At 41.4% G+C, this 144,179-nt stretch overlaps 1 protein-coding gene across 3 annotated transcripts; it reads right to left on the reverse strand.

Annotated features, from left to right (window-relative positions):
* Nucleotides 1-22,882: 22,882 nt before the first annotated feature.
* On the reverse strand, nt 22,883-99,645 carry SH3BGRL2 (SH3 domain binding glutamate rich protein like 2). 3 transcript variants are annotated; one of them, XM_057528253.1, is made up of 4 exons: nt 99,399-99,645; nt 67,471-67,656; nt 23,944-24,001; nt 22,883-23,207 (listed from the first exon to the last, which is right to left on the reverse strand). In XM_057528253.1, the coding sequence occupies exons 1-4, from the start codon at nt 99,441-99,443 to the stop codon at nt 23,173-23,175; spliced, it is 324 nt and encodes a 107-aa protein (XP_057384236.1). In that variant the 5' UTR covers nt 99,444-99,645; the 3' UTR covers nt 22,883-23,172. The 3 variants fall into 3 exon arrangements, with proteins under 3 accessions (XP_057384236.1, XP_007168067.2, XP_057384235.1); XM_007168005.2 differs by lacking the exons at nt 22,883-23,207; nt 23,944-24,001 and adding exons at nt 45,059-48,063; nt 51,001-51,081 and having other exon boundaries at nt 99,399-99,640; XM_057528252.1 differs by lacking the exons at nt 22,883-23,207; nt 23,944-24,001 and adding an exon at nt 64,810-64,940.
* Nucleotides 99,646-144,179: the final 44,534 nt, after the last annotated feature.

The raw sequence follows: 144,179 nt of genomic DNA on the forward strand, positions 1-144,179 counted from the left end.
TTACTTCACTCTGTGTGACAGACATTTTAAAACAAGTAGGAGATCAGTTCTTGAATCACTTCTATTGAACTTGATCGCACCAGATTGGCATTGCTTAATATGCATATAAAATAATTTTAGTTTAACGGGATAATTTTGAGGCTTTCCATAATAAAAATTTTTTTTTTAATTCTCAACTTTAAGTATCTTATATCACTTAAACTTATAGTTTTAAAATAGAACGGGAGAGAAATTTAAAATATGTGATCATACCCCTTTAATGCACAGGAGAAAAATTCACATGAATTATCATCTTTGCAGCAGCTGCAATACTGACAGTATTTGCCAGTAATGGAAACTTTGCTTCTATTCCCAGGTGAGAAAGACAAAAATGGTTCTGGTATGCACAGCGTTATTTTGCAAAGATGTATACTTATTAAATTAGGTTTAAAAACTTGAAACTGTGTGACATAAATCCTCTCTGCAATTGTTCAGAGTTGCTCTCAGGCAAATCATTTTCCGATTTCTTCATCTGCTTTTGCTTCTCCAGGCTGCAAGTATGAGAGTTTGAGGGAGAATGAGTCTCTGTGTGGTTCCCTCCTGGGAAGAAGTCCTCAATGCAGGAACACAAATGAGCAGCCCAGGCTGTGTTCCTTGGTTGATGAGCAAGAAGCCTGGGCAAATGGAAGCCAGCTTTTGTTTCCTTTTCCTCCTGTTACTGGTTGGCGACTTAGGGTCTTGAGATCAGTGTGTATTTGATTTTTCTCTGTGTAAGCTAAGCCCTTCAGGTACAGCCCTTGGAATAACATTGCAGAAGGGGAAAGAGAAAAACAAGATCGTGAAGCTTAGGTGTCTTTTGCTTTGGAAGGGGATTTGTACCTTGTTTAGTGATTTCTTTATAATATACACTGCATGTAACGAGAAATGAAGGCTTTTAAATGTCTGCCCTCCATTTAAAGAGAATATTGGTTCTAAGTCACTGACAGAGGCAGGAAAATTAGTAAGCTGAGTTCAATCAACCTAATTGATGGCTTCCTGAGAAAATCTTTAAAATCATGCATCTTTTATCTTTAAACAAGAGAGGCTATCTAGATCTGATTTTTTTTAAAAAATCCAAAATGTTTAAAGACTGAGACTTCAAAGGAATAAAGCTTAATCATAATGGTGACAGTACAGTCTTGATCTACACAGTAAGGCCTTTTAATTTGGGCTACACCACCAGCATTAGGCCATTTCCTTTTTAACGTTCTTTGAAATAGTGATACTTCAATGAAATACACTGGAACCTGAAATAAACATTTTCCTGATTAATTAAGATTGGCTTCCTGTCACAGACCCCTTGGGTTGGGTGCCTCAAAACTTTTTTTTTTAATGCCTGTAGTGTTTGCCCAGAGTAAGGAAACAATTGTGAAACTCTAGGTGCTGAGTAGGAAGAGAATACTGGTTGTGCAAATTTTACTAATTTATGGTTAATGAAGTTGACTGAGCCTGTGACTGGATTTTGTCCGCTCCAAAAGGCTTGCCAATCCCATTCTTCTCAAAACTGACCCTGGTCCTTTGGCCACAGGGCTGGGATGAGCTAATCCTCGTGCATTTTCCATCTTGGCAATAGCATTGATCAAAGTGTGAGTTTCTGTCCTCACAGGGCAACTCTTTCCCCGGAATTGATAAATAAACACTCAGAGGAAAAAAAGTGCTTTCTCTCTGCTAAATTAGGACTGCCGGGGGACAGGTTCCCTGCCACAAGGAGATCGATAGGAGAGGATGACCACAAGTAGAAGACTTGAAAGCCAGATGCGGAGAAAGAATCTGACCCCGGTGATCTCCAGGTCTGTCCCTGGTTCCCAAAGCCCTGCGTTTAGGTTTGGTATCTACCACAGTAGCTCACCCAGCTACCTGAGCAGTGAATCAGCTAGCTCGCTCTCCCTCTCTTTCACTCTCTTTTTTGCTTAAAAACCATTTGTTTCACTTATTACCAGGGGGTAAGGGGCTGAAGGGACAAACTGGGAGATTAGGATTGACATAAACACACTACTATATATAAAATAGATAACCAACAAGGATCTACTATATAGCACAGGGAACTCTAGTCAATACTCCGTAACGGCCTACATGGGAAAAGAATCCAAAAAAGAGTGGATATATGTATGTGTATAACTGATTCATTTTGCTGTACACCTGATACAAACACAATATTGTAAATCAACTATACTCCAATAAACATTTTTAAAAAATCATTTGTTTCTGCAACTTGCAGCCTCCAAGTCCAGACTCATACATGTACCATTTTTCTGCATTCATTTTTTTTTTTTCAGTTTACATACAGGAAGACTCTTTTTTGTTTCTCTGATGTGCAGTTATATCAGTCATGTTAGCTTGAGGAAATGCATAGAGGCGTGTAACAACCACTGTAACAAGATACAGAACGATTCCATCACTCCCCAAAATGCCCTTATGCTGACCCTTTATAGTCACTCCCTGCACCCAAGCCCAGCCCCTGGGAACCAGCAATCTGTTCTCCATTCCAATAGTTTCGCCTTTTTCAGAATGTTATGTAAACGGAAGCATAGAATATGTAGTCTTTTGTGTATGGCTTCCTTCACTTAGCACAGGGATTGGCAAACTTGTTCCATAAAGGGCCAGGTAGGAAATATTTAACTTCATGAGCTTTATGGTCTCTGTTGCAACTACTTAACTCTGATATAGTAGCATGAAAGCAGCCACAGACAATACATAAACGACTAGGTGTGGCCAGAGTTGGCCTGCAGATCAAATAGTTCGCTGATTCCTGACTTAGCATAATGCTCTTGAGTTTCCTCCATCGTGTTGCCGGTTTCGTTCCTTTCGATTGCTGAGTAATATTCCATTGTATGAATGTACTACAGTGTATTTATTCATTCAACAATCAAAAGACATTTGGATGGCTTCCAGTGTTTGGTAATTATGAATAAAACTGCTATCAACCTTTGCATACAGGTTTTTGTATGAACTTCAGATTCATTTCTCTGGGGTAAAATATGCAGGTGTAAGATTTGGGAGCTGAATAGTTGTTGTATGTTTAGTTTTATAAGAAACTGCCAAACCGTTTTCTAGAGAGCATATACCATTTTGCATGCCCACCAGTGATACATGATGATTCCACTTGCTCCTTATCCTGGCTAACACGGTATTGCTAGCTGTTTTTGTTTTATTTTCAATTTTTGCCATTCTAATAGCAGTATAACAGTATCTTATGTTTTTAATTTGAATTTCCCTATTGAAAAATGATGTTGAGTATCTTTTTAGGTGCTATCCATCTATCTTGTTTGGCAGAGTGTTTATCCAAACCTTCAGCCCATTTTTTAATTGGGTTTTTTGCTTTTTTGTTATTGTTGAGTTTCAAGATTTTTTCAGATATTTTGGATACAAGTTCTTCCTCATGCGTGATTTGTAAATATTTTCTCTCTGTCCGTGGCTTGTCTCTTCAGTCTCTTGAAAGTGTCTTTCACAGAGCAAAAGTTTTAAAATTTTGATGAAATCTGATTCATCATTTTTTTTTAAATTTTATTTACTTATTTATTTACTTATTTATTTATTTATTTTTGGCTGTGTTGGGTCTTCGTTTCTGTGCGAGGGCTTTCTCTAGTTGTGGCAAGTGGGGGCCACTCTTCATCGCGGTGCGCGGGCCTCTCACTATCGCGGCCTCTCCTGTTGCGGAGCACAGGCTCCAGACGCGCAGGCTCAGTAATTGTGGCTCACGGGCCCAGCTGCTTTGCGGCATGTGGGATCTTCCCAGACCAGGGCACGAACCCGTGTCCCCCGCACTAACAGGCAGATTCTCAACCACTGCACCACGAGGGAAGCCCTCATCATTTTTTTGTAGTCATGCTTTTGAAGTCATATCTAAGATTTCTTTCCCCAATTCAAGGTCACAAAGATTTTCTCCTACCTTTTCTTCTGAAAGTTTTACAGTTTCATATTTTACATTTAGGTTCATAACCTATTTGGGGTTAATTTTTGTATAAAGTGTATAATGTCAAGGTTCATTTCTTTGTTTATGGCTGGATGACTATTCTTTCTCTGTTGAATTGCCTTTGCATCGTTGCTAAAAATCAATTGGCTATATTTGAGTGGGTCTGTTTCTGAACTTTCTATTCTGCTCCATGGACCTACATGTCTATCTTTTTGCCAATATGACACTATCTCAGTTACTGTAGCTTTACAGGAAATCTTGAAATCAGGTAGCATCCAACCTCCAACTTTGTTCTGCTTTGAAAGAATTGTTTTGGCTATTCCAGTTTCTTTGCCTTTATATTGATATATAAATTTTAGAATAAAATTTTTGCTATCTAAAAAAAATTCTGTTAGAGTTTTGATTAGGATTTTCTTGAATCTATAGATCAATTTGGCAAGAATCTACTTCTTAATGATATTGAGCTTTCCATTAACATAGCACATCTCTCTATTTATTTAGGTCTTCTTTGATTTTATTCATCAGTGTTTTATAATTTTCAGCGTGGAGAAACTGCATATGTTTTGTTAAATTTATAATTATCTGGTATTTTTGAAAGGATAATTACTAGCATATAGAAATACAATTGATTTTTATATATTAACTTTGTATCTTGTGACGTTGTTAAACCTACTCATTAGTTCTAAGAGCACTGTTGTAGATTTCTTGGGATTTTTCAGAAAACAATCATGTTATCTTTGAATAATGACAGTTTTATTACTTCCTTTCCAGCCTTGATGCCTTTTATTTCATTTTCTTGCTTTGTTGCACTGTTTAAAACTTACATTATGATACTAAGTAGGGTAACTGTGGTGAGAAAGAACATCCTTGCATTGTTCCCAATGTTAGAGAGAAAGTTGGCCAGAAGTTTATGAATTTTATTCATCTTTTAAAAAATACTAGATTTTCATTGCATTGATGTTTTTCACTGTTTTCTGTTTTCAACATCACTGATTGCTGCACTGATTTCCTTATACTTGCTTTGCATTTAATTTGCTCTTCTTTTTCTAGTTTCTTCAGGAAGAAGCATAGAACATTGATTTGAGGCCTCTCTTTTCTAATATGAGTTAATGCTGTAAGTTCCCCCCTAAGCACTGCTTTAGCTACAGTTGGAAATTTTGATTTTCATGCAGTTCAAAATATTATCTAACTTTGAGATTTCTTCTATTACCCATGTATTATTATTTAGAAGTGTATGTGTGTTAAATTTCCAAACATTTGGGGATTATTCAAACATCTTCTTCTTACTGTCGAATAGGCACATAAGATGTTACAAAACCATCTAAGCTTTCATGAGAATCAGAAAAGTCTGAGAATTTGTGGCAAAAATTGCCAACACATGGAAATATTAATTTTAGACAAAATTGTTAGTCCATTTTAGTTCTCCTCTCCTCTTTTCCTCCCATGTTTTTACACTTTAGAAATTTAGATAAATGTTTTCATACTCGATATATGCTTAGCAATTTGCTTTCCCCTTCAGTTTATCCTGAGATTTATACCTGCTGTTCTAGTTTATTCACATGACCTACTCTATTGTTAACCACTGAACAATGATGCAAGCATTTATTTATCCATTCTCCTCTTGATAATGCTGTTTCCTGACTTATGCTATTGCAAACAATGATGTCTTGCTTCTACCACCTTATTTCATTTTTTTTGTTTACCCTAATTTTAATTTTCTTTAATTTTCCCCCTGCTAATTTGGAAGCTATGGCTTGTATTTTATGCAAGACAAATTACCTTCAATTTTTAAATATAAATATTTAACTATGTATTTTTCAAACAATACTTAGAGTTTTTCAGTATTGCAATTGTTTTCCTGAATAGGATACAGGCCATAGCATGCTTCAGCTATTCATTGAACAACTCCTTCCTTCCTGTTATTTTTATCTACTTTTAATTTTTAAATTTTTTGACACAAAAAATAGTAGAAGCTGTATATTAAATAGCTAATTTAAGACTTTAGGGGCTTCCCTGGTGGCACAGTGGTTGAGAATCTGCCTGCCAATGCAGGGGACACGGGTTCGAGCCCTGGTCTGGGAAGATCCCACATGCCGCGGAGCAACTAGGCCCGTGAGCCACAACTACTGAGCCTGTGCGTCTGGAGCCTGTGCTCCACAACAAGAGAGGCCGCGATGGTGAGAGGCCCGCGCACCGCGATGAAGAGTGGTCCCCACTTGCCACAACTAGAGAAAGCCCTCGCACAGAAACGAAGACCCAACACAGCCATAAATAAATAATAAAGCAAATAATTTTTTAAAAAAGACTTTAATCTCTTTCTGTGATGAACTTTGTTTCTTATAATTCAAGCCTTATGAATTCATTTCTTTTTGTATACAAAAAGGTTTTATAGGTTGTATACTTTCTTAGTTTTGGTCTGAAAATATCTAGTGTTTAATCTCAATCTTGAATAATAATTTACCTAGGATTAAATAAAAGTCTAGGTTGATACTTTTTATCCCTTTAGCACTTTAAGCATATTAGTGTATTACCCTCTGTCTTTCTTTGCTGCCCACGACAAATATGCTGTCAGTCTGTGACTCCTTTGTCATAGCAGCTAACACTCTTTGAGTGCCTGCTCTGTACCAGTGTGCTAAGCACAAATAGGAACTCACACTTCACAACAAACCTCTGAGGTAAGTATTGTTAATATTTTCGTGGTATAGATAAGGAAACCAGAGCACCTAGAGTTGAAGTGTCTTCGTCAGAGTCTACAGCCAATTGGTGGTAGAGCTGGAACCGTGTATTGATCTTTCTCATGCTTAGTACTCTGAGTGTGCTTCGGGATTAGTAAATCGTGTCCTTCAACTCTGGAAAATTCTCAGCTCAAATCTCTTCAAACACTGCTTTCCCACTATTCCCTTCTTACTCTCTTATCAAATTTCTATGTTGCCAGAGGTTGTGCAGGTAGCACACTGCACAATTCTAGCTGCACCATTCACACCAGAGGTTATGAGCCTTTAATTTTCAACTCGTTTTCAGTCAATTAGTAGAGAGTCGATTTTGTCAGTTCTCCAGGAACTGATGTATAATTGAGAAATTTCTACTACATGTCTATAAAATAGCAACTACCTATCTGGTGCTCCAGAAAAGAAGATTGTTTCTGATGACAAATTGCTAAGTCATTCAGAATTACCTTGGCTTTTATGGTAATAAAAATAATAATGATGATGATGATTATAATGTTAATGATAATACCTTCCTCATGCTCCACTGTCTTAAAAATGATGCACATACATTATTTAACCAAACTATCTCATCACAATCCTGTGAGATAGTTTGGGAGTATGGTATCATTACCCCCATTTATTACATAAGGAGACCAGATCTTAGTGAAGCCAAGTGGCTTACACAAGCTCACAAGGTTACAAAGCTTTGAATGGCAATTGGACTCAAGTCTTCTGAATCTAAAACAGTGCTCACAGCACTCTCAGAGAAATAGTAATGTGCATAGTAAGGTCCAAGACCAAAGGAAGACCTGTGGAAATCAATGAGGTCTATGGTACCGCCCTTGACTTGTCATTACTATTATTAACTTTACCATAAAATAAACCACATTCAGTAACGTAATTAACTATGGTACAGGGTAGAAACTTTTGATGTGACACGCAATTGTTTAACCTAAATATCACCAGTGGTTTCCCATGACTGAAGGACAAAGTCTAAGCACCATAGCCTTCCACATCTTGGCTCCTCCTTACATTTTTCTGGTCACTTTTCTTATTAACCCTGTTCTAGGCATTATAGTTTTTCAACATTCCTGAGCACCTCAAGCCCTTTCAGAGCAGACTTTTCTCTCCTCTCTGGTTTCTGCTTCCTCTGCCCCTCTGTGAAGCCCATGGAGTAGGAAACCACTTATGAAGTTGCCATGGATGAGATCACCTCATGTGTGACTTCTTTGCCAATTTTCTTCTTTTCTGTGCCTGTTTCTTTCCCACTCAACTATGAGCTCATAGAGAGTGGGGCTAGTTCTTAGTTGTCTGTGAATCCACAGTTGGCAGCACAGGGCTTGGGCCATACACAGTGAGGGCCTAACATTTTGTGAATGAATGAATGAATTGAAATACAAAAAGTATTTCCAGATATAACAGTTTTATGAAGTTTTACAGTTTGAAAACCCTTTCATATGTTAATACTTAACCTTTTATTTTCAAGCTCTCTGAAAAATACTGAATACTGCATTAATATATGTCAAAAGAATAATAAATTAACTAATGAATAAATTAGTGGATCATAGCGATAAAATAATGCAATACCTCCATGTGTATTTAATAATAACTATTCTCACATTAAAATTTAATGCAGTCAGTTTCATGTGCAATTAACTCTTAACCTTTACTGACATTTAAATCTATAAGCTCACACATTTAATCTTTAAAATGAATGCAATGTAAAATGTTTAAAGTTTGTCAGGGAATCTGAACAAAAAGGCACGAGCAAACACAACTTGCCATGTTAGATATTGATTTCATCATTTCTGACCTGGGAATATAAAAATCAATGTTTAATATGGCAGCCGATGATGAATGCTGAGGGCTAGATGAGCTTCCTGTGTGTATTCATTCCGATGATGAGTGAAACAAAAGGGACCCATCGTGAATTACGTCTGTGGCAAAGTTGATTAAACCTGCATGCGCAGTCACAGTGTGACTGAAATATCGTCGGATCCATGATGCGTTGCCCTTGCAGAGGCTGTTTGCCTGGAGAGAGCAGCAAGCAGGCAGATCCTCCGCAGTTCAGTGATCTTACTGCATATATACAATTTCAGACAAGTGCAACAGAAAATACTCAGAGTAAGGGCAGCCCCGGAAAGACAGCCAAGCCGTAAATGACAGATTGTCTGTTCTCAGAGATGCAAGGCACAGGGCTGTTTGATAAGCCTTAAGGAAGGAGCAACGGACGTCTGGCATTTCATTCCATTGTCAGAGCCAGACTAAAGAAAATCATGTCTCTGCTGGCTTTGTAAGCAGGCTAGGAAGGAAAACTACACGCAAATATTCAAGAAGGGAAAACTGTAAAAGCACTCTTTTCACAGCTGGCCCAAGTACCATACTAAATTCGAAGAGGAATTTAAGAGCTGTAGAGGGAGGAACGACCACAGGGAAAGAAAATTCCATCACAGGGTTGTTTGTACTGGTCCACGTCCCTTTTCATTCAGCAGATATTAATAAGGGTCTTGCTAGGATATATAGAGAATGCAAAGGGAACAGGTCACACCTGTGCTCAGGTAGCCTTATTTGGTTAAAAATACCCTTTATCATTATGGATGTGATTGCAGTTGGAGGTTACAATGAAGAATGTCTGGTTCTTGCATGAACACATTTTCCCACGGACTCCAGTGAATTCTCTATTATACTAGATTCCATTATTATTATGTCATCTTAGAGACATTTACTTTGGGAGGTGTTTAGCATCTTTGGGGCCATCAGAATGTTGTTTAGGGAGTGATTTCTCCAAGTGCCTGGGCATTAGGATCTATTTCAGCAGAGGGTAAGAGTTAGGGGTGTTTTATTTACTTATATGTTCAAATTTGGCAATTTATTTCTATCCTAAGGCTTTTGTTAATCTGGTATTCTCCCAGGCCATTTTAGAAATCTCTATGAGGCATGCCTATTAAAAACTGAATTATATTTCCTCAGCAGCTAGATAAGGTATTAATTCTAGGTGTCAGTTACTTATAAACTTTTTTCAGCTTTTATTCTAGTATCACCATAAAATAAACATGGATCCAGATGCTCATAGGCTAAAATACCTGCCATAGAGAAATTGGGGGGACAATTTTCCTTTTGTGGGATGCTCTGCATTTGTGGGTCTTCAGAACAACTGGATGTAAGCATATTAACATAATCACTTCACAAGTTGAACTGAAGGAGGAAATATCAGCAAATGAATACAATGCATTTTGGGGGTCTTTTGCTATTTCAAATAATTCTCTGAAATATTATTCTAGGTTTCTTAATGACAAGTGGCCTTTATTGGTCTTGACTATATTTTCTCAATTATTTGGCATTTTGAACAAATACCTCACTTTCCATTATGTTACATGTGTTTAATTCAATTCAATAAACATTTAAAAGCTTCTACTTATACTCTTTTTAACTGAGAAATGTATATCCCAAGGGCCGTGTGCTGGAAAATCTAGCTAGCTAAAAAGCAAAAACTTTGGGGCAGTTTCTGGAATCCAGATTTTACACAGGAGTCAATTTAAACATTTTTTCATGAAAATTACTAATACTATATGATAGATCCGAATGTAAAATTTACTTGAATTTTTAAGACAAAGCACAAAGAAATTTCATCCTAAAGCAGTCTTGGAGGCATATACTCCTCTGCTATAAGTGGTACATGGGGGAAAATGTGAGAACATTCTATGCAAGATAAGTGATTAGTCACATAACACTGAGAAGTACAAACAGTCTAGCCATGTTCCTCTTACTCATCGAGCTTACAATTAGGAGGCAGAAAATACGTTCGCAATGAACACAAACAGAAGCTGTGAAAAGACACAAGGGAAAGATCAATTCTGATTAATACAGGTGCCATGTGGGTGTGAAAGTTTGGAAAGGGCCTGGAAATCCTAGAAGAACTCCAACAGGTAGAATGGGGGGGAGGGCTTTCCAGGTGGCGGGATCAGCCTGTGCAAAGGCCCAGCGGCATGAACCGGGATGGAGGATTTAGGAACAAGAAACCATGTTGTGTGGCTAGAATATAAGTATAGGACACAAGAAAGAAGACTTATCAAAGGTTGTGCTTAGGTGTAAACCAATATCCAGTCTTTAAAGGAATCTTCCTGTGAAGAATTAACTTTGTAAAGTGAAAATTATGACCCCATTTATCTGCATAAAGATTGGATTTTTAAATTCGTTTAGATTGGGGCACAGCTGCATATTATTGTCTTTTAGAATAGGTTAGGTGAGAATGTTTTTCTTCATTTACCCACAGAGAGATTTTTTTTTTTTAATTTCCACATACAATTATGTGGTGCCTACCATTGCCAAGCACAGTGCTAGAGCCAACTGGCAAAGAATGCCTCTCCCCACTCAAAAAAGATAGAAAACCTTCTCTGAAAGAAGACTGAGCAGGTATGCTGTCTTCCTTTTACCAACACATCCTAGCTGAGGCCTGAATTTAAGTGCATGAGAGAAACCAGTCACCATGAGGCCACCAATTACAGACAATAGTTCCCAATATTCTCACAAACTTGGAAGAAAACAAATAAATCACATCATTTCACTCAATACCTGTATTTCCTCCCCCAGAGTTGGAGGATTCCCATAGTGGCCTCCCCTTCCTTCCTCTTCCCCTCACTCAGAAGTGTAGCTTTGGTTTTCTGTGAATAATACTGAGAAATTTTATACACTGTGAAAAGGCAGAAATAACGACCACATTTAAAACTTTACATCAGAATGAAAAGAACAGCTGTTGAGATGGAAAATTACTTCAGTGCCAAGAAGAATACTAACACTGACCCACTTTAAGATCATAGAACGACATAGAAAGCAAAATTAATTGGGACCTTGTCAGAAGAATTTCGTGCTGCCTGAGACAGATCGAGAGGGATGAGGTAGAAAGACTGACCAAGCCAAAGGGCAGTGTGCTGTGTGGCGAGTCCTTGCTATGGTCACTGCTGCCAGCATCTGTGTACCAGCTCTCTGGCATCAGGAACTGAATTTTCCCCGTGCTCTCAGCGCTATCAGGCTTGAGGGATACAAAAAACAAAAAGCAAAAAAAAAAAAAAAAAAAAAAAACCCTTTTATGTGTCAATGTCAGTGTTTTGATCTTGAGATCAAAGGTCAGGGAAATCCCTGGTCATACATTTCCACCACGGGAGCGTCCCCTCTGCCACCAGGATCCTGGGAAGGATGAGGAGGGCTGCTTGGCGAGCGTAGAATTGGAACAAAGGAAGGTGGGAGTCAGAAAGCTGAATCACACAGGTCTCAGCTCAGCCCCACAAGGGCGATGCCTGCCCTCTGTTGCACGAGACGTGATGGGCGGGTGGGTTTGGGAGTCGGTCAAATCTGGGTTTGAGCTCAGAGGGGCCATTTACCAACAATCACCCCTCGAGAGTTAGGCAGCCTCTCTTAAAGCTGCAGTTCCACCTGTGAAACGTTACGTGGTTAATAGCAATAGCTATCCCTTAGTGAGCACCCCGTGGACCAGGCTGTGTGCCCAGCGCTCTGCAGACTTCTCTCAACCGACAACAACCCTCCAAGGTGACGGATGAGGAAACCAAGGCACCGCTGCTCCCTGCAGAAATAGTGAGGGACCAGCCCCGCTGTGATACCTTGTAACTGTTCCATTTCATGGTGAAGGGCTTGCTCCTTCTGCAGCTTTCTCCTGCCTCCCAGAGGAAAAGTGAGAAAACTGCCCTCTGATCCCTTGACTCCTGGGGGGCTGGTGTTTGGGGTCTGGGAGGGAAGCGGGAACTCTAGTTCTGTGACGCAGAGGGAGGAGGGCCAGTGGGGTCTTCCAATCTAGCTTGGGGCTCCTTTCCTCCTAAAATATCTAAAATCAAACACACATCACACTGTGACATATAATTTGATTCCTGTCCCACCCTCCAAATCTCCATCTGGCCCATGAGAGTGATTCGTATTTCTTTTATTTAAATATTTTACCCTTAGTTTGTGTAATACTTCTGACTTCAATTTGTTGAGTGCATTCACACCTCCCACCTCTGTGGTGTATACTTAAGCGTCCACTGACTGGCCAGCCCTGAAAGAGGTTGTGTCCAAAGCTACCTTCTCCTTGGCTTCCTCCCCTGGCTATGGAAGAGGCTTGGGTACAGTTACATTTCACCCACTTCACCCAACCACAGGAATTCTTTGTCAACTGGCCAGAATATCAGCATTAACCAGATCATGTGTTTTTCTTCCATGGGCAGTATGGAAAGAACACTCTCAAGGTCTTTAGAAATGTGTATCACACATCCAGAGAAGAATAAACCTGGCCAAGGTGGTATTTAGTCAAGAGAGTTTCTAACCTGTCCTTCCCACCCAGGTTATCAGAATCTTAAGGATAATTACCAATCACTGTAAAATATAGGTTTTATTATTATTCAGGTATGGCAAGGTCAACAGATCAAGAGACATCTGCCATAGAAAAGCTAGTCTGTTATATTTGCAGATCCCAAGAGGAGGGGGCATGCCACGCCATGGGGGTCCACACGGGGAAGGACCAGGTTTAGTCAGGAGGCAGAGGGAGCGAGGGGAAAATGTGAGCAACAGCCTTTATTGTAGTTCCTGTGAGAAGAAACCAGTGAGGCAGAGTAAACTGGTTTAGGATTGACTAGTTTGAATAATATCAGCAGACCCTGGGACACAGGGGCTAACCCTGGTTGTCTGGTACCTGACCTTGGGGTGATTAGGGCAGGTGGATAGTGGCCCAAAGTGTGAGAACCTGACAAAGGAGGTGCTCGAGGGATGTGAGCTCTGGATTGGCTGGTCTCCTTAGGAAAGCTGCTCTCACAGGTGAGTCGTTTGCTGTCTCCGGGCAGTCCCTCCAGGGTCAGCAAGGTCTCAAGGTGTCAAAGCATCAGAAGTAAAAGGCATGGTTAATACACCAATTGAGATCAATCAGATACAGACATTAACAATAGAGAAGCTCATTAACTCAACCCTTAATAAAGCTCACAAAAGGAGTAACTGAGAATAACTTAATGAAGACCATATGGAATAAGAATTATAAACACATTACTCTAAATTAGCCTGGGCATAATCCTTCCCTGCAAACTATAAGCACGATGCACAGTGGTATTTATAACCTCCAATGTCGTCTCACTACGAATTCCTAGAACCCTCAGCAGCATGGCTAAAGGAAGTTTTTAGTTTTTTGTCTTCTTCACCTCAGTCCTGATATTTCCTCATCTGCTGACCCCCTCTTTTATGATCTCATCCGTCTGTAGGAATGCTCTTTTTCTTACCTTCCTTATGACTAATTTCAAAAATTTTTATTGTCTTGATCTGTAACCATTGAAAACTTAGATTTTAGGAAGGCAAATTTTCTCCAGTTGTATTTCTACAACTTTGTCAATCTGTTATTAACTTTAATTTTTTTTTCTGGAGTTGCTCATGAAAGGCCCATTGATAGTTATTTACCTGAGAATCATGCTTATATGCAGCTAGAGTTTCACTGGTTTGTGTGCTAAGAGGTTTTTATCTAATATTTGGTCATGAAATAAAATGACTTTTTCTTCATAACTGAGTGCATGCATTCATCCACTAAGTACCTGCAAGTTTTATCTCTCATGTGTAGGTTTAATCCATTTGGAGTCCACTCTGTCTGGGCTTCTCCTCAATGCCCCAAGCAGACACACTCTACCTGTGCTGAACTACGCATCAGTGCTGTGGAGGAGTGGTAGGCTTTTACAAGGTGAGAGGCTTTTGTTGGGGGTATTATTTTATTGTCCCAAATCAAACTGCATGCTCGAATTCTATTTCTGCCACTTACCAAATATCTGACATTCAGCAAGTTAATCTCATCTGTATAGGCCCCAGTTTCTTCCTATAAAATGAGGCTCATAATAATAATACTCACTTCACAAGGTTGTTATGAGGATTAAATGAGGTAGTGCATATAGTACAACACCTGGTGCATCATAAATGCTCAATCATGGTCATAATTACATCACAGATTTCCTAACATTGCTCTTCCTGGAGCCTTCCTGTATTTTAAGCAGTTTTTCTGAACTCTTGATATTATTCATTGTGTTGATTTCCTAGTTTAACTCTTAAATGTAACTTTATTTCTAAGTGTCACCACCAAGTATCAACTACTAGAGCTAGAACACAGAGACTCTTCTAGCTTCTCTTAGGTTTCATCTAATTGGAAGTGTTCTAAATTCCTGTACATCAGGACCTATAGAGGATAGGACCACATTATGACTGGTGAGCCCTTTCCTCCATTAAAAAAATTAAAAATTATGTCTTATGACTGAGTTCGTATAAAGATATAATCAAGGCTGCAATTATTATTACACATTCATCATTATTACGTTCATTTGTTTTTCTGGTTTTAGAAGAAATTAAAGTTAAAATATTTCATGGGTCTCTAAAAGTATCATGGACCATTGTGTCTACTGTGTGTAAAGGATCAATTGCCCTAATGGTAGACTCAGACTACAAAGAGAGTTGAGGAACTCCAGTGATAGTATTTCTGAAAACACAGCTAAAGATGTTGCTGTAGCTGTTTTATTAACAGGGATAATAAAGCTATTTCCAAAATCAATCATGTAGTAAAATATTATAGAATGACAAAGGCATCCAACTCCCGTGAGACCACCTACTTCAAGACCCATGGTTCATAAGTGAAAAATGAAGACTTATGTCCAAGTGATCTGCTTGGATTCACAGAGATCTAGAGCTGGTACCTGGTTCTCCTGATTACCAGGTAGTGTTTTTCCACCACACTCTCTATTGCTATTCAAAGTCTTACTTGGGCTTATGCCAAAATGTAGTTAGAAATCATCTCTTTTGTTCCCCCAGCAAAGCTGTACTTGGTACTATACTTCCATGGGTATTTATAGACCCTCTTGGAACTGGACGTGAGCTCTGATTTATAGGGTGGGATTTGAACTCTCTCTCTTCCCCACTGCATTACCAGCAACTATCTTCCAATGTAAACAGACACTGGGTTTATTTTAAATAGTTGTTATTAGTTCTCCAATCTGAGATAAGCCAATTAGCCATTAGAGGATAATCAACAGAACCCTGATATGTTCGGTAGCTTTAGAAAATGACATGTTTATATAAATGGGAAAAGTTAAAAAGATGGAAAAACAATAAATGATGTCAGGCAGTCAGCAAAAATTCATTGACCATCTATCCTGTACTAGGCCCTATGCTAGGCACTGGTCACAGAATTTAAAATGGGGGGAGTATCCTTTGTCTTACAGTGTTAGATGTATAAATGGTAGTTTTGTTTTCTGATTATAGAAATAGTATATGTTCATTGGGGTTAATTTGTAAACTACCTTAGAGTTAGACATTACATGTTATTTTTAGGCTATCTAGAGAGTTTGTAATGAACAATCTTGGTTTTTATTTGTTTGAAATTTTATTTTGCTCTCATTCTTGAAAGATAGTTTCTGTGAGCATACAATTCTAAACTGATAGTTATTTTCTCTCAGCATTTTGAAGTTATTCCACTGCTTTCTAGGTTTCATTGATGTTATTGAGAAGTTACCTGTTAACCTAATTTTAGTATCATCTGCCTAGATTCTTTTATAAACTTCTCTGTGTCCCTTCACATCAATGTATCTAAATAAAAATTACTTTTTATTTATCTGGTTTGGGATTTATTTGCGTTTCCTGGATCTGGGAATTTGAGTCTTTCTACAATTTTGGAAATGTTCAGTGTCTTTTTGGATATTGCCTTTCCTCCATTCTATTCTCTTCTTCTAAAACTCTGGATTGAATATAGTTAAAACTTCTTACTATAGACCTTCCTTTTATACCTCTTATCTTGTTTATCTCTAATTTAACTGAGTAATTTCTTCAGATCTATCTAGATTCCAGTTCACAAATCTCCTTTATTTATCTGTGGAGTTTCTCATTTCAATAATTACATATTTCTTTATTTCCAAAAGTTCTATTTTTTTTACCCTGCCTGGTCATTTTGTAAGTATCTTTGTTCCACTCATATTTTCAATACTTTTTATACTTCTTTAAGCATAGTAATACTTTATTTTACATTCTGGTATCAAATATCTCCAGTATGAAATCTCTAATTCTGCAGTTTGCTGTGTCTGCTCTCTTGGTTATGGTAGTTTATTTCCTCTTGCATTTAAATGGTTTTTAATTTGAGCTCATGTTTCCCAGAACATCTTCTGTAAGAATTTTTTGTGTTCTGGGTTTGCATCACTTAGAGTAGAGAACAATACCGTTTCCTGCTGTTGTGACCTTGTTTGGAGCAGTTGGTCAGAGCTAGTTCTCACCTCTGTGCTGTCTCACAATCCTTCCAGGGCACCTCTATTCCATGGAGGAAGGCTGTCTGGTCACAGCATCCCTGGGAGAGGGCAGCTTTCAATGTAGCACTTCCCTGGTGACCGAAATCTCAAAGCCCAGGTAGCAAAGTCGGGGAAAAGGGAATTAACATTTGTCAGGTGATTATAATATGACAAGGTCCAAATTGGGTGTTTTATATGTAATCTTATCTTTTAATCTGGAAAGTAGTTATCAATATCTCACATCTTGACCCCTGCACTCCTACCACTTGCTAAGTGACTCAAACAACTAGGGAACACTAGAGATAACTGGTCTCCTGAATATGCTGGCCCTCTTAAATACCACCTTGTTTTGAGCCATAATTTTGGAGTGAATTCCACTAATTTAGCCTCTAGGGTTGTCTATCCAAGCTTCTCCTAGATCCATGTGGATTTGGACACTACACTTTCTGGCAGAATGTTCAAAGTGGCTTGGTAACAATGATTCCAGCTTTGCTGTAATACACAGGTTAATTACATCCTTGGGACTGTGCCAAAGTTTGGCTTCATTTCCAAAGGGACTGTGTTTATCTACAGTGATTAAATTAAGTATTCATTGACAGTTTTGAAAAATGTCCCAGCACTCTTTCAAAACCTTCCTAATCCAGATAGATCAATCCTCTTGTGTACAAACCATCAATATTTCCATAGGATAGTTTCCATATGGATCATCCCCACCTTAACATATTAAAACAGAATTTAAAATGAAATACTTAGCCTAAATGGAGAGGTGTTAAAAACAAAGACCAGCTGTTGCGTCTATGAACTTGGTAAAGAAACAGCTGGAATCAATATAGCCTTTGGACACATGGCTGAAGATGTGCTTTGTGTGAGGAATATGCCCTTGGGGGAAAAGAACCTTTGCATTTGTGTGCAGCTGAAGTGGAAAATAGAAGGGAACCTTGAAAGCCAGGGACTATCTTCAGTTACACGACAGCAGTGAAGAGTGAAAGCTTTAAATGTTATTGATTACAAGGCAGCCATGATAAACCATGAAATTTTAATTAAATCCTGCACACTGGCAGTGAAAGCCCAGTCCCAACTTGGTGCTAAGTTTTAGGAACTGAGTATTAATGGAACCTCTAAGGGTATCTAAGTGGCCTGTACATAGTAGATTTGTGCTGTCCAGGGTGATAGCACTAGCCGTGTACGGCTGTTTACACTTAAATTAGTTTAAATGAAAAAAAGTTTAAAATTCACTCCCTTGGTCTTTCTAGGCACATTTCAAGTGCTCAGTAGTCACAGGTGGCCACTGTGTTGAATAGTGCAGATATGGAATATTTCCCTCATGGTGGAGAGTTTCTTTAGACAGCACTGTATTAGACATTCAATAAATAAATAAAATTCAATAAATAAATTGAATGAACAAATGAATGCCCCAAATTTGAAAGGGGATAAAAGGTACCACTTTTGTAAAAAGTTGAACCAGTCCTCTTAAAGAAGATATAATATTTATTTGGGAGGAAAACAACCCAGTGGTGAAGTGATAGAACCACCTTTTAAGAGTATAATGTCATGATTCCATTAGACATGGCTTAGACTTGCGACAAATGCCTCCTCTGAAATCTTCGGTAAAGTCTGTTTTATTCAGGAAGGCTTGTGTGGGTAGGGACTTCTCCGAGTTGCTCAGTGAAGGGGCTATAATTCATAGGAGGGTGAGCAGGATATAGAACAGAAGGCAGACATACGGAAGGAGGAGCCAGGAAGTTGAGGGGGTCATATATCCACCCAGAACAGACAGGAACCTTAGGGACAGTTTTGAAATTCCACAGACCAGAACTTGGGCTCAAGCCAATTTTGCCTCTAATTAAATTACCCTGGCTGATGTCTAAACTGCCCTTTAATATACTACATCAGTGGTTGTCAGGCCAAATCTGGCCCACCATCTGTATCTGTGAAGCCTACCAGCTAAGATTTTTTTTTTAAACACTTTTCAGTGATTGTAAAAATAAAAAGAATTTTTCATGACATGTGAGAATAATATGTAGTTCAAATTTCAATGTTCATAAAAAGTTTTGTTGAAACACAGCCATGTCATTTGTTTACATATGTATTGTCTATTGCTGATTTCGTGCTCCAATGGCAGAGTCGAGTGGTTGCAATAGAGACCGCAGGGCTTGCAATGCTTAAAATACTTATGCTCTGGCCCTTTATGGAAAAAGTTTGCCAACCCCTGTACTGTATGATCAATAGTGAGATAAGGGATCTACCAGATATCACAAAACACTGAGTCCAGGAATGGGTTGCACTAAAACATGGCTGCCTCATGGGAAACCAGAACAAGAGAAGTTTTTAAAAGATTAGAGATGGTGAGAGGAGTAGAGAATTACTTAACTGGAAAAGAAGACCTCCCCATCAAATGTAAACTGCTAGAGTTTTATTCATAATGATAGCAGGAAATTGGACAGATAAACAGAAGACTGTGTGACCAATTAATCAGCTAACCTTTCTGAGGATCAGTTCAACGTCAGGCAAATGTCCATCTGTGATACAGCAAAGTCCAGCACCAGATCTGTAGCTCATTCGGTCAACAAATGCCTACTTAGTGCCTCCCATGGGAAGGCTTTGTGCTAAAGTCAATGGGAGGGAAGGATGGGAAGCCTAAATGTTGTCCCTTATTCTCCAAAAAATATGTAATCTCCTTGGGGCGATAAAACATATTAGATTATTGGTGATAATCAAGCGGCAAACGGGAAATTCTGGAAACAAGTTATGAAACCATTCAGAAAGGAATGAGCTACAAATCAGCAGAAGTAGTCAAGAAAGTCCTCCTAAAGAAGGAAGGAAGGAGTTGGGTTGGAGCTTGAAAGCTGTTTGGGTGGAAGTGGAGGGGAAGAAAGGCATTCTGGATGGGGTAATGGACAAGCAATGGCTTGGCATTGAGCGGGAGAAAGGTACCCTCCAGAAAATGGGGAGATCCGCCAGGCTGAAGCAGGTGGGTCTGATGGGGAGAAGCTGCAGACAGAGAGGAACAGGGCAGGGACAGGGGTTTGGGAAGGTTTTTGAAAGCCAGGATGAAGGGTTTGCCAGATTGACAATGGAGAAACATAGTGTGTCTATGTAGAGAGAAAGGATAAGAAATTGGTATTTTTCAAAGCTATAGCACAGAGAAGAGTTATAAGCACAAAGAAAACAGACAAGTCTGATGATATTCTAGTAGGAGAGAGATGAGAAGTAAGACTGTGCACCTTAGATTTTACAAGCTGGGAAAGAGTCCTGACAGACACATCATCTAGAGCTTCTGAAGACAAAATACAACAAGAGTCCAGGAATAAAGATGGCAACTGTACAGCCAGCACTGTGAATTCAAGCACATCATGGCAGGGCCAACTGCTGGCCACGTAGCCAATGGCTTTATTTGCACAAGGATCTGATGAGCTTCTAAAAAAGATTATGAGTAGAAGCATTGGCATAAACAACGGGCTCCTTAGAAGGTGTCCTAATCAACTGGGGAAACAGAGGTGCCTCTTACCCTCTTGAACAAAGGATTAGAATAAAAAGGGAAAGTGGCTCAAGACGGGAGAGATTCAGAAGACATTTGGTAAAACCATCAACCCCGAATGGGGGAAAGGAGAGACATTCTGAGTGGAGCCCTGAGTAATATTCGTATTATCTCCTGACACAGCCTTCACAGAGCTTCTCTCCAAATTCCTGGAGAGAAAAGAGTGGAGAAAGTGTAATGTTCAAGAGTGAGTCAAAAAAAACCAAATAAAAACTCTACTATTAGGGAAGCTGTTGAAAACACACGGCATAGTCACCATCTTTTTTTTTTTTTCTATCTTTTTTCTTGACCATTTTAGTGTGGCAACAATTAGAGTGAAATCATGGTTATGACACCGACCTCAGTGGCTGTTAGGTGGCCAAATTCTCATTGGTAATGTTGAGAAACAGTAATCAGAGCCATGAAACTTGGAGAAGACCATCATAAGGGATGCTCAGTACACATATGAAGGTCCATGACCCCCTGTCTATGAAAATGATAAAAAGAGCCTGAGGACTTCCATTCCAGAGATTTCACTAAAATGGCTAGTAGCAGATGCTACTGTTTTTATACTGCCCTTAAGAACCAAGATTTGTACCATTTCGTTTGGTGAGCAAACCTAAAAATATTGGTTCATACAATAAAACAAAATTATCTTATATAGACGGAAGGCTAATAATTTTGTTAGTTTTATCAACAGATTTAGCATTGTATATGGTTTTTACTAGGAGTCATGGAGTCCCAGTGGTGCTGTACTAAAGAAGACTTTGGGTGCCCCATCAGTGAGCCCTGATTTGAGCAGATCAGACTGGCTTGGGATGAATGACCCAAAGGCCAGGTTCATCTAATATGGAGGTTCTTGTCGACACTGAACGTAAATGCACTTGTTTGCAAGAGAACAAAATGACTGGAAAAAATAAATAAATAAAAATTATTCTACAATTAAGATGGCTTCTTGTAGGTATGAAATAGAAGATAATCAATTATCAGATTGACCTGGCACACTTGAGGAAACAAGCTTGCTTAAAAAATTAGCAAAAACTTTAAACCCCTATTTTCTGATGACCAGAATTAATTGTCTCTATGTATAAGTAGATTTAGTGTGATGGTGAGAAAACATAGACTATATAGTTTTATATTTAAGAAAGTGTCCAAAACATCTAAACCATCTGCTAATTAATCTACTACTACATGTAGTCAACTACATGACTAACTAGAATCAACAGGAATTGACAGCCCTGAAATTGAAACCTGTTTCTAGACTGATTTCTGTAAAATAAGGTGATTATACTGCTAAATGAACTAAATTCTATGAAAAATAAAGGGATATAATGATCTAATGTCACATGATTTATTTCTAACAACAGAGAGGGAAGATAAATGGTTAAACCTGAAAATAAAATGTAACTGGTTTATGGTAAAAGCTTTTACATTTTCCATTTAAAAAATAACTTCCAGATTAAATTCTTCCTGTTACATTTTAATGTGATTCTTCAGGCAATTTAGAATTGATTATAAAGCTCTAGGAAACTCTTCCAAAAGTAAAGAAAAAACAAAACTTCAAAAGGAAAGACAAATTGCCAGCTCAGAAAAAATTGTTTGTGTACCTTTCAAATGAAAATAAAACGTTTAAATGTCTGGTTTCTTTCAAAGGTTATTTTAAAAATCATGACGTGCAGGTCAGTTCCTGCAGTGAATACTAATGAATGGTGAATAGTTATTCTGGTGCTTTCTCCAACTGCATAAATTCAACAATGGTGCAATGTCAAATTAAAAGAATATTTTACTCATCTACTGGGGGCGCCACCTCCTGAACCCTAATTAGAGGCTGATGCATAAAACATTTTTTGCTAACATATTTGGAGCCAAGATACTGCCCAGGGCATACACATTCAAATGAAAAGGAGAACTTATTTTGGGTAATCATTCATCTTGATTATTAAATGTCTCTCTCTTCTCTGCTTAAAATCGAATCGCTCTGAGAGAAATACTTTTTATTTTTATTTTTTAATTTTTTATTTACATTGGAGTACAGTTGATTTACCATGCTGTGTTAGTTTCAGGTGTACAGCAAAATGATTCTGTTATACATGTTTATTTTAAAGAAGTGTGTACTTTAAAGCAGCAAATCAGGAAAATGAAGGTAAATACAACCAAGTTCACTGTTTATGGGGTAAAGACATACTTATAGATGGAATTTAAATGTAGAACACAGATAAGTTATCTAATACTTTTTGGCTAGAAAAAAAAGAAAGAAAAAAGAAGTACCATCTTTGATATCAAGTAACCGGTGTTTCGAACACAAATTAAGGAGTCCAGAGGTAGAAACGAGGGCACATGACACAGTGGGCTGACAGAACCCACGTCAGGGCAGAGCATGTAGCTCTTTGGCAAGCAGTGGTAGCCACTGAGACAGCTGACTGTGGATGTGTCTTAGGGAGGTTCCCTTCACTCTAACAGAATGTGAAATTCAACAGACTAGAACTGTCCCTATCAGAGGCGACAACAATTCCCAGGATATTAACAAAAGAATGTTTTCCGGTAGATAGACCCTCCCCAGACAATACACTTTCCACACAGCCCAGGGCCTCGCCTCCTACAGCTCTGGGGAAGATGTGTCTGCAGGTCCAGGGCGCTGTCTTGGACTGCCAGCATCACAGCGACACAACGTAACAGGAAGCCTTGTTCTTCTGGGACAACAGGCTATTCTTAGTTAGCTCAACTGATGGAGATTTTCTTCTAGTGTTCAGGGGTGCATTCAAATTTTATGGGGCCTGGAACGTATACAAAATTAGGTATGAAAATAAACATTGGTTAGAATGAGAAAAGATAACACGTAAAATTATAAACAGAAAAGAATTTGACTAATACCAACATTCCCAAATGCAAAATAAAAGGATGTTTCTTATGATTAAGTGCCTAACACATCTCTATCATAAATTTTCCTATATTTTTAATTGTATATTCTTTGATCACTTCATATGAAAATTATTTTTAAATCCAATTTTCTGGAGAGAAATTAGAAATAATTCATTCTTTCCTCTGGCATACTTGATTGAACTTTTAGAAAATTGTTGATACCTTAGAAAAGTTTTTTCAAATCTCACACCTCATTATTGGTAATGGCTTGTATATTTTTAGGAAATTTCTAGCAAATTTCTTCCATATATGTGTTGTAAGATTTCAGGGCATTTCAAGGTCTTTTTAATGCAGTGACTAATCTTAAATACTATTTGAAATAAAAAATGCCAGCTGGGGGGCAGATAAAGTTATGGAATTACTATGTTGGAAAAGGCATGTTCTCAACCAAAGCAGAAAACGTTGTGACACTCTACACTGTTTCTCAGCAGTTATTTCACAAAGTATCTCTCGTTTTCACATGAGAGACAAATAAACTTCCATGTCATTTAAGCCACTGTAACCAGGGCTTTGCCTACTAGTTGCAGCCCATACTATCCTTAAGTGAGAGAGGGGAGTATCAGGGTCACCTGGGGAGGTTTCCTGAGTTACCTGCTCTTCCATTCTGCTGTCCTCTGATGTAGCGAGGGGCAGAGCATGAAGTCTTCTGCTGGGGAGAGGGGTAAGGAGAGAGAAGATGATGTGTTTCAGTTGTCTACTAAAACAGGCCACATTAAAGCTTAGTGGATTAAAACAACAATTTCTTATTTCCCGTGATGGTGTGGGATGGATCAACTAGACTGGGAGGTTCTGCCTACACAGTGATTACGTAGGTGGATGCATTCAACCAGGCCCTCAGCTGGGACTGGAACACCTAAGATGTTTCCACTCACGTCTGGACCTCAGCCGGGGCTGGCTGGGTCTCACCACTTCGTCTGCCATTGTTCAGTATTCTACACTAAGCTTCTTCACACAGGAGCTAGAGCCCACAAGAGCAAAAGCAGTATCGCCAGGCCTTGTAAAGTCTGGGATTAGTGCAGCATCACTCCCACTACATTGTGCTGGTCAAAAGCAAGTCACTGGGCTAGTCCAGATCCCAAGGCTGGGGAAATAGGCTCCACCTCTTGGTGGGGCAAGTGGTCTGCAGGTACAAGAGTGGAAAATGTGTTAGCAGCCGTCTTTGTAGACAGCCTACGTGCGAAGAGATGGATAGAGAAGTAAAATGATCCCTAAAAGGACCAAAAAGTAGGGTGGAGTAGAACCCATCATTTTGGTACCAAGAATGCAATGTCTCTGTCAGATTTCAGCCATTTTTTCCATTCAGTCACTTCAACTATCAATCACTTGCCCCTACAGAAAACGGATAGTGCTTGAAAAAGGGATGCTACCTGCTTTCCCAGATGGGCCACCCAGGATAGAGCAACCAGTGGGGACCATTTTCCAAGGTCCAGCTCCAAACTGAAGTTTTTCAGTATATGCTGGACTGATCTGATTCACTGAAACAAATACATCACACACAACTACACACACACACACACACACGTTGTAAAAATCAGATTACCAATATATTAATTTGAAATTAGAAAATAGCTGCTAAGTAATCCAGAATATTGTGTTTTCTGATCAGTACATTTTTTTCTTAGAAGTTGGACAATCTACTTGAAAAGACAAATTCCTTCCAGAGATTGCATAAGGAGAACTGAAATCAGAATGGAGGGATTAGGGAATTCCCTGGCAGTCCAGTAGTTAGGACTTGGTGCTTTCACTGCAGTGGCCCAGGTTCGATCCCTGGTCAGGGAAGTAAGATCCCACAAGCTGCACAGCACAGACAGAAAAAAAAAAAAAAGAATGGAGGAATTCGATTATCTTAATATGTCCACTTCCATAAGACTTGAAGGAAGTGCCTGTCAATTGGGCAATTGGCTAGACCTCCACTGGTTAAATTCAATCTGTGGTCTGTTTGTGTATTAACTTTGAACTAAGAAAGAAAGTGTTATACAGAAAAACAAAGACAAAAATACAACAGAGACCATAAGTGACTAGCAAAGCTTAAGATATATATATATATATTTTTTTTTTTTTGGCTCTTTACAGAAAAAGCGTACCAAGCCCTGAGCTAGACAGTGAATTATTTAACAGAAGGGACTCTCTGTTTCTCCTAGAACAGAGTTTAGGAACTGCATGTCACAACCCAATAGTGGGCTATGGAATTAAGTTACTGGGTAGAAATCAGGGTTGAAGTGTTATGGACTGAATTGTGTCCTCCAAATTTATATGTTGAGTTCCTAATCCCCAGTACCTCAGAATGTGACTGTGTTTGGAGATAGGGCCTTTAGAGAGGTAATTAAGTTTAAATGAGGCCATTACGGTGGGTCTCAATCTAATATGACTGGTGTCCTTACAAAAAGAGGAAATTTGGCTACAGACACATACAGAGAAAATACGATGTGAGGACGTCATCTATAAGCCGAGCAGAGAAGCCTCAGAAGAAACCAACCCTGCTGACACCTTGATCTTGGACTTTCAGCCTTCAAAACTATGAGAAAAAACATTGCTGTTGTTCAAGCCACCCAGTCTGTGATACTTTGCTATGGCATCCCTGGCAAACAAACATAGAGAATTTTAGGTATATGCAATAGACCGAATGGAAAATGTCAGGAAACACTGTATATTGAAAGAGTAGATATCATTTAATACAGCCCTGAGGAGTGAGCGGTGAGAGCCACAGGTTGGGCACCCAGTCCTCAGGTCCTCCGTGGAGGAGATGAGCCTCCTTGGCTGGTCAGAGGACCACTGGGACCAACAGGAGGGCTGTGGGGAGTCTGGACTCCACTAGCGAGGAGCACAAGTGCGCTGGCCTGCTGCCAGGCAGGGCGGAGAGAGGTCTGCTCTAGTGGCTGCTGGCTTCCCGTGAGCACCCCCACACATGCCCCAGCCCAAGCCAAACACATGTTCCAGCCCTGCTCACTCCGTGTCACGGCATCGCACTGGTGCTGGGGCAACCACGACCAGGAGAGAACTCGAGCATGGGATGCAGAGGCAACCTGGTCCCAGCGCAGAGCCTGGGTGGGGCAGTGGTGTCCATTGCTGGCAGTGACTCAAGCAGTGCCTCAGGAGAAGCCCAGATCTCTGACGGTGGCCACTCCAGCCACAGTTCATCCCCCTTACGTGCTGAGAGGCCATGCTGGCCCCCGCTGTCCTGTGGTGAGGCTCTACAACAGGGTGAGGGCTGGGGAGGCTGGGGACAGTGATTGACTGTGAGGAATAAAGGGGACTTTGGCCCAAGGCTGCGTCTGAGCAGATCGAGGGACACAGTTGCAGGTGCCTGCACCAGCAGCTCATCAGAGACAGCTTGGACCTCTCTCTGTGGCCAACACGAGCTAAGAGCTCACTCAGGCCCCACTTGCTTCAGCACTCTCCCGCTCTGGGGCAGGGGTCCCAGTGTGGGGGGAGGGGAAAACACACACACTTAAAAGGGAACAAAGCCAGCTTGCACCTGACCCTCAGGGCTTCTGCTCTTGGGATCAGACCCCACCCCTAATAGGGCAGTGATGGCCACTGAGCAAAGGGGAAGTCCCACCTCATATCCAACTCCAGCTCTAGCGCATCCATCTCCAACCTCACCCCCTACTAAGATGATAGCTGCCAGCACACCTTGACAAAAGACGTGACTGGCATCCATGTCAAATCCTGCTCTCCCACCAAAGGGAATGGGCACACGCAGTCTGCATAGGGATGCTCCCACATGAGAACACCCTCTCAGTAAGTAAGTAACTACAATAAGTAACTGTTTCACCTAAATTCAAAGAGGCAAAGAAAGTTAAGCAAGATGAAAAGGCAGAGGAACTACTCTGAACTGAAAGAGCCAGAAAAAAAACCCTGAAAAAATAAATGATAGAGAAATAAACAATTTACCAGAGAAAGAATTCAGAGCATTGGTAATAAAAATATTAACTCAATTAAGGAAAAGAATAGATATACACAGTGAAAATTGTAACAAGGAACTAGAAAATATAAAAAAAGACCCAAACAAAAATGAAGAATTCAATAGCTGAAATTTAAAAACACTAGAAGGATGATTAACAGACTAAGTGATACAGAAAAATGCATAACTGATCTAGAAGACAGAGTGACGGCAATAAGAAAAGCAAAGAGAAAAAGAAATTTTAAAAAATGAAAACAGTTTAAGAGATGTCTGGTATAATATTAAGTGTATCAACATTCACATTATAGGGGTCTCAGAAGGAGAAGAGAGAGAGAAGGGGATTGAAAATGTATTTGAGGAAATTATGGCTGAAAAATTCCCAAACCTGAAGAAGGAAACAGATATCCAGGTACAGGAAGCACAGAGGGTCCCAAACAAGATGAATGCAAATAGACCCACACCAAGACGTATCAAAATTAAAATATCAAAAGTTAAAGATAAAGAGAGAATTCTAAAAGAAGCAAGAGAAAAACAACGAGTCTTATACAAGGGAATCCCTGTAAGGCTATCAGCTGCTTTCTCTGCAGAAAAACCTACAACCTAGGATACTATACCCAGTAAGAGTATCATTTAGAGTAGAAGGAGAGACAAAGAACTTTGCAGTCAAGCAAAAACTAAAAGAGTTCATTAATAGTAAACCTACCCTAAAAGAAATGTTAAAGGGTCTTCTCTAAATGGAAAAGAATTAAGAATCTATAGGAAAGGGAAAATCTCAACAGGAAGGACAAAAATATAGTAAAGACTGGGGACCAACCACTTAAATAAGCCAATATGAAGCTTAAAAGACAAAAAATTGTAAAAGCAACTACAATAAACAATTAACAATAAACATGAAGATATAATATATAACATCAAAACCATGAAATGTGGGGGAACAGAGTAAAAAATGTAGATCTTTTAAAATGTGTGTCTTTTTTTTTTTAATTTTTGGCTGCATTGGGTCTTCTTTGCTGTGCGCAGGCTTCCTCTAGTTGCGGTGAGTGGGGGCTACTCTTCATTGCAGTGCGTGGGCTTCTCATTGCAGTGTCTTCTCTTGTTGCGGAACGCGGGATCTAGGTGCACGGGCTTCAGTAGTTGTGGCGCACGGGCTTAATTGCTCCATGGCATGTGGGATCTTCCCAGACCAGGGCTCGAACCTGTGTCCCCTGCATTGGCAGGCGGATTCTTAACCACTGTGCCACCAGGGAAACCCTTAAAATGTGTTTGAACTTAAATGACTACCAATTTAAAACAAGTAGATACAGTTACAGGTCAACATATATGAACCCCATGGTAATCATATATCAAAAACCTACAATATACACACAAAGACTAGAAAGAAAGGAACACAGGAATACTACTAAAGAAAGTCATCAAACCACAAAGGAAGAAAACAAAAAGAAGAAAAATAAACAGAGAAGACTACAAAAACAATGGGAAAACAAGTAATAAAATGGCAATAAGTACTTACCTATCAATAATTACTTTAAATGTTAATGGACTAAATGCTCCAATCAAAAGACATAGAGTGGCAGATTGGATTAAAAAAAAAAAAAGACTCTTCTATTTGCTGTCTACAAGAGACTCACTTCAGAGCTAAAGACACACACAGACTGAAAGTGAGGGGATGGAAAAAGATATTTCATGCAAACGGAAGTGCCAAGAAAGCAGGGGTAGCAATACCCAGATCAGACAAAATCAACTTTAAAACAAAGGCTATAACAAAAGACAAAGTAGGGCATTATACAATGATGAAGAGATCAATACAAGAAGAGGATATCACACTCATTAACATATATGCACCCAATACAGGGTCACCTAAATATGTAAAGCAAATATTAACAGACATAAAGGGAGAAATTGAAAGGAATACAATAATAGTAGGAGTCTTTAACACCCCACTTACATAAACAGATACACTTACATAGACAGATCATCTGATCAGAAAATCAATAAAGCAACAGTAGTCTTAAATGACACAACAGACCAGTTAGAATTAATAGATATCTACAGGACATGACACCTAAAAACAGCAGAACACACATTCTTTTCCATGCATGTGGAATGTTCTCCTGGATGGATCACATGTTAGTTCACAAAGCAAGTGACAACAAATTTTAGAGAATAGAAATTACATCAAGCACTTTTTCCGACCACGATAGTATGAAACTAGAAATCAATTACAGAAAGAAAAATGGGAAAAGCACAAACATGTGGAGAATAAATAACATGCTACTAAAAAACCAATGGGTCAGTGAAGAAATCAAAGGGAAATCAGAAAATACCTTGAGACAAATGAAAATGGAAACACGACACTCCAAAATCCATGGGATGTAGCAAAAGCAATTCTAAGAGGGAAGTTTATAGCAATACAGGCCTTCCTCAAAAAACAAGAAAAATCTCAAATAAATAGACTAGCCTAACACCTACAGGAGTTAGAAAAAGAAGAACAAAGCCCAAGGTTGGCAAAAGGAAGGAAATAATAAAGATCAAAGAGGAAACAAAAAGAGACCAAAAAAATAAAAAACCCAATAGAAAAGATCAATGAAACCAAGAGGTGGTTTTTTGAAAAGATAAGCAAAATTGATAAACCTTTAGCCAGGCTCCAAGAAGAAAAGAGAGAAAACCCAAATAAACAAAATAAGAAATGAAAGAGGAGAAATAACAACCAATACCACAGAGATACAAAAAAATCCTAAGAGAATACTATGAACAGTTATATGCAAACAAATCGGACAACCTAGAAGAAATGGACAATTGTAAATCAATTATAGTTCAATTTAAAGGAAGGAAGAAAAAAGAATGAAGGCCAGATCATCCGTATTTGCTCCCCCACCCTCCAAAAAAGGAGCACAACAATTATAGGAAGAAAAGGATACCTTCAAACAAGTTTCAGTGAGTTATTCTAGAATAGGGAAAGATCAAATTAGACACAGCTAGTTACCCAAGTGTCCAAAACTCAAGTGACGTTTTACCGTTCTTCTATACGGAATCCTTCCTGTGGGCTTTGCTTCCTGAGTAGAACAGATTCCTAGAAACATATATTTTTTGAAGACACTAAAAAGTAAATTACCATGATAAAAAAACCCCCACCTCTCTGTAGCTCATGGACCGAGAAGCACTAAGAAAGTACAAGAACTTGACGGAGCCCCACTCCCACTTCCACCCCCGGTTTCTAATGCAGTAAAGAACTACACCTGGGAGTGAAATATGGCGAGGTAACAGGAGATCTGGGGCAAAGAGAGTTTCCAACACGTTGTGTAGCATGAACGGCCAACTGAGAAGCTATTAGTTATGTAAGATAATGGGTAGGTTTACCTCCATATACTTGCTATTAATGAGATAGCACTAAATTGAAGACACTCTTAATGATCACAGTTTGAAAAAGAGTCACCCTGTCTCCATCACTTATTTCCAACTTTCTTCTCTGCTTTCCTTCTGTAAAAATCTTCATAGAGCCTCTAACACCTCTGATCTCCATTTTCTCCAGTTTTCTTCTTATTCCTGGGCTCCCCGTGCTTCAGTTGGCTCTTATAAGATTTTTGCTGAAGCATTCTTCTTTTCAAGTGGCTTACCTGCTTCCAGGAGAGTCCTTAAAATCACACCTGCTACTACAAGGCCACTTGCCCCAACTTAGATTTCTTTTCTTTAGTGACTCCCTGCAAGCATTCACGGGTCCTGTTCCATTTCTAGTGACTATCTCCCAACTTCAGCAATTCTTTCTTATTTTTTCAGCATATAAATAATTAAGGAGCTCACCCCAAATTTCCAAAATATCAAATCCATAGGATATACTTGAGTGTTTGTTTGATCTGACATTTCTTTGAGACTCTTCTCTCTTGCAGCTTTCCATTCAATGCTTTCTCCTGGCTTTCCTACTTCTCCGGGTGGTCCTTCATTTTCTGTTCTCCAGGACTTTCCTACACTATCTCATCACAGCCACTGAGCTGTCCGATGGTGAATTTAAGCACCTGGGTGTTTCACCTGCTTCTCAGACTCACAGTATCCAAAAGCAGCCTCATTATCTCCCCTGTTTTGTTAAACTGCATCCATCAACCAAGCCAGAAAATGTGGGTGTCACCCTCCCTCTCCCCAACTGCTAATAAGACATCTCCATGGCCATGACCCTAGTCCAAGCCCTCATCATCCCAGAATTAACTTTCTAATTGGTCTCTCAGCCTCTATTCTTCCCAACATCACCCTTCCCCACACCCAGGCTTCTCCTCTTACTGCCAACTCTGTAATTTTCTGAAAATGCAAATATGATTCTTTGACACTCTCACTTTCGACCCTTCAGTGCCTTCTAATCTCTACAGCAGTGCTTCTCAAACATCAATTTGTTAAAATGTGATTTTGATGGGGTGGGTGTACAGCTGGCTTCCCTTGCTGCTGCAGGCTTTTGGACCACACTTTGAGTAGCAAGAGTTCCAAGTCCACGTCCAAATCCCATAGCCCCTGACAGTCTGGTTTCTGCTTAACATTACATCTGCAATTCCTGACATTGCCCAGGAATTACCTGTCAAACCTCTGTGGCTCAAACCTTCATTCCACCTCAATCCAGGGACCCTCACGGTTTTCTAGCCACATTTCCCATTTCTTTCGCCAGCCAGTGAAATAAACACCAGCTGAGGATTAGTCCATATTCAAAAGATAAAATCAAATTTCCATAATAGCAAGGCAATATGTGTTTTACAGGCTCTTTAGTGTGAAATGGTTCAATAATATCACATTTGTTTCAAATTTCTTAACAATTCACCTTTGGGTCTTTACCATGGTCATCTCTTTTTCTTAATGAAAACCTCACTAAAATTTTCATGAGGCCAGTGGTAAGAGAACAAAACTATATTGAGTCTTATGAAAAATATATTACACATCTTCCTCTAGATACTGTCTTTTAATATTTTCATGAGATTATCAATTGCTTATCTTCATTCTAGCTTTATAGCTACTTTTTCTTTTATCGTTAGAAGTGGCTAATAAAAAGGTAGATTAAAATACATTCGGCTGTTTGACCAGAGTTGAACAAAATTTCCTAACACCATGAATACTGAGAAGAAATGTTTGTTTCTTAAAAATTTTTATTGGAATATAGTTGATTTACAATGTTGTGTTAGTTTTAAGTGTACAGCAAAATGATTCAGATATATATTTTCTTTTTTTTTTTCAGATTCTTTTCCATTATAGGTTATTACAAGATATTGAGGAGAGTTCCCTGTGCTTTACAGTAGGTCTTTATTAGTTATCTATTTTATATATATAGTAGTGTGTATATGTTCATCCCAATCTCCTAATTTATGTGAGAGAAAATCAACCTCCTTGTTCCTTGAGCCAGTACAGAACCTACTGTAGAAGAACCACCTCTCACCACATACCTAGTTGAGCTTTTAGGTTCAGCCTCCTCTCCCACCATGTCCAGCAACACAACCCAACATATTATTAGTCATGAAAACTGCTGAGCTATTTTTACACATTCCTGTATTTTGCATATGCTATTTGCTCTGCTTAAAATTCCCCTTCTCACCTCTGTAGCTAACTCATCTTGATCTTTCAGAACTAGGTCAAACGTCACCTGGATCAGGAAGCCTGAGCTGCTGATGGCCTCAGCTGAGATCGCTTCTTACTGAGTTACCTACGAGGACCGCCATTTGTAATGTGGAAAATCTGATTTACTTGCATGACCCCCGTTCCCACCCCATTAGAGGCAGGGACCTTATATCTCCTGTGCCCGGCTGTAAGAGTGTTGAATTACATGGTGTTTGTGATGGGCAGAAGAATGCCCTCTCCTCTCAAAAATGTACACGTCCTAATACCCCGCACCTGCTTTCCATTGGTAAAAGGGATTTTGCAGATGGAACTCATGATCTTGGAATGGAGTTTATCCTAGATTATTATCTGGGTGGGTCCAAGGTAATCACAAGGATCCTTCTCAGAGGAAGGATGTAGGGTCAGAGTTGGAGAGGGAGATGTGAGGTGAAAACAGGTTGAGTGGTGCAGTCTGGAGCTAAGGCCTCTGGAGGCGGAAAAAGGCAAGGAAATGGATTTTCTCCAAGAGCCAACAGAAAAGAATGCATCCCTGCCAACACCTTGATTTTGGCGGCTGAGACCCATTTAGGACTTCTGACCTCCTGAACTCTAAGATATATTTGTGTTGTTCTAAGCCACTACGTTTGGGCGATTTGCTACAGCAGCAAAAGTAAACTAATACAGTGCTCAACCAATGCTCTTTTACAGAATACAGGAAGAGAAAAACGCCTCGGGGCTCACCTCCTCTGCTTGTGCTGTTTCCACCTCCTCTTTCTCCCTGAGCTGCAGGGGAATCTGCAGGTGATGGCGCTAGGACCTGACCAAGATACATTTCACACCCATAGGTGTTCCGCACCTCCCCTCCCACCCCCATGGCGTTCTGTTGGCCCAGCTGGGTCAGGGCTGGGAGGGGATATGGAAGGGGCTACCTAAGCTATCACTCCACCAAAACTCAAAGTCCTGCATCACGAAGTATTTTCTATCACCTACTGGTGCGACGCCCAGCGGCTGGTGGCGTGGGGAATCTTATTCGGTCTATAGTTTACTTTAAGATTCTCGAGAACTCCTTGAGAACGAGTACTGCAACAAGGTAAATTCAAGCAAAACACCTCTGGCGATCCTCCGCCCTCCACCGGGTCTCTCCACGCTCCCCTTCTCTCCCAGGAAGACGGGACCGCCTACCTCCTTGGAGAACCCAGGTTCCCCGACCCACTTCGGTAACCTTCTGAGATACTGCAAAATTTTCCCCTCCCAAAGCTTTCATTTCCAGTGTAACGTATGTAAATATATACTGAAAAAGACCTTTTTGGAAAGGTAGATTTCCTTTTAACAGTTATCTTCACAGGTCTTTGAATTGCTATGGCGACGGTTAAGATGCAACACAAAGTCCACTCTGTAACTTGCAATCAGCCGTCGGGCCTCTAGGTGTCGCCACCACCCAAGTCCTGTTATCAGAGGGGGGCCGGCCCTGCACCTACGTGCTAGACGTTCAGTATTGTTTCAAATTATCCAGGAAAAAAATATGCATATAATATACATTATATATATATGTATTATATATACAATGTATATATTTGTTCCTATATTATATATATAATATATATTTTCTTGGCCTAGATTTTATATATATGTAAAGAACATTGGCTTTTCCCTCCATTCCATTCCAGCTCTAGTTTTCTGTGCAAAATTCAAGCTAAGAGAGTAAATGATGTACCTGGCTACTTTTAAATTTTATTCTTTTATTCTGTTTTCCACATCAGCACTGGAAAATCCTGGACTTTGTTTGGCTACCAGAATATTCATTAAAGATGCACTGAGTTCCACAGACACACACAGAAAATTCTTCTCATACAACATGGTGTCAGTGTTTTCTCTTCCTCTGGATTCGCATGCAGTTTTGGAGACTACTGTGAGTTGAGTTGGTTTTCAAAGAAAGTGGAAAGCAGCAAACATGGAAGTGTGGAGGCATTTAGAGTTCTGGAAATACGCTGAAATTTCACTAGTTAATCACTAACATTTGGTTCTTCCCCATTCTTAACTTTTACAACTTATAAATGCACATATATGGTATTTGGAATCTGAAATAAGAATGCTGGGTGGGAGAATTCAGAAGGGTTCATAAGGGTCGAAAGTCTGCCCTCCAATTCTGCTCCTTTGTGATCTTATGAAGTTTTTCTCTAAGCTGCCTATTCAGAAGATATGTCTGTCTTGATTTTAAAACATATGACAAACTTTTACAAAAATCATCAGTTCAGTTGTTCAACTTTTTCTCTTTATGCTAGAATTGCCTCCTTTGTTCCTGTGTCCTTATATATGCCATGGCATGGCTACGGCTTCTGCAGTTCTACTTGTCACTCTCTCCCCACGATTCTTCTTGCTCCTGACTTTGTAGTTATTGCATTTTACTTCTTATGTCTGCTGTAGGTCACATTTCATAGGCTAGGCCAAGACTTAAATTGAATAACTGGAAAGAACACTCTGTTTAAAGATATTCCTTGCCTCTTTCTTTTTTTTTTTTTTTAAACTAAGATTTGGTAGAGCTAAAAATTGAGACAAATCTCCACTAAGATATATATGTATGCATGTGTTTGCATATACACACATACACATACACATAAATAAATGGGAATTTTCTAAGTCTTACATTTCAAATTTAGATAGTCATTTTCTGACAGCTTTGAATATAACCAAAGCTATTGTTAGGCAAAGAACTTTGACTGTAATCAAGGTTATTGTAAGACAAGAGAACATATGCTGTTTTTATCATCCACCCCCTTGCTCTCTACCCAAGAAAAATACTGAACAGCAGTGAGCTTGTATTAAGGGCTATATCTAGTCACTGCTAAACTGGCAGGTTTCTGTCAGGCTTCTAAAAACAATTCGCATTGATTTTTTGACTTTGGAGCTAAAATTAATAAGGAGCCCAGGAAGGCCACGGTTTTTCCTTGAACAGAGAAGCAACCCAAAGGCTATGTTAGTGAATGAATTGGCTGTGCTAATGAAGGGTTGTTGCTGTTGTTTTTTTAAGTATGTATATAAAATAATAGCAATCAAATTGAAAAAGTAGGGCAAACTATTATGTATAGGATGGATAAATAACAAAGTCCCACTGTATAGCACAGGGAACTATATTCCATATCCTGTGATACACCATAATGGAAAAGAATATGAAAAAGAATGTGAATATATACATATATATATATATATATATGTGTGTGTGTGTGTGTATATATATATATATATATATCTGAATCACTTTGCTGTACAGCAGAAATTAACACAGCATTGTAAGTCAACTATACTTCAATAAAATAAATTTTTTAAAAAAATTGAGAAAGTGGGTAGTTACACAATAAAAGTAAGTATCAAATTTTGGTCTGCTTCCATTGTCAGCCAGCAGTGACCCTTCCACTTGGCTACTGGGGAACTTAGAATGTTTCCTTAACTAATACTTTTGTAAAATAATAAAGTCCCCAACCTCCCTAGCATGCATATTAACAGTTGACAAGTCTGGGCTTGTGGGTAAGGGTAATTAATTACCGGAACTAAACACCAATGTTACCACTGATTTACAGACACCTGTGAAATCTACACCATAGAAACTAAGAATTAAAAGGGTGCAGAGGCTGTCCTGGGGGCAGCTCCTCAGCGCCACAGAAACCTTTTCTACAAGTGGGCTTGGTGACACCACAGTGACATCCACACCATAAGCTCCTAAAATGACAGAGCCACCCTAGAAGTTACTTTTCTATTCCCAACAAAGTCCAGAAGGGTGCTGGTACCCTGAATATCGGTTTGTTACTCTTGATTTAGTAAACACGTCTCGATGGCATATGAACGCCTCAGACGCCCTTGAGAAATCAAAACAGAAAACAAGCATTCCAGCAGCAAGCCGAGAAAGGCATTGGGGAGGAACAGGGAATCCTGGACTAGTCATCTTGTGAAGCCAATTACTTTCTCAGTAAAATTAATTTTTCTTTCACTTCAAGCTCACTTAAAAGTTAATAAAGAAGGCTCGCTGGCGGAATCATCTATCTCTTCATTTACCCATCCGTTTAATCACTGGCCACCATAGACTGAGAGTCTGGGAAAGCACCTAATCATTGGATTTAATTGGATCTGGCGCCTACCGTTTCCTAATAACCTTTTCTGCCTTGTCTTCCATTAGAGGTAGATCTTTTAGGGTGAGTAAATAGGTCAGACTTCACAGGGGTTTTTTTCAATTTTCTGTTTGCCACAGGAGTAAATTAAAAACAAAACGAGCTAATAGCTCTGTTCTTTATGGAAGTATTTGGTTCTTGGTATTTATTGTTTGGGCATTCAAGAGAAACTCTAGTGCTAGGCTAAGACCAATGCTCTAAAAATAGGTTGGTGAATATCCTCTAAGGAACAGATTACATGAAGAGTCATTTCTAGAAGCTTTTAAATATTATTCCTCAGCATCGTGCTTTTTCCTTTAAATTTCAACAGCTTTATAAAACTGAGAACCACAAAGGAAGGAATGCTGACTGGAAGTCGAGGTTACATCCTGAGCGTTGCGTCTTCCCCTAACGTTTATATTTGTGACAAGACACCCACCAGCTTAGTTAGCAACTTAGTTACTAGCTTCCCACAAGGGATACTTGTTAGCCAGCCATCAGTACTGCTTGTAACGCAAATTTTCACTTCAACAACCTACACTTCACAAAACATGGATCGTCCTTTGCTCTTAATGAACATGGCTAATTCCAGATGAAAAGTCACTGAGAGAATCCTTTCGTGATATGTGGCAGCTATCACTTTATTGTCTCTTAGCTCCAAATTCATGCGCGAACACATGTTCTGTAAGGATGGACAGAACTCCTTTAAGCATCTTTCCTTCACGTTCTCAGTAGAGGGTGCTGGAGGGACACTGCAGGACCCAGGGGGTGCTCCTGCGGGGCTGCTGCGAGGTGGGTCAGTGGTGTCGGTCCGATGGTGCTGCTTTAACTCGGGCTCCCGGAACACCCGGTGCCTCGGGGACCTTGTGGCTCTGGCCCGGCCTGGTGATGACCAACCTCCCTGCAAGCGCCCTTGACATAGACACACATGCTTCAGGCCTCCTACCGGCACTGGCACCTCATCTCCATCACCAAGCACCTGCCGTCCAGGGCTCACCTGGCCCCGCCTACACTCCGGGGTGGGGGTTTGGGAGGGTGGGGGTGGTGTTTGCTTCCTGTTGCCAAGCAACCGTAGAGCAGCCCTGCCCAGGGGGAACCGTGAACCTCTCAGCCAGCCAGTAGGCTGTAACTACAAGCTCTGAAGCCCGGCCACCCTTCCTCCCAAGTTTGTCCTTCCTTGGGTATTCTCCTTCAGCCCCAGGGTAAAATATAGTTTTCTTATATCTGTGAGTTACCCTTTCATCAAAGTTTAATAATTCTTGATATTTAACTTCCCCTGTTTAAATCACCTTGGGGTGTGTATCTCCTGATTGGTCACAGTCTAATACAACACGTTTCCCACTTAGCAACCAGTAGTTGTCAGCAGAAAAGATATAAGGCCTCAAAGTTACCAGTGATACCATAAGAAAAAAAGTAGACTTTTCAGTACATGGCCATATAATTAATTACCAAATAGACTACTGAACACACTACTAACAAACCATGTATTTTATTTGACTGCAGGGTCAGCTTTTATCTAACAAATTTACTGTATCGAAGTAAAAAGAGGACATATAAGTAATTCCTCTCTCTTAATACAAAGCTGACCCAGACCAAATAGTGTAAGATAAGAAACACCCAAAAAAAGCAGCTTCTGAGATACTACTAAACAGTACACATTTATGCTCACGGGTAAGTTACAAAGAATACTACATCACACAAACGTAAATATCAATACAGGTACCAATGTGGTTATCAAAAAACTCCACACGATGGTCTTAACACAAGATAAGAGATACGGATCTGGTTTTTTTTTTTTTATAGTAATCTCTTTTTTTAATTTATCTATTTATTTTTATATTTATTTTTGTCTGTGTTCGGTCTTCGTTTCTGTGCGAGGGCTTTCTCTAGTTGTGGCAAGCGGGGGCCCCTCTTCATCGCGGTGCGCGGGCCTCTCACTGTCGTGGCCTCTCTTGTTGTGGAGCACAGGCTCCAGACGCGCAGGCTCAGTAGTTGTGGCTCACGGGCCTAGTCGATCCGCGGCATGTGGAATCTTCCCAGACCAGGGCTCGAACCCGTGTCCCCTGCATTGGCAGGCAGATTCTCAACCACTGCGCCACCAGGGAAGCCCCGGATCTGGTTTTTATAACATCATATTTGGGTTTAACTGGTGATTGGTGATTATGCCATTTCTGAAATAGGAAAGGGTTTATTCTGTCCTTTCTCAGAGGTTTACAAGGTAAAAGATACAAACCAATGTACAAAGAACAAAACAAACAAACAAAAAACCCACGACTTATTAGCATAGAGTCCTTGGGCTTCGGCTGGACAGCTTATTCGGTGACTTACGTCACCACACAAAGGATGCTGTTCCAACCAGCAGAAAATTAAAATGTGAACTAGAACAATAGCATATCGAAAATACCACCCAGTAAAGGGCCATGTGCAATGAGAATGACTAATAGTGTTTTCAGTAACAGTGGAGAAAACTTAAAATCCATTCTCTGTTAAAATGACCCATTTTTAGGAAGATAGCTGTCTCCCTGGGTAGGCACTACTATCACCCAAATTCCCCTTTCATCCACTTGTCATTTTGTCTGCACTACCTGATTCCATTATATCTGTCCATCCTCACTGCAGATGTAAGTGTTTACATTTCGGGGCTGGGGTAAAGCTGTCCCTAGAGACCTGGGTCACTCTGGAATGGTCTAAGAGGCAGCCTGGTCCCTAAATGAGTCAACGATAGGGAACTGGTTTCTTGCTGTCGTTCAGAAACTGCCCACAAGTCTGAATATTGTGGTCATTTTACCTGCTAAGTATGTAACCGCTCAAGTTCTGTTTGCCCAGTCACCTTTTGACTAGGATGGGAAACCTGTCAGTATTTGGTTTCTCATTTATGACTGGGATCCAGTAGAATAAATATTTCTTAGGCCTGTAAAACAGTACAGGAAGGGAAGAAGCAGCCAGAGTCCTTCCTTCTGGTCGCCAGTCTGGAGAGTAATAATATTGCTGCTGTCATCACTCTGTTCCCCCTGTACATGTTGGTTAGGATGTGGCTAGGAGCGGATTGTGTAAGAGTGGTTTATCCCGAAAGACAGGCAGGGAGAGAGAAAACGGACGAGTCTGGCCTGGGGAAACAGTGTCAATGTTGAATTGCTGGTGTTTCTGCCCCAGTTCTTGATCTCAGAGTCATCTCTGAGCCTAGCTGTGGGCTGTCCTAGAGCCCATGTATTGTAACCTAGTGATAATATCAGCACATGACATGAAATGGATTGACAGGGAGAAAATTAAGAGAAAAATATCATCCCAACTGAACAGATGGGAAAATAATATCAATAAGCTAAATCAAATTAGCATGAAAAATGTGTCTATCATTTATCTCAAGTTGTTCCACCCATTCCCAAAGGCTAAATCCTTCCTAGGTGTGGTAGCTCATTAGAATGACAAATAAAGAGCCCCAAAGCAGCATGCAAAAGCAGCTATAGGAAACACAGATGGTTGGCATCTCTTGGTTGGCAAAGGCTATACTACAATCACTCTTTTATTTCAGGGAAGGGTCCCAAACTAAATAATTCAAAGAAACATTCTACTACTTAATGAGTACTGTTGCCACCAATTGTTTGCATGATAAAAATAATACAGGCTTTCCCCCCAAACTATTTTGCTAAGAGAGTAGCAAAAAGAAAATGGTTAAAAACCCTGGGCAGGGAAAGGAAGCTATTTTCCCTTAATATTCACATTCTGTTTTAATCTTTGGCAATGAGACCAGAATGAAACTTTTAAGAGCATGTTATCCATATATTCTTTCGAGCTCAAATGAGTTTTACAGATACAGAGAACTAACATTTTAGGAAATCTAGGACAAAATCCTATTAATATTCATCACTGTTCTGCAGATTATATAGATGGTATCTGTGTGATTCATTAAAGTCCCTCTTTTTTAAAAAAAAGAAAAAACAGACAAAGGCCACCATGACTTAGTTCACAGGTGTGGACCGATTCAACAGGGGACATCAACTTTACGTGACAATAAAAGAACGAGAGGCTGGACACAGAGAGCCGTCCCGTGTTACAAGGCACACACATTACTCTTTTTATTCCAGGAAAAAAACTCTCCCGCTTCACGACAAAAATGCTTCAAGCTAGGGGGACAAAAAAGCAAAATGAGAAAAGCATTTATCCTTGGCATCAGTATTAGAAAATTATACTCCAGAAGAGGTTCACATTTCCTTTCATATAACAGATTAAAAAGGAGATATTTTGCCAAAATCCAAAAAAGCATTGAAAGGTATTTCTTTCTCTACTGGAAATTCAGGTAAAGAGGCTGGAACAGAACAGAACTGTCCAAGAGAACTATAATGCAAGCCATATACGTAATTGAAAATTTTCTAGTGGCCACATTAAAAAAAGACAAAATTAGTTTTTGGGTTTTTTAAAAATTAATTTATTTTTTTATGTTTGGCTGCATTCGGTCTTTGTTGCTGCGCGCGGGCTTTTCTCTAGTTGCGGCGAGCGGGGGCTACTCTTCATTGTGGTGTGCGGGCTTCTCATTGCAGTGGCTTCTCTTGTTGCAGAGCACGGGCTCTAGGCAAGCAGGCTTCAGTAGTTGTGGCATTCGGGCTCAGTAGTTGTGGCTTGTGGGCTCTAGAGTGCAGGCTCAGTAGTTGTGATGCACGGGCTTAGTTGCTCCGCAGCATGTGGGATCTTCCCAGAGCAGGGGCCGAACCCGTGCCCCCTGCATTGGCAGGCGGATTCTTAACCACTGAGCCACCAGGGAAGCCTGACAGAATTAGTTTTTAATATTTAATTTAACCCAATATATCCAAAATATTATCACTTAAAACATAACCGATATAAAAATTAATAGATAGTTTACAGTTTTCATACTAAGTCTTCAAAATCTGGAACATATTTCACAGTCACGGCACATAACAAAGTCAATGAGCCACGTTTCAAGTGTCCAATAATTCCATGTGGCTTGCTGGTACCACGCTAGCGCTGTTCTGTGCTATAGAGCTTTCATTTATTTCCATTACATTAATGATGATAGATATTTGCACTAGAGCTTTTCCAGTGGAAAGTTTGGTTACAGTGAGTTTTATCATTATAGAACCCAAAAGGATGTATATGGCAAGAGTGTGGACCGCTGTTTTAATAAAAAGGTCTAAATCTTTGTGCCATTCATTGTAAGCAGTACCAAGTTTTCAGTTAACATGCTTTCAAATGCCAGGGTCCTTGGTCTATTAAAAATGCTGTCCCCTGATTAGCAGGGGCTTCAGAAAAGAAGACTGCACTGTAGTTTCTTGTTCTTATACCTGCCAACCAGTTGACACACATGAAAACATGTTACTACCACAACATACTGGGTTATAGTCACATGATGGTCATATTTCATTCAGATTCAGAATTAGTTAATTATGAGTAGAGGTTCAATCCAATCTCCTACAACTCAAATAAATCACTATGCGGGGGGCGGGTGGTGAAGTAGAGAAGAACAGCTTTATTGCTTTGCCAGGCAAAGGGGGGCTACAGCGGGCTAATGCTCTCAAAACTGTGTGTCCTGCAAATTAATCATTTTTTAAATGTCCTTTTAAGTATAACATCATTTTGGCCTATTGTCGTAAGCCTATTCTATGTTAACATAGTAAGGAAATGTGCATATATAAACATGCAATCTATATAAAGGTTTCCTTCCGGTTTAATTCTGTAGCAGAAAACCAAATCATGACATTAATTTCCTACCAAATAACTGGAATTGATCAGCCTTGAAATCTCTTCAAAGAAGGAACACTTTGAGAGCATAGAGAGGTTTCCAAGGTGTATCTTCTCTTGGCTGATACGCTGACAAGGTGAAAATTAGCATACAATAAAAACACACAATATCTGTGTTTAATTTTATTTTCTCCAAATAGAATAAAGTTTCACATGCTTTTTTTTCATAATTCTGGAAATAGTTTCAGAAGATTTCCACTCCAAATATGGTTTCTCTCTAATAGGTGAGCATTAACCAGGAAAAGGTTAAGTATAAAGAACTTTTAAAAATTAATAATTGAAAACACACCACCATAGAAAAAAATGGTAAAAGACACGAAGGGGGATTTCCAGGAAGAAAGACTAATTCCCATAGTAAAAACATGTTCATATTATTAGTAATCAAATATATGCAAAATGAAACCACGATGACATACACACCTCAGCTTGACAAAACTTTGAGTCTGATGATCTTAAATGCTGGTGAACATTGGCAGCACCAGAAATTCTAGTACACCAGTGGAGTGTCAGTCGGTACCATTGCTTTGGAAAACAATTTGGCCTTACCTGTTCAGGTTGATGATGTGCTTTATTGCATGTGTGATACAGCAATTCTACTCAAGGTATACGTCTACTTGTGTATGTGCGCCAGAAATCACATAAAAGAGTGTTTGTAGCAACATTTCCTTTCTCTATTTCAAAGAAAGATGTATTTCCACATTCAGCAACAGGAGAAGGGAAAAACTGTGATATACAACAAAATAATACTTAGCAGTGAAAATAAACAAGCTAGGGCACTTGTTTCAAAACGATTATGCCCAAATGCAATGACCGTAAAAAGGTGACAGAAGAATTGAGTTTAATTCCATTTATTAGTTTTTTTTTTTTAAAGATTTATTGATTGATTGATTGATTGCTATGTTGGGTCTTCGTTTCTGTGCTAGGGCTTCCTGCAGTTGCGGCAAGCGGGGGCCACTCTTCATCGCGGTGCGCGGGCCTCTCACTATCGCGGCCTCTCTTGTTGCGGAGCACAGGCTCCAGACGCGCAGGCTCAGTAGTTGTGGCTCACGGGCCTAGTTGCTCCGCGGCATGTGGGAATCTTCCCAGACCAGGGCTCGAACCCGTGTCCCCTGCACTAGCAGGCAGATTCTCAACCACTGCGCCACCAGGGAAGCCCCATTTATTAGTTTTTAAGGATATGTACACAAAGGTAAAATAATAAAAGACAGGAAGGCTACGATCAACACGGCGTTCAGGACGGGCTCCCGCTATCAAACAGGGACGAGACAGGGTCCAGTCAGGGACAAGGAGGAGCCCACAGAGCCCCCAAAGGAAAGGCAGGCAGCTGATGGCAGACACACGGGGGTTTGTTTATTTTTCTTTATATGTCAGTGTGTATATTATATACGTGTGTGCGTACATGTTTATTCCGTTGCATGTATGAAATAATTTTAAAAATTGGACTGGTTGAAACATACAAAGAAAAAGACTATACGTCACGTTTCAGATGACGAACGACCGCTTGGAACACTGTGAACTCACCTGTTTCTCAAGTCACTGCCACTGTCACTGCTGCTAAGCCTTCTCCGTTTCTCTCCTCCTTGAGGGTGGAGACTATTGTCCTGCTCAGACAGCCCCTGTCACATTCTAGGGGTTCAACACATGCTGATTAATGGGATGACCAAACTAACCTGGCCTGCATTTCTAGGAAACTAGGAAAACTTTGAAAATCTGGGTTACAAGTGGGCGGGGATTACTTGGCTTCTTCGGCTTCACAATTTAGTGCATTTCTGGAAACTGACAGCCTGTTCTCTTCATCTCCTCCTTCATCCTCCCTCATCTTGGTGTTTAAGCTAGAAATAGTTCAGCGATGGGCTTAGCCTCAGACGCTGCCTTCAGAAACGTCTTCTGCCTTCAGAGGTGGCCTGCAGCAAAGGCAGCCCTGCTATTAAGGGTTGCGGCTACACTGTACTTTTCTCCTGCACGAAATTAGGGAAGGGAATCCACAGCCCATCGCTTCATTGTACTCAGGAAGCCACCGTCATCTATTTGAACCAACCAGGGGATGAGTGATTTAACGCCATCCTTGGTCCTGGTCACTGTCTGAGATGATTCTGCAGTCACCTCCCAACACACACGCATACACATACACACACACACACACAACCACAAGTGTGTCTCCTCAAGTGCTCAAATGACCCATCTGCATTTTTACAACGAATCTGCAGCTTTCAGGTATGGGGTTCATGATGGGAGCAGAAATACAGCATCCCAACTAAACAGGAAGGTTTCAACCAAACATAGAAGCAAAATTAGAAAAGGTGTAAGAAATGGTCGGGAACAAGCACTCCATTTTCAGAACATGTGTTTTCTGGAATTTATTCCTCTTTAATGCTGAATATAAAATCTGAGATTTCACCAATGCCTTTAGAGACAAATGCATACAAACTGAAATCTAAACACAATAATTTTGCAGATCAAAGTGGGCTCTGACACTTTAGAAAAGATGTAAGCATTTCTAGAAAAAGCAAAACCCTATACAGCAAAATCAAATTAAAAAACAAAACAACACAAATCAGAAAGAGGCTTTGGTATCTTTCAACAACAAAGGACAAAAATAAGTTTAGTTCATTATTAAGTTCATGTAATATAAAAACATCTATGTGGGAGTGTTGAATAAATCTATAAAACAGAAACAAATCTAAAATATATTAGAGCCTGAGAGAAAAAAAAATCTTCCTTTTCTCCTCTTTGATTTTAATAGAATACCAGAATCTGGAAAAACAAGTACTTCCCCAACTAAATTTTCTTCTGGTCTGCATATACCTAGCAGGATGGCACTCTGTATTTTATCTCATTTTAAAATGGCATAATTTGATTTTTAGCAGCACATTTTCTTTGCCCCAACAAGCCTACTATAGGAAATAAAAATTCTGTCTTAAAATGCTCTTGATATTACATCTATGTCTGCAATTCCCATCCACTTCTTTCCTAGATTTTTAAGACTGTGATTATCCAGGTCTAAAGGCAGCTAGTTAAAGAAGGGATGAAGAAAACCATTACAGGTTTGGAATTCAGCTGGTAAAACACAAGTAAGGACACAGTATTCTCTGAACACGGTGTGGTCCCAGAGGGCAATACCTTAGGACTCTGCAGAGCCTGGGTACTGAGGGAAATGCCACACAATGCGTTTCTAGCTCGCTCATAACAAGTACAATACCAGGTGAAGCTGGTCTCTCCTATTTCTTTGCTGCTCCAAAAAAAAAAAAAAAAAAAAATGTGGGGTGGGGTAGATGATCTGTAACTGTGGTAAATAATTTAGCACTCCTATTCATCTAGTCTGTTTAGGACAACCATACTGGGTCTGCTACAACCAGAGTAATTCAGAAGTTTTGAGACAAACAATTCTGAGTAGTTTTCTTGGTCCAGCAGGTATTATATTGATCCTACAACCCCAAGACTCAGTCTTACCAAGTTGCTTCTTGGTACTCACTGGCAAGAGTAGACAAAATGTAAGTTAGACCATTGCAACATTAACTTTTTAAAAATTGCTGTATCTTAAAAAGAAATTCTAAGTCTTCTTAGATTTTAACACGATATCCAGTTCCAAAAAATTTCCTGGATAGTCCCTGGGATTTATCAAGTGGAATTTGACCTCGATCGTATTTAATGCCAACTAAGCAGTCATAGCCATGATTTTACAGCAGCTTTCCTTGCAGAGAAAATTGTGGATTATGTATCTGTTCCAGTCATGTAGGAATCAGTGGCCTGCTTTTCTTCTGTTTGTAGTCCTGGGACGCAAATCTCAGGCTGGGATGTCAGCTTTAGCATTCAAGAAGTTCTTTAGAATAGTCCACATTTAGCAAGTTGGAGGGAGAGAGAACACAGGTGACAGGGCCTAAATTCTTCTGTTCTTTCCATTTCTTACAAACTTCCTGCTCAGAATCTAAAGGGCAGGTCTCAGGTCCATCAGGACGCTGAGAATAGCAGAATATCTTAGGCAGCCCTCTGAATTTATTGTATTCAAGACTATTCCCAGGTGTGGCAACTAAAAACTCTAAAAAAACATGAGCAGGGACAAGGATGCAGAAAAGGAGCCTTTGCCCTAATGAAGTAGACAGGTTCAGTGTTTATCAGCACCCACTCCAAAGGAAGGAGAGATTTCACATGCCAAGTACAATTCAGAGTGAGTCTCTGACAGCCCCTTTCTTGTATGTACTCTGTTCTGAAAAATCACTGATGTTCATGTATGGAATGAGAACATGTATCTTATGTTACTCTGAAAATCCGGAACTGTGCATTGGCCAGAAATATGAGCTGGCAGAGTCAGAGGACCAATGAAAAGTAACACAGGAAAAAAATTTAAAGTGTGCAGCAATATTAGTATCTCTTAATATGCCTCATCAAGGGTTCACAAAATATATCTAACCGAGAACTTCCTTTCTCGAAAAATATAATCCCTTTGCAAAATATATAAGCAGCTATTCGTTAGGGGAGCTGCGTTTAAAAATATATGTGCACTTACGCATGATAAGCTGCTATAGCTGAAATGCCTTCAGGTACGAGTCAGATAATGTCCCTATAAATTAACTATCAGTGCACCTCTTTAAATATATCTTTTAAGTCATCTTCCACATTAGGTGAAACTTTTCCTTTGTAAGAGATAAAGAAGCATGTGTTTTTCAAAATAGCAATTCTTTTCACCCCTGTCACTTGGTTCTGATCACACATTGTTGCCACAGTGATTTCTGGAAACATCTGTAGGGGCTTGGAGGGTTTATGGGGGTAAGAATTTCCATTACCAAAAGGAGGCTGGAACATCTAACTTTCTCTACAGTTATGACAAAGCAATGGAATAGTGATGCTTGTGAATCTGCAGCAAAGATCTTTAGCCCTTTGTCAACCAACACTGCTTTTTTTTCTTTCTGATCAAAATATTCTAATAGCCTGGCAGACTAATTTCAAGGACACCACCCAGGCAGCCTGAAGAGAAGCAGGTCTGAGCAATCCTGGCATCAACTACAACCCAGGGCAGATCCAGTAGTTTCTCTCTGATCGTGCCACCTGCTTATCACTCAGTTATTCAGGAGGCACACCTGTAACAGGTGACGGTCCCTCCGGGTGAGTGAGGCAACTGCAGGCGATTCTGAAAACGAGGAAAAAACCCACCACGGTCCTGATTTGGTTTAAAGCACTCATGCGATCCCATTAGACCCATGTCTTCCCAAAACACCTTTTCCATGGCAAGCAAAGTTACTGATAATGCATGTGGCTTCTGTCACAGTGATGCATTAGGTAAGCAGGTATGTGCTGAGCACCAGGGGCGCTCCAAAATGCATCTCCGTCCTCTTGCGCTTGTCTTCGCTAAGGTTCTGCCTATTAAAAAAAAAAAAAGCCAGTTATTGCATTGTGTGGGCAAGAAAATTCACCCTGGCGGTGATATTTTAAATGTCAGGAACAGAGATGTTGGAAATCACAATAAATCACTGTCATGTGATGGATAAGAGCAAATAAATCCTGGGTTTAGGGATCAGAGCCCAGAGTTAAGTCACACCCACCTGACCTGCCAAATATAAAAGTGGAAAGAAAGCCGCATGTTTTCGACAACTGAGGAAACTCCTCTGAGGTACTGTCCCACTCACACTTGGGTGAGTGGCGTGGCCGGGGGTTACCTTACTCAGGGGCCCTGCGGAGGGTGAGCTGAGGAGAAGAACAGCACTGGAATGGCCATACCTATTGGTAAATAGCTGATACCACTGTCCCCCAAGTGCTACCATGATCCAGCCACTGGATGGCTAACCCCTGGCATCGGCTGGGAGTGGGCCTCTGAGACCCGCTCCCTGGCTGGTCAGTGCTCAGGGTTTACTGGTGGTTGCACATTTTCAGTATCACCCCTGAATGGCAGGGATCCGAAAGCAGAAACTTCCATTTCAGGCTCTGCTTTGAATCTATTACGATAAGAAGATTGATGATTTTCTACCTGAAAAGTATTGGTGAAAAGGCCTTCTTTTCTTTTCGGTAGGTACCACGGTGGGCTCCAGCCGGCCACAGGAGGATGTGGGACCCCCTCCACCCCCCACCAGGGTTGCAACAATTCCAATTCTGGAGAAAAGTGGGAAATCTGTATTTTAAATATCAGCAACCTACCTGAAGTCTTTAAAATGAAGTCCGTGCAGGACAAACACATCCAGAGCCAATGTGGCCTGCCGGTCACCATTCTGTGACCTCCTACCTTCCTCTGCCCCATCCACTTTGGAGAACTGCCCAGGGTCTAGAGTTGGCTCTGTGAATGTTCTTTTCCTACGGACCTTCTCTCCCCTCACTGGGTGAGAGCAATTAGATGCTAACGGAGGCTTTGTATGTCCCCTGGCGGGCTTGCTCGCCTGGCCTTTCGTGCGTGTACCGCAGAGAGGGTAGGAAAGGAGACAGGAAAGGGGGCTCCGTCTTTTGGTACATTACACCCGTGAATCCTCCGTCTAGGCCTTAGAGGGTAGAGTGTATAATCAATTACTACCAAGGTACAAAGTGCATAACGAGAAAGGGGGAAAATGCTGACTTGCTCTTAAAGATATTTGCACTTCTTTCCTATGGAAGTGAAGTACGAGTTGCTATTAACCCTTTAGGCCCTGAATGGCTCACGAGAGGGGATGGTACACACACTGGCACTGTGGCCTTCCACTCTGGCTCCGTGGGCCCCTGCTCATGTCTGACTGACTCAGGTGCCTGAAAGCGGGGGGCTGAATGGGTGGAGGTGCCTAGCGCCCTCACTGACCATGGAATGGTCTCCTGCAATCAAGCAAACCTCAATGGCATCAAGACCAACTCCAATCCCATGACCGTTAAGTCATGTGAGAATGCATATTCTACAGGTCATAGGTTTCTAAGAGAATAAATATTTTCAAAGAGTAAAAAAGTCAGCCCGAAGCCTCTCAAAGGAACCTACATCTTCAGGGAAAATGAGAACAAAGATGGCAAGCACGCAGTATTTTTCAAAGGTTTTTGCACAGACGCTGGTGTCCGCTGGATTTATGCATCCGTTAGACTGCTCCTACCCCAGTTTTTTCCAGTTCTTTGAAGATAAATCTGGATGGTTTACATGTCTTTGCATGAAACATGTTACAAAAATACTTTCATTTTCCTAAGTATTCCAATGTTCCATCTTTATAAAGATAGTTTTAAGAGCCTTTAAGGATTTTCTGTGTGGGTTTTGTCTCTGTTTAAAACATGTGCACAGAAACCACCCACAAGCATCTGTGGTCTTACTGATGTATAACAAAGCATGATTTCACATCGGCGAGGAACTACAGGTGCTGCTGTATAATTTTCATTATTGATAGTCTCTGCCTTCCTCCCACAAGTGTTCCAGAAATGGCACAAATCCTGGGTAGCCTCAAAAGACCTATTACTTACAGATACCAAAGTTCCCAGCGATGTACTTTCATTTCAATTCAGTGTTACAAACAGAAGCTTTAGAATTCAGTCTCCATTTGAAATACAGTCAAAACCTCAATTGCTATGTATATAAAGATTGCAAGGAAATACACCAAAAATGTTTATGTGGTTTTCTCTGGTGACTTTTTATTTTCTACTTTATACTTTTTTGCATTTTCCCAATTTTTCTAAATGAGCCTAGGCTACTTTCATAATCAGAAAAAAATAGTATTTCTGAAGCGGAAATAACAATCAAAATACTGCCTTATTTAATAAAGAAATGTTATTTTTTATTTTGAAAGTGAATCCATGTGCTTCACAAAGTTACCATAATATATATCATCTATAGCTCTAAATATTAGAAAAGTTTGAGCCTCTTACATTTGCTAAAAGACATATGACGTAATAAAGTGGCTTCAAAAACACTCTGATTAGTTTAGGAATTGCCCTTTTTTTCAAGTTGACCATTTGTTATTGCAAACCATGCCCCTTCCAATGTAAATGACTTAAATTGCAGACGACCTTAAAAACATGGCTTTGATTCTATTTCAAAAAATGTAAAGTAATGTGAACTTGCACTTTAAAACAAAAAGCACCTACTATTTTTTGCTACCGTAAATTTTTCTTGGAAGAAGGAGATATAAATTATAAATAAACTGAATTTTAAATAAAGATAAACTCTAATATACAGCAACAATTGAAAATGGGAAAGAAAAAAAACTGGCTTCCTTGTGTATCTTTACCCTGGGCAGTCCTAACTAACTGTGCATTTGAGAAAGCAAAAGCTGAAAATTTAGGAGACTAGAGATGCCCTCCTTCAACCTCCATCCCTAAGAACAACTCAAGAAAGATACATTTTGAAACAAGAAAATATTGACCTACCTTTGATGCCAACTGTGATTTCAGGCCTAAAAATGAAAAGACTGTGTTGCTTTCCTTGGATTCAAAGAAACTGTCATAATCCTAGAAAAAAGAGGAGAAAATAAACAAAAGCAAACAATTGTCTTTGTATTTGGTGCTGTTGACAAAGTCTCTATGTAAATAAAAAATGTACCACTACTCCATCCAGGCCAGGGAAAAGCTACGTAAATCGACTGGATTTGCTCTGTCTGAGCCTCAACATTTGAGCATGATGATGAAGGTAACAACTTTTTAATCCAAAGTCTGTGACACGATTAAAATGTAAAACATTGAGGACAGAAATCAAATCATAATATGCTCCCTTGAGTGTCAAACTAACATTTATTTGTGTGGAATCACTGTGACCTAAGGTTTTACTTAAGCATTTCAATCTGGAAGGCTGCCTCCCAATTCTACTCTTGATACTTTGTTATCTAGGGCTTAAAAAAAAAAATCACTGTGTAAACAGAATAGCCATAAAGGTCTGCGTGTGTCAAAGTGAGTGCTTCTATTCTGCTTTTGAAGTTTTCCACATTCCTTGAGACTGTCTTCAGAGAGAATAAAAAGATCAAACAAAAAACTAGAGGAAACTATATTCTCTATAACATTTATCTTTACCTCAGACACAGAATCATTTTTCTCTTCCTTCTTTCAGGAGAGAAGCCATTAAGGAATTCTGGCCAATGTGTTCATCCGTTGTTTTCTTTTCAAAAGCTTGCACGTGTAATACTATTGTACATAGTTGCTAAGCTGATGTGAAGCAGTCTTAAAATTTGAGAGAAATCCCTTGGATAGCTTTAGGCAGAGGATAAATATCACAGGCAGACAATGATCAAAATCATCTGTAGGCAACTGCTCTGTGCTTAGTGCCAGATGATCAGCACAGCATTTAATCCCAACCACCGCCCACCAGGTTAGAGACTGGCTCAGAGCAAAGAAATATGGTACCCAAGTTTGACAGCCGATATGTAACAAAGCTGAGATTTGGGCCCAAGTTTCACTGGTGTTGAAATCAATGCTTTTTGTATGCTATGATGCTTCCTGCCCAAGAAGAAACCAGGTATGGGGCACCCTGTATATCAGAGTCACCGAGCCCTCACGAACCCACTGCTGAGCTGGGTCAATGGCATTACAAATACTTTTGAAACCTGTTTAGGAATCTAAATGAGAGTTGATGACTTCGAGTGATCTGCTTCTTGCAAAGCAGGCCTCAGCTGAAGAAAAATCTTTGAATTATTTGACTCTGTGTAGAGACTCTCTTGTCCAAGTGCTTTAGCAAGTTGAGCCTCGTGTGGTTTGAAGGCAGCTTGATTGTAGTTCCCGGTCATCTCAGCCTCAGGCCTTGCAGGCACTGTTCCTTCTGTAGATCTTGAAGCAGTCACTCCTGCTGTCATTTCGGGTCAGTCACCTGCAAAGGGAGGCCTTCCTTGACCATGCCGGGAAGGAGAAACACATCTGAAGGGGGAGGCTCAGCAAACACCTCCTTGGAAAATGGCATTGTAGGCTGAAATGTAAAGAATGAATAGAATTGGCCAAGTAAAGGGTTGGGATAGGAGCCTGTGAGACAGGAAACAGAGCCGGGGAAGAGCGAAGCTGGCAGATGTGACCGGGATCAGCATGTACCAGACTCTGTAAACCAAAAAAATGATTTTGAATTTTATCGTAAGTACAAAAGGAAATCACGGACGGGTTCTGAGCAAGGGAGCAGAATGACCTATTTCCTTTAAGAAAATCTCTGCGTTCACTGCGTGGAGAATGGCCCAGAGAGAGGGCAGCGAGAAGAGAAGCAGGGACAAAGGTTAGGAGTGCACTGGGGGAATTCAGGTACGAGACGGAGGCAGCCTGAACCAGAGCAATTGTAATAAATACAGGATAGGACAGACTGGAGATATATTTTGAAGGAGGATTGATCACACTCAATTGTGGAATTGGTGTAGAAGGTTACGGAGAATTAAGAACTAAAGCGGCTCTCGTACAACTCATCATCAAAAAACAAACAACCCAATTAAAAAATGGTCAGAAGACCTGAATAAAACTTTTTCCAAATAAGACATACAGACAGCCAACAGACACATGAAAAGACGTCCAACATCGTTAATCATCAGGGAAATGCAAATGAAAACCACAATGAGAGATCACCTCACTCCTGTCAGAATGGCTATCATCTAAAAGACCACAAACAACAAATGTGGTCGAGGGTGTGGAGAAAAGGGAGCCCTCGTGCACTGTTGTGAGAATGTAAATTATTAGTGCAACCACTGTGCAGAACAGTATGAAGATTCCTCAAAAAACTAAAAATAGAACTACCATATCATCCAGCAATTCCACTCCTGGGTATATATCTGAAGAAAACAAAAACATTAATTCAAAAAGATTTATGCACCCCAGTGTTCATTGCAGCATTATTTACAATAGCCAAGATATGGCAGCAACTTAAGTGTCCATATCAACAGATGAATGGATAAAGAAGATGTGGTATGTATACACAATGGAATACTACTCAGCCATAAAAAAAGAATGACATTTTTTCCATTGGACTTGCAGGGTATTATGCTTAATGAAATAAGACAGAGAAAGACAAATACTGTATGATATCACTTACATGTGGAATCTAAAAAATAAAACAAACTAGTGATTATAGCAAAAAAGAAACAGACTCACAGATATAGAGAAAAAACTAGTTGTTACCAGTGGGGAGAGGGAAGGGGGAGGGGTAAGGTAGGGGTAGGGGATAAAGAGGTACAAACTACTACGTATTATAAAATAAATAAGCTACAAGGATATGTCGTACAGCACAGGGAATATAGCCAATATTTTATAATAGCTATAAATGGAGTATAACCTTTAAAAATTGTGAATCACTACGTTGTATACCTGAAACATATAATATTGTAAAAACTATACCTCAATTAAAATTTTTTTGGAAAAAAAATTTAAAGCAGCTCTGAGCTTTGTGACTTGATGGGAAAGACCAGAGAAAAAGCAGGTTTGAGGGTAAGGCTGGAGTTGAGTTTTAACATGTTAAGTTTGAGAAATTATATGAGACACTGAGTGAAGACGATCTCAATGGGGCAGTTGGAGGTTCCGACTGACTCTAGGTATTACAGGTTTCATAGAAATTTATGGAAAATTGTACAACTTTTAATAAGAAAAACTATGTCTCAATTTGATGTAGAATTTTAGGCAAAATCCCATGAACTGAAAATGTTGTTACCAATATTCTCTGTGACAAAGACAGTTCCAAATAATTGAGTAGCATGTCATTGACCTGGGCTCAAGAAATAACCCTGGTTTGACGCACACGTTCTCTATTGATCGTTTGTTGCTTATATTCAATGTGGTAACAAGAGGAAGAGAGCTAAATTACAGCCAGCTTCTCTCACCCTTTTAGATATCCACCATATGAAAACTGGTGTACCTGTTTCTCTCTACACCATGTTCTGCAACTACTCGGTCTAAATTCTTTCCCTACGGGTTCTCAATTGCAGCCATGGCTCTAATTAAACTCAGATCCCTAGCTCTGGTTCTCCTCTCAATTCTGGTTCCATGTAAGCAACTAACTGTTCATAATAGACTATTAAGCATAATGGGTCTAAATCGCAATTCATGCTCTTCCTTCCACCCCACAAGCTGGACCTCTCAGAAGACCGGCACCGCCATCTAACGGGCTCTACCAGGCAGAAATCAAGGCGTCATAGGACTCCTCTCTTCCCTCAACCAATAACTGTCTTACATATATCCCTTCAACCTCTCTGTTTTTCTACATCAGTCTCACTGCCCTAATCCAAGCTAGATATCTGCAATAGCACCTCAACATACCAACCCCTCTCCGGTCTACCCTATCTCCCCGCCCCCCCGGAATCATGCTCAAGTGAGGACAGACTGATCCTTTAAAAATGCAAATTTGATCACATCATCCTCTGCTTAAGTCCTTTCCTTCAAGACTTCTCATTGCTCCTTGGGGGAGAAGAGGGGTCTTGAACTTCTACCTGCACCAACCACTGTCTGGGTCACAGCTTCACTTCTGGGAAACTGAGTGGTATAGACACTCAGTCAACTATAGATGAGATGTCCGGCAATCTACGAGCTGAGTCATGACCTTGACCAGCTCCTTTAACCTCCTCAGGCTGCTTCTTCCTTTTCTGTATCAGATACGAACAAAGTCCCTCGAAGCTCCAGAATTCTAAAAAATAATGGAGCACTCAGTGGAGTTGCTCTTAAATGGGCTGTTAGCTGTGTCCAGGTGTGAAGTCCAGCCTACGTATTCCAGTTCCTAGTGACACCTGTTGGAAGAGTTTACCTCTCTCTGAACAGGAAACAGGTTTAACCAAATAGGAAAGGGAAAGGGCAAAAGTGAGGGAAAAAAAACTGAGGACTAGTCAACAAAATGTCGTCCCTGTTCTTGAATTCTGAAAGGCCTTTACCTGTTTCTACTTGATAAATAATCTCTGATGTCAGTGTGAAAACGCAGGAATGAAAAAACTAATAATATAAGAAATAAAAAATGAGAAACAGTGCCTGACTCAATCTCTATAAATGCAGTGTGAATTTTACTTTGAAGACGGAAGTGCTGGGACTTCCCTGATGGTCCAGTGGTTAAGACTCCGCACTCCCAATGCAGGGGGCATGGGTTCGAACCCTGGTGCGGGAACTAAGACCCTGCATGCCGTGCGGCGAGGCCAAAAACAAAAACAAAACAACAAAAAAGGAAGTGCTAACATGAAAATACAGTGCATGCAAAAGATCAAAAGGCACGTTACGAGACTTAATATGTATAATTCAGGTTTCAGTGTTTATATTAAAAACCTTAATCTTAAAATGATTACAATTCTCCAAATCACAAAACTAGAAATAAGGTCAACTTTCACAAGCGAGCTTCAAACATATAAAACAAAACGAAGAATACATACGTGTAGAGAAAATATGTAAACAATCTATTTAACCACACTGAACCAAAACTGTTCTCATAAATGTTGGTCACCAACAAAGGTTATTTAGAAATGTCAGATATTCAGAAGTCTCCGAATGGCAACATTTCTTATTTATATAAAAAATTCTCTTGAACTGTACTTCTGTCATAAAAGTTATAACCATTATTTTTTTTTAAAGGGAATGCCATTTATTTATATATTTATTTAATTAATTATTTATGGCTGTGTTGGGTCTTCGTTTCTGTGCGAGGGCTTTCTCCAGTTGCGGCGAGCGGGGGCCACTCTTCATCGCGGTGCGCGGGCCTCTATCGCGGCCTCTCTTGTTGCGGAGCACAGGCTCCAGACGCGCAGGCTCAGTAATTGTGGCTCACGGGCCCAGCTGCTCCGCGGCATGTGGGATCTTCCCAGACCAGGGCTCGAACCCGTGTCCCCTGCATTGGCAGGCAGATTCTTAACCACTGTGCCACCAGGGAAGTCCCCCCCCCATCTGTTTTTGATATCAGCCTGATAGTGGCTTCATAGGATGTCTTTGGAAGTATTCCTTACTCTTCAATCTTTTCGAAGAGTTTGAGAAGAATCAGTGTTAAGTTCTGCTTTTTATATTTGGTAGAATTTGCCTGTGAAACCATCTGATCCTGGACTTCTGTTGGTAGGGAGTTTTTTTAAATTACAGATTCTATTTTTTAAAAAATTCTATTTATTTATTTATTTATTTTGGCTGTGTTGGGTCTTCGTTTCTGTGCGAGGGCTTTCTCTAGTTGCGGCGAGCGGGGGCCACTCTTCATCGCGGTGCGCGGGCCTCTCACTGTCGCGGCCTCTCTTGTTGCGGAGCACAAGCTCCAGACGTGCAGGCTCAGTAGTTGTGGCTCACGGGCCCAGTTGCTCCGCGGCATGTGGGATCTTCCCAGACCAGGGCTCGAACCCGTGTCCCCTGCACTGGCAGGCAGACTCTCAACCACTCCGCCACCAGGGAAGCCCAAAAGCAATGTATTTTTTAAAACTCACTGTAAAGTTTCTAAATGGGCTTGCTGAATTCCTTATAGTCAAAGACACTCTCTCTGAAGTGTTTGCAAATACACGTCTGCAAATTGCACATTGTAAGACAATCAACCTCCTGTGACTATAAAATACAACAATCAGTTAATATCACCTTTGGAGGAGAGTACAAACACATAAAGCATATTCAAGAAAAAAAATCATTCAGTTTCAGAAGCTGGAACATTTTTAACTACATTTAAAACAAAGGCTGAAAACTTCACTTTGTTTCTAGTGCCAAATGGGTTATAAAGATATCAGCATAACTGAGCACTGTTACTGATGGAATATTTATCTAAATGCTACAATTTTAAGAAGAATAAAGCAAGTTAAACAGCTGTTAAAAAGAAAAAGGGAAAAAAAAAAAAAGCTTCCATTACCTACACTTCTGTTTGCGTTTAAGTGAAAACCAATGTTAGAGACATTTATAAGCTCGTGATAAAATCTACAACAGGCAGAGCTCACAGTAATCTCATTCTTCTGAGCTCACTTAAGGACATTACCCGTTCACTACGGTTAGACTATTATGGACTGGACAAGCATCTGAGACAAAGGCCTTAAAGTTCTCTGCCCTTTTAGCGTTCCCTAAGAGAACAGCGAGGAAAACCCACGGTAGCCGCTCTGAAAAGCTGTATCGCTTCCCACGCGAAGTCGGTAACAATTAAGTGACAGACCCATATCATTTCTACAGGCCAAGGGCCTTTCCAAACAGAAGGTTGCAGGGAACAAAAAACAACACGTGGCCCACAAGGAAATGGTGGCAGCAATCACTTCTAAATGAGCCAAAGCAAATTTGGTTTACACCCCAAAGGAGAAATTAAAAAAAAAAAAATTCTTCCTAAGACTGCAAGAGTTACTGCTGCTGCTGCAAATGGGCAGAGACTCCTTCTGCCTGAAATTTCTTTCAAGCCTGAGGGTAGCCTCTGAGCAGAATTTTTTGATTCAGTGGTTAAGGACCATTAATGCTATATTCCATTTTGTGAAATCTTGATAGAGAAGGAAAAAATATTTGACAGCTCCAATCCCAGTAGGATATATAAGATGTAGTTGTCTAAAAGAGCTTCATTCAGCAATTTTTAGGCCAAATACCAAAAATACAAATAAGTCCAAAGGTGAAGATTTAAAATTCCTAACACGTTTAACATTTCTGACCATTCTGATACAAGATGGCAGAGCAAGCAAATACATCTACCCAAGCACCCACTGAAATTGGATGGGAAAAAATTTTGTGCTAAACACAGGAAAAGCAACCAGCAATAAAAGTTTAAGAAATACTCAGAGGAGTAAGTGAAAAGGCTAAAATCAATTAAGAAAATCTCATAAATATTTGTGTCGCTATTCAAGCCACAGGAATTTACTAAAATAGGATTATACACTTTCTTCTGTGACCGCTCACACAACTGAACAGTTCTGTAGAGAATATTTATATGTTTATAACAATATAAATGTGGTATATTTACATAGTATACAATAGTTATTATAATTACAGATGCGTATGTGACTGTTATAAACTTTAGCAATGCAGTGTGTGCGTGCACATGTGTGTAAGTCAAAACGGGGGAGAAATGAGAGAAGCTATATGAATGCAAATTTCCCATCTTCCAAAGAAAAAAGTAAATACTGTCTAATTTAAAATCAAGGAATATAGATATTAGTTTATGAAACACAGAGTGGTGGTAACTTAAAACCACAAAGCAGAAACTCATAAAAGAGGCTACATCTTGGGAATCTGGGGGAGACTGACTATTTACTTTGGACCCTCCCATCAACAGACTTTATTGTCTTAACATTGATATTAACATGGCCTTAGTGTTTTAACAGTTTTGTTTTCTTTTCATTAACTTAAACTGTGTAAGGCTCAGAAAAGAGGAAAATTTTAACAAAAGGGAAACCGCCAGTTTGGATATTAGTTAAGATACACTGCTAAACACGCAATTGGGGTGACCTGAAATTGTCTGGACGAATACTGAAATATTGAATATTTCAATATTCAGAGCACAAACCATAGCCTTCATGAAAGACATGTCCCAGGGATTCATCACTGTAGAATACTGAGACAAACATCTCAGTAAGGTGAAAATGGGAGATGAAACATTTATAGACAGAAGAATAAAAACTAGGGTTATATAGAACAGATAAGACTGCAAAGAATATCTAATTAAATTGCTATGCTTCTGGGCATCCAGCAATCAGCGATAAAGAGAAGTGATATCTCCCTTCCCCACCACCCTTTCCTAGTATCTGTGAGGATGCCTAATGAGATCATGTACAGTAAAACATCTGAAGGAGAAGATTCTCCTTGATTAGGTAACTGATCTTTTAGACAGAAAACCTTGGAATACAGATTTTCAAATTCAGATCACAAGTTTCCTGAGAAAATTCTACCTGTGGGGTAGGCAAGCTTCTAATAGAGGTGATTTACCAAAGAGATTTCATTGTAAAATTTAGAATAAGGTTCAATAAGCTTGCTTTTGAGAGATCTGGCTTTGAGTTTTATTAATAAACAGGAATGGAAACGCTCAGAACCTTGACAAGGCGAGACCCAACAGAATGGGTTAGCTACCTGCTTGGCTGAAAATATGTGGAGCTATTCACCCACTTCTAGAACCGATTTTTGTTAAGTATGTTCTGTGTTCCCAGATTTCTGATAGGCACCAGATAGTAAGACAAATATGCCACGTAGCCTGCTGAGGGTGAGTGCAAGGAACTCAGAGACCAGCTGAAGACAAAGACATGAAAAAAAATTCTGTGAACTAAAGGTCATAATAGGAGTAAGGACACACAGGTTTGCCGGGCATGGGGGAGGGGGAGGAATAACCAGAGTCCTAGTTAATTAGAGAGAGTCAATAGCAAGGCTCGTTTGAATTGAGCTTTGAAAGAGAAACAGGACACAATTATGTAGGAGGTAAAAATTACAGGATTTGGTAACCAGGGGAGTATTGAGATGAGGAGAATGGGTGTGGGGTGACTTTCAGGGCTTTGCCTTGAACCTACATAAATAACATCCCTACTTTAGAGACAGACCACATCTCCGGTGGATAATGAAAATTTTGGACTTTAACTTTCCTTTTTATTTTTCTTATGGACTCTAAACAAAGTTCTATTAATTACTGCAGACAGTTGGACTTCAACATAGGTGGGTGATGATTAAGTTAGTTCTAATAATCCACCCAGGGAAATAAGAGGCAACCTCTAAAAAATTAGTTTACAATGACATGGAAGCTATTTTTGTTGGGAGAACAAAGCAGGGCACAGAATGGTATATACACTATGATCATTTGTGAATTTTGGTAGCCGTGGAGAGTCCTGGAACCAATCCCCTGCAGATACCAAGGGTACGTGTACGTATGTGTGTGTGTGTTGTGTGTGTAACCTTGTTAAAAATAAAATTATATGTATGAGGCAGGGATCTGTAAAACTAATAATTAAGGGAGGTGGTTCTTCAGCTTCACAAAAGATTCCCAAACACACTTAAAATATATTATCCAGAGACAATCTTCTCAAGAGTCTTACATAAACACTGCACTTGGGAACAATACAATTGCATACATTTAGGTATACTTGTGGTGTGCTTCTGAACCTCTACCAATGGTTAGAAAATGCTAACACACCTCCTTGTTTCCTTTCATACCTAAGAAAGAAAAGGAGAGGATACTCCACAAAGAACCACTGCTGGTCATTTAGCTTTTCTGTGCCTCGTGAAGATTAGTCTTAACCTGTCTGCCGTCTACTTTCAGGCTCCATTAACCGAGGTAATATGGGGAAAGGCTGTCATAGCTGGCCCCCAAATCATTACTTAAACAAAACGAGTCAATAATGGAATCTTATTTGGCTAGCAATACACCCAATGCTTGGGTACAAATTTAACATTCTACAAGTATCATCTAAAAGTGCAAAAAAAAAGTAATTCAATAGTCTTAAAACATAAGTAATTTTATAAGTTGCCTCATGGAAAATAATCAAATGGTTATTTTTCTATAAAAGTCTGCCCTCTGTCTCTCAGCTGAACTGTCCTCTCTTCATTAGGCCGGACTTTACATGAGTAGCTCCAGCCACACATTCTACCTCACTACACCTCTCGCCCCACCTTCACCCAGAGCCCACTTCCAAGTATCGGCATCCTTGGCCAAACATGCACCAGATCATCTTGATTATCTGAATGGTCATTGTGTTCTTCCCCCTTGATGGCAAATACACAAACTGGTTAGTGTGACCCCAGTCAAATAAAATTTGGCTGCACTCCCATTTCTAACTACAAGTTTTTTTTTTTTTAATAAAATGAAAGAATTAATAAATTCATTCAGCAAAGTTGCAGGACAAAAAAACAACACATAAAAATCACTTGTGGGGGCTTCCCTGGGGGCGCAGTGGTTGAGAATCTGCCTGCCAATGCAGGGGACACGGGTTCGAGCCCTGGTCTGGGAAGATCCCTCATGCCGCGGAGCAACTAAGCCCGTGAGCCTCAATTACTGAGCCTGCGTCTGGAGCCTGTGCTCCGCAACAAGAGAGGCCACGACAGTGAGAGGCCCGCGCACCGCGATGAAGAGTGGCCCCCGCTTGCCGCAACTAGAGAAAGCCCTCGCACAGAAACGAAGACCCAACACAGCCAAAAATAAATAAATTAAAAAAAAAAATCACTTGTGTCTGTATACACTAATAATACACAATTGGAAAAGGAAATTAGGAAAATAATTCTATTTACGAAAGCACCAAAAACGCCCACAAAACTTAGGAATAAACCTAACCAAGGTGGTAAAAGACTTGTACACTAAAAACTACAGAACATTGCTGAAAGAAATGAATGGGGACACAAAAAATGAAAAGACACCCATGTTCATAGATTGGAAGACTTAATATTGTTATGATGTCAATGCTACCCAAAGCAATCTAAAGATATAACATATTCCCTATCAAAATCCTAATGGCACTTTTTGCAGAAATAGAAAAAAAAAAAAAAATCCTCCTAAAATTCATACAGAATCTCAAGGGACCTCAAATAGCCAAAACAAGTTTGAAGAAGGACAAAGTTAAAGAAATCATACTTCCTAATTTCAAAACATATTACAAAGCGACAGTAATAAAAACTGTGGTACTGGCACAGACCAGTGTAACAGAATAGAGAGTCCAAAAAAATATAAACCCTCACATATATGGTCAAATGATCTTGAACAAAGGTGCCAAGACCACTCAATGGGGAAAGCACCGTCTCAATGACAAATGGTAACAGGAAACCTAGATATCCACACTCAAAAGAATGAAGTTGGACCCTTATCTTGTACCATACATAAAAATTAACTAAAAATGAACTAAAGACCTAAACCTAAGACCCCAAACTACAAAATTGCTATAAGAAAACATAGGGGAAAAGCTTCATGACACTGTATTTGGCAAGTAATGACTTCCTGGATATGACTTCAAAAGCACAGGCAACAAAAACAAAGACAGACAAATGGGACTACATTAAACTTAAAAACTCTTGTTCATCAAAAGATATAATCAACAGAGTGAAAGGCAACCTAAGAATGGGAGAAAATACCTGCAAAATACGTATCTGAAAAGAGATTAGTATTCAGAATATACAAAGAACTCTTACAACTCAACAGCAAAAAGCCAAATAACCCAATTGAAAACTGGGCAAAGGACTTGAACAGACATTTCTCCAAAGATCATATACAAGCTCAACAACACTAATCATCAAAGAAATGCAAATCAAAGCCACAGTGAGATATCACCTCACGCCCATTAGCATGGCTACTCTCAAAACAAAACAAAAACAGAAAATAACAAGTGTTGGCAGGGATGTGGAGAAGTTAGAACTCTTGTACATTATTGATGGGATTATAAAATGGTGTAACCACTATGGAAAACAGTACAGCAGTTCCTCAAAAAATTAACAGTAGAACTAGCATATGATGTAGCAATCCCACTAATATGTACATATCCCCAAGAACTGAAAACAGGATCTTGAAGAGGTATTTTCAAACTCATGTTCATAGTAGCACTATTCACAATTGCCAAGGGGTAGAAGCAACCCAGAGTCCATCAATGGATGAGTGGAAAAACAAAATGTGATATATACATACAAAGGAGATCTTAAAAAGGAAGGAAATCTTGTCACATGCCTCAATGCTATACGCTAGATGTTTGTATCCCCCCAAAATTCATACATTGAAATGCTGATGCCCAAAGACCTTTGGGAGGGGAGTAGGTCATGATAGCAGAGTCCTCATGGATGAGATTAATGCCTTTTATAAAAGAGGTCTGGGACTTCCCCGGTGGCGCCGTGATTAAGAATCCACCTGCCAATGCAGGGGACACGGGTTCGATCCCTGGTCCAGGAAGATCCCACATGCCGTGGAGCAACTAAGCCAGTGCGCCACAACTACTGAGCCTGTGAGCCACAACTACTGAAGCCCTTGTGCCTAGAGCCCGTGCTCTGCAACAAGAGAAGCCACCACAGTGAGTAGCCCCTGCTCGCTGCAACTAGAGAAACCCCGTGCACAGCAATGAAGACCCAACGCAGCCAAAAAAAAAAAAAAAAAAAAAAAAAAAAGAGGTCTGAGAGAGCTCCCTTGCCCCCTTCACCACGTGAGGATACTACAGGAAGTTGGCAGTCTGCAACCTAGAAGAGGGCCTTCACCAGAACCCAATCCTAGTGTAACCCTGATCTTGGACTTAACTCTGAGAAATAAATTTCTATTGTTTGTAAGCTACCCAGTCTGTGGTATTTTGTTATAGCGCCTTAATGGACTAAGACATACAAGATGGATGAACCTTGAGGGCATGATGCTAAGTGAAGTAAGATAGTCACAAAGGACAAATACTGGGACTCCCCTGGCGGTCCAGTGGTTAAGACTCCGCGCTTCCACTGCAGGGGCCACGGGTTCGATCCCTGGTTGGGGAACTAAGATCCCAAACGCCTCGTGGCGTGGCCAAAAAACAAAAACAAAAACAAAACAAAACAAAGAAAACAAAGGACAAATACTACATGATTGCACTTTTATGAGGTCTCTAAAGTAGTCAAATTCATAGATATAGAAAGTAGAACGATGGTTATCGGGGAGTGGGGGGAGGGGACAAACAGGAGTTATTTAATGGGTATAGAGTCTCAGTCCTGCAAGATGAAAAAGTTCTGCGGACCTGTTTTACAGCAATGTGAATACACTTAACATTACTCAACCGTACACTTAATAGTGGTTAAGACGATAAATTTTATGATATATATTTTTACCACAATAAAAAAATTTCAATAAAAAATAAGAAAAAATATAAAGAAATCCAAATTTTTTTTTTTTCTTCTGAATGGGGAGGGAGAAAAGAAATGGGAGGAAATGTTTTCCTTTTGTGTAGATATGTGTGTTTTTATTTCTGGTGCATTCCACACATGCCAGTACCACAGAGAGAGAGAACAGAGCTTAAACCTTGAACATGAGGATCTGAGCTTTCTAAAATGAGAACAGCCTAGGCGTTGGGATGCTGACCTTTAGGAACCCATTTCCAGAGAAGAATCGTGCTTATGGCAGGACACTTCAGGGAAACAGCAAGAACAACCAGTGTGCCCCAATAAGCGTTCTTGCCTACAAACAACTGAAATAGACACTGGCAACTTAAAAGGAAAAGAATGTATGAAGGTAGAGCGGGGAGCTCACAGAATCCGCATTAAGCCCGGAGGACCAGTTTAGAAAACAGGAGGAACTTCCGTGTCTGGGAAACCAAGAACACACCTAGGCCACACCCCCGGATCAGCCTCCTTAGGACACCAGCCATATGGTGTCCAGACACCAGGCTCTGCCTGGCCCCATGACACCTGGACACTCACTGAGCCACCTCCAACTGACGCTGTGTTCTGGCATCATTGCCTCAGTGTCCAAATCTGGGGTGGGAAGGACTGATTGGACATGCCAGGGAGCTTCCATTCGGTGGGGAATTCCTCCCAGTAGGCAGGGTTTTCACGTGCTAAAGGAGAGAGAGAAGGCAGCTGTCCACACTGGTTAGCAAGCAGCTTCGCAGCTGTGTATGTCTCACGTGCCTAGCTCATCCAGTTTAAAACAAAGTCATAAGTTTCCAGCCAATTCTGGGAAACAGGAGAACCTTCATGCTTACTGGATCCTGTCACTTGCAATATGGCGGGTTTCCACAGGTTATCCAACCAGATACGACCACTCATAAACTATTACCGGGCGATGCAAGGTGCACAGGAGCAGGTGGGATGCTTGAGGTCATGGTTCATCGCCCTCAAGTGCTTTTGCTTTTGTCAAAGTCGAATTTATTTGACCTTGATAAGAGCAGACACTGTCTTCAGAACTCCTGCCAGAACAGACTATAAAGACAGAATGAATACACCAGCACTGCTGTCGCAACAGCCACGGGACTGACACTGCTCAAGCAGCCATTTATCTGGCACGGTTTAATCAATAGGGAAGCCTCTAGCCAGCTCCCAAACACCTGAAAAAACTTCCATAGCCTCTATAGGGCAAAGATACATAGAGATGTAGAAAGTCATAAAGAGGTGAAAATAAAGGGAAGGAATTAACTTTATTTCACATCACCTTCTTTTTTATTCATTGAATACATTCCTCTACTCAAAGGGCTCTGAAGACTTCGGCTTTTATGGTGATAGAGCAAAGATGTCTCTGCCTCCTTCCTCTTGAGAGGGCTATGAAACAACAGGATGAAAAAAAAAAACCAGCAACAACTCCACTTTTAAAATAAACTTAGGAGATGTCAACAGCCCTGAACCATGTATGCAGGAAGTGGGTAGAGAAATGGAGAGGGAAGTCAAGAGCAGAGGATGGTCAAACCTCAGTGTCTGCAGAGGCAGCATCGACAAGAAATAAGCTGCATTATTACATAAGAGTAAAGGTTATTATTTTTGTGGAATTTTTTTACATCATGATCTCATATCAGGGAAAGTATATGGTAACCAAGAGTGTATCCCATTCATGATTACAGAGTCTAGAAAATGTACTTTTGTGCCTGCAGACCAAAATAAGACAATAGATGAAAATGTGTGTAAACTGTACAGTTCAAAATAAAGCTATGAGTCGAACATTGCTAGAAAACTTAAAACAAAAATCCATCGGTTCTCTGTTCCTCAGACTTTGCGGCTGTGAAAACGCCTTTATTCTGGTCTTACAGTTGAATGGTAGTTTGGGTGGGTATAGAGTTTTAGGAGTACTTTAGAAACAGTGACAAATATCCTGGGAAGTAAGATAGATATTACTGTCCTTTGCTAAAGGTGAGAAAATTGAGATATAAAGAGATAAGTGACTTTCCAAAGGTGTCAAGCCAACATAAAGTAGTACTAGAACTCAAATCTGTGTCCAGTGCCAGGTTCGGTTTTCTCTTCATGACATGGAAAAACGCTGGGCACAATCTGTATGGCTTTATGTTTCAGCATCTCATTCTCCCTCATGTTCTTGGAGAACTGTTTCCTTTCTAGCCTCCAAAAGCACTGTTATCCCTTTTCTCCACCCTAACGACCACCCAGTTATTTATTTCACCTTGAGCACCTCTGCCCTGTAGCCCCTTCCCCTTCTCCTGGCCATCCTTAAAGAACCGCAGTTCAGGTCTCAAGATAAACACTGACTCACACACTTAAAGCTATGGCAGAAAGCAAATCCTAACTACTCATTAGAGAGACATTTCTCAATTTTTTTTCTTAACCTAAGAAGTGAGAAGGAAAACAATTAGTCGAAAGTGCCTTCATCTTCTCAATGCCACGTACAGCAGGAAGGCATCTGATGTATTTTAGTTGTTCATAATGATCCATCTGGCTCACGATCATAAAAAAGTGAAACTCCAGTTTATCATCGGCCATGAGCAGTTTTTTACACTATAGAGAGATAAAGATGCAAGAATAATTACCTCGGGGCTTCCCCGGTGGCGCAGTGGTTGAGAATCTGCCTGCTAATGCAGGGGACACGGGTTCGAGCCCTGGTCTGGGAAGATCCCACATGCCGCGGAGCAGCTGGGCCCGTGAGCCACAACTACTGAGCCTGCGCGTCTGGAGCCTGTGCTCCGCAACAAGAGAGGCCGCGACAGTGAGAGGCCCGCACACTGCGATGAAGAGTGGCCCCCGCTTGCTGCAGTTAGAGAAAGCCCTAGCACAGAAACGAAGACCCAACACAGCCATAAATAAATAAATTAATTAATTAATTAATTTTTAAAAAAAGAATAATTACCTCTTCCCCTCTGCCCCCCAAAATGTATTAATAAAAGAATACGCTTTAAAATGTAGAACACAGTAAACACACACATACGCCGCTTCCCTTCCCACCCCCTTTTCCCAAAGCAAACAAGAAGACATAGTCTGTGACCTTGGACTCAAACGCCCTCTCGAATTCACCCTCTGTTAGCCCTGCGGAACTGACCAGGTACTAGGTAAGGAGGTCAGTCTGAGTTGAAAAAAACCCAACTGCACTCCAGTTGACTCTGTTTTGAATCAGGCAAGGAAATGACGCGATAACAATCATTTGACACTTACTCCACAGTACCGGTCACCGTTAAATATCTGAGGTGGCAGAGGGTTGCCCTGAGCAGGCTTCTTCTCCGGGGGAATGTTCTTGTACATCCACTGCCTCTGCTCTTCTGACATCGTGATGTCCACCTCCTCAAACTCTATCTTGTTGGCTTCCAGAAATCTAACCACATCCTGCTGCTTCTTCTTTATCTGCAGAGAGAAGACAGACACATAAGGAGAAATGCTCCTCCAAAACCAAGTGGAAATATTTCCAATTTGAACAAGATTTGACAGCTCATTGCCAGAGACCACTGAGCCAAAAAAAAGAGGTGATTTTTTGCAGACGGCACGCACCGCCCACTCCCTGGTGATCCAGCAGACGTCTCAGCAAATGCTGACACACTGATTTCTCCAAGGATTCTGGGGCACAACTCCGACGGTCTGGGAGGGACATACGAGGTCTGAGGTGGGAGATGCACTTCGTTCTCAGGGGGGCCAGAACTACCCACTCCCACCCCCCCAGAAGTTGACATTTACAGTCACGAAAGCCCTCTCTGTCCCCAACCAACTGCAAACCACAGAGAGCCCATCTGAGATGTCCACACTTCATGGATTCCTGGGAGCGGCGACATTTTTATTCCCCTCACCAGCCTCTTTCAGAAGATATTCCACAGCTGTAGCCACTGTCATGAAAGCATCCTTTCATCCACTCACAAGAGTAAAATGTTCTCCACTTCCAAGGTGAGAGTAAACAACAAGCACCATCCTACTTTGAACTCTCTTTCTTAACCCTTCTTGTTCCCCTGACGTTTCATGTTTCCTTCTCCAGTCACTAGGGGTCAGGTATGCTCTTGAAGAGCTGCAAACACATGTGCAGGTTTTCCAAATGTTACCAATCTTCTTAACTGAAGGTACGTATTAACTTATTGAGATGCGGTGACAGTATTCAGTATCTTAACCACAGCATGTAAAACATGAGAAAACAAGTGTGCTTTTTCTAAACGATCCTGGGAAACCTGCATAAAAAACAAACCTAAGCGGTGAAGTAAATGTTATAATGGCCAAAGAAAAGAATCATTTTGAGAAGTGAAGCAGCTAGAAAGACCTCTGGACAAAGAAAATAAAATGCTGAAGAACAAACTTTCACAGACTGATTGCCCCAGCCAATCCCCTCCACCCCACCCTAATCCAACTCCCCCCCCAAAAGCCTCAGTGACATGCGTCTCTGATCACTGGGTTCAAGTCTATGAATGACTAATGACGAGATGGCATAGTTAGTATGGACAGAAATAAAAGGCTGGCAAGAAAGGACATCTTTTAAGCTCAATAATATTATAAAAGGAGAGAATTACTGTATGGTTGTAAATCCAAGTTGAAAATGACATTATCTCCACTTCTTGAATTAAGCCATTTCTCACGTCTGAAAAAGTTAACTTTTTCTCCTCACTCATAGAATTTCAGAATATATATTATTTTGTAACTTCAGTGTGCAAAAAAGTATCATCCATCCTACTTAATTTCCCCTTACAACTCGACCAGGTAGAGTTTGTCGACCCTGAGGTTGAAAGCGTTCACCTATTTTGATCCAAGTCTTAGTGTGTGTTCTTATCTAGACAATCATGTCACTGTCCTAAAATCCTTCTTTAGTGGGTCCCCACTGGCCTTTGTAAAGCAAACAAAAAGTTACCTACAATCCTACTATCCAGACAGCCACTGCCAAAATTTAAATAGAGGAAAGGGTCTGGATTGAATATCCATATTTGGAGCTCTACATGCCCAGCACATTTCAATTGTTCAGGAGCATGATCAAAAATGAGACTTATCCATAGTCAAACCTTGGTTTTCCATATATGATGTACAGAAATATCCACCACGACCCCAAAATGCAGGTACTTAAAGGCTCAATATGAGGATAAATCAAGACACGTACACAGCTTCTCTACTCCCCCCACCTCCTGGCCCTAAACACATAGGGACACACATACACACACACACACACATACACACACACACACACACACACAGTATTTATTGCTGGAACTATAATCCCCTACAGCTCACCTGGTCTTTCCTTTCACACGATCACACCTGGTAAAAAAAACTGCACCTTGCCCCTTTCACTGAACAATAAATATATCATGAGCACTGCCCTCTGTCATTAAAAATTTTTCAGAAGTATGAATTTTAATATCTTCCTGGCAATTCCATCATGTAGATGTACAGTTAACTATTACTCTATTGTTGAATACTTAGCATGCTTGTAGGTTTCACCACTAGAAATAACATCACGCAGTGAACATCTTTATGTATCTTTGATGGTATCGCTCAAGACTACTTTAGGACAAAGCCCTGTGAATGAAACCCAGGTGAAAGGGCAGAGACATTTCTCAGACTCCTGAAGGACTCAGGGTAAAACTGTCTTTCATCAAGGCCACCTCAATTTACATTACCATTAGTCTAAGAGTGTCCATGTCTCAACACCCCTCCTCCTTATAGCCAATATTTGAAAGTTACATCGTAGAATATTAAAATTCAAATGACGTAAGGTGATGGATGTTAACTAATTGTGGTAATCAATTCACAATATATACATACATCAAATCATTATGCTGTACACCTTAAACTTATACAAGTGTTGTATGTCAATGACATCCTAATAAAACTGGGAAAAAATGGTCGCTGTTTCAAGAAAAAAATTCAAATGCATCATTATACCCTATCAAGGCTCAGGAAGCAAAGGACAGTTCCTCACCAACACTGGTGATGGCTGATGATAGCGTGAGGAGCGAAATGTAAGTAATTATATCTGTATTTTAAGAGAAAAGCAGGAGAGGCACGACCAGCTTTGTGTTTCAAAGAGATCACTTTAATACTATGCAGCTTAAGAAGAAAAAAGGAGAAATTCCGTAAGTACTGTTAACACTGCTATGAAAAGGTCTCCAAGACGTATACGTGGGAAAAAAAAAGAGCAGAACTGTATATAGACTAGGCACATTTAAAAAAAAAAAAAATGGAGAAAAATAGGAACACTTCTGTATTTACTTGCATTTTCATTTTTTAGAAAAATGCTTGAAGGTTTATACAAGAAACTAACAAAAGCGGTTGCCTCGGGGGTGGGTGGGAACTGGGGGATGGGGACAAAGTGAGAGCAAGAGTTTTCACTCTGTGTGTGTAAACCTTTTGGAAAAGTGTGAATGTGTCAACATTCAAAAGATTAAAGAGAAGAAATTTAAGAGAGAAAGAAAGCCTCCCATAGAAAACAACCTGGAGGGGGCGGTAGTCCATGGCTGTAGAGACCAGGGACATTTCGTATAAATCAGCAGGACATGAAGCTGGACTTGGAGCATTTTGTTACTTGCTGGCTTCCCCGACTCCTTACACTTAGAAGAAAGGCCAGATGATTAAAAAGAAAAGAAAAGAAAAAAGAGCCACAAATCCTTGTTCCCCCACTTATTTACTGGGTGAGTTTGAGCAAGCTACTTAATCTCTCTATGCCTCAGTTTTTCCATCTTTAAAATGGGAATAATAGTATTACCTGCTTCACTGGATTATTGTGAGGGTTATAGATAAATTATGTGTAGCTTACAATATTTATTGCCTGGCACATAACAGTGCTGTATAATGTCTTAATGATTATTGTTGAATTTGTTATTTGACATCACATTAAAAAAAATATCTTTCAGAATGCAGTGTCAGGGAAAAGTTCACTTTTTTGAGACAAGGTGAATCAAATTCTCATATTTTGCTTTGCTTTTGTTGAAGTTTAGAAATAAATTTAGCACATGTTCAAAATTTTTAAAAATTAAAAAAAAAAAAAAAGAGCTAAGGCCACAGAAAATTAATACGATAGCAGGTCACCCAAATAAACAAAGGGGAGAAACTGTACTCCAGAGAAGGAAGTTTCAAGGGGATGTTTGTGACATTAGCCTCAGGAAGGAAGATGAGTCAGGGCAGCAGGGCTGTTTTGAGATTTCCCAGGTGAATGCGGCTGGAACTGTGGAAGCCCAGGGATGTGCGGCAGGGACAGACCAGCGCAGGAGGTGGGACCTGGGAGAAGCCGGGGTCGTAGGTAACGGAAGGGCTTCCCTCGTGGCAAGAGGAAGCCGTCAAGGGCACTGCACACAGGCTGGCATAAACCCAGGGTTCAGATAACAATAACATATACCGTCACTTCCTTGACACAAAGAGTTTTATTTACGTTTCAACCGTTCTGAAACAAAACGCACCTTGCAATCAGTATCAAAAGAAGTTTGGGGAGAGAAATTTGTGGAAGAGAAGTAAATTGTGGGGCGACAGTCAAGGCCTTCACCCATGTCAATTTAGCCATGGGTGACGGTACCCGTAACTCATGTGACTGTTTTTTTTTCTTCAAACACACTTAGACGCCACGGCAGATAACGCTATTTATCCAGTAGCCCATCTCCCTTTCTTTCTTAATAACCGAAGCCTGATTTTGTTTTAGAAAGCAATGTGCTCAGCTACAAAACCTTGTTGACCCAACTCCTCTGCAGCTACAGGTGTTCACAGAACACAGTGCTGGCCAGTGAGACGTGAGGCAGCTGCTCCTTGGGAAGGCTCCACCTAATGAATGAAAAGACGAAGCCCATTTTGCACTTGGTCACTCTTCTCCCTTCTCTCTTGCAGAAATGCACCCGTGGTGCCCGGAGGTGCAGAAAGCATTTGGCAATTGTGAAAACCAACACCATATGCAAGAATGGCAGCGGTCAAGCAGGATGACAGGAACCTGGGTTCTTGATGACATCTTACAGCTGCCACACGAGTCTTGTGCAGCCCACTCTAAACCTTCTGTGTTAGACAAACAGACCCCTAATTAGTTAAGCCACTTTTTAGCAACTTTTCTAGAGCTTGCAACCCAATGCAATGCTACTTGGAAAACTCTTAATTGCTACATAAAATGCCTTCGGCAGTACTGTAGTATGATGGATTGAAAATAAAAGCTATTATTGCACAGCAGAGCCTAGAAATAAAAGCTGTAAGACATACATTTCATATAAGTGAAATGAGGATCTGTCACTGGATAAACAGATGAATTTTCATTCTTTTCTTTGTGAAGCAACAGCAAAGCTGCTGGACCTAAAACAGGCAGATATCTGCAAAAGCATGAGTTGCATTCCACCTTATCTTTCAAACGTACACCATTACACGTCATCCAAAGCAATTAAGGGGAACGGACACTGTTAAATCTCTTGGGCTCTATCGCAGGGAGGCCCACAGGCCAATTCTAGCCCACTAACTGTGTTTTTATGGCCCACAGCCAAATATAGTCTTTATCTTTTTAAATGGTTGGGGGGAAAAGAAATCAAAAGAATAATAGTATTTCATGACATACAAAAATTCTGAGAGATACAAATTTCAGTGTCCATAAGTAAAGTTGCATTGGAAGACAACTACATCCATTCATTTACATATTCTCCCTGGATGCTTTCGTCCCAGAGAAATTAGCATAATTGATCCATTGTAACAGAGGCTGTACCGTTCCCAAAGCCTAAAGTATTTAACAGCTGCCCTTTTCAGAAAAAGTTTGCCAACTCTACGCTAGATCACAGATCTTCATTTCCGGCTCAAAGCTCACTTTCTCAGTGAGGCCTTCCCTGCCTATGTGATTTTACACTTTTACCAGCCTCCCTCCCCCAAAACTCCCTATTCCCTTTCAATGCTTTATTTTACCATAGCACTTAGCGTCTGACATACTGTCGTTTTACACATTTGTTTGTCCACCTCGTCCTACTAGAACACAAATTCCACAAGGGCGGGGGATTTTTGTCTGCTGTTCTGTTCACTGCTGGATCCCTGGGGTCTAGAACGGTATCTGGCATGGTACAGACACTCAGTAAACGGTTGTTAATGAACAGCCAGGATTTTCACAAGTACGAGGACTAGTGTCACAGCAGTGCAGATTCTTCCATCATGAGGATGAGATACCTCAAGTACCACCCCCTTGGAGAGCCCTCTCTTGCCACCTAAGCTGAAGTTTTATTAGTTAAATTTATTACAATTTTATTTATCTGTTTACTTGTTTTTATGCTCACCTCTTGCTCCAGAATGTCAGCTCCGTAAGCACGGGGCCTGGCGTACAGGAGGCTCTCAGAAAATATTAACTGAGCGGATGATTCAAGAATTATTACCCCAGTGCTGGACATCAAAGTTTTTCCAGGTGATATCCGAGAGATCAAACTAAATTGATAATTTAATTTAGAAACAAATGTAACACTGAAGCTTAGGCAAACAGGAAAGTAGATCAAACACCAATATTTCTCAGTGAATACTAAAGCTGTATGAATTTAAAAAGGAGTGTGTCTACGATGTTACATGAAACAGTAAACACCCTAAATAATTCAGAAGAATCTTTGGACCCCGAATGTGAAAAAGGCTTCCCTTCTAAAATTGACACTGACATTGAAGTAGGAAGTTGGATGTGATTCTATGTGTAAATAAATGCTATTGTCAGTTAATTTTTAAAACTGCAAGTGCATAATAATGTAGTATTTTGTTTTGCCCAAGTGTTTTTTTATGAGATTGTTGATCTATTTGCAAATTGATGATAATTGAAAATCAAGCAAATATGTTGGTACTTCCCCGACCCTGCTTCCAACTGCTACCATAGAATTCTATCACCCCCTACCACTTTCCCCCCGATATTTCCAGGAGCTCTGAAGTGAGCTCCCCACATGGGCTCCGAAGCAGCCTTCTTGGCCACTGCATTGGTAAGTGCTATGGCCTGAATGTGTCGCCCCAAAACCCCTATGTTGAAACCCACCCCCCAAGGTGATGGCATCAGAAGGTGAGGTTAATGGCAGGTAATTAAGTGACGAGAGTGGAGCGTTCTTATGAAAGAGGCCCAGGAGCTCTCTTGCTCCCGTCCACAGTGTGAGGACACAGCCGGAAGACTGCAGTCTGCTACCCAGAATTGGGGTCTCCCCAGCACCCAACCCTGTTGGCACCCTGACCTTGGACTTCCAGCCTCCAGAACTGTGAGAAATCCCTGTTGTTTCTGAGCCACCCAGCCTGTGGTATTTTCTTACAGCAGCCCAAATAGACTAAGACAATAAAACTTCACCCTTTCAACTCCGGGGCCCTGCAGGACGCAGATTTGCTGAAGACCCAAGCCCTGACGCACCGGCCCCCGTGACAAGCTGTCTGGGCTCGTGCTGCTGAATCTGCTGATGTAGCGTGAACACTCAGTGACCCATGCAAATCTTAGTGAAGACGCTGGTAGCTTTCACTGGCAACCTCCTGACTCCAGCAATCCCTAGGGACTGGATCAGAGGCCAGGCTAACTAAATTCTACTGCACTTGACTTACACTTACCCCCTATTCTCAGGCACTGAGTGCAAGTAAACTTGCACTTCTCCACTCTCTCTTCGCGTAGGATTAGTTCTTACCCAGAAGGCTGCCAGTTAACTTATGTAATTAAGCAGCCCCTGCCAGATTCTTCCAGACGCTTCCAGACGTGTCTAATCATGTTTGAATTCCGGGGTGAACACAGCGGAGGCTGCACCCTGGGACCTTGGGAGTCACTAGTAAATAAAGACATTATCAATTTGAATAAGATAGGGCTTGTTTTTTTTTCTAACTGAGATTTAATGTGAGCAATTGTGGGAAAGCAAGTGTAAAGACAAAGCACAGAAGAAGAATGAAATAATGCCATTTGCAGCAACATGGATGGATCTAGAGATTATCATACTAAGTGAAGTAAGTCAAACAGAGACAAATATCTTATGATATCATTTATATGTGGAATCTAAAAAAAATGATACAAATGAACTTATGTGTATACAAAACAGAAAGAGACTCAGACATAGAAAACTTATGGTTGCCAAAGGGGAAAGGAAAAGGTGGCGGGGAGGGATAAATTATGAAGTAACATATACATACATCTATATATAAAATACATAAACAGCAAGGACCTACTGTACAGCACAGGGAACTCTACTCAATATTTTGTAATAACCTATATGGGAAAAGAATCTGAAAAAGCATACATACATATTATATATATAATACATATATATATACACACACACACACATATGTATATCTTGAGTCACTTTGCTGTACACCTGAAACTAACACAACATTGTAAATCAACTATACTTCAATTAAAAAAAAAAAAAAAAAGACAAAGCACAGATGGCAGACAATAAGAAAAACTGGAAAAAAAGAGAAGTATGTATTTTAGAGTTAGACTGTCCTGGTTTTAACCCTGGCCCTGTCAGTCGAGTAGCCTTGGAGATATTACTAAGCTTCTCTTTTGGCCTTAGTTTCCAAATCTGTGAAATGGACCCAGGATGTTTTTTCACAGGTTTATTGGGAGGATTAAATAAGAAAAGAGCTAAACAATAATAGGCACTGCTCAATTGTTTCATTCATTCAAGCATGTTAACTTTTCTTTCTTTGCCCTAGATGTGGCCTTCTGCAAAAAATATAAAGTAACTTCATAGAGCTTTCAAAGGCTTTAGGTATTGGATGTAACACTTCTTCATTTCACCTTTCACACTTCAAATACACAGTTTTCTTTCTTCTGACTTGAGGCAGATGTAAGGCTGATTAGGGCCTTTTATGTCTGTCACAAGGAAAAAGTCAAAGGCAGTCAGAGGAAAGAGGACAGAGAGGACAGATTTTCTTATAACTTGATAAGACTTACAGAGGAGGGGCTGGACTAGACCTGGAGGGGTAGGGGGCCCGAAGACAACTCCTCCTTCCAAATAAAAAGGGAAGAAAGGTCTGATGATCTTTTCTGGGGCAAAGACACAGGAACTTCCAAGCAATTGAGTAGGGTACCTCGAAGATCTATCGTTCCATGGCAAATTCTTTAACTAATACCACACTGTTGGACTCACTAGGCATTATATTCTCATAAAGACGATGTAAATGGCAGGCGATAGACTAGTAACCCCAAGCTATTCACTACCTCTCCTGTGAAGACTAGACAGTGAAAGCCCCGTGTTCCCAGCCACCCTTGCAGCTGGGAAGTCACTGACCCAGAGCCCACTGCTAAGCTGGGGGCCAAAGTCCAATGGGTGGAGCTTCTGCACGAGGCTCTGCTCTCCTGCTGAAGCTAATGGATCAATACCAGGGCCCTCTGTCCCTGCCCTTCCTCCCTCTTCTTGCTTGGAACCTTGGTGTGAGGGCTGGAGGTGCAGGGGCCGCCTTTCCACTACGAGGCAACAAGCATCAGGAAAAGGCCAAGAGAATCCCAGAAATACAGGCCCTGAACAAATCAGTCTCCAGACTTACCTGGAGAGACCAAAACACCTCTGTTCATTTAAGTTCACGTTACTCAGGTTCTCTCTTACCTGCAAACGGACACACCCCTCCCCTAAAACACCCACCGATATGTCTCCTTGCTGGGGAGCAGGACGGGGTGTAGAAGAAACCCCAACAAGCCACGGGCTCACTGGCAACATTCAAATGCTGTTTAACTCAACATGAGATTACACGTAAAGTGCTGTACCTCTGGTGTCTATTTCAGTCTGTCTTACTAGAAAGCAAATACCAGGCTACCAAGCCGAAGATAACAATGAGAGAGGCTGTCTTGCAAGAGATTGAAACTTGAGTTTTAGGGAATCAGAGTGTCAGAAAGAGGAACTGTGAACTACAGGGCAATTTTTGAAAGAATCATTATTATACGTTGTAAATTAAAGCAATACAATTTCAATGATGGAAAAGATTGTGCTTTTTTGTCTGTGTATCATCAGCACAGTCACTGGTACTTACTAGGCCCTCCATATGTTTGTATTAAACAAATAAACATTATTGAGCTTGAATAAATACTTTTAACATATTTTCTTTTTAACCAGTAAATACTCTGGATCCTGTTTTCTTAACCAACTTGCATTGGCTTCTTTTTTCCATGTTTATAATGTTAAGTCGTCTTTTCAATTAAAAAATAATAATATCATCCTGAAGTAATTATTTTTTATATTACCTTCCAAGGATTCAACATTCAGAAACAGACTTTATATGGTTGCCATAATAACATACACATTTTGGGTAGAATGCTTCGGTTGTATTACAAATATTTTCTGCTTTTATAATCTTCATAGTTATCTTATTGCATGCATGGATTCTATTAAGTATTTAACTCTAATGTTTAGAACATTATGCAACCATTGGAAATTTAAGTATATTCTAGATATATTTTTCTTTTATAAAAAAAGAAGGCTGGAGCTTCCCTGGTGGCGCAGTGGTTGAGAGTCTGCCTGCTAATGCGGGGGACACGGGTTCGAGCCCTGGTCTGGGAAGATCCCACATGCCGCGGAGCAGCTGGGCCCGTGAGCCACAACTACTGAGCCTGCGCGTCTGGAGCCTGTGCTCCGCAACAAGAGAGGCCGCGATAGTGAGAGGCCCGTGCACCGCGATGAAGAGTGGCCCCCGCTTGCCACAACTAGAGAAAAGCCCTCGCACAGAAACGAAGACCCAACACAGCCATAAATAAATTAATTAATTAAAAAAAAAAGGTGGGACTCCTGATATTCATCCCACTTAAAAAAAAAAAAAAAAAAGGCTGTTCCAAACGGGCTGACATTTTTTATGATGACAAATGATATCAATAGTAAGCTACCTAACTAATAAAACACACAGAGATGCTCACACATACACACGCACCCCCTCTTCTTTCTTGATTTGTCCCTTCAAAGTAAAGATGATACTTTATCAGGTAACTATTTCACAAAATGGATTTTAGGAAATGTTTGATATTATTGTTTTGTTACTGAAAACAATGCTTGTTGTCTATAAAAGTTGTCACTACGAAAACCTAGAGACATTATTTTCTAATCTACTAAAAGTCTTTCAAATGAAAAATTTCAGTGAGTTTTTTTAATGTAAAAATCTAACGTCTTTCAATTCGTTTTCAGGAACAACTAATTGACCTCAGGGAAGAGAGTAGGATTTTAACTACAAAATTTTCACCACTTTCGTGTTACTGATGAATGGGACCAGAAAAATGATTATCCCTGTCCTTTAATTCTAATGGTGCTATCCTCCATTTGCATATCCTTTATAATCTGCTTTCTCTTGACACTAATACTTTGAAGACATCACATACTTCCACATCTTCAACTGTCACCTCTATGGAGACATATCTAAAATTTGCATTTCAAAATTGGCATCTTAAAAAAAAAAAAAAAAAAAATTGGCCTCTTTCACAAGGGCCAATCCACAGTGCCAAAGCCTTTCTGGAAATGTATGCTTAAACGTCCCACCATCACCTCAAACTCCACTGCTAAAACAAAACAACAAAACCAGGTTTTGACAAGGTTTTGTTGTCATAAGATCAACCTACCAATCTACCTCCTTCTCCTAACGTCCCTGTTTCTGTTAACAATACATCACTGTGTTGATGGCTCAGCATGACCACAGACCTGCCTGTGAGTCCAACACTTAACACTGTTCCAAAAATAACCTACCTAAAGGAAAGCCTTCACACACACACACACACACACACACACACACACACTCTCTCTCCCTCTCTCCCTCTCTCCCCCACTCTGTTTCAGATGAAGAGCCTCTCCCATCTCAGTTTGGTAGCACTAGAACAGGAATGGTGTAGAGAAGGTATTGGAATTGTGACTTTGATGTCCTCAAGGGGCCCTGGTTCATCTGTGACTTTTTCCATGACAGTTAGAACATCTGATGATGATGTCAAGGGCAGTGGCCTGACCCCCATAGGGGCCACTTCATTTTGATTTGTGTTCTAGTTCCGGACAACCAGCATGGGATGGATCTGTCACCTCGGGGAAGTTACTTCTTCTATCAAAGCCTCAGTTTCCTCATCGGTGAAATGCAGATCAGAATTTACGGCAGACAGTGGTGATGAAAATTAAATGACGTAATGTTCTTAGTGCACGGCACGTAGGGAAAGAGCTCAACACACGTTAGTCACTATTGCTATTACACTTTTAATTCTAAGGCCACAGACCTCATGGGCTATTCTGCTCTTTGGCAAGCTTACTCTCCTGCCAATCACTGAAGACACCTGGGCCCAGTACAACGCCATTCCTTCAGTGAGTCTCTCATTTGTTCACTCCAGAAGGACATTCTGAGGGTCGAGCAGGTGCCAGGCACTGTGCTAGGCTTAGTGGGTACACACCTGCCTCTGCCTTCCTTCAGCTCGCCCCCAGGAAAGCTGGGAGTTAGTTACAGGGAGTCAACAAAGTTACAGGGAGTCAAAGCACTGAAGTGCCCAAACTATGAAACTAGGTAACGCAGAGAGGATTGATAAAAAGAAATGTTCACAGACTGAGATATGGGGAAGTCATTCTGGCTTTCCCATAAGTTACATTGAATTTTATGCTGACTAAAATAGACTGTGGCCTATCAAACATACATTGTACATCTGCTTTAATTATTAGAGAAGAGGACACATTGATTAAAAGTAAAGAATGTCCATGTCAAAAATAGAGATGAAATGCCTCTCTTCCTGGGATGCCAATGCTGGTCCTCCTTTGAGGATAAGACTCCCTTCCCAGGGGCCAAGGCCATGCTGACTTGCTGGGTACTGGCCGGAATGTTCTTTTTCTGAAATCTGGAAGAAATGTAACCCTGACTTGTTTAATGTTCTTTGTTCTGACAAGATGTAAAACTGTGCTGGAAACCCTGCTTCTGCAGAGCAGTTTCTCAGAGTCACCTGGGAAGCGGGCTTCCGACTAGTCCTTAGTTTGGCTCAAATAAAACTTTTCTATTCTTACGATTGATTGTTTATTGATTATTTCCATTGACAGGATCCACTCTCTGGGAACATACCCTTTGGTAAAAATGGGTTTCCCGGGCTTCTCTGGTGGCGCAGTGGTTGAGAGTCTGCCTGCCAATGCAGGGAACACGGGTTCGAGCCCTGGTCTGGGAAGATCCCACATGCCGCGGAGCAACTGGGCCCGTGAGCCACAACTACTGAGCCTGCACGTCTGGAGCCTGTGCTCCGCAACAAGAGAGGCCGCGATAGTGAGAGGCCCGCGCACCGCGATGAGGAGTGGCCCCCGCTCGCCGCAACTAGAGAAAGCCCTCGCACAGAAACGAAGACCCAACACAGCCATAAATAAATAAATAAATAAATAAAAGAACGTGAATAAAAAAAAAAAATGGGTTTCCCTTTAGAAGTGAGCATGACTGCTATCACGCTGGCACAGATTCTGCGAGGCTGTATCCTCGTGCCAACCCTGTCGTCCTCCCATCCTGCGAGGCAGGCTAGGGCAGCCTACAAGGGACGAGGGCAGCACGGGGTCCCCTCAGGCACACGCTGCACGGAGCTCGTCACAGCAGCATGCGCCTCAACTGCCCAGGCCAGACTCACCAAACCCAGGAACAGACAGGCGCTGTCCCTTGCTGTGTGTTCACGAGAGTAACCTTTTGGACTTTCCCGTCTCTGCTGCATACAGGGACTGAGAAAAGGAATGCTAGAGTTAAAACTAGAAAGTGCCAGTTGGGGGAGGGAAGGACCGGGAGTTTGGGGTTAGTAGATGCAAACTATTATATATGGAATGGATAAACAACAAGGTCCTAATGTATAGCACAGGGAACTATATTCAGTAACCTGTGATAAACCATAATGGAAAGAATATGAAAAAGCATGTATATACACCTGTTTATTTGGAGTCAGTTTTGGAATCACAGATTAAGATCAAGAAGATGTAACTAAATCCAATCACTTCATTTAGTTCCCTAACTGAAACTTAGCCAGGTGTCAGCAGAGTTTATGGTCTATGGTTCTTGGGTTTAAAGAAATATTTTAGAACTGACCAAAGAGAGGTTCCAGCTGTCCTGCCGCTGGCAGAATGATTCTTCCAGTGAACTCGAATCTAATCTGCCACTAACAAAAAAGTTACCTGTTATTTTCTTTTCTTTTTTAAATTTAATTTATTTTATTTATTTATTTTTAGCTGCGTTGGGTCTTCACTGCTGTGCATGGGCTTTCTCTAGTTGCAGCGAGCAGAGGCTACTCTTCATTGCGGTGTGCAGGCTTCTCATTGAGGTGGCTTCTCTCGTTGCGGAGCACAGGCTAGCGGAGCACAGGCTCTAGGTGCACAGGCTTCAGTAGTGGTAGCACACGGGCTTCAGCAGTTGTGGCTCACAGGCTCTAGAGCGCAGGCTCAGTAGTTGTGGCGCATGGGCTTAGCAGTTGTGGCGCGTGGGCTTAGCTGCTCCACGGCATGTGGGATCTTCCCGGACCAGGGCTCGAACCCGTGTGCCCTGCATTGGCAGGCGGATTCTTAACCACTGTGCCACCAGCGAAGTCCTACCTGTTATTTTCTGTTTGTGAACTGGTATTTTCAGAATAGCGTAGGCAAGTCCCTTCACACTCCAGATCGTAGGTTACTGAAACAATATTTGCTTAATTCTTGGTATAACTTTAAAAGACAGCCTAGTAAGACAATACGAGAATCGAATTAAAATGAAAAAGATAAAGGAGTCAATAAAATCTGCTACCTCAAATTTAATAACTTTATTCTTCAAAACTACCATTAAATATTTAATCCCATGTGATCACTCATTCATGTTAAAAAACTACAGTCAGTGTCTTTCACAGCCTTCCTCTCTCTACAAGCCCTGCATCATGAGCTACATACAGCAGGCATAGGGTCTTCCAGTTTCCTAGAAACCATGAAGTTATCTCCTCTTCTTTGTTCTTCTCTCTTTCCTTCAGCTGCCAAGCCCTGAAAATTCTACCGCTCCGCTGATCTTGCTGATTTCACCCCATTTCTACAACTCTTATGCTGCTGCCAGCCACACCTGCAGGGACTTTACTGTCCTACCCACTCCCCTCTAAATGTTCTTCTCAAGCACACACCACTACCTTTTTCAGATCTTTACAATTCCTCATCGGCTCTTGACTTTAAAACATAAATAAATAAATAAATAATTTAAGACAGCTCTACCGTCTGCTGCTCCTAGATTCTCAGGCCTCTCACCAGTGGTGTCCTGTCTTCCATCTCACCTTCAGAACCCTGGATCACATCCCTACAGCCGAGCACCTCACCTCCTGCCCGGCGGTCCTTTCAGAATTGGCCACGAGCCTCAGATCTCTTCTCTCCTCTCACCAAACACTCCATCTCTTTTCTCTAAACTATGCAAATTCACCCGTGTGCTTGGAAAGACACACACCTGAGTCCAAACACCTTGCTTACCTCTTTATTTTTCACCTTCTCAGACATTTTTTATTTTTATATAGTTAGACACATTAATATTAATATCATGGTTCTAGATGTGTATGGTGTGTCTCCCGAGAGTACTTTCCACGTAGTATGTACTCAAATGTCATCTGATAGGTTGTCCCCGAGGGTTGCTTGAAAGAGTAGGTTCCCGGGGGAGGAACAGGCGGTTAACATTTACCCACATACTAGAAAGCCAGAAAAGTCAGAAGATCTAGTGGTGACACCACCACCCACTCACCTGCCCAACCCAGAAACTGGGATTCCCTCTTTGACGCTCCCTGATGATACAATTAATCATCGAGTCATTAATCATCAAGTTTCTGCTTTCAAATCTTTTCTTGAACCCACCCATGTTTCTCCAGTTTCACTCCCACTAGCCCATGCCAAGCTATCATCTCTGGTCAACCTGTATCTTCCTGTATCTTCTTCTGGCCCGCTTTCCCCCAAAGCCACTTTTCACAGAGAAGCTAAAATGAATTTTTTTTTAATTTTATTTATTAAAAAAATTTTTTTTAATTTTTATACAATTTTAAAAGGTTACTTTCCATTTACAGTTATTACAAAATACTGGCTATATTCCCTGCGTTGTACAATACATCCTTTTTAAAATGAATTTTTTTAATAAGCATAAACATAACGGTTTCAGATCTCTGCTTAAAAACCTTCCAGAAACTTCCCATTATCCTTGAAATGAAGGCAGAAATCCACGCCCAGGCCCACGAGGCCCACCTCTGCAGCTCATGCCCCTCTCCCACCCACCTTGCAGCCGTGGCTCTCCACCCATAAGTGTACCTGGGTCACCTGGAGGGCTTGTCAAAACACAGACTGCGGAAAGGAGGTTGACTCCAAAGTTTCTGATTTGGTAAGACTTGGACGGGGTTCAAGAATTTGCATTTCATATCCATCCAATGGAATGTTATGTGACCGTATCAACGAACGAGGTACTGATACAGGGCCCAGTAAGGACGAACCTTGAAAACATTTTGCTAAAGTGAAAAAAACTAGTCATAAAGGACCATACATTGTAGAATCCCATTTATATAAAATGTCAAGAGAATAGACTCATCTATAGACAGAAAGTAGATCAGTGGCTGTCGAGGGCTAGGGTGAGGAGGATGGGGGCACTGCAGGTATGGCTAAGGGCTGTGGGACTGGCATTTGAGGTCCCAGCTTCTCCATGTAACCTCGCACCTCTCCTCTCGCTACACTTAGTTCCTCACCACGGCGACTAACCCTTGCTTCCCATGCCTTGAATGCCCTCTTGACTTCTCAACAGTGAAGTCCTACCTCCTACAACGCCCAGCTTTGAGCCCACCTCTCACACAGTACCACACCTGTCCAGAATATTCTCCACTTACTTCTTTTGAACTTCCAGAGAACACGACCCATATTCATCGTGTGTCTAAGAGCTACTAGCTCCTGTCGAGTCAAGTAATTTCAATTCTGGAGGGCAGGGAACTTATGCTATACGTCTTTGACTTTCAAGTACCCTACACCCTGCCTTGGAAAATGATAAACTTGCAGAAACAATGGACATGAAATTGCCAATGCCTAGACCGTGATCCTGAAATGAGCCATCTATTCTACAACTATTCAATGACCTGTCAACCTACTCTTTTGACAAAATGATAGAACTGAGACACCGAGACGTTACTTAAGGAACTTACCCAGCAGTTAGGACTGGAATCCACATCTCCTAACAAGCAGCCCCACATCCGCTTCCCCATTCTGCCGAGCGATTTACGTCTAGGAATTGGGAAACCAAGAATTCTAGTCCCAGAATATCATCCCAAACGAAAATACAAAGCCTTAAGTTCCATGCATTATTTCAAGCAACTAGTTTCAAGATATTAGCAAGGAAGCAGTTACTACTTAAAAATTAAGCATTCCAGAAACATACAATGCACCATGAGTCAGAGATGCAAAAACAGAAGGGAAGAAAAAAACTCACAAACACTTCAGATATTAAAATGATCAGATATGGAACATACAATAAGTATGTGCAATACGTTCAAAGAAAGAAAAGAGGGGTAATTAAAAAGTAAGTGGCAGGTGGAGCAACTAATCCCATGCGCCACAACTACTGAGCCTGCACTCTAGAGCCCCGCGAGCCACAACTACTGAGCCCACGTGCCACAACTACTGAAGCCCGTGCGCCTAGAGCCCGTGCTCCACAACAAGAGAAGCCACCACAATGAGAAGCCCGCGCACCGCAACAAAGAGAGTAGCCCCAGCTCGCCTCAACTAGAGAAAGCCCGCACACAGCAACGAAGACCCAGTGCAGCCAAAAATAAATAAAGATAAAATAAATAAATTAATTAATTAAAAATAAATAAATAAATAAATAAAAGTAAGTGGCAGAAGGGGGTGGGGTGGGGGAGGGATGGATTGGGAGTTTGGGATTAGCAGATGCAAACTATTATATACAGAATGGATAAACAACAAGGTCCTACTGAATAGCACAGGGAACTATATTCAGTATCCTGTGATAAACCATAATGGAAAAGAATACATATATGTATAACTGAATCACTTTGCTGTACAGCAGAATTAACACAATACTGTAAACCAACTACACTTCAATAAAATTAAAAAGAAAAGTTCAAGTGGGAGGTGGAATTTCAGCAAACTAAAGTTCTTCAAAGCTTCTAGAGAAGATATGACAAAGGACCATGGCCACAGGCTAAGCCATCAGCCTCCACAACCTGACACCAGTGCCATCCAGGGGTCCAAACAAGAATCCAAATTACGAGTAGAGAGACACAGACCTACCAACATCACTATAAAAACAGTGCCCAAGGCACAGATCTTTTTCCATTCACAGAAGATGCAAATGAACCAAAACACATTCTCCTTCACTTCTTTAGGGAACAGCTTTAAGCACTGTCAAATAATCACAAAAGTTACCCTGTGCCAAAGACATTATATTGTTTAAAAATCCCAAGAGAGAAGGACACACATAATGTGAACACAAGGTGTAAAACGTACAAATGAAAGTTTCAAATAGACAATGACCAGTTCAAAATCATGGTCCAAGGGCAAGCAACGAGAAAAGGTTTCTAAGTGGGAATAATCAGATGACTGAAGCCTAAATCCAGAGACAGGCCAAATGACAAATACCCACCTAAACGTCACTCCCACCTCAAAAATATCCACTGGATCCTTAACAAAGACCTACTGTATAGCACAGGGAACTATACTCAATACCCTGTAATAACTTACAATGGAAAAGAATCTGAAAAAGAATATAGATATGTATAACTGAATCATTTTGCTGTACACTTGACACATACACATTATAAGTTAACTATACTCCAATATATAAATAAATAAATACGTAAACAAGTAAATAAAGAAAAAAGAAAACAAGAAATTGACTGGGTCTTTACATAATGGCTTCTGTTAACTAAGTCATCTCCATATAGCCCACACTTCCTGACCAAGTTCTATTTATTCTTCAAGGTTCAGCCCCAAAGCCCACACGGCGATCAACTACGCCTACCCAGTGGTTCTCAGTTGGGGCAATTTCGTTCCCCCCAGGAAACAGCTGTCAATGTCTGCAGACATTTTTGGTTGCCACAGTTGGCAGGTACAACTGGCATCTAGTGGGCAGAGGCCAGGGATGCCGCTAGACACCCCGTGATGTACAGGACAGCCCCCCAGAACGTCAACAGTGCTGATGCTGAGAAACCCTGACTTATGCCAACCACAGCCCTCCCAGATCCTCTTTTCGTCAAACGCCCATTATACCCACGGTCACCACCATTTAATGATATACAGCCTGGCGCTGGTTATAACAGTGGCGTGTATCTGTGCCTCTTTCCCCAACTTAACCGTAAATTCCTCTGGCGGATGAAGACCATGTGTGTGTCACGTCTGTGTCCCCCAGGGACTCAGCAGGGTGGCTCCGAGGACCTTCTCGTCACATACCTGTTGGCTGATCTGTCTCCTTCCCCACCTGCTTGATGCAATATAAATGGCTTTAACTAATGTCTCCATCAACTCATGCAATAAATTGCTTTTACTCTGCATTTTGAAAAAAACAAAAATGAAAACAAAACAACTTGTAGTACTTGGCAATGCGAAGCCATAAAAAACATTAGCAAAAACCTGGAATGAAAGATGTGGGTGGTTTGATGTTACTGTTTTCACATTCCCTGTCAAGATTACATGTTTACTTCCTTAAAGGAAAAAGTCAGCCAAGTATAAAATATGAACTCAAAATGCCACTATTTTGCAAGACTATCTATGAAAATTATACACTACTGTTCACACACATGCTTCCTGTTAATTAGAGGAGAGTTTGTAAAAAAAACCTGCTCCAGCAAAACTTGCTGTAATAGTCCAAATCCTCTGCAGTAATGAGGAAATCCTGCTGAGGATGGTATTTTCCACGAAGAACGACAGGACTGCAGCCAAAAGCCATGCTTTTATCAACGGCCGGAGGTGCTGCCCTGCAACAGTGTGTTTGGAATAGGTTCCTCCCAATTCTACGTCCGTCCATTCTCAGATGTGCGAAAAGAGATCCTAAGAGGTGATCTAGAAACTATTATCTATTTACATTTGACAAATAACATGGGGACAGCAGATTGTTCTCACAATTACTTTAGGGGGATCATATAATGAATTAGTATTTCCATAGTGGGTGCACACTGATGCCTCAGAGAAAGTCTGGGCCTTCTCACCCGCATCCCATGGACCGGTCCCATCAGCTTTCTCTTCCCTCCTTGGGCTACTGAGCCAGGCTGGTTAGTGCGCCTTGTCTGATGAAAATTCCCATTCAGCTGGACACTCCATTCTGTTTCGATGCCACACAACCGCCACTAGGAGCTTTCAAAGCTAGCTCGAATCTCTGCAAGCTCTCACCCTTCCCACAGACGACCCTGATTCCTGCAGCCCAGATAAGACAGTCTGTCTTGAAGAGTGCCTCCAAATTCTGGTGTCTCCACCTCAGATTCCTCATTATCTTCAGCCATGTCATTTCTGCATTCCGTCTTGACTCCAAAGAGTCAGTGGAGAAGTTAACAAAGAATGAGAAATTAACACAACATTGTAAAGCAACTATACTTCAATGACAAAAATATTAAAACTGAGAAAAAAAAAAAAGGAATTAGAGAGAGAGCAGAGAGATGCAGCAGCACAAAGAAAAACCGAAGTCTCTAAAAGGTCAAGGAGGCATGGTTCACTCAACAGGTTTTACAAGACCTTGTGGAGACCTTGCGAGGCTGTAAACGCTGCCCTAGTAACTAGGGGAACGTAAGTGACAAACCAAGGCCTCCAGTGTGATGCAGTGCATAGTCGATGGGGAAGGGGGTGGAGACAGGGCTTGTCAACAAGTAACTTCCATATAAAACTGGCACTAACACAGGAGTGCCCACAGGGCCAGGGCAGCCCAAAGGCAGGTGCTCCATGGGGAAGGCGCCCGGGATGGGCTATAAACGCTGCAGCTCATGTGGAAGCAAGGAAGAGAAGCACAGCAAGAGAAATACAGAAAGAATATAAAATCAACGGCTCCTAAGATGATGAGGAAAAAGAGTCTACAGCTGTGATATCGAAAGGTAGAGAGAAAGAGAAGTGGCAGGCCACACGGGCACAGAGTTAAGAGCAAGCAAGTTACTTTCTCCTGGGACTGGAGAGTGGGGTTTTCCGTATAATTGAAACTTGGCCCTTTGAGCACAGATGCATTATTATCTTGTTTTAAGCTACTTTTATTTTAGAAATCTTTCTGAAGTGCACCACATGTGTTCCTGCATTGTTCAGCAGGGTACATCAAACCAAAATGTGCCAAACCTGATCTCATCTGTTCTGGACAAGGCATCATGCTTCTGGCCCATTTTTGTCCTTTGATGGGGTGCACTGACATTCTCAGAGCCCACTTACAAGAGCCCGCTGTTTTACTTTATGCCGAACAGAGCCCAAAGCTGTGCTTCTGGAATTCTCCATTTCTGCTTTCCGAAGGTGACTGTCCCTTCTCAGAGCTTCCCCTGGTGCTCCCTCAGCGGGGCCCGAGGCTGCAGGGTCCTACTGCGTTCCCAGTCTTCTGGGTGAGGCCCTGAGGGCAGCTCCGTGACCCCTGCTCTGCTGAATGTAGAACAGCTGACGGCCTCTCAGAGGTCTCCCTGCTTCCTCCCAAACGAAGGTTCTAGAATTATGATACCTGGGTAAGAGACGTAATACTGTAATAAAATTATCCCTGATAACGTAGATTCTTCATGCCCCTTATTTACAAAGCAGCGAAATAAAGCATGGCCCTCGCAGCCTCTCTGTTTTCCAATCAGACTTTCGTCTACCACATAACTCCACTCCAGTCCCGCCCTGGCGTGGTCACCAACTTTTATTAGCTTTTGTTTTTGATGTGGAAGCTACAGAAACAATATTTCTTTTCCACGTGATCAATAAATACAACACGCCAAGCTCTCTAACAGGAAACGTGGGGCAGTGGGTGATAAGAAGATGAAAAGGACCTGACCGCAACGAGCTTAGAACTTGGCATGCAAACCAACCTGGGTACAAAATAATTGTAGCCAAGGGTGAAATGCGTTGGGTGCCAGGAGAGCAGTTCCACACCCTGGAGGGCTGTGGATACAGCATCCTCCCAGTTTGGAGGGCGAAGGAGGGATGCCTTCGTTGGGAAATGTTATTGGCATGGGCTTCAAAGAAGGGAGGGGATTCTGACCAGTTTCAATGCAAGGTTGGCACAGTTAAGGCAAGGAAAGCAGCATGAGAAAACGCACAGAAGGCAGGGGTTTAAAAAAAGTCTGGTGTGTGTATACAGTGGTCTAAAGAATAGTGAAAGAAAATGCTGCGAAGGTAGGTCAGATTCAGATCAGAGGGCCCAAGAGGCAAGGCCAAAAGGTGTGGCCCTGAAGGTAGAAGCTCTCAGCAGCCAGTGACGTTTTCCTACACGCTCTGAACCTAACATGCAGACTTAATCTCGTTAGAAGGATGACGCTGTTTTCCCTCCTTCAATGGAAAAGGAATTTAAAAAGGTGAATTATTAATCATCTCATCTCGGTTAATTCTTAGAACCAAGCTCACTATTAAAATATCACTATGGAACTCACTATAGAGCATGCATGTGTCATGCTCTCACTCGACAGGAAATGCACGGCAGTGGAAAAGGAATCATCCAGTCTACAACAAAAGGCAGTGCGGGTACACAAATCAAATTCATTTCTTTGACAAAAAGAGAACAGGGGGGCTTCCCTGGTGGCGCAGTGGTTAAGAATCCGCCTGCCAATGCAGGGGACACGGGTTTGAGCCCTGGTCTGGGAAGATCCCACATGCCGCAGAGCCCCAACTACTGAGCCTGTGCTCTAGAGCCCGTGAGCCCCAACTACTGAGCCCATGTGCCACAACTACTGAAGCCCGTGCACCTAGAGCCCGTGCTCCACAACAAGAGAAGCCACTGCAATGAGAAGCCCGCGCACCGCAACAAAGAGTAGCCCCCGCTCGCTGCAACTAGAGATAGCCCACACGCAGCAATGAAGACCCAATGCAGTCAAAAACAACAACAAACAAACAAACAAAAAAATCACACTGGGTGTTTTCCAGCTGATCCCAGACAAGGCTCCAAAACCCCTCTCCCAGCTCTGCAGGCAGTCACCATTCATCAGACAGAGCTGCCATTTGGGATGGAATCTACTTGCCAAGTTTAGGAAGCCTTAAATCAGATGAGGACTCTAAAATCATGTACTGTGCACAGCAAAGGAATAGTGCCCATTTGCATCATAGTAAGCACTTTGTAGGCTGTGAATAAATATGGTTTAGTGACTTGTGCACAGCATGCTGTGTCCCTATAAAGTGTTCAAAAATTACAGAAGAACTCTAATTAAGTGGTTTGTTGGGGAACGACCTCAAATTGTAATGTTCTTCTTCAAATTTCAGTTGAAAACTCTTTACACTTAAATTTACTAAAAATTCTCCAAAAATTATATCAGCATGCATGTATCCTTGGCTTAGTAAGCATTATGTACTGTATGTAATATTTTGATGATTAAAGATCTTGCACAATTCAGGGTTATAATTTTTTTCATGTTCTTATTACTGCTATTACTACTGCTGCTGCTGTTAATAATCATATAATAGAAATAATAGATAAAATGCACCGAATACTTTCTATGTACCTGGCACTGTATGTGGAATACTTCAGGCCTTCAGTGCTCACAGCAGTCCTACACAGAAGGTACCACTGCTGTCCCACTTTTACAAGTGAAGGGGCTGAGGTTCCTTGCCTAAGGTCATGTCGCTCACCAATGGCAGACTAGGGTTTGGACCAAGCCCCGCCTTAACCATGAGGCTACACCAAAGTAGCCCATGTACTGCACTGGGTGACATCTCTCCAATGGTAGACAATCCAAAGATGAGGCAGAAGTAGGTGCATGGGTTGAATGTAAACTGACTCCAGAATTAAATAAATCAGTAGGTATTCAATCCAAAGACCTACTTTGGCTAGTATGTAGTTTATCATAAAATGACAGTGTAGCCCAAACCTCCTGTCAACTGGGGATCCAGGCTTATGGAAATGACCAATTTCCAGTCAAAGGAACTATCCTGATGAACATGATTACTAAAGCAGAGAACCTGGAAGCTTCAACCCCCATGGGAACGTCATGAATGGAGACCATACTCCCACTCCTTGTACAACCCACAGAAGGAAAACAAACTAACTCAAAAGCTATGTTGGCTGTGTTGCTTTGGGTTTTTTTGTTTTGCTTTGTTTTATTTTGTTTTGTTTTCACTTGAACTTATTTGAAATCGGATGGTGTTCATAAACTGATTTAAGTCAGATATTATAGTCACAAACTCTTTTCCCAACTTAAGTTGCATACAGGTGGTTTTTTTTAATTTACCTTTTTTTATATTGAAGTATAATTGATTTACAATGTTGTGTTAGTTTCAGGTGTACAGCAAAGTGATTCAGATATACATATATCTATATCTATTCTTTTTCAGATTCTTTTCCCTTATAGGTTATTACAAGATATTGAGTATAGTTCCCTGTACTGTACAGTAGGGTCCTTGTTGGTTGTTTTGTTTTTAATATTGGATTGGTGTGTAGCAATAGCTGCTGACTTTAACTACATATATTTGCCACCGAACTGACCTGTCAAGCAAGTCACCTCTTACTCTTAGCCCTCCACTCCCAAGCCACTAGAGCCAAGGTGACAAAAAGCCATTTCCAGATCTGGGCTATCCATCACCAGTAGGAAATGGAAAATGCATCCTGAAGTAGTAGAACTCTCTGCCCGCAGTCACAGCCAGTGTTCCCTTTCCGGCTTTGGGAGCTCTGAGCTAATACTGGCAGGGTGCACACAAAGGTGCCACAACAAGGCAGACACACCCCGATGCACACCAGTCCACTCTCAGGGGTCAGCTCCAGGAAACCCCCCTTGGGGTTTTGCCAGTTACGAAGCCAGCCCAAAAGAGTCAGGTCCCCTCAGGAATACATAAGCTGTCAATGGTAAACCAAGGTATCCGATCTAGGAGACCAATCAAACCGTTCCAGAGTCTCCCAGGGGCCATACCAGCCTAAAAGTCCCTGGGATTATAAGGTCGGGGGCCCCTCTGCCAGCATCTAGCTCAGCTTTCAGTCCTACAGCAGAGTTGTCATGAGTCCAGAAGGGAAACATTCCATTAGGTACTTTTCCTCAGTCGATTTCTTTTTCAGCGTTTGGGAACAAAACAATCAAACATAAAAGAAATAACAACTCTAACCTTAAATTACCACAGCCCAGTTCCTGGGGGACTAGCCTGTGCTGGCAGATAAACTCAGATAAGCCTTTTCAGAGGACAGAGGGAAACCACTGCTTTCAACTAGACAGCTCAGTTGCAGCTGGTGTCCATTTCCAACCTCTGACCCCCCTGTCCCACGCTCCCAGCCACACCAACTGCCCATCAAAACTCCAGCAACGGTAAGTGCTGATCCCTATTGGTCTAAAAAACACCAAACAGAAGGTTGCAGCGACTTGTTTTTAAGCTACAACAAGAAACAGGGCCCAAAAAGAGAATTGTACATGATCAGGAGTAGAGGATTTCCCTCACATGTTAAAAAGCACTGGCCATTTCCGAGAAAAAATAACTTTTCACTACATTTCTCATCTGGAAAGCTAAGCTCCTGCTCTGCAAAATGGATAAACAGTAATATAAAATTGATCACAGAAATATAACAAATACAGGAATGTGATTTAAATGAGAACTTAAGGGCTTCCCTGGTGGCGCAGTGGTTGCGAATTTGCCTGCCAATGCAGGGGACACGGGTTCGAGCCCTGGTCTGGGAAGATCCCACATGCCGCGGAGCAACTAGGCCCGTGAGCCACAACTACTGAGCCTGCACGTCTGGAGCCTGTGCTCTGCAACAGGAGGGGCCGCGATAATGAGAGGCCCTCGCACCGCAATGAAGAGTGGCCCCCGCTTGCTGCAACTAGAGAAAACCCTCGCACAGAAACGAAGACCCAACACAGCCAAAGATAAATATTTATTAAAAAAAAAAAAAATGAGAACTTAAGTTTCTAACTAACTCTGCAGCTAAACTAACACCCCTTAAAGCAGTCCCTACTGAAAAATTGATGAAACCTAAAAGGGTCTCCTTCTGAGTTTAGAGTTTGGAGGGCAAATTTTTAAAAGATTAACCCTTGGCAGCTAAACTAATAATTTCTTGATCCAGTTTTTTTTCAAATCTGCATTTCAAAATGCAGTGTTTCAAACTTTCATATATAATGATCGTTAAGTCATACTAACTTTTATGTTAAAAGTGAAACATTCACTAAGAATCTAGAATTTTTCCATTCTGTCACCCATTTGTAACTTTACTGAAAAAAAAATTCATTTCAGAACTTTTTATAAATTAAACACGAAAAATCTGAAGAAAAAATATTCTTTAGAGTTAGTATCTCACACTGCTTCCTGTAGAATTGTTGGGGGTTTTTTTCACAATAGCTGTTTTCTGTTTTGGATCAAAAATTTGAAAAATACAGAAATAAACAAGACTCAATTAGGCTTACATTCCTGCGATGTGGAAACCACCTCATACTTTTATATAAACAGATGTCAAAATTTAGTTTCCTCAAATCGAATGAAATATTTATTTAAAATGTCCTAATGCACATGGATTTTTAAAAGTCCCTAATTTCGTAAAGGAGTCCATGCCCTTATTATATTTACAAGTTTAAAGTATCACAGAATGGAAAAAATATCAAATTTGGGAAATATTAAGATGAACTAGAAAAACTGAGGTCAGGTCTTCACTTGGGATATCGATACATCTCCCTTTCTAGCAATGGACCTTAGTATATACATTGACTATAATTCCATATCCAGCTGCTGACTTTAAGATTCAGGAAATTCGCCCATAGTCTTTCCAACTAAAGGGGGGAAATGCCATCAATTAGTCCTTCTATTTCAACTGTTAACTTGCATGCTGTTATGGGAACTGAACTGTGTCCCCCTAAAAGATGCTGATGTCCTAACCCCCGGTACCTGTGAATGTGACCTTATTTGGAAATAGGACCTTTGCAAATGATCAAGTTAAGATTAGGCCAATAGGGTAGGCTGAAGCTCAATATAAAAAGGGGAAATGTAGACGCAGACCACACACACACACACACACACACACACACACACACACGGGGAATGCCATGTGGACATGAAGACAGATATCAGGGTCATAATCTACACACCAAGGGGGAGTGCCAAAGATTACCAGCAAACCGTCAGAAGTTAGGAGAGAGGCAGAGAACAGAGTCTCCCTCACAGCCCTCAGAAAGAAGCAAGCCTGCCAACACCCTGATCTCGCCTTCTAGCTTCCAGAACTGGGAGACAGATTTCTGTTGTTTAAGCCCCACAGTTCTCGGTACTGTGTGAATGGCAGCCCTAGAAAACCAGTACACAAGCCTTCCCAGCCTGACACTCCCTTACAACTTTGTCCTTGCACTGCCAACTTATTCCTGTTTCTCCTAATTATTTCTCATAATGCTCCTGCCACTTCCCTAAACTCACTCCCTCCCCTCCCCTGCCAACGCCCTTCGGCACTGTTTCTTGTCAGGGGTACCACTGGCATTCTGCATCGGGCAGCTCTTACAGGGGACTGTCCAGTACACTGCAGGATGTGGAGCACCCCTGGTACTTTCATTCCGCCAAGGGCCCATAGTGGAGAAATTCTGCTCTAGAAGCTTTGGAGCCACCTGTCTGCCAGACTTTGACTCAGGGTCCCACCATCTACTGTGTATGATCTCAATCAGGTCAGTTAACTTCAGTCTGTCCATCTGTAAAATGGGAAAAAAACCTTGCCATGTGACTTCAGGATTGAGTTAAAGATCCTAGCAAGCCCAGGCTTACCAGCACTAGCTTTTTTTTGGCATTAGAATCACTTAGGAGTTAATGCTCAGTCTGTTTTATATGGTCACATCCTGACTTTAACCACCTTGGAGCTCCTTTCAGAAGCTCCCTTATACAAACGAAGCTTCACAATGCATTTTGATCATTATCATGGATCTGATCATTGCACGTTTAAAACAGTCATAAGTCACACAAAGCAAAGCACGGGCACGCCTTTCTGCAGCTAAAAGAAGAGTGTAACGACTCTGAGCATAGTTTCTACGTGTTTCCCCTCCACTCCCACACCCACCTGAAAACACAGCTGCAGCCGTGGACAGAGGTCCATGTCTTCCAACCCTGCTTCCAATTCTGCTTTCTTTGTACCTTTCGCTCCCCGTGACAGTCCCCTCCAACATCCAGGGATATACTACTTCTGTCTAACTCATTTCCCCTTGTCCCATGGAAACATCCCCCAAGCCAGCATCAGCCCTTCATTCTCCTTGAAGAAATGGTTTGCACCCCAAGTCTTTGGGCTGTGGAGCGTCCGCACTGATTTATCCCTCTTCTGCTGACCATCATACACCTAACAGCACCTACCAGAGAGCATGGTACTTAATAGGTTTTCAATGATTGATAAGCGCATGAGTCCATCAAGGCATGAACGAATGCAGGGCTGAATGAATGCACAAAGGAATACATTCAGGAGTCAGGAGACCTGGCCTCCATTTAACCCTCAGCTCGGCACTGACTGCCATTAATGACCTCAGGGCAAGTCATTTTAATCTCGAGGCCCAAATTTCCTTCTCTGTGAAACGAGGTGGTTGGACGTCACTAGAAAATCTCTTTGGGTATTCTTCCAGCTCTCACAACTGAGCCCAAGAACTTTTCACAAAGAGTGAGAAACTTTCCTTCCTTTTTGAGAAATTTTAGTCAAGGCAAGCAAGAGGGTAAAGATTCTTCTGAAATCACATACCAGGGGTCTTTCCCTGGGGACAAAAGGCTCCAGACAGCACGTCAGATCCTGCAGATCCTGAAGACATCTCTGAGATGTTGAGTACTCTGGAGTTTGTTATCACGGGCTGCTTTCAAGGACTCAGAGTCTACTCTGCACTCAAAAGAGGTCCACAGGGACCCCCGCTGCCTGCCCTGCTCCCACCTAAGGTTCCTCCCTTTCCAGCCTGAACAAGATGGGCTCAGGCACTCTCTCGCGGGCTCCAAATCCAACTCAATCCCTCTCTCTGCCATCTGCCTGAGGCTCCCACATGCATATTTTATAATTTCTGGCACATTTCCTCCTTATCTGACATCCTGCAATGCATCCCTCCACCGCCTATATTATTTCTATCTCTGGTAAAGAATGTTCCTGAAAGAAGCATGTGTCCTTGGGTTGTACTTTATTACTGGTGGTTTCACCTTTCCTATCTTATCTCCCCACCTGATCTCCACCTAAATTCTTTGAGGACAGAAACCACACCCTCTGCCCTCCTCCAATTCCCACAAGACCAAGGACAGAGCCAGGCAAGCAGCAGACCCTTAGCAAATGCTTGTTGAGTGAATAAAACAATGAACGAATGAAATAATCGACTGATTTCAATGTTTTTACATTAAAAAGTCATATTAATATATTTCCTGGATAAAGTTACCAAGGCCTCCCCTTCTGGGTATACAACCAGAATAAATTAGATTTTAAAACGGCACTTTTACGACTACACTATTTTCTTAGGACTGAAATAAAGTGCCCTCCTCTATGATATGAATGACAGCAGCATGATCAGCTGCATAAGAAATCTGATTTTCAAGTAGCCATAGCATAATAATGTGGCATTGCTTTTATTTCCTATAAAAGCAGATTTTACTTGGAGCTGGGGAAGAGAAAAGGGCAATCACCCCTTGTGTGAATTATTCTAACTACCACTGTTAGGTGTTGAAGCTGGAGAGTTCAGGCAAATCAGAACAAGATAGGAGAGTTTTCCCCAGATAGACTGTTTAAATCTATTGTTGACTGGGGCAGAGCATCTTTTTTTGGAAATTCCTGGGACTTACTTGGCCACGTCTACTTCTAGCCACATTCCTTCCTTGTGGTTTAATCCACTCCAGCTAAAACCAAACTGACTTGGGCATCACATTATTCGTTCTCCCGTGCACTTGCTGGTCATGGTTGGTCACCGAATGAAACAGAGACAATGGTCAATGCAACACCGCTGGAGGGAAAACACAGCTGTTCCCTCACAGCTCAATACGGCATAATGCCATAAGCCCTAGTGAGCCTCTTCTGCTCAAGAGCTGACCTAAACAACTTCACTATCTCTTAGAAATCACCATTCTTGCACAGAAGCATAAACTTATCCTCACCCAAAGTATTGATGTTACATAATTACAGAAAAACTCTGCACTGATATAGGAGATAAGTTTACAATTGGAGAGACTCAATGACTGAGGACTGTCTGAGACCCGAAAAGATCAGGTACTTTAAAATACATAATTAGCATTTATGGGCTGTACATATGGTATGTGATAACAGAGTATGTCTTCCAGCTGAAACCGTATCTTGTTGGAACACATACTACTGGGTGTGTTAGTGAGGGGACCTGAGCCATCCCAGTAAAACACCAGAGGAAAAGAATAAATTCACTTTGATACTCACATGTATATTGTCAGTGTGAAAGAAGTCATTATGAGGATGTATCCACATTTACCCAACTAATTACTTCAAAGCACTTTAAAGCTAGAGTGCAATGCTGAGTTATGCATCACAACCCTTCATTCTATGGACAAGAAACTCCAGCAGAGATGAGGTACTTCAACCAAACTCACACCACTCGTCAGAGCCTGCCTCAAAACTGGGGTCTCTTAGGTCTAGCTTCATGTGCAAAACACCCAACATTAAATTTAAAAGTTAAAAAGGCACACAGCAGGCAGGCAATAAATATTTGTTAATGGAATTGAGGAAACAGAGATGTGGGGTTCCAGAACTCTCTTGATATATGACCTTCTTACAGGATAAGCCAAGTCATTACTGTAGGTTTGACTTGGCCACCATAGGTAGCGTAGGCTTCTTAATACATAAAGCATCCCTTTTTCAATCAATAAAATACTATTGCAACAATTATTGGAGCACGCAAGTTGACGGTGAAACCAAAAGCTTTGTAGCACTCTTATGAAGAAGTGAATTGGAAAAAAATCTATCCGTGAAACAGTATGGGTTTCCAAACACATGAAGTGCAGCTTCAGTGCAGACATCTATAAAAGGCAGGTATGACTAAGCAGCCCCAAAAAACAAGAAACACCAAAACTATCAGGCATCTGGGGGACCAGGGCATGCCTGCAGACAAAGATAAGTTGGAATTTCCCATCTATTGTAACTAATGCAAAAGGGGGCCTTTTTTTCTATTGTAAGTTAATTCCTTTTTAAGTAAAAAACGTCAGTATTGTGTTGCAAACAACTTTTTCTTCCATTCTCCATCTCACCTGCTTCAGAAACAAATTTGGGGAAAATCTGGTTGAGTTGCTGGGCAGCTATCAGCATTGCACTTTTTGATGTATTTGATTCTGTATCTCACCAAAGAGCCTCTTAAATCTAGAGTTTAACTCTTAGCTAAGGTAACCAAATCTTAATAATCGTGTAGAACATATTGCTACCTATCTTATTCAGTGGGCTATCAAGTATATTACTGAATTTTTCCCTGAAGTCTGACATCTAGCTATGTAACTTCTTCCTAAAAAAAAATTCAAGAATATCGACCAAACAAAACAGCTTAAAATAATTAAAGAGACCACACAATTTATATATCCCCAAGATGAAACTGAGCACAGCATTTCTGCGGGAAAGAAACGAAACGCACCGCATTTTACACATAGATGTAAAAATATTTATAGTACCTGAGGCCAAAGAAAAAAGACAAAACAAAAACCCCTGGCACGACAGGACAAACCTGGTTTACTGTTCTGTCTGCGCAGGTATAAAACTGAAGAAACGTGCTTGGTGGCGGGGCACAGACAGTGGAGAGCAAGTTCCACTTAAACTTGTTCCATTCAGGAGCTAGGTTAGCAAACCAAGCAGTTATTTAACTGCTCCCGTACAACACAGAACCGGGCTGAGTGTCCCAAATCGGCAAGAATTGACATCAAGGGAAGCGGGACCCCCGAAGCTCTCGGACCACCCATCCCCAAATCCCCGAGCCACTCAACTGGAGCTGGGGGCTTCCCGCCGACTCCATTTTCCTGTCTCCCTCTCAGGCCGTGCAGGGTGGGCACGTGGGTGAGTCCGGGGTCCCCCACCAACCTTGGCTCCCCGCCCTATTTCATTGTCCGAGGCTGATGGATCACCTGCCCGGCGCCGGCTCCCGCCGCCGGACGCGCAGCGCGCCGAGACGCACAGGGGCGAGCGCCGCGCGCCTCCCGCAGGACCGGCGCCCCGCTGCCGCTACCACGCAGACCCGGCCCGCGGCCGGTCCCCTACGTGCTCACCGCCACGAAGCCCGAGGAGGAGGCGATGAACACGCGGATGACCATCCTCTCGCCGCGCCGGGACTGACCGTCGGTCCCCGGAGGCTCCGGGCTGGCGCGGACGCGGAGGCAGAACTCGGCTGAGAGCCGCCGCCACCGCCACCGCCGGGCACAGCGCTCCGGTCTGGGAAGACCGCAGGGAGCCGGATCCCTCCCGCCCGGTCTGCAGATAAAAGCTGAGAGCTTCTCGACCGCCGGTCAAGGTAGAGAGGAGGGGCAGAGGGGAGGGGAGGGAGCCGGCTGCGGGGCGTGATGGGAGTTGTAGTCTCCGCAGCTGCCCGGGATGGCGGTGGACTTGAGCTCCTACCAACCGCCTCCTTGCTGCGCGTCGATGCCGGACGCGCGCAGGTGGCTGGAAGGCCACCCGAGGCCGGGAAGAAGCTATGACGGGGGTGGCGAGGATCCTGGCGAGACGAGGGGGGAAAAAAGAAAACTAGGCAAGAAGAGCTTGGTTCAAAGTCCGAGCTGGGGTTTCAGTGTTGTGGTTTACTGGTGTGGGAGCATCCCCTCCCAGAAACGTCCACAGACGCAGTGGTGCCGCGGAGACCCATAGTGTCCGGGTCTCCTGCCCGCCCAGCAAGCCCCCGCGACCCGCGACCGGCGGGGTGGGGCGGGCCGGGCGCTCGGGGAGGTGGGGACGGTAAGGGCGGTGGGGACGCGCGCTCCTCTCTTTTCCCAGCGGCTCTGGAGGTGCGGAAAGGTGATTCTTTGCGGGGTAAATAAGAGGTTTTCTTTTTCGGTAGAGGCTGAAAATTAGAAACCCCGGTGAGAGCACAGCCGATATTTTATTTTTCTAGCAAAACTGTAATTGTATCAGAAAAAATAAATACCAAGCGAAATTAGAATCCTACTATCAGCATCGGGAATCAGGACCCCGGCCGCCCCACCCCCTCCCCTACACAATGGCTTCGCCTCTGTGCACCTAATATTTACAGTTGAGCCAAATCGGTGCCTTTTTCAGACCTGCTGCACATTCCAGCGCAGTCTCCCAGGAGGATGCTGTTAAAATAAAAAGCTTTTATTTAGTTGCTAAGAGTTTAGGAATAGTTCTTCAGCAAGTGTTTTCGTTTCACGAAAGCGCAAGCCTCTCGCAGCTCCGTGAAAATGAACCCGTTTTCCCTGCAGTACTGTATTTACTTTCTTCCTTTCAGCAGGGGAGTTTTAGCAGAGTTCTGGGAACCATGTTAATTAATAGTTCTAGAAACAGAAATTAGATGATGAGGTCTCCGGCTCTTTGGTAAAATTCTTGCACAAACACTAATCGTTTTGGAGCATTTGTTCTTTCGAGCGATTTTGAATATTTCAAGTGTATAACCGTCCCTATTTATCAGAAGTCATGTCTGTAGTATTCCATTTTTTATTTAGTACAGTGACAGAAGATACAATGCTAATGGGACTTTATTTCTTCTTAGTATTCAACAGTTTTAACTATAAATTTTGCTGGCTGTAGATAATCTCTCTCTGCAGATTTACTTTAATTTGGCCAACGTAAACGCGGAAATGAATGTTTATTACTTTTACAATAATTTTCTTAAAGGTAGATACCGTATTTCCTGTATAAATGCAACTTTATAAAAGTCTCAATTTCTTCGGTTTGGAATTATTCAGCTTTGAGGATATGGTTAAACTCAACAAATGAGAACTCAGAGCCTGTGCTCTAACAGGTACCAGAGTGCGTGAAAAGCTGAATAAGTCATTTCCTCAGCTAGCAGAGCACCTATTGTCTGCAAAACAAAAAGTCAGGTACAGAAATAACGACAGAACGAGATACACTCTACCAGTAGAGTGTTGCATGGATATAAAGGAAAGCTAGGGAAAGGGTGGCCTTGTAGAAGAGACTTTAAAGGTGAGTAGAATTTCTGCTGGCAGATAGAAGGGATGCAGGATGGAATATGCAGGGTCTATAGGAAGAGCAAGGGGTCCGTTTTGCTTCAGGAAGGAAAATCAGGGTCCTAACAGGGGACAATGCTGAAAATACACCTTTGGTCGAATGCAGCAAGAGGCTCTCACTGGGTTGTCTGCCTAACTCCCTGCCTTTTTCTGGAATCTCTTCCTCGGCTTTGATCCAAGTGCTTGTAGGGGTGGTTTCCTAACACGCCCCTGGTTCATACAGCAAGACCCAGAGCCCTGGCCACAGCTGATGGGTTGAGGGGTGAGCGTCTGAGCCAAGCAAGGCCAGGCAACATCTCTTCCCTAAGGATTTAAAATTAGGACTAAGAAAGAGAACGCTTGAACTTCATCTTGTGACATGGAAGCTCAGTGCTTTCAGAAGCCCTGTTCCAACGTGAGAACCAGAGAAGCTGAGGAAGGTAGTCAACAGGAAGAGAACAACAAAGCAGGCACGTGGAGGGCGATGGAGATGTTTCAGAGAGTCCTGATAATGCTTTAGCCCAGGGGCCCTAAAACTCTGGCCTGTGTGTCAAATCCAGTTGGTTGTCTGTTTTGTAAATAAAGTTTTATTAGCACACAGTAGTTTTCCTATCGTCTCTGGCAGAATGCCAGAAACTATATGGCCTGCAAAGCCTAGTATGTTTACTCTGTAGCCCTTTACAAAAGAAGTTTGCCAGTCCCTGTTTATGGCTCAGCCTGTTCCTGTATCCCTGCTCTGGAAGCCTGTGTCATAGTCCTGTATTCATATCATAAATTCCTCATCTTAACCTAAGTCACCCCAAATAGGTTTCTGTTTTGTGCAACCCAAAGTGCCTTAAGAAGGTTGTACTTAATTTGTAAGCATTCTGAGGAAGAAAAGGATATGATCAGAGCTATACTTTGAGGACTTCCCTGGTGCTGCAGTGGTTAAGAACCCACCTGCCAATGCAGGGGACACGGGTTCGAGCCCTGGTCTGGGAAGATCCCACATGCCGCGGAGCAACTAAGCCCGTGCGCCAGAACTACTGAGCCTGTGCTCTAGAGCCTGTGAGCCACAACTACTGAAGCCCTCATGCCACAACTACTGAAGCCCACGTGCCTAGAGCCTGTGCTTGGCAACAAGAGAAGCCACTGCAATGAGAGGCCCGTGCACCACCAGGAAGACCCAACACAGCCCCCCAAAAATTATTTTAAACAAATTTGTTAAAACCAAGTCTTAAAAAAAAAAAAAAAGAACTGTACTTTGAGAAGATTACTTTGGTCATAGTTAGCTCTGTTTTTTGGACCCTCGGTGAAGAGGTTTATCCTTAAAGCTTGTATTCAGGACAACGTGTTATTAGTACAGGAACCCACAATAGCCAGTACAGAGTTGGGACCCAGAGAGTGACAGAGAGTAGAAAGCAATCTGGAACATAAGCTAAGAGTCCAAGATCACCACCAGGGTATCATAGCACAGAGAGGATTCCGTGCTGATCTGACAAGTCAAGTCTGCAGATAGAGCAGGTGGCTGAAACTTAAGACAGAACTCAGAAAATGGAGTAGGTCATTAGGCATCACGGAAGCTCCTCCTGCATTGCCTAGAAATCGATCCCTTTTACAGGTCGTGATAGAACATCTGGCGAGAGTGGGTTTTTTCCTTAGTTTTATTGACATATAATTGATACATAACATTGTGTAAATTTAAGGTGTATAATGTCTCTTCTCCTGGCAGCTACACAATCCCGGCCAGAATATCTATGTAAAGCGCAGATAGTAAATCCTGTTCCTATAGGGGTCAGGCAGGTGACATAAGTGAGAGAGGTGGGGTAGGTCCAAGTGCACGTGTATTCGCCGAGAGGACTGTAGCAAACTGGAGAACACTGCTCAAAAATACAGATTTTTGTCTAAAATATTCTCATCTTTCAATATTGACTCGCTTTTTAAAAACTGAGCCAGCCCAGCCAAAACCATCTGCAAGTCCCATACAGCCCTGGGGTTCTCCAGGTTTCTCCCTCCAGCGTAAATAAAGCTCTGAGCCTGGTGTTTGGCTCCCAGTAAAGCCACAAGAAGCACCGGGTGTTATTATAATAATGGTGTGTTATCATTGCTGACCTTTATGAGAGCACTTCCAGCAGGAGGGCAGAGGCAGAAGGCACATTGCAGCGGCCCAAGGGGACGATAGCTAATGAGGCAGTAGAGGGAACGATCCAGTCTTTTCTAATTGGAAGTTGAGGAGTAATAAGAGAATGAACAAGGGCAGAAGCTTGCAGGGGGAGTCAGGGAACAGAAACATTCCTCTTTCAGGTTTATCTACAGATTAAATGAAGAGCTCTCTGAAACAGTCTGGAGTCCCCCAGCTGTCCAGATTTTATTTTTAGAGCGGCATTGAATCTGATTGATAATTCTGTTTTGTCAGGGCTGCCTGTTCTTAACAGCACTTAATCCAAGACTGTGTAGCTCCCCAAGGATTTCACTTAAAAAAAAAACCCCACACTTTATTTATGTATTTTGGCTGGGCCGGATCTTTAGTTGCGGCATGCATGCGGGATCTAGTTCCCTGACCAGGGATTGAACCTTCGTCCCCTGCATTGGGAGTGCGGAGTCTTACCCACTGGACCACCAGGGAAGTCCCAGGAATTTCACTTTTTAAAGAATGTCGGTCACCACACCACGCGTGTGACGATCCCTGCCCTACTCCTGGCAGTAGCTCCCCTGAAAGCTGAGTGAGCACATTTGGCTGTTAGTAGACGACAGATTTGTGGGAGTGGAGGTTATAAGCCAAAGGGCAGGAGTAGGGCAGGGATAGGTCAGAGTGGTTAAGGAACGGGCCTCTGTGTCAGACCTGGATTGATGTCCCAGCTGTATGAGCTTCCTTAGGCAGTTTAGGTAATTTTCCAATACCTCCCCTTCCGAGTTATTGTTGGGGGCTTAGTGGAGAAGATGTAAGTAAAGTGCTTTTCACACAATGCCTGGGACACAGTTAGGACTCACAAAGTATTAGCTGTTACGAGTCACGCAAAGTAAATCAAGGAATGGACTTCATTTGCATAAAGCATATAAATCCTGTAAATATTTCTGTCTCATGTCTGTGATTTGAACTTGCTAAATAACAAGGATCTGGTTCATACGAGCCTGTCCTGTTAAAGTACTTAATAAAATCTTTTTGATGTTAATGAAGTTTAGAGACCATACTTAAGAGAAAAGGAGTATTAGTGAAATGAAGCAGCAATAAAGTCAAGTAAGGCAGCTTGAATTCTGTAAGAGAATTCATTCGCTGCTTTTATGTGGCTTCATCGGGCCCATTCTGTCTATTCTTAATAAAATAAAATCTTAATTGAGAGAACCATACTAAGCAATCCCTGAATTGAATGGAACTTTCAGCCCTCATGTTTAAGAACTGTAGGCAAATCGTAAAGCAAGGAAATAGGCTTGAAACCAACGTTCAGGACATATTCTTTTTTTTTTTTTTTTAATTGAAGTATCGTTGATTTACAATGTTGTGTTAGTTTCAGGTGTACAGCACAGTGATTCAGATATATATATATGTGTGTGTGTGTATGTGTGTGTGTATATATATATATATATATATATATGTATGTATATTCTTTTTCAGATTTTCTTCCCTTATAGGTTACTATAAAATGTTGAGTAGATTTCCCTGTGCTATACAGTAGGTTATCTATTTTACATACAGTAGTGTGTATATGTTAATCCCAAACTCCTAATTTGTCCATCCCCCACCCCCTTTCCCCTTCGGTAACCATAAGTTTGTTTTCTATGTCTGTGAGTCTCTTTCTGTTTTGTAAATAAGTTCATTTGTATCTTTTGTATCTTTTTTTTTTTTTAGATTCCACATATAAGTGATATCGTATGATATTTGTCTTTCTCTCTCTGGCTTACTTCACTTAGTATGACAATCTCTGGGTCCATCCATGTTGCTGCAAATGGCATTATTTCATTCTTTTTTATGGCTGAGTAATATTGCATTGTATGTATATATACCACGTCTTCTTTATCCATTTATCTGTTGATGGACATTTAGGTTGCTTCCATGTCTTGGCTATTGTAGATAGTGTTGCAGTGAATGTTGGGGTGCATATATCTTTTCGAATTATAGTTTTCTCCAGATATATGCTCAGGAGTGGGATTGCTGGGTCCTATGGTGGTTCTATTTTTAGTTTTTTAAGGAACCTCCATACTGTTCTCCATAGTGGCTGTACCAATTCACATTCCCACCAACAGTGTAGGAAGGTTCCTTTTTCTCCACACCAGGACATATTCTTGAATCAGTTCACATTCAACCCAATCAGTAGGGTTCCCTATCCTCTCTGACAGGAGAAAACACTTTCATTTCCCCAATACCTTATTCCCACTAGAATCTGAAAAAAGTTAGGAGAAGAGAGGTGAATGCACAAGCTACCATCTTGGAGCGCTATTGGAACTATAACAAGGAAGCTTCGAGGTCTGCTGGTAACCACAGGAAGAGCTAAAACCCTTGCATGCAGTTAATTTCTTGCAGCTGTAGTCATTCAATGTGTGTCACGTGCTATGCTAGATGCTGAGGACTCAGCACTGAATCAAACATAGTCCCTACCGTTGATCTCGGAGAGACAGCAGTGAGCGGTCCTGAAGAGAGATCTTAGTTCCCTGCCCAGGAGCTGACCCTGGGTAGCCTGGATGAAAGCCAGGAATCCTAGCCACTAAACCATCAGGGGTTAGAGGCTAGAAGCAAAGTTCCCCTGGCTCTTACCCCCATTGAAAGCAAGAATGTTTCAAGGAGGCAAAAACTGTAAAAACAGGTACAAAGTTTATTATTAGAGACACAGCACAATGTATGGGAGAGCACACAGATTCCATATATACATGTTAGCATACTGTATTTGTTTTTCTCTTTCTGACTTACTTCACTCTGTATGACAGTCTCTAGGTCCATCCACATCTCTACAAATGACCCAATTTTGTTCCTTTTCATGGCTGAGTAATATTCCATTGTATATATGTACCTCATCTTCTTTATCCATTCTTCTGTTGATGGACATTTAGGTTGCTTCCATGTCTTGGCTATTGTAAATAGTGCTGCAGTGAACATTGGGGTGCATGTGTCTTTTCTAATTTTGGTTTTCTCTGGATATATGCCCAAGAGTGGGATTGCTGGATCATATGGTGAACGTGTAGCTTTTAAAATCATTTTTTAAAATTTATTTATTTATTTTATTTATTTATTTACTTTTAATTTTTGGCTGAGTTGGGTCTTCATTGCTGTGCGCTGGCTTTCTCTAGTTGCGGTGAGCGGGGGCTACTCTTCGTTGTGGTGCGTGGGCTTCTCATTGTCGTGGCTTCTGTTGTTGAGCACAGGCTCTAGGCGTGTGAGCTTCAGTAGTTGTGGCACATGGGCTCAGTAGTTGTGGCTTGCGGGCTCTAGAGCTCAGGCTCCGTAGTTGTGGCGCGCGGGCTTAGTTGCTCCGCAGCATGTGGGATCTTCCCAGGCCAGGGCTCGAACCTGTGTCCCTTGCATTGGCAGGTGGATTCTTAACCACTGTGCCACCAGGGAAGCCCCGAACATGTAGCTTTTTAAAAGCCAATCTGTTCAGTTCAGTTTATTTGTTGAGCACCTGCTCTCTATTAGCAACTTATCAAACTTCCTCTCTTAAGCAATGTGCATTTCTTTAAATGTTTAATAATTAAGAAATAATTTCTCAGGACCATAAAAATATGAATATGTCTTTGTAGTTCCTGAGATGCATGTAAATTGGATAGCTGTTCAATAGAGGGGATATTATGCAATTTTAATTCCATACTGCTGGTATATATCAAATTCCTACTAGGTACCAGGCACTCTACTAGATGTTGGATATATGAAGATTCATAAAACAGAGTGTGTGCATTAGAGGTGGAATAAAACAGTTTTAGCACAAACTGAAGTCCTGGATAGAAGCACAAAGGCCAGTGAGTGAGTGGTTATGTGCGAACAGTGCAGAGACATGGAGTGTGGGTCCTTGGAAAGGAATCTCTGTAGTATAATCTAAAGTTTACTTACAATATGTATCATGTTTGTTCTGGTTTTAGTAGAATAAGTAATTTTTTTGGTAGCTAAAAATCTCATCAGTGTATATTTTCCTACAGTTTGCTACATTTTGCCTTTGTTCCTCAATCAAGCGTAACAACTGTGTATGTGGAGTCAAGGTTGAGGGTGGGAGGTACTGAAGCAGACAGAATTCTGTGATACTGAACAGCGGCCTATCAGCTTAAAAACAGAAACAGGCTTCCTGTGTCCAAAATCCACTTCTGTTCCCATAACAGTTGACATACATGCAGCTGTAGGTTTGGCTAAATCTAACAAACTTCCAGCAGCAGTCGTGACATTTGATGTGAAATATTACATAACAAGAAGAGGATAGGGAGGTGAATGCGGGTTTATCACCGCAATTCAGCAATGTCCTCAAAGCCCAGGACACTTCCCACTTTCCAGTGTACCATCCTCAGCATAGTGATGTTCTTCCTTGGGCTCGTTGCCTCATGGTTGCAAGGTGGCTGCCTCAGCCACAAGGATGGCCTTGTCGTACTATCATCCCAAGTAGGAAGAAAGAAGAGGGCAGTCAGAAAATATGCTTTCCTCTTACCACAGAGGAAAAGCTTTCCCAGAAGCCCCCCAGTGGGTTTCTCCCTAAACCTCTTTGATCAGAACTGGGTCACATGGCCAAGGAAGGCTGGGAAAGTACATATCAGGAAGGAGAGTGCCAGAGGCAAGATGGGTTTAGGTCTTTATCCCCAAGGATTGGGGTGGAGGGTGGGCGTATAGCCAACCCAAACTACTGGGGTTCTGCCAGCAAGGAAGACAGGGTGAGTGGCAAAAAACAGTAACTGTCATTTGCTCAGTGTGACCTTGGGTAAGTTAATTAGCATCCTTGCCTCAGTTTCCACAGCAGGAAAACTGAGATAATTATAAAATCCAATTCCTAGGCTTGGGGTAAGAATTAAATGGCATAACCCATGCTAAGTGCTTGAGTAAGGGCCTGGTACATGGTAAGCATTTGTAAATAATAGCTACTAATAAAAAGAGCCACTGTATTTCCCAAAGTTCTTGATTTACAACCCAATTCCTCAGATTCTTTGGGTAGCACCATGTGCAGAAGATACAGAAGTGGAAAACATGGTTTCCAACCCTGAGAGGAGAGTTCTTTCCACCAGACATACGTCTGTAACATAGTTTAGACCCTTTCTGCTCGTCTCCTGCAGTATGTTCCATTCCTCTCCTTTCTTCCCATTCTTTTCTTGCTTCTCTTCCTTACTTGCTCTCACTTCTACTCTTCTGTCTTCTTTTCCCACACATGCTCCTTTTCTCTCTCATGAGCCCCTTCCCTTCCTTTCAGGCCAGGAAATCATCATTGCTTTGCCCCTGCTCCTGACTCCAAGGCTGAAAAGGCTGCTGACCCTCACACAGGGCTCCAGATTCCTATGAGACAGTTATTCTTCAAGGACTAATAAGTGATCTATTCAGAGCTCGGTTAATTTATTCTGCGTGTGCTGCAGCTTAAGTAATTCACAAGCCAGGCGACAGTCATGCACCTAGCATGCGTGGATTAGATGATAAACACACGTCATTGCATTAGTTTCTTTTTGCCATTTTACTCTCAAAGGTCAGAATAAAATTGTTGTAGGGAAAGGCAAAAAACTTATTTAACCAAAATGGTTTATCCACCTTTTTTTTTTTAATGAATAGGGCAGAAGTAGGACAGATAACTTAAGCAATGAACTTTGAAAGAATATATTTGCAAAAGAATTACCCAGCAAGAAAGAAAGAACATTTGTTTATCTCAAAAAAAAAAAAAAAAAGGCAGAACCTGGCTCCTGTGAGACTGATGAATGGAACACAGCAGAAAAAGAAAAGGAGAGAATGTGTGTGTTAAGAGTTTTGGAGATGAGCACGGAAAAAAGTCAGCCTAAAGAAAACTCACGTACTAAATATTTAAAGCTCTTCTGAGAAATCTGAAACATTAAATTTGAAAATGGAAGCTCCAGCTTCAGTGTGCAGTAAAATCTTTCTTCAACCAAATGGTATGTCTTTGGAATGTTAGTAAAATCTTGTGTTGCTTTTTCTTTCTTTTTTTAATTGCCTTTAAGTTAGCACAAGAGGGAAATGATTCCCATTTGTACCTACTAAAGAAGGGAAGGGAATAAACCAGAAGTTAAAACCAAGCTGTGTTAAAGCTGCACCCTCCCCTTGTTCATTACATGCCAGCTCTCCATCTAAACAGGAAAAAGCCCAGGGTGCCTGGGGCTGGATCTGAGGGAAAACAGCTGAGTTCGGTTCCTCATTATCCTCATCTCCACCAAAGGGAAGTGGGTTGACATAATGACTCTTTTGGGAATCAACCTTACCTGGGTTCCTGGCCTCCGCCCCACTGGAAAACCTTAGCAGATGTCAGGACTTCAAATGCCTACGAGGACCGGAAGGGCATGAACAAAGGCAAAAAGAGCCACCAATAAGATAATAGGAGCAAAACTGCTTGTTTTGAGACTAAATAGCAACAAAAGTGTAGGACTGCTGAATAAAGGATGCAGTAACAAAAAAGAATGCAGAAGGTACTTAGGAACCAAATGGATTCTCAGGATATATTGTTAATATCATTAGGGAGGAAGAAAACAAGGTACACAGCAGTAAATATAGAGTGCTTGCTTTAGTGTAAAAAGGGAGAGGAAATCACATGTACAGTTAAAAAGTATCAAATCAACAGATTGATAAAATCGTTGGTTACCTAGAGATGGAGAAGAAGAGGGGCAGCTGGGAGGGGATATGGATGAGTATAGTTGAATTCTTTAAGTATATTTTTATGTAATTTTGAATTTGAGCTACATAAATGCTCAAACATGTTTTTACCTGTTCAAACCTAAAATTTACTCACAAAGAAAATAAAAGCAAACCAAATTTGAGATCAAACCAAAACAAGTTACTCTAACTATATATCATATGGATGACATAATATATACAGAAAAATAGTTCTTTGGAGTGACATGGGAACACAATATTCTTATTGCCCATCTTTAATTGAAAATATTCTAAGGACAAAGAGAAATATCCCTTCAAAAAAAAATCTAAAATTCACCAAGTAATTTTCTGCTATTTGCATTTTAAATCTACTTTATGTCTATTGTAAACTATAGCAAATTAGTAAATATGTAAATGTTATTAGAAACTGATATTTTTCTATGTAAGAGAAAAGAGGTACAATGTAAATTTTAAAAGTTAAGAAAAGCCATGTAATATTAAATTTGAATTGACAGTATCAGTATGAACTCATGATTTAAATACATTTCTTAGCTTTAGCCACTGAAAGAGCTTACAGGCAATGATATTACAATGGCAATGAGTACAGTAGCTCCCTGAGTACATAGATCTTGGATTTCAAATACTGTTTTTCAATAAAAGATCCCAGCGTTCCTTGGAGAAATGGCTAATTCTGGATCTGGGGCAGGAAAGGACAAGGTGAGCCCAGGACCTTTTCTTGTGTCGAAAAGCAGGGAAGTGCTCAAAGAATGATGGGGACATCTCAAAGGACACAGGAGCCAGCCAGCTTGAAGGAGCTCCCTCTGGCCAGATTTGGGGCAATTTGAGCACCAAAAATGACTGCAATTGATCATAAAAATTGAATTAATAAAAAGCCACAAGTCTGTAGCACTGTTCAAAGACAGACAGAAAAAAACCGATTTGCCACCATCAAAAGTGACTGTAGCAACTCCTTATTCTGAAAGTTAGCAAAGAGGAGGAGGCATTTACCCTTCCTTTTTAAAAGGAAATGTAATTCATCTCCAATAGGTAAGGAAAAGCTCTTGTTTATAGAGGTATGCCTGCAAAGAAATGAAGGAGAAAAGAGAACTTAGAAAATCACCAATTTGCAACTATCAATTAAACAATATATACAATTAAATATCAATGGATGTGTATATTATCAAGTACAGAACAGATGATCCACACCCTGCCAAACAGATTTTCAAGAGAATCCCATCCTTACAATGGGAGAACCTGTGGGCTATCGCTTTAGCCAAGAGGTCATATTTAGCATCATATTCAGCCTGGCCTTGAGTCTCCTGATTGAAGTGGTACGAAGTACAAATCACGTATGAAGTATCCCTGCCAAAAGTGTTTAACGTAATTCCAATCCAGTCTTTAGACCCAGCTTCCAGTTTATAGGAAAAATCAGGGGGGAACGTTACGTAACACCACAAGGAAACAGAGAAATCCAGAATATGGGTTATTCTACCAGACTTTGGCCTGGACTCTTCTAAGAAAAATCAATGTCATAAAACAAACAAACATAGCAAAGTTTGAGGGGCTGTTCTGGTTTAACTTGCTTAACCAAATACAATGAGTGAAACTTGATTGGATCTGGGTTCAAAAACACAGGCAAGGGCTTCCCCGGTGGCGCAGTGGTTGAGAATCCGCCTGCCAATGCAGGGGACACGGGTTCGAGCCCTGGTCCGGGAAGATCCCACATGCCGCGGAGCAGCTAAGCTTGTGTGCCACAACTACTGAGCCTGTGCTCTAGAGCCCGTGAGCCACAACTACTGAGCCCGCATGCCGCAACTACTGAAGCCCACGCGTCTAGAGCCTGTGCTCCACAATGAGAGAAGCCACTGCAATGAGAAGCCTGCGTACCGCAACGAAGAGTAGCCCCCGCTCGCCACAACTAGAGAAAGCCCGCGTGCAGCAACGAAGACCTAACCCAGCCAAAAATAAATAAATAAATAAAATAAATTTTAAAAAAAACACAGGCAAAAGCTACAAACGCAATTGGGGACAAGGAAATTTTAATCTGGACTGGCTATTAAACTTGGATATAAATATGGAACTATTGTTAATTTTCTTAGGTGTGATAATGGTTTATGCTTATGTAAGAAAATATTGTTATTCTTAAGGAGATGCAGGATGAAATATTTAGGGGTGAAATCTTGAGATGTCCATTACTTCATTTCAAAAATTCATATAGATGATAGATAGATAGGTAGCTTGGTAGAGAGATAGATAGGTATGGAAGAACCAAATATGTCAAAATTTTAATAATTGTTGAATCAAGGTTTTGTTAGTTTTCATAATCAGAAGTTGGGTGAAAATTCATATTTGAATTGAATAGAGTAAGAGACAATATCTGGCCCTTAGTAAATAGATACTCCATGCATTTTCTTTTTGCTTCCCTGGATCACTGAACAGAGCTTCCCAAAGTGACAAAGGCAGCATGTGAGAGGTGGACGGGACCGTGGAGATCACCTGTCCAACCCCCTAATGTGACCATCAGGAAGACAAGGTCTGGTCCCTGAGCGCAGTGGCTGGTGAAGATTTAGGACCACCTCCTTGAAGCTTTGTCATTCTTCCCAGTAAAAGAATGAGCTCTGGAATCAGGAAGGCGTGGATGCCAAGCCCCTGTGTGATCTCAGGCAAGTCACTTGATGGTGTATCTTCCGCCCACATCCTCCTAACAGGATAATAGTCTAGTCTCACATAGTCATCACGAGGATGAAGTGAGAAAAATGTGTACGAAGAACCTTGGGCAGAACTGCCACAGAGCTGAGAATCCCAGGAAACGCTGGTTCTTATTATTCTTGCCTCCCACTCCTCAGCACCCTCCGTGTCCCTCCTTCCCCTGCCTTTGGCTACAGTCGCCCTTCAGCATCCGTCTCACCTGGGCTTTCAAGAGCAAGGCCGGGTGCAGCATCACAGTTGCAGTGGGCCCCTGCGTCTCTCTGTGGCTGTTCGTGCCCTGCCATCTGTCCCGAGCTACACGGTGACATTGTGCCGAGGAAACGTCCTTAACAGCTCTTTGGGCCTCCTGCTCACCAACACAGCCAAAGAAGGTGGCTTCAGCCCACATTCTTATAACATAAAACCGTGAAGAAATCAGGGGTGGCTTAAAACAGATTTTGTAAAAAGAAATATAAAATGTGAAGAAAAATATAAATCCAGAAATCCTTTGACGGGTACAGTTTGTTGTGCGCTGTAGCTCACAAACAGGGGGAGACAGTGGCTCTTTTTTTTTTTTTTAATATCTTGATCTTCATTAATTTATTTTCAGATATGTTTTAGCAAAGATACTATTTTTCCTATATCATTCATAATTCTCCCAAAGAGTAGAACGCAGAGCATAGAGCATTCAGTTCTCTATGTAAGAGAACATACATATATGTACAGTCAAAATTAAAATTGATATCTCTTAATAAATTTATAAATATAACGCTAGAGCTTGCCAAACTTTTTGAAATGATGATGACATTGACTTAACGATATCTTATGATATTTACATCCATATCAATCCTAAGAAATGTTTTGCATGTGCACATCCCTGTAAGTATACACTTTGAAGAAACATGAATGTAACACTCCTGTTTCTTATTTAGCAAGATAACTACCATACTTGGAAGTATCAGCAATTAAATCCACGTAAGAGGAAGGCTATTATCATTGAAGCTAAATTGTGCTACCACCGAGGTCTTAATTCTTCCCTTCAAGACAAAAACAAAACAACAAACTTTATTTTGCAGACAAAGTAAAGTTACCTGCCACATGATACAATCACCCAACTCCTAAGTTTGTTGTTTTTTTTAAATTGAGACAATGGTTCTTGAAGTAAAAATAAATAACCACAACTTGTGGAGTGTTTAATAGGTATCAGTTACTGCACTGGGCATTTTGCGGGTGTGATCACACTTAATCCCCATAGCAACTCCTTTTTTTAAAAAAATATTTTAATTAATTAATTTATTAATTTATTTGTTTTTGGCTGTGTTGGGTCTTCGTTTCTGTGCGAGGGCTTTCCCTAGTCGTGGCAAGCGGGGGCCACTCTTCATCGCGGTGCGCGGGCCTCTCACTATCGCGGCCTCTCTTGTTGCGGAGCACAGGCTCCAGACGCGCAGGCTCAGTAGTTGTGGCTCACGGGCCCAGTTGCTCCGCGGCATGTGGGATCTTCCCAGACCAGGGCTCAAACCCGTGTCCCCTGCATTAGCAGGCAGATTCTCAACCACTGCGCCACCAGGGAAGCCCAGCAACTCTTTTAAGAGAGATATTATTCCCCTTTTACAGATGGGGACATGGAAGCTCAGAGAGATGAAGTGATTTGTCCAGTAAGCTGCGGAGCCTCATTTGCATCTGGGCCCCATGCCCAAGCCTGCACTTGTATTAACCAATATACTCCACCAGCTGCAGTTATCCTGCCCAGAAGGGGCCTCACGGAGGTCACCGTAGCGATAAGGTCCACTCAGCTGGGTTCTAACCTTTATTTTTTCTAAGCACATCAGCCAGGGAGGACGGTCCAGGTGTAAACTCAGGACCTAGTTAGTCTAGGCCTTCTTGCTAATTGTCTGAAACCCAAGCCTCATTTGCGCCCCTTGCCCTTACCCCAGGAGGACGTGATCCCCTCTGTGGCGGTCCCGAAGTTAAAGCATCCATGGGCCTCACGGCCTCCCGAGCAGTGGGGTGGCACCCAAGCAACCCAAGAACGTCTGAGTGCTGGTGCCGAGGCCACCATCCCCTGTGGACGTTAATAACGAGTCCTCCAGGCTGCCTCTGCCAGAGCCCGAGTCAGTCCCTTGTACAAGCAATCTTTAGGCTGAGCCCTGAGAGGGGACCAGGAGTGGCTTTCTTGGACCGGAACCCCCTCCCAGGGAATAAAGTTCCAGGCCACCCTGGGTCACTTCTATGGCTTTTTCTGTTTCTGCTGCCAGAGTCCCACCAAATCAGAAAGTGGTTTTAGCCCTCCTCTGCTGCACGGACCTGCCTGCTATCTCTCCTGGGTTACAATCCCAGCCCTTCCTAAAAACTGCCCTTTCCATCTCCTGTGGCCACTGACCTCCATGACCCAGGAAACGAATACTTCATTTCCATCAACAGACCTGACTCAGGGCTTGTCTCAGTTTCAATCAGAGCCTTTTCTCTACAGTGTGCCAATTAGGTACTCAGAAGCTCCCCTGAATCCTTCCTGGAACTAGTTGGGTGAGGAAGTAAGTATCTACTATGTGCAAAGCTCTGCGGTAGGTTCAGGTCAGAGGGGGGATGCTTACCGCCCAGCAGAGGGTGAGACAAGGCAGAGGCCATGACAGCGTGAGGCCCAGTGCAAATGCTGTAGGAACAAGAGTTGGAAAACAGTAGAAGACGAAAAACCTCTGGCTGTCAGGGATGAAGAAAGATTTCAAGGGGGCCATAGCATTTTACAGCATCTTGGAGCCGCAAACATTGTGTGCCGGGGAACAAGAACAAATAAAATTCGTATCTCGCCCACCGTATCTCTTGCCTTACCCATGCATGCAGCGTACATTCCAGCCAGGCTAAACTGTTTGCTTTACCCATAATGTTGTCTGTCAATTTTCACCGCCAACTCTTCGCTCTTTCTACCTGGATCACCTCCTTCCCATCCACAGTCTCCAACTGGCTAAATCTAATCACGTTTCAAGACTCATATCAGGGGTCATCATTTCCAGAATGTTCTCCATGAGGTCCCCCCTAAGAGACTCCCACAGCAGCATGTGTCTCTCTTTATCATTGATGGTTATTAGCATGGCTTCTGGAGCCAGGATATCTGGCTGTGATTCCTGGCTCTGACACCTACTAGCTAAATTGCCTTTACCTGTTTAAGAGGACTGAGTTCGTACCCACATAGCACGTAGAATAGTGCCTGGTCATAAGAAGCACCAAACAGATGTTAACTATTATTAACTACTATGATTATGCCACCACCAGCAGCATGGCATATATCACCCTGGATTTTACTTCTTTATTTGTCGGTCTGTCCCAAGATGAGGATCTTCTTGAGCACAGGATTGTGTATTATATACCTTGGTTATCTTCCACTCCTCATGAATTTCCTTGCACATTAGTAGCATTTAATTAATTCTGGCTGGAATTGGAGATGGATGAGTGGAGAAATGAGATGAATCTGGGCAATTCCATAGGGTAAGACCTGGGAACAGTGTGTAGTGCTGGTATGGTCTAAGTCATGACCTTGTTTCAGGTGATGCAGTTAGAATGGGGGTCATCGGAGTCAAGGGAGCATAGAACTGTGAATCCTGATGTTAGAGGGATCATCCAAATGGGTTTTTTCATCACCAGGGCTGCTATCGGGAAGTGCAAGGATGTCCTAGGAAGACAGGAAGCCCAGGGATGAGATCCTTGCTTCAGATGGGAATGTGGCAAGGGTTGGAAAGATGCTGTTACAAGGGAGGAGAGAAGGTATGGCATTAGGAGGAGAGAAGGTATGGCATTAAGAGGAGAGATTGCCTCTCCCCTGCTCTCCAGCCCCACTACATCCTCAGGGCCCTGGCCACCAGAAGTTGAAAACATAGACTTTGTTGGTTAGCTGCCTATTTGAAATGCTTCTTGGGCTCCCACAGCTTGTGGAGTTTGTGTGAGCACACGTGTGTGTGAGCACACACAGAGCTTCATGTTGGCGCACTGGCTTACTCACCTCTATCCTCCCCACTCCTTATCTCTACTGACCTCCCCTACATCCTCTTTCAGCCCCCTTTGCCTTTGAATTTGCTGTTCTCTCTATCTATTTGCTATGCGACCTTGGATAAGTTACTTTATTTTTCTGGGCTTTCTTTTTTTTTCTCCGTATAACACGGAGAGGTCGAACTGGGATCTCTATAGCAGTATTTTTAAAACTTCAGGTAATGACCCATTAATGGATCAAGAAACCAATTTCATAGGTCTAACAGATATTATGATGTGAAATAGAATAAATACAAATAATAATGTGAAATAGAATAGAATATGTATTTGTGTGTGTGTGTGTGAGACCCGGGTCATATGTAAATGTATTTCTTACTATGCACTATGGTCAAAAAAAGATTGAACACACAATTCTTTAGATCCCTCTCAGCTTTAAAATTCAAAATGTGTGGAGTATTTCCAAATTTCCTTTGCAACTTGGAGGATGGAAATGAACAGAAACATTTCATTTTTAAGGAGGAGTTACTCATGACAATAGCCAGCAACTTCAGGTTGTGCTGACAAGGCAGCTGGCCTCCGCTTTTTCCATTTAAGAAATTGTTCATCATAGTGCGATGGCAGGTACGGTACCAGATTTCTAGGGTTACATAGTATTTAGCTCAGAACGTCATGCTGAGGGATTAGGAGAAAGCCCCTCTGGCTGCCCTTTGGCCGCGGTTCCAGAATGAACACAGAGCATCTGCCAAAGGATGAGAGGGAGGAGAAGGGCAGGAGGAGGAGGGGTGTGGGGAGGAAGGAGGTTAATACTTCCTTCCCTTGAATCATACGGTGCATTAGGTAATACTTCCCTCCGTGATGCATGAAATTCCACCATTACCAGTCTAGTGCTGTGTGGTGATCACTCCTCCTTCTAAAGATCCTGAGAGGGTTACACGCTGATAACATAACATATGAGAGTGAGCTTTACAGTGAAGTGCTAGAGCCTGGAGTTTTGTTAAGGTTCTGAGTTTGACTCTCCAGGAAAGACAAATTCAAGTCCCAGCTCTGTTGTTCAAGATCTGGTCACCTTTCCGGGAGTGTCTTTTGAGCATCTATTAATTTAACCATGTAAGTCTGTTTTTCCTTCTCTAATGCAAAGAGACTTAATTAGAACTTCTCTGAGGTTCCTTCGGTATACACTACCCTCATGCACTGAGATCCCATGGTGCTAGGGCCTTTATACACTTTCTGCTTTTTTCGAACAATAACCCCATGACAGAGGTATTTTTATGCCTGGTTTTTGGATGTAGTGTGGAGAGTTAAGTGTCAGGTCCCAGGTCCCATGACTTGGAACCGACTCTGGTCTCTGCCTCCAAAGCCTTTGCTCTTCCTGTTATACTTGTGGTTTTTGAACACCGGTCCCCTCAGGCTTGCTTGGAGGGCGGCAGCCCTGGCCCTACCCACGCTTAGTGACTCAGAACCCAGCCTGGTGGACAGCTTCCCAGGCAGTTTCGGTGAAGTTTGAGGACCACAGCATTAAACAAAGTGTAAAAACGCCTGTAACAAAAATAGTCGCACACACTTGAGTCCAGATGAGCTGATCAGGGGCCTTTCCTGAGAGACCACAGCACCTGACATGTACAGCACAGTTTCTAATGGCCAGGCGCTACGCCAGGTTCTTTACGTGAGCCCATTTCATTGCAGTCACGTTAGGAAGGGACTCCACATTTCCGCGTTTTACAGGCGAGCAGTCTGAGGTTGAGGAAGTTGCTGAGGTCATGGAGCCAGTAAGTAGCAGAGCCGTGAACTAGGCAATGTGACTCCACTGTCCCCGCCGGCAGCAAGCTGTTCCTCAGGCAAGAAAAGAAGCCAAGCAGCACAAGGCAACAAGGAAGTAGGAAGACAGGACAAAGAGTAAGAAATGGGTCTGAGAAGGAAACCCGGGGCTACCGACTACAAATACTCTTTATTTCAGTGTTTTCTATAAGAGCCTTCATAAGAGGGTTACAAGAACCAGATATATTACCTAGTGTTTATTACAAAGCAAAATGAGGAAAACAACATTTACATTTCAATTTCCAATTTCTGGTTAAAAGAGGTGGCTTTATCATCAAGGAAGAAGTCAGAACTCAGAGTATGAATATGGGACCTAAAACAAGCTCTGCATCACCCCCCCCCAAACTTCCCAAAGGGTTTCAGCAAAGCACTTTTAAAGGCAAGGTGAGGGAAGGGTGTGGTTACTTGGTGCAGACTTCTTGGTGCCGGAATCCTTTGTTCTTGCAGCTGTCTACCATGTCAGGTCACCATGTTCCCATAAACCTCCAACAAAAGAAATGTTTTTCTCCATTCTGCAACTTTTTATCTTTATATGAATGGAAAAATGTTATACTCTTAAAGGTCAGAGACTTGAGAACAGGCTATTCTGTATATATCAGGCTATAGGCCACATTCTTTTACAAAAGGTGCAGAGCCAGCATGACTAAGCACAGGCTGCAAAGCACAAAGCTTAAAGAGAAAGAAACAGATCTAATAAGGAGTCAGATTTGTTCTTCCCTGTTACAGGAGTGCATAGCAATACCTACTTCATAGCGTTGCTAAAAGTATCAAACCACATTAAATATTCGGACCTGCCTTGTGAACAGCAGAACACTTGACAAACGTTCAAGGACATTAATGTCAATAAGAAGTTTCTTCATCATCATTTGTTTGTCAAGTACCCACTGTTCACTCAGCATTGACTAAACATGGGTAAAGAAACGAATTCATGGTGGCACTGCCACAGAGACCAGGAGTGAAACAGCCAGAGACTATCAGTACCCCATTTGTGCATGGTTCTTGTCAATTCAAAAAGTGCCTTCTCAATATTGCAGATGAAAAACTACAGAGTTAGGGAGGTTAAATAAACTGCCCGACCTTGTATATTTTTTTAATTTTTAAATTTATTTTTAAAAATATTTATTGAATTATTTTGGCTGCGCCAGGTCTTAGTTGCAGCACACAGGATCTTCATTGCGGCATGCAGATCTTTTAGGTGCAGTGTGCAGACTCTTAGTTGTGGCATGCATGCGGGATCTAGTTCCCTGACCAGGGATTGAACCTGGGCCCCCTGCATTGGGAGCGTGGAGTCTTACCTACTGGACCACCAGGGAAGTCCCTTGTACGTCTTTTAAAAGGCAGAACAAAAAGCAGAAAAGCACTTATTCTGGTGCCAAGAGCACTGGCTCCAGATGAATGTGACTTTTTTTGGTAAAATACAAAGGATAGAGTAGAATCCCATTTATTATTACTTCTGATCAGTGTAAATCAAAATTAAAATTCAGGATGGTTTGAGCATAGAAAGCCACTTGTCTTAGTCTGTTTGGACTGCTCTAACAAAATACCATAGACTGGGTAGCTTATAAACAACAGAAATTTATTTTTCACGGTTCTGGAGGCTGGGAGTCTGAGATCGGTTGCCAGCAGGGTCAGGTGAGGACCTACTTCTGGGTCACAGACTTCTCCCCTTGTCCTCACGTGGTGGAAAGGGGCCAGGGAGTTCTGTGGCGTCTCTTTTATAGAAGAATTAATCCTGTCTATGAGAGTTTTATCCTCATGACCTAATTACCTCCCAAAGGCCCCACCTTCTAATACCATCATCAGTGGGGATTAGGGTTTCAACATGTGGATTTGGGGCAGGGGGAAACAAACATTCAGACAATAGCACTATCTATTGCTAAGAATCATTTCTTGCTGAAATGATTCTGTCCACAAATGCATTTATGCAAGAAATATTGTTTTTTTCTATATTGGTTTCTATATTGGTTAAATATTGGTTTTTTCTATAATATTGGGTTTTTTTTTTATTTTTATGGCTGTGTTGGGTCTTCGTTTCTGTGCGAGGGCTTTCTCTAGTTGCGGCAAGCGGGGGCCACTCTTCATCGCAGTGCGCGGGCCTCTCACTATCGCGGCCTCTCTTGTTGCGGAGCACAGGCTCCAGACGCGCAGGCTCAGTAATTGTGGCTCACGGGCCCAGTTGCTCTGCGGCATGTGGGATCCTCCCAGACCAGGGCTCGAACCTGTGTCCCCTGCATTGGCAGGCAGATTCTCAACCACTGTGCCACCAGGGAAGCCCTCTATAACCTTTTTTTTAAAAATATTTATTTATTTATTTGTCTGCACTGGGTCTTCGTTGTGGTACACGGGATCTTCGTTGCACCCTGCGGGATCTTTAGTTGCAGCATGTGAACTCTTAGTTGTGGCATGTGGGATCTAGTTCCCTGACCAGGGATTGAACCCAGGCCCCCTGCATTGGAAGCACTGAGTCTTAGCCATTGGACCACCAGGGAGGTCCCTTTTTTTCTATAATCTATTCATCAACTTAATCTCTACTTCAGGCCTCTACCCAAATAGACCTGGGCTTCATTTAGTCAGTATTGGGGCCCTTCCTCTCCCTTCCACGGTTGCCTCTGAGTCTGGGAGGGAGGCTCACAGAGTGCTAAAAATGATGAAAAGTTCTCCGAATAATGGTGTTTGAAGAACTCTCTGTCTGTCTTAGGCAACTTGGGCTGCTATAACAAAATACCATAGACTAGGTGGCTTAAACACCGGATGTTTATTTCTCAAAGTTCTGCAGGCTGGGAAGTCCAAGATCAAAGTGCTGTCAGGTTCGATTCTTGGTGAGGCCCCGCTTCTGCAGTCACAGACAGCCGCCTTCTTGCTCACATGGCCTTTCCTCGCTGCGTGCGCTGGAAGGAGAGATCACACTGGCCTCTCTTCCTCTTCTTAAAAGGGCATTAGTCCCATCATGAGAGTCCCATCTCACGCCTAATTTAAGCCTAATTACCTCCTTCCAAGGTCCTCCAGGGGTCAGCCTGTGCCTCAAAGCCTGTATTCTTTCATGGGTTTGGCTTTTGGAAAACAAAACCCAGCAGGGCCTGCAGACCCTTCTGCTTCCCATCTCGCCCTGTGTTGGGGAGAAGTGGGCAGGGGGAGAGAACAGAACTGAACAGCTCAGACTGTCACCCACCACAGTATACGTGCACAGAGTGTCCTCTGGAAACTGAGGTGGCAGATGTGGCCTCTCCCCTCTCACTGTCCCCTGGCTTGGGACTGGGGCCAGACGCCCAGGTTCCAGCTGCCCTGTCTCACATCACCTAATGCTCCAAACCCATCTTCCCAAGGGAAAGTACAATAATGTCATGAAAAGAATCAAGTCAAAATAATTTGCTTTCCAGGAGTAACTGAAGTAGAATGATCTGACCCATGCGGGTTCCAAAGTTCATGCAAACATTGTTTCTAAAGTTTACAGAAAAGCTTTATCTCTTTTTTTTTTTTTTTTTTTTAAACAATTTTATACAATTTTTTTTTAATTTATTTATTTTATTTATTTATTTATTTTTTATTTTTGGCTGTGCTGGGTCTTCCGTTCGTGCGAGGGCTTTCTCTAGTTGCGGCAAGTGGGGGCCACTCCTCATCGCGGTGCGGGGACCGCTCTTCATCGCGGTGCGCGGGCCTCTCACCATCGCGGCCCCTCCCGCTGCGGGGCACAGGCTCCAGACGCGCAGGCTCAGCAGCTGTGGCTCACGGGCCCAGCTGCTCCGTGGCATGTGGGATCTTCCCAGACCAGGGCTCGAACCCGTGTCTCCTGCATTAGCAGGCAGATTCTCAACCACTGCGCCACCAGGGAAGCCCAAGCTTTATCTCTAGAGTACAAATACTGGACTTCCCTGGTGGTGCAGTGGTAAAGAATCCGCCTGCCAGTGTAGGGAACATGGGTTCGATCCCTGGTCCAGGAAGATCCCACATGCCGAGGAGCAATTAAGCCTGTGCGCCAGAACTACTGAGCCTGCGCTCTACAGCCCGCGAGCCACAACTGCTGAGCGTGTGCACCACAACTACTGAAGCCTGCGTGCCTACAGCCCGTGCTCTGCAGCAAGAGAAGCCACCCACCTCAAGGAAGAGTAGCCCCCGCTCGCCACAACTAGAGAAAGCCCGTGTGCAGCAACGAAGACCCAATGCAGCCAAAAATAAATAAAATTAAATTAAAAAAAGAGTACAAATACTGTCAGGGGGTTAAAAAGAGTATGACTCTTTCTGTACATTATTGCCCCCAAATATTCTCAGAAATTATGGATTATAATTTAATATACTATAAACTAAAACAATATTTTTTAAAAGAGTCAGTTTCACTCACTTAAGGGAACATGGCTCTTTCCTTCTCTAGGTCCTTGCTTAACTATTTCAGGCACTTTCGGGGCCAAAGGCTTTCTCCCTGCCCTTGAACAGCTGGGTTTTTTTTTTTTTTTTGAACATCTTTATTGGAGAATAATTGCTTTACAATGGTGTGTTAGTTTCTGCTGTATAACAAAGGGAATCAGCTGTATGTATACTTATATCCCCATATCCCACCCTCCCTATCCCACCCCTCTAGGTGGTCACAAAGCACCGACCTGATCTCCCTGTGTTATGCGGCTGCTACCCACTAGCTATCTATTTTACATTTGGTAGTGTATATATGTCCATGCCACTCTCTCACTTCGTCCCAGCTTACCCTTCCCCCTCCCCGTGTCCTCAAGTCCATTTTCTATGTCTGCATCTTTATTCGAACAGCTGGGTTTTGATGTGGGTTTTGAGGCAGTCATAAGAATGAAGAGAGGTGTACTTGATTCTTTTCATTTCTGATTCTAAAAAAGGGCAGCCTGGTTGATCTTTTATTAGCTGTGGGCTAAACAGAGTGCTGCTTGGCTTTGGGTTAACTGCCCTGCAGAGGTGTCCCCGCAGCCGCATCTCAGGTAAAGAGAGTCCCAGTAAATCTGGCCTTTCTCAGCAGAGAGCCTTAGGTCCCCTGGGCAAAGCCACTCACAGCAGGGGCTGCAGTAGATGTTCCCGAAGGCTGCCCCCAGGCCTCTAGGTGGCCAGGAAGATCACATGCACGTGAGTGGGACTGGCCAGCGCTGGCTGAATTCACAGAGTCAATTCTCCACGCATTTCCCACTTGATGAGTAAATAGTTTTTGGTTCTGTGCATTTCGTGGATTGCTGGAGGATTTCTGTAGCAAATATTTAACATGGAGCAAGCTGGGCTTCTCTGAAACCAAGTAGGTTTTTGAACTGCTGCTTCCTTGTTTCAGTTGCTGTGAGCTCAGGAAATGGCAGTTGATTTTATACCCAGCACAACTTGATGAGAGAGGAAGTTTGTCGCCATAACATCCAAGCTTCATGTCAAAGTCAAATCAAAATGATTTTTCGTATTACTAACTGGTTTGGATTACTTAGGCATTGTTAACAGGGAGTAGGTTGCAGTAACTATCCTTATTGTTGGAACTGGTTCAATTTTCTCACCTACTTATTGTCGGAGCCTTGACAATAATCTAGAGGTTCCCAGATAAGGTGGTGTGAGAGGAATAAAGCCATCGTGTGGAACGCTGCAAGGAATCATTGCAGGCAGGCTGCAGTGAGAAGAATGGAATTTAATAGACTACGCTTGCTTTCCCCCATGCGTGGTGAAGTTATTTATTAAAGAACCTGAGCCCAGCCTTGCCGAACACTGTGGACTTGCAATTATAGCTGGTATTTTTGAGCCACTCCTATGCCAGATTCTTTACATACGATTAATCCTCGCAGAAAACCAGCAGAAGAAGCATAATATAATCCGTATTTTACAGATGAAGAGACTGAGGTTCTGAGTGGTTAACCGAGCTGCCTAAGGTTCCACAGCTAGTAAGGGGCTGAGCTACTATTAGAATCTGGATTTGCCCAACATCGGAGTCCATGACTGAATATTTTTAGAGTAGAGACCGGAGCTATGTACTCTAGTTAATTTAAGGCCAGTTGATTTAGCAAAGCTCTATGAGCTGAAAGAGCGGAGGAAAAACTGTTATTTGATCATGAAAACAGCAACAACGCTCATTTGTTGGGCACCTTCTATGTGTCACCAATGTTTCTAGGAGCCCCATGTCCCTTATTTCACTCAAGCCACACAACAGCCGAAGGATTGCTGCCCACCTTTGTACGTGACAATAATGAGACTCAGAGAGGTTCCCTAGTACCCTCTCATGCAGCAGTTCACTGGCTATCAGGCTCCGTGCAGGAAGATCAGGCCGTGGATCCAAGCTGTGGGTAGATAGGATATAAAATCATAAAATGATAGACTCTTAGAGCCAAAAAAGGTAGTCAAGGTGACCTTGTCTAACTCCTCTATTTGACATGTGGGAAAACTTAGATTTAGAACCTTACACCCCAAATCACACAAGATCTAGTTAGTTACAAATCCAAGACTAGAATGCAGGCTCCGTTCAGTGAATCCATTTTCACGTGCACGCCTACTGTGTGCTATGCATGGCCAGGTCTCCCGTCTCCCAGACCCAGAACATTTTCTGTCAAGACTGTGTGTAGAAGCAGGACATGGGGCCCAAGATCAGGAAGCTCACCCCTCCTTCTGCAGGAGAGGATCCTGTGGCCTGAAGAGTAAAGAAACAGGTGGTGACAGGGAATCGAGCAGGAATTGTGTCCATTCATTCACTCCTCCTTCATACTCTTCACCACTGTTGGGGGTCTACTTGTGTGCCAGGCAACGGTCCTTTCTTGAACTGTGAAATACGACAGATATGCACACCATTCCTGGATACTATCGGACCTTGTGTGGAAGACGGGACATGTCAGACATTGTATAAGAAGGCTGTACGTGCCCAAAACATGAGCTCTAAGTCATGGGACTGAGACATAATTAGTGAGAAAAGTTTTCAACCTGCTGTGAAGCCAGAGAGGCGCTGGAGCACCAGATATCACTTGATCCTAAATGTGAATGTCGAAAATACCGTTCCGAGTGACTTTTTGGAGTGACTTGTCCTGCACAAAATGAAGTCAACCCTTTTGACTGGAAACTCATTGGATGATTTATTTCAATGCAATTAATAAGAATAAGGAAAAGCATCTGTTTCTATAACAAAGGGCCATATTCATCAAGTTCACAAGTCGTGAACTGCTGGGAACATTTTTGAAGATAAGAGTGACCTCACCAGGCACAAGGCAGGCCCAGGGTGCAGCCTCCACATTGGTCTCAAATGCATGAGGCCCTCCCTGTCCTTCCATGCCAAAAGCACGAACCCCTGAACCACTTTATTTTTATTTATTTATTTATTTGGTCACACTGGGTCTTAGTTGTGGCAGGCAGGCTCCTTAGTTGCAGCTCGCAGGCTTCTTAGTTGCAGCTCACTGCCTCCTTAGTTGTGGCTTGTGGGCTCCTTAGTTGTGGCACTCGGGCTCCTTAGTTGTGTCATGTGAACTCTCAGTTGCGGCATGCACGTGGGCTCTAGTCCCCTGACCAGGGATCGAACCCTGGCCCCCTGCATTGGGAGCACAGAGTCTTTTTTTTTTTTTTTTTTGGCTTAACAACAGACATTTATTGTCTCACATTTCTGGAGGCTTGAAGTTCAAGGTCAAGGTGACAGCACGATTGATTTCTTCTGAGGCCTCTTTCCTTAGCTTGCAGAAGGCTGTCTTCTCCCTGTGTCTTTTTTGTTTTGTTTTGTTTTGTTTGTTTTTGTTTTAATACGGATTCTTTATAATCTAATATATAATTATAACCTTAAAAACCTCTGGTTCCCCCACTGACATACAAACTTTTTATTTTTTTATTTCACACACACACACACACACACACACACACACACACACACACGGGAGCGCAGAGTCTTAACCACTGCACCACCAGGGAAGTCCCTGAACCACTTTATTTATGAGATCTTTTGGCTCTAAATATTTGCACATAATTTAAGAAATGTATATTGAATGAAAAAAATGCATGACTGAGAAAGGTGAGCAGATGAGTCAAGTAACTACCCAAAGTTAAATAACTCGTTAGCAGCAATCTTGTGTAATAGGGAAGAACCATTGTATCCTATTATAAGTTAATCACTAGAGGGATATTGCCTGTAAGCTTAAATTATACGTAATGGCCCATTGTTGGGAACCCTGCCTCCCAGGTAATGAACATTAAGCTAAAATACCTTTGCTTAGAGTACAGGAAACATCCTGACCAGGCCACCTGTGAATAACTGCAGGAAGAAATGAACACATCCCCTCTGAAGGCTGACCAGAACCAGGAAATGTGTGACTTTACTTCCCACCTTTTCGTATAAAAGAAGCCTGAATTCTAACTCAGGTAAGATGGTTTTTTGGGACACTAGTTCTTCATCTTCTCGGTCTGCCGGCTTTCCAAATAAAATCACTATTCCTTGTCCCGACACATTGATTTATTGGCCTGTCGTACAGCAAGCAGTACGAGCTTGGACTTGGTAACACTTGGACTTTAGAATTCCATCCAATTTCTATTTCATTCTCCCAATTAGCTTCTTTGGAATCTTTCAACACTATAAGAAAAGAGTAGTAATATTGTGCCCTCCTTTGCTCCAGAATAAGAACGTCAGCAAAATGTCTTGCAGTCTTTGCAGAAGTAAATGTAAAGTTAGGGTATGGAAAGGCAGACGTTAACTCAGGCATCATATCTCTAAAACTATAGCAGGTTGCATAATGACATTTCTAAAATTCTCTAATTTGACATTGGAAATGTGGCTTCCATGTGCAGAAATGCAATAATCATTCCATTTGCTGGGCTACATGAGAAATGAGACTTAACTGGCCTGCCTTTTTTGGGTGGGTAAATGGATGATAAGATTCTAGCCAGTCTCTTTTAACTTTGCGTCCACAAGTATATTTGCTGCATTAGTGGAAAATAAAGACTATATAATAAAGGCTGCCGGGCTGAGACATGACTGATTCAGTGTTTGGGAATCCTAACAGCTAATGGACATATAGCTGTGTGACTGCTTAGATCAATATGGCTATTGGATCAACTGCATATGAATGAATCATTAATAATCACCATAGAAAAAGCATCGCGCCAACTCAGATGGCTCTGTTGACTTAACCGTGCTGTGGAGGGATGGATGAGGCTGGACAGAAATATGAGGAATGAAAAAAGAGACTCCTCTAATTAGGAGAGATGCCTGTCAGCCGGGAGAGACCAGGGCCGGTGGCCGGTCGGGACCCTGGGCCTGGAAAGGCAGGCACACTGTGGAATCAAAGCCAGTATGGGGGTATGGCCATTGCTTGTCTTCTAGTCAAACTCATCTGGATGTGTCTAAACAGTTTACCTTGTGGGCAGACAGAGACTTTTCAAATAGTGCATGCTTCCTGCCGTTCATAAACATGTTCTCCTCATAGAACTTTTATTTTGCAACCAACCCTAACTCATTCCTTTGACTCTCAGTGCACCAGCTTCAAATACACATCCTAATGTCCAATGCCATGAATTGGAAAGGTGCTTATCTCAGGAGGGAAAATTCTGTTGCTTACCGATGAGGAGGCACCTCGGGCACCAACAGTAAATGTATGTTTAGTGTAAATGATCAACCTGAATCTCCACCCCTCCCTGTGCCAACCCTGATAGGAAGCTTACTGTTAAGAGCGCTACACCCTCGGCCTCCCCAGCAATTTTGCAGGCCGTGGGAGGTTTAGCACACGGCTCTGCATTTCAGCGTTCTCTGGGGCCAGTGGACCCAAACCTTGCCAGGCGTGAGACAATTACCTTACCTAGGCAACTTAAAATAAATGTGTATTTTCCAACTGCATCCTGTATCTAACGCCTCAAAATCGGTGGTGAAGGGAATGGGGGTCGGGGCAGAACAGCTATAGTTCTGGCAAGCACCCCAGGTGGTTCTGATCTACAGCCAGGATGGGAAGCCAGATTCCTAGGTTGAATTCTGGGGGGGAAGAAAAAGAAGAAAGCTATATAAAATAAATAATGAACAAGGGCCTGCTGTATAGCACAGGGAACTATATTCAATATTCTGTAATAACCTATAACGGAAAAGAATCTGAAAAAGAATATATATAAATCCCTTTGCTGTATACCTGAAACTAACACAACATTGTAAATCAACTATACTTCAATTAAAAAAAAAATAAAGACAAAAAAAGAAAAAGTAAAATAAAGATTTTGTAAGTCATAAGAGAATTTTCCCCCTGAGTAATAACTGCTGAGACACTTTAGGAATCTTCATAAAAACCACTGTTGTGATGCCGCATGTGATTACGGTCCTGCCCTCAATTTACATTGTGGTCTTTTTGGAGGAAGCTCTGGATCCTGTTAAGTCAGAATGCCGTGAACAGTTACCATATGCCAGGCCCTTTGGGCAGCTCAGTGGGTTAGACAATCTTCCTGTTTACAGGAAGCCGACACTGAATCTAGACTATGGAAAATGAGACTCTTATACATGAATAATCAGATGATGAACTACAGATTGAAAGAGCCAGAGGTAACTGAAGAGCTGATCCTGGCACACCTTGACCCAGGTGATGTTGCTGTCTTCCTAGGAGGCCAGGGAGGACCCTTTTCCAGCCTCCTGCTACTTTTCTTTTCTCATAATGGATGGAACGCCCAAGGGTGCAGTACCTGTGTGCTGGGTGCAGCTGTCTCAGTAAGGTTAGGGTTGAGCTGTATGGAAGTGTCTCCCAGCCTCTGAGGGAAGAACTGAAGAAAGGCTGGAATAGCCAGTCAGGCCATAGGTCCATGGAGGAAGTGCTCAACAGGATTGTGGGTTTAAAGAAGGGAGGGAGATGACGCTAATGAAGAGAAAACGAAATCAGAAGAGCCAGGAATTCTCCCTTCTGCCAGGTACACTGGGAGCCCAGCATGTGCTGTTTGTCCAGTTGTGCATTCTGAGCCTAAGGTTCCGGCCCTCTGCTTTCCATCCCTGGATCTGTCCGTCAGGCTGCTGGGTTTTTTGTTTATGCGTGCTCTGTTGCAAGGCTGGAGGTCCACCGCTGTGGTTTTGAAACTACAGGGAATCAGCCAAGGGGAGGAAGCTCCAAACTGCAGAGGATTTTAAGACCAGCTGAACCAAACTGCATCAACAGAGATCAGAGTGAGTCAGGGAACAACCCAGGCCTCTGTGCAGAAGGGCGTGTTGGGAAGCAAGGTTATTTACATTCTTATAAAACGAGTGCTGGGGAAGGATGGATGGGATTCTCATAGTAAAGTTAGCAGCTAAGTCTCTTTAAAAGGCCTGAAGAATTCTAAAGATAGAGGGGTGCTTGTTTCTCTCTATTCCAATAAAGAAGCAACGTGTGTTTTTCCTTTTAAACAATTAGAAAAAAATATTTATGTTTATCTCAAAACTGGAGCCCAAAGTTTAATTCTGAAAATAATAAACGTCCAAAACTGAAATAGTTTTCTTTTTTTTAAAAAAAGAATGTGGTAATAAGTAATGGCATTACTTAACATTTACTACTAGCAGAACTTCCCAGCCAGATTTTGGTGTGTAAGTAAACGACAAAAGATGTTCATTCATATAAACTCATCTGAAAAAGGAACTTTTTCCTGACCAAAAAATATGGTACTTAGTAAAAAGAAGGGGGAATCTGGGTTTCTGATTTCAAAAAAGCCAAAGATGAAATTTCCTTGACACAGTAACTTGTGACATTTTAACCAAAAAGCAAATGACTTCTAAAGGGTCTGTCAGCCAGCCAGCCAGACACCGAAGGTCAGGTTGTTTTTCTGATGCACTAGCGTCCATCCCAGTTATAACTACTCAGCAGCTCTCAGCATGGCGAGGGAAATGCAGTGTAAGCCTTATTGTGACAGCAGAAAGGTCTGAATTCTTCCAGCAAGGGTATCTAATGCCCAACATGAAGAAAATAAGTTTTCAGAGACCCAAGAATAGGAAAGAAGGTAGCTACAGGTATGTATGTGGCTAAGAAGAGTTAGGAAAACAAAATACATGCCCCATCAGCTAAAACCTAAAAATCTTGTGTAAGGATTGTCCTGAGGCTTCTGGGTTGGATACCCAGAGATCTAAGCAGGGCAGACTTGTCCTCTCCTACAGCAGGAAGGATTTTCTGCAGCCTTCACCCGGGATCAATAGGATGCCCCGTGATTTGTGAGTGCTTTCCTCAGCCAGCCTCTCTACCCGCCCATCTCCCACCTCTGAAAAGGTCTTTCAGCATCAGTTCCCCAACCTGCCAAGTCAGGTTTTGAAGACCAATTCAGCAGTACTTTAAACATTTATTACATTATTATTTATTTTAAATGAGAAGCCTTTGGTTTCTTTCCACTGGGGATTAATATGATTAAGTCAGCAATTTTATGTCCAGGAGAAGAAGTAACCGAACTAAAATTTTCCACCAAGATTGCATCTCAAGGTGAAACGTGCTTCCTAGTGACCAACTCTGCCGTAATGTTTTCAGACACTTGTTTTCGTTTCCTGATTGGCTCAGCAGGAATCATCTCTCTTTTGAGTGTGTTTGATCAAACTGATATAATCAACCACACATGTTCAAAGTTTTCTTCCTGTTTTGACTCTCCTGGGTGCCCACAGTCAATGGGTGATAAGCCTGCTTGTTCAGCTACTTGAATTCCCACGCCACAGATTTCATCTTGGCACGTAACACCTGGGTATTCATTGTCTCAATTCCCCACATTTGAAAATTCGCTATGAATGTTACGGCTTTACCAAAACATTGAAAATTCAAGGCGGTTTTGGATAATACTCTATGAAGAAACTTAAAATCTTAATATTTGTCTAAATAATTCCTTATGCAACGTCAAGGGGCAAGGGGTAGGAAATTAAACTGTAAGAAGATGGGAACAAGATTATGGAGGTATTCATTCACGTGACTAATCGTTCAACAGCTTATTTTTTTTCTCACGGTTCTGTGGGTTGCCTGGGTGATTCCGCCGATCTCTCCCAGCATCGTTCACTGGGCTGTGCCCATATGGCGGACTGGCTGGGGACCGGGCTCAGCGGAGGCTGTCGGCCACGGCACGTTGATCTTCACCGCAGGTAGCCTCTCTCTCTGTTGCTTACAGTATGGTGGGCTCAAGGCAACGTTCTTAGAGGGAGGATTTCAGCTATGAAATCTTTTACATGAAACTCTAAGGTTTACATCACTTCTGTCACATTTTATGGGTCAAAGCAAGTCACGAAGCCAGCCCAGATTCAAGAGGAGAGAAAATAGGCACTACGTCTTGAGGAGAGAAGTGGCAGAGTCACACTGTGAAAAGCTCGTGGGATGGGGAATATTGATGCCGTCATTCTGGGGAACCATCTACTATACATCACCTCCTAATAGTTCACATTCCAGCCACATGCAAAACACACTAGTCGCCACTTTTCTCCATGGCTTATTCCTCAGCCATAAAAAAGAGTGAAATAGGGACTTCCCTGGTGGTGCAGTGGTTAAGAATCCGCCTGCCAATGCAGGGGACACGGGTTCGAGCCCTGGTCCAGGAAGATCCCACATGCCGAGGAGCAACTAAGCCCGTGCGCCACAACTACTGAAGCCCGCGCGCCTAGAGCCCGTGCTCCGCAACAAGAGAAGCCACTGCAATGAGAAGCCCGCTCACCACAACAAAAGAGTAGCCCCTGCTCGTGGCAACTAGAGAAAGCCCGTGCGCAGCAACGAAGACCCAACACAGCCAACAGTAAATAAATAAATAAATAAATAAATAAATAAATAAAAATTTATTTAAAAAAAAAGAAAAGTGAAATAATGCCATTTGCAGCAACATGGCTGGACCTAGAGATTATCACACTAAGTGAAGTTAAGTCAGAGAAAGACAAATAGCGTTATGATATCACTTACAGGTGTAATCTAAAAAATGATACAAATGAACTTATCTACAAAACTGAAACAGAGTCACAGACATAGAAAACAAATTTATGGTTACCAAAGGGCGGGAGGGATAAATTAGGAGAGGAAAGGGAGGGGTGCTGCAGAGGGGGGTAAGGAGCCCCCTGGCCTGGGTCTCCCAGGGCTGCATGCCCGGTGGTCTCAGATGTCCCCGCCACCTGACTTGGGCTCGGGTGAGCAGGGCCCGGACGGCTCCACAGCAGGACACCACTAGGACCTGGGGCTCTAGAGCAGCCCAGGGGCTCCACTGTCTTCTTAGGAAATCACAGAGAAGCAGAAAGGGAAAAAAATCTCCCACAGTCTACCCCATGAGCCATAATCACTTTATATTCGGCATATATACTTTTCAGATTTTCTCTATGCATAAGTATGCTTATTTACAAACTTTTTAAAAAATGGATTATACTATTCATACCGTCTTATAATGTGCACTTTCCATTTAATATATTGTGCGTGGCAAAAAAAAAAGCAGATATACACTACTATATATAAATGCAATCAATGGAGTCTCATTTCCTTGTAGAGAACAGTTCTTGTGTTTTAGTTTACCTTTGGTTTATTTGTAAATCAATTGCAATTGAAAACATATAAATATATCAACTGCTGAGTCATCACCTAATTGTAAATTGAATGAGCACAATAGCCTCTCAAAGATTTGAAAATCAGGGCCACTGCAGTACTTCAGAGATTCCTTGATGCCCTCAAGGGGAATTGTTCTTGCCTCCTAGAGTAATTCACGTGGAAGTAGACCTAAAAAGCATTTGTGCAGTGTTTCATTTTGATTTAGAACCACCCTTTTTAAAAATAACAAAAATAACGGGTTTCACTGTGAAGTCCATTTTCATATTTATCTAGTTGCAAGGTTATATAACTCTTTGGCGTGGGGTAGGCAGGAACACAGATGGTACGGTAACTATAGCAACACCACTTAGGCGTGTTTTCTGCCTGTCAGCTTTTTTCAGCATCATATTCCTTCTAAAGCAGAGGCTCTCTCACACATACTCTTCCTACTCTTCCCCCTTTTGCCCCTTTTCTCCTCTCCCCTGCACTCTCCCTCTCTGCCCCTACTCTCTCAGCAGCCTAAAAAAGAATGAAGACATTTCATATAACTTCCTCTTGGTTTTTCAGTCTCTAAATTATTCAAACTTTAAATACGAATCTGAATTATAATGTTTCCAATGCAGTAAAACTGCATTTCTTACTTATCTCTCTTTTACTTAAGGAGGAGATAGGGGAAGGAAAGCAATTATAAAGCGAGAAGTTACCAAAATGAAACCATTTTTCTTAACCTTTGAGTTCAGGCGAAATCACCTAAGTCTAAGTAAGCGAACATGTACCCTTAGGACTCTTGCAAACAGATTCTGCTCCTTCTTTAGGTAAATCTAACTTCCAGCCATCCTCACATTAAAAGTCTCCCTTGACTCTCAATCCCATATTTAGGAATATTAATGAAAAATTAGGTATATTAATTAAAATATATTTAGGTATATTAATTTAAAATATTTAGGTATATTAATATTACAAATATATTTAGGTATATCTTTAGGTATATTAATTTAAAATATTTATGTATGGGGACTTCCCTGGTGGTCCAGTCATTAAGAATCCACCTGTCAGTGCAGGGGACCTGGGTTCTATCCCTGGTCGGGGAACTAAGATCCCACGTGCTGCAGGGCAACTAAGCCCGTGCGCTCTGGAGCCCACACGCCACAACTAGAGAGAAGCCTGCTTGTCACAACGAAGATCCCGCGTGCTGCAACTAAGACCTGATGCAGCCAAATAAATAAACGTTTAAAAATAAATAAATAAATAAATAGGTATGTTAATTAAAAATCTAGAGCCTGCATTCCGATGTGCCTAAGCAGGATATATCCGACAATCACACTCTGAGTTTCTGCCCCTCAAAAATCCTGTTTTCTGTAAGAGTACTTTAGGGCCTTTCCTCTATGCAGAAATGACATTTTTCTTCTTACTTTTTACAAAAAATTTTACTGAAGTATAGTTGATCTACAACGTTGTATTTAATTTCTGCTGCACAGCAAAGTGACTCAGTTGTAAATATATATATATTCTTTTTCATGTTCTTTTCCATTACGGTTTATCACAGGATACTGAATATATAGTTCCTTGTGCTATACAATAGGACCTTGTTATTTATCCATCCTATATATAACAGTTTACATCTGCTAATCCCAAACTCCCACTCCTTCCCTCCCCTACGCCCCTTCCCCCTTGGCAACCACAAGTCTGTTCTTACTTGTTTTTTAAATGTCACCCCTTCAGGGAGGACTTCCTGACTGAACCTTGGCTATTCGCAGTTCCCTGTACATGTCTTCAATTGTGATTTATTTTTATTTATTTGATTACTTGTTTATTGTCTGTCTCTCCCAATAGACTCTCAATTCTATGAGAGAAGAGACCATTTTGAAATGTATAAAATTGTATTCCCATTATCTTATGCAGGATTTGGCTTATTGTAAGTATTAAATAAATACTTTTCAAATAAGTTAATGAATGTTTCCTTTTGGATAAACTCCCTTTAGATTTGGTTGTAAAACGAAACCAAACCAGTCTTTCTAATTCAAGTGTTGGTGTGGTTTCTGTTTCCCTTTTTACTTTAGCTGCTAGAAAGCTCAAGTTGGTGCTCAATCAGTGTAGCTGTATTTGCTTCCTTTTGTGTATATTTGTTTCCTTTCTTTTGCATGGCTTTTAATTTCTTTTACTATTGTAGTTGCATTATTTTTATGTTTTATGTTTTAAGCCACCTCAGAAATCTTCTTGAAAGCAAGTACCATATAATAAATAAATAAATAAATAAATAAATAAATAAATAAATAAATAAAGATAGATAGGGTCCTTCATAGTAAAATGATTTTTCAGGAATCTCACAGAGAGAACGCTGTGTAGTATGAATGGTTAGCTCTAAATGTTGATGTGAACGGTGACCAAAGAAACTTTGAATGTATTTGTAGAAAATTGAAAAGGCCTCTTTACAGGCCTGTGACATAGCTGTCACAGAGTATTGAGTGAGAATAAGTAAATATTTCATCAACAACAGATGACATTTATCTGTGAAATAGTTGAATTTTTAAAGTGTAAAATCCACTTGACTTGCTGAAGCATGACTTTACTAGAAGACATATATATATATACACACACACACACATACATATAATTGTTTTTCTTGCAGACCCACTTAAAACTCCTTCTCTCTGTGGCTTATTGGGTTCGCTGCCGCCTTTTTTTTAAGGAAGAAAAACCTGCCTAAAAGTCACAATTCATGGGTTTTACCACCTTAGGTGAACAGTGTTGCCAGATGATCCAAGTCTGCATATTCAGGGCGTGAAAACCTTCAACTGACCCTGAGATCTGTTTACATCTGGTGGAGGGGAGGCGTGCGTCCTTTGGACTCCTGAGATGCTTTCAGAGGAAGTTGTGATGATGGAGCAAATCAGTGACACACGTATCACCTGGGAAGATGGTGGGACAAGTTGAGGATCTATTAATAGAAAGGACAACTGGGAAGATGTCACACTTAGAAAACAAATGATCAGTGGCAAGAGAAGCTGGGAACCCACTTCAGGTGAAAGAAGGAAGTACTTTTCTCAGGGGTAAGAAGACAGACAGCATCTACTTCTGTGCCAGAGGAGATAGGAATGGGCCAGTGTGGTTTTCTCCCTCGCCTGCGGGGGGTGGGTGGTTAATGTAGGTAATGCAGGTTTTGAACCAGCTCAAGAGTGGAAGGACCAGTGGCTTCCTCTGTTCCTGTTCCTGATTCTCTGGGACAGGGCAGTGTAGCCAGAGGACAAGTAGAGAGCTGCCTCCTGCCTGCTTTTTCTTCTTCTCTATGCATAGCAAGAGAGAGAGGGGCCTTCACCCCACAGAGTCCCATCTTGAACCTTTGAAAACAGTCGACAAAGCCCCCATTTTCTCTACCCTCATTAATTCTTTCTATGATTCCGGGCTCATGCTGCGCTAATAATAGGGTGCATTGCTTTTTAGGAGTTTGAGGGAGTTAGGTAATCATACCCATATTACCTGTGGGTTCTGAACCAATTGAAAAAAAGACACCCTGGTGTGTAGAGGGTATTTGTTTCATGGTGGTGGTGATGGTTGCTTTTGGCCATTCTCCTTTCCTAATAGCACCCAATTTCCATTTACAGAATGTCCCCTCTACTACTGTGGGCAGTTCCCATGGGACGATTGGTAAGGTGTCTGCCTTGTCCCAGCCAATTGAATCCATTCCCCAGTGGGTGTACATTTGGGTCGTACCAGTCATTTGCTGTTGTGGTAGAAGCTGCTATAAACATTATTGCATAGGTCTCCTGGTGTTTATATGCAAGAGAGGGGATTTGCTAGGTCATAGGATATGTAACAAGTTACTGCCAAAGTTTTTTCCAAAGTGGTGCTTCTAATTTGCATCCCATAAGCCGTGGATGAGAGTCTCATTGTTCTGTGATCGTGCTAACACTTGGCACTTTCCAATATTTGAATTTTCCCCACTTGTTTGCAATAAAATATCATTGTGGTTTTCATTTGCATCTATCTGATACTGAATGAGGTTGAGCACTTTTAAATTTTTTATAACTACTTCCTTGGGATGTAATTCACACAACTTACAGTTCACTCATGTAAAGTGTACAATTCAATACTTTCTGATTTATTCACAGAGTTATGCAACCATTACCACAAGCAATTTTAGAATATTTTCATCACCCCTAAAAGAAACCCTGTACCCCTTAGCAGTCATTTTTCATTTCCTCCCAAGACCCTAAACCCTGGTAACTTTGTGTTTCTATAGATTTGCCTGCACTGGACAGTTCCTATAAATGGAATCATATAAACCGGCTTCTTCCAACAGCGTAATGTTTTTAAGGTTCATCCATATTGTAGCATGTATCAGTATCAGCATTTCATTCCTTTTTCTTATCAAATAATATTCCATTATATGGATATACAACATTTTATTTATCCATTCATCAGTTAATGTTATATAGAAATACACTATATGGGTTGCTTATACTTTTAAATATTCATGTACAAATTTTTGTGTGGATACATATTTCCATTTTTCTTGGGTATACACTTAGGAGTGGAGTTACTGGGTCATATGGTCACTCTATGTTTAACCTTTTGAGGAACTGCCAGACTGTTTTACCGTGGGGGCTGCCATTACCATTTTACATTCTCACCAGTTTGCCTATATCTTCATCAATTTATTATCTGTCTTTTGATTATATTCATCCTACTGGATGTGAAGTGGTATCTCAGTTTGATTTGATTTGCATTTCCTGATAGCTAGTGATGTTGAGCATCTTTTCATGTGGTTATAGGACATCTGTATTATACATGCAATATATCTATCTATCTATCTATCTATCTATCTATCTATCTATCTATAAATCTTCTTTAGAGAAATGTCTATTCAGAGCCTTTGCCTATTTTTAAAATGGGTTAACTGTCTTTTTATTATTGAGTAGTAAGAGTTTGTTATATATTCTACATACAAGTCTCTTATCAAATATAGAATTAGCAAAAATTTTCTACCATTTAGTGGGCTGTCTTTCCACTGTCTTGAGGTGTCCTTTGAAGCACAAAGTTTTAAATTTTGATGATGTCCAACTTATCATTTTTTTTCTATTGTTGATTGAGCTTTTAATATCATAGCTAAGAAACTATTGACTTGTTCAAGGTCATAAAGATTTATGTTTATGCTTTCTTCTACAAGTTTTATAGTTTTAGCACTCACATTTAGATTGATCCATTTTGAATTAAATTTTGTGTATGGCATAAGGTAGGGCTCCAAATTCATTTTTTTGCTTGTGGATACCCAGTTGTCCCAGCACTGTTTCTTGAAAAGACTGCTCTTTCCCCGTTGAATTGTCTTGGCACCTTGTTGAAAATCAATTGACCCTGACTATGACAGTTTATTTCTGACTCTCAATTCTATTCCAGTGACCTGTATTCGAGTGCCACATGTCTTGCTTACTGCAGGACTGTAGTAAGTTTTATAATTGGGAAGTGTGAGCCCTCCAACTCTGCTCTTTTTCAACATTGCTTTGGCTTTTCTGGGTTCCCTGCATTTCCATATGAATTTTAGGTTCAGCTTGTCAATTTCTGCAGAGAAACCAACCATGATTCTAATAGGGATTGCATTGACTCTGTAGACCAATTTGGAGAGTACTTCCCATCATTACAATATTAAGCCTTCCAATCTGTGAGCACATAATGTCTTTCCATGTATTTTAGGTCTTCTTTAATTTCTTCCAACAATGATTTTTAATTTTCAGAGTATATTTTTTGTACTTCTGTTAAATTTGTTCTTAAATATATTATGCTTTTTGATGCTACTGTAAAATGAATTGTTTTCTTAATTTCATTTATGGTTTGTTCATTGCTACTATCTAGAAATACAATTGATTTTTGTAGTATATAAATCTTGTGTCCTGCAACCTAGCTGAATTCATTTATTAGTTCTAATAGTTTTTTAATAGAATCCTTAGGATTTTCTGTATACAAGAAAGATCATATCATCTGCAAATAGAGATAATTTTTCTTCTTTCCAATCAGGAGACCTTTTATTGTTTTTCTTGCCTAACTGCCCTGGCTAAAACAGCTGGTACAATGTTGAATGGAAGTGGCAAGAGCAGACATTCTTTTCTTGTTCCTGATCTTAAGGAGAAGGCATCTAGTCTTTCATCATTAAGTCTGATGGAAGCTTTTCATAGATACCCTTAATCAAATTGAGGAATTTCCTTCTATTTCTAGTTTATTGAGTGTTTTTATCATGAAGGATAAAATTTTGTCAAGTGCTTTTTCTGCATCTACTGAGATGATCATGTGGTTTTTGTCCTATATTGTTTGATGTATTATATTGATTTCAGATGTTAAGTTTGAGTATTTAAAATATGTTTACAGGCCATTTGTGTTCTTCTATTTTTTTTTTAATTAACTAATTTATTTATTTATTTTTGACTGTGTTGGGTCTTCGTTTCTGTGCGAGGGCTTTCTCCAGTTGTGGCAAGCGGGGGCCACTCTTCATCGCGGTGCGCGGTCCTCTCACTCTCGTGGCCTCTCTTGTTGCAGAGCACAGGCTCCAGATGCGCAGGCTCAGTAGTTGTGGCGCACCGGCTTAGTTGCTCCGCGGCATGCGGGATCTTCCCAGACCAGGGCTCAAACCCGTGTCCCCTGCATTGGCAGGCAGATTCCCAACCACTGCGCCACCAAGGAAGCCCTGTGTTCTATTAAATACTGTTCATAGCATCTGCCTTTTTTCTACTGGGTTGTTTGTCCTTTTCTTACTGATTTTAATACTTTTTTTATATAGCCTAAATATCTTTATCAGTTATAAGTGTAGCAAAAATTTTCTCCACATTTGTCATTTGTCTTTTCTGTCTTTTTATGAAGTCTTTTGATGAACAGTAGTTTCTTAACCATAAATGTTATACAATTTTAAAATCTCTATGGTTTGTACTTTTGGAGACCTGTTAAAGAAATCTGTCTCTTCAGGAAATAAGTGTATTCTCCTGAATTGTCTTCTATTGACAGTTCGATCTTGACTCCACCTAGAATTGTTGTTTTTTTTTTAGGTGTGAGGTAGGATCAGATGTCATATTTTCCCATGTGGACGTCCAATTGTTTTGGGCCAATACATGGAGCTCCTCGGATTCACTCAGCCTCGCCTTGCCCAGGGTCCCCCGCTGATGGTGCTTGGGGAGCTCCTTGACTGCTGTTGCTAATGCCTCATCTACCAGCACTGCAGCTGTCTTGACCTTACCCATGGACAGTGGCAGCTCCAGCATTGCCCCCATCATGTCTGTTGCTGTGGGAACATCAGTAGATCTGGAACCTGGGCTGTATGGTCAGGCCACTCAAGATGGCTGTTCTCTTGCTTTCTGTACATCCCCTGCTGGACCAGTCCCTGCTTCACCCATACCCTGCTCACATGACTGACCTTCCCTCTTAATACATTTCCCCTGGCCCAACTAGTGATTGTTCTGATCAAAGATCAGAACATCTCCACCACGATAGCTTATCAAAGGGATGGCGAAGGGCAAGCTCCTCGGCTGGTTTTCTTGGTTACAGATGAGCCAACTTGATGTCAATTCCCCCTGTACACACCCCCACACCCCCACCCCCATAGCAAAGACTACTGCCATGTCCTTCCTGCCATCTCCTGCACACGGTGGGGTGTTGCTCCAGGACCTTGCTTTAGACATGTAAGATCTCCCATCCATTAAACCATTAATGTCTCTGTTGCTGACTCTGGGCTCTTTCTTCGGTCTTGAGGCTGGGCAAGGACAGGGCTTGCAGGCCTGCAGGGTGCAGCCCAACACGGGCCCAAAACAAATGGACCCACAGAGTCTCTGGCTCCTCCTGCCACTGCCCATTCTGGACAAAATCCAACACTACAAGGTATGAGATCTTGGCGTGAGTGTTCTAGAGGTGGCCCAAAGAGATCAAGTGATACTGCCTGGAATTGTGCTGGGGTTCATGGTTTCAGAGACAGACTTTGACCAGTGAGGAGTAGAAGACAAGAGAGAACCAGCAGATCAATTCTCTCCCCAGTCTTCCCACTGATAGGCTACTGTGAACCATCCATGATGATCTGAACAACCTGTCTTAAAATGTCCAGCATGACTGAGCAGTGAGCAAACAACCATGTGTTTATGTGAAGCTGTGGATGGCTCAGAAATATATTCGTTTCCCCTCCTTCACAGCCTCACTGCTTCCCCCCTCATCCCCCGCCAGCTTTTTTTTTTAATCACTTTTTGCTGCCCTAGGATTAGATCTCCCAGTAAAGCAAAAGCCCTTAAGCTTTTCCCTAGGCTCTGGTTTCCAAGCATCCAGGCTAAGATAATTATCTTAGACTCTCTTTTACTCACTTACCTGCAATGCCTATTATACCATAAATCAAGTTTCTCTAAATGTGTGTGTTTCAAATGTGTATATTTTGTTCCATTGATCTATTTATGTAGCTTTACCGATACCACTCACTTTAAATTTTATCATATAGCCCCCAAACTTAATCATCTTCAGGTGATTTGGGGTCATAATATATTATAAATCTAATACTCACCTAGATTCAGTTCATCAACACTTTGCCAAGATTTTACAGCTATGTTCATGAGCAGAAGAGTTTGTGTAAAGTTGGGATCATATGATAGAATTCACCTGTAAATTTTATGGGGCTTGGCATTTTTTTCTGGGAAAAATTTTAAATTACAATTTCAGTTTCCTTAATGTTTAGAGATTATTTCTTATACAGTTATATATGAATCAGTTTTAGTACATTATACTTTTCAGTTTCATGAGCTGTAGAGTATGTGTGTGTGAATATAAATATCTATAAATCAGTACCAAAAAATCAAATAGCAGTGGATATGAACAAGCACTTCACAAAATAGGAAACACAAGAAAAATACTCAGTCTCCCTAGTAGTAAAGGAAATGTAAATTTAAATAAAAATGGATGCTATCTTATACCCATAAAATTGTTAACAATGTAGGCTGAAGATACCAAACGTTAGAAAGAATTTGGAGCAGTGGGAACTTTCACTTATTTGTGAGGTATATGTTGGTGTAACTGCTTTGAAGAATACATGTTACATGTATGTGTACAAGGACATCATACATGTACACAAAGATATCATCAGGTATATTAATGAAAAAAATGGAAACAACTTAATCGTCTATAAATATAAGAATGGAGAAATAAATTTTAGTATAATCATACAGTAGAAAAAGAAGAGTGAATACTAAATGCAATATGGTATCTCAGATTAGAATCTGGAACAGAAAAAAGGATATTAGTGGAAAAACTGGTCATATCTAAATAAAGTCTGTAGTTTAGTTATTTGTAATGTATGAATGTTAATTTCTTCATTTGGACAAAGTACCATTGTTGTGTGAGATGTTCACTGGGAAAAGTTGAGGAGGTGATGTATGGGTGGTCTCTTTACCCTCTAACTTTTCTGTAAGTCTAAAATTATTTCAAAATAAAATGTTTATTTTTTTTAAAAAAAGAATGAATAGAGCTACTTATATCATTATGAATAAATCTCACAAACATAATGCTGAGAAAATAGCAAATTGAAGATGACACATGCAATATGTACCAAGTATACAAATGTAAAAGCATTCAGCATATTATATCTTATTTAATGATACGTACATATGTAGTATAATTTTAAACATATGTATGTGAATTTTAAACATATGTATGTGAATAAACACCAAATTCTGAATATTAATTACTTCTTGAAGGTGAGGGAGTGGCATATGATCAGAAAGGTTAATGACAGAATTTAAACTTTATTTTCAATGTTTAATTTCTTAAGTTGGATGGTGCGTACACATACAGATTTTGTTATGAAATTCTCCCTTTAAATTATTTAGAATATTTGATAATTTTTTAAAAGCCAGTTTCTCTAAAAGGAAGGAAACAAGGAAGGGAAGGATGGAGGGAGAGAGAAAAGTGGAAAGGAAGGGAAGCAGTACTAAATACAGAAAGTTTTAAAAATACTCTTTTCTAAATGGTTTGGAAGTCTTAACGACCTCTCGTAGTAACCTTTAAGGATTGGAGTTTGAGGCACATTTAGGACAACAGCCATCTGATACAGAAACTCAAGAAAGCTCACATAAAAGTTTGATTCTAGGCCCAAGACCCCAAGAGATTTGAGTTCAAGTAAGACCTAGGAACTTGGACTTTTAGCATCTTATACCATTTAGAGTATGTCTACGTAATTAAACTGATTTGGTTTATTTTAGCATGAATGATTTCAAAAAACTTCTTATTTATCTATCTATCTATCTGTATATATAATCTCTCTCTCTCTCTCTCTCTTTATCTATCTACCTGTATACTTTATGTGAGTATGAATGTATGTATATGTGAGTTATAGGTTACCTGAATTAATGAGTAGTCCCAGCTGAGAGATAACTTGACCAAGAGATTATTAGCCAGCTAGGTAGCTATCCTATATGGGGTTTTAAACTTTCTTGTACTTTGCATCCTTTGACAGTCTGGTAAAGTTGTGGATCCCTTTTCAGAATAGCGCATTTAAATGAATAAAATAATTACATAAGATTATAAAAGAAAACAATTATATTAAAATATAGTTATAAATTATTTTAAAAATTTTGTAGTATATTAATGTGTGCTTATTAAGGCATTGAATAACAAGATATACTGCAGATATAGCTATCATAATTTGAAAGTAGTGATGAACATAAATGATATTTGGTGATATTTGCAACAATCATAATGTCACATGAAGTCATCTATAATTTCTACTGGCCTCAAAGTCACAGATAATACTTATACTCTTATAGTTTGTTGCCTAAGTTTATAGTTAAAGAAAATGCTAAAAAAAAAAAGAAAAGAAGAAGGAAATGCTAAGTTTCAATTAGAAGTTTGTGAAAATAATAATTGTCTGTAGGTCAGGTCCAGGACCAGGATAAGGTGAGTAAAGCCAACACCTCAACTGCAAAATTTAAGAAGCACCAAAAAACTCGGTTATCAAGATATTTTTAAGAATTTTAATATATTTAATAAATCAAAATTTTACAAAAATATTTACAATATTTTAAAGTATTTTAAAAAATTAAGGCAAAACGAATCATGATGAGCAAAATATCAAGATTTTTAAATAAAGAGAGGATCAGTATGTATGTCCTGAATTCCAACTGCAGACCCAAAGAATTCTACCCAGAATGCAGAAATCCTTCATATAGGCAGGCATTCTCACTTTACCACTTTTCCACCACTTATTTGTCATTGGCTGGCAAAATCGTCCAAATCTCACTTTTG

The sequence above is a fragment of the Balaenoptera acutorostrata genome, chromosome 14 (assembly GCF_949987535.1).
Source record: "Balaenoptera acutorostrata chromosome 14, mBalAcu1.1, whole genome shotgun sequence".
Classification (NCBI taxonomy): domain Eukaryota; kingdom Metazoa; phylum Chordata; class Mammalia; order Artiodactyla; family Balaenopteridae; genus Balaenoptera; species Balaenoptera acutorostrata.

Excerpts from the sequence above, each read along its gene's own strand:
- SH3BGRL2 (XM_057528252.1), bottom strand. The coding sequence starts at position 99,443 with ATGGTCATCCGCGTGTTCATCGCCTCCTCCTCGGGCTTCGTGGCG. Across the intron at positions 67,657-99,398 it reads CCTCCTCGGGCTTCGTGGCG|ATAAAGAAGAAGCAGCAGGA; the intron begins GTGAGCACGTAG and ends TTCTCTCTGCAG. Across the intron at positions 64,941-67,470 it reads ACGGTGACCGGTACTGTGGA|CACGTGAAAACCCTGCCTAC; the intron begins GTAAGTGTCAAA and ends TCTCTCCTTTAG.